At 39.7% G+C, this 141645-nt stretch overlaps 7 protein-coding genes across 7 annotated transcripts; 3 read left to right on the top strand and 4 right to left on the bottom strand.

The window, feature by feature from the left end:
* Positions 1 to 2093: 2093 nt before the first annotated feature.
* prom1a (prominin 1a) lies at positions 2094 to 67703 on the top strand. Its single transcript, XM_070913151.1, has 28 exons — positions 2094 to 2322; positions 26503 to 26561; positions 27167 to 27193; positions 32112 to 32317; positions 46819 to 46939; positions 47637 to 47700; positions 48055 to 48144; positions 48579 to 48602; positions 50810 to 51039; positions 51736 to 51810; positions 52025 to 52088; positions 52368 to 52527; positions 52969 to 53121; positions 53728 to 53851; positions 54840 to 54943; positions 55705 to 55789; positions 58569 to 58715; positions 59979 to 60050; positions 60733 to 60825; positions 62051 to 62068; positions 62816 to 62869; positions 62954 to 63034; positions 63117 to 63185; positions 63703 to 63792; positions 64241 to 64356; positions 65018 to 65041; positions 65454 to 65522; positions 67634 to 67703. The coding sequence occupies exons 1-28, from the start codon at positions 2094 to 2096 to the stop codon at positions 67701 to 67703; spliced, it is 2718 nt and encodes a 905-aa protein (XP_070769252.1).
* Positions 67704 to 74480: 6777 nt separating this feature from the next.
* Positions 74481 to 75816, top strand: fgfbp2a (fibroblast growth factor binding protein 2a). The gene is made up of 2 exons (XM_070913729.1): positions 74481 to 75157; positions 75359 to 75816. The coding sequence occupies exon 1, from the start codon at positions 74481 to 74483 to the stop codon at positions 75147 to 75149; it is 669 nt and encodes a 222-aa protein (XP_070769830.1). The 3' UTR covers positions 75150 to 75157; positions 75359 to 75816.
* Positions 75817 to 77682: 1866 nt separating this feature from the next.
* On the top strand, positions 77683 to 78315 carry LOC139291860 (fibroblast growth factor-binding protein 1-like). Its single transcript, XM_070913979.1, has one exon. The coding sequence runs from the start codon at positions 77683 to 77685 to the stop codon at positions 78313 to 78315; it is 633 nt and encodes a 210-aa protein (XP_070770080.1).
* Positions 78316 to 84750: 6435 nt separating this feature from the next.
* anxa5a (annexin A5a) lies at positions 84751 to 102694 on the bottom strand. Its single transcript, XM_070913340.1, is given in 14 exon segments — positions 84751 to 84810; positions 86070 to 86192; positions 86836 to 86894; positions 87105 to 87200; positions 88776 to 88869; positions 90135 to 90185; positions 90554 to 90633; positions 92190 to 92280; positions 94545 to 94658; positions 97178 to 97272; positions 100021 to 100105; positions 102398 to 102459; positions 102545 to 102616; positions 102619 to 102694. Coding segments are annotated over 14 exon segments (1158 nt in total).
* A 7177-nt stretch (positions 102695 to 109871) lies between these two features.
* On the bottom strand, positions 109872 to 113257 carry ccna2 (cyclin A2). The gene is made up of 8 exons (XM_070913273.1): positions 113042 to 113257; positions 112181 to 112442; positions 111884 to 111990; positions 111492 to 111715; positions 111169 to 111373; positions 110883 to 110996; positions 110568 to 110701; positions 109872 to 110436 (listed from the first exon to the last, which is right to left on the bottom strand). Exons 1-8 carry the CDS (start codon positions 113255 to 113257, stop codon positions 110385 to 110387), a joined length of 1314 nt encoding a protein of 437 aa, XP_070769374.1. The 3' UTR covers positions 109872 to 110384.
* A 1156-nt stretch (positions 113258 to 114413) lies between these two features.
* Positions 114414 to 119929, bottom strand: bbs7 (Bardet-Biedl syndrome 7). Its single transcript, XM_070913442.1, has 19 exons — positions 119894 to 119929; positions 119681 to 119746; positions 119490 to 119552; positions 119219 to 119394; positions 118943 to 119129; positions 118765 to 118841; positions 118571 to 118701; positions 118268 to 118398; positions 118065 to 118149; positions 117714 to 117816; positions 117387 to 117579; positions 117179 to 117253; positions 117009 to 117074; positions 116591 to 116730; positions 116053 to 116217; positions 115747 to 115856; positions 115531 to 115634; positions 115258 to 115381; positions 114414 to 115147 (listed from the first exon to the last, which is right to left on the bottom strand). Exons 1-19 carry the CDS (start codon positions 119927 to 119929, stop codon positions 115014 to 115016), a joined length of 2166 nt encoding a protein of 721 aa, XP_070769543.1. The 3' UTR covers positions 114414 to 115013.
* An 852-nt stretch (positions 119930 to 120781) lies between these two features.
* Positions 120782 to 126952, bottom strand: tmem33 (transmembrane protein 33). The gene is made up of 8 exons (XM_070913469.1): positions 126897 to 126952; positions 125681 to 125748; positions 124505 to 124599; positions 124191 to 124378; positions 123633 to 123700; positions 123187 to 123320; positions 122601 to 122684; positions 120782 to 121853 (listed from the first exon to the last, which is right to left on the bottom strand). The coding sequence occupies exons 2-8, from the start codon at positions 125726 to 125728 to the stop codon at positions 121724 to 121726; spliced, it is 747 nt and encodes a 248-aa protein (XP_070769570.1). The 5' UTR covers positions 125729 to 125748; positions 126897 to 126952; the 3' UTR covers positions 120782 to 121723.
* Between the last annotated feature and the right edge of the window lie 14693 nt (positions 126953 to 141645).

The following is a 141645-nucleotide window of genomic DNA, read 5'->3' on the forward strand; positions in this document are numbered from 1 at the left end:
CCACCGATGACCTCACCTGTCCTGAGGCCGAGCCACATCGTATCTGTTGAGGAGGCGAGGTCAGGTGGAGTAAATCTGCAGCAGACATTCTTAGAGGGCTAATCTCCTTAAACTGCTGAAGAGACGAGGGTCAGCTCCGTCACAGCTACCAGGGAGTACAGGACGACAGAAGTAGTAGTAGTAGTAGTAGTAGGCGTAGTAGTACCTGGAGAGAGTCCAGTGCGTCAGACAGGATGATATGATGGTAATTCTGACACAGGGCTTAGACTTAACAAAGAAAACAAACAAACAGCAAAGAAGGTATATATAAAAATAAACAACAAGGAGGACGACAGTGCAATATCAGCAGCATACTGAATGAATCCCAGTAGCCCTGATGCAGAAGTTATTAAAGCAGGTGACTTTTTAAAGCAATAAGAGGAGGGACTACCGGCATTCTTTTGATTTTACATTTGCATTTTTCTTCTCCTCAGCCGCTCACATCACTTCCTCTTTCAGTGTATGAAAAGTTTCTGTACAAGTAAAAGTCCCATCCGAAGGTCTAATGAGTGTGTGATCAGTGAAGAAAGGTGCTCAGAATCAGTGATCAAAGGTCTCCAAACAGGAGTCCCCCTTGTCTCCACGAGCCCGGGGGGAGCCCAGGGGGGCCCCCATGTGCTGCGGACAGAAGACAAGGAGGTTATTGTGCAAAGAGACAGAAGCAGAGCCCACCTGATCGCTGCTGCACCAATCACATCACCCCCCTGGGCCGCAGCTCAGGTATCCTCTGCCTGCCCTCTGGGTGGAAAAGAGGTCAAAGGTCGGAGAGACAGCGAGCACCTGTTGGCAGGACAGATGGAGGGTGAGATACAGTAGAGCATGTGAAGACCTGCACACAATAAACAAAGAATCAGCCCCACAGTGTCTTAACGTTTAAGTTATATCTTTATGTAAGATAGTTGACAATAATGCCTGCAACTAATGATTAATCTCCTGAATCCGTTAATTGTTTGGTCTGTAAAATGCCTGTCCCACTTTCTCAGAGCCCGAGGTGACATCTTCAAACGGCTTGTTTGGTCCAACCAGAACTCTAAAACGAAGATATTCAGTTTGTAATAATAAAACTGAGAGAAAAGCAGAAACTGGAAGCAGTGAACTTTAATTCATTAATCTTTTCAAACTTGTTGCAGATGAAGTTTCTGTTTTCTTACACATTATTTGATTATATATTACAGAGGTGATATCAGACTGATGAACTGATGTGTAAGCACCTGTTATGTAATTTGAACTATTGAATCTACTGTTGGGCAGTTAAATCTACAACACTGTCTTATCATTTTATTAGCTGATCGTGTTTTGTATTAAATATGATTCTGTAAGGTAACTGTTGGCCACAGCTGTCAGATAAATGTAGCTAACAACGTTATTTCCCTCTGAAATGTAGTGAAGTAGAAGTATTATAGCATTCAATGAAAGCTGAGGTGGAAAGTATCAAAGGCAGTAGTTTGTAGTTACTTTGCAGATTTACTGAAGTGCAGAAGTTAAGTAACTGTACTTCCCCTCCAGATATCTGTCAGCTGACTACACAGGTGTTTAGACTGTGTAGACCCAGAAAGATGCTGAAATACAAGATGTCCCTGGTCTCTGAGCTCCATCCTCCTCCTCCTCTCCCCGATAGGAGGAGCGCTTCCCTCCGGACCGCTCCTCCCTGTGTAGATGTGACGGAGGCGCGCACCACCGCCCGCTCCCGTGACGCGGCGCATCCCCGTGCGCACAGATGCTGGAGTAGAAGCGACAGGCGCGCTCATCTCGGTGGGACTGAACGCATCGAAGACCGGAGACGGGGGGAGAACATCACCCGGTTTGCGTCCGCCAGGAGCCTCCGCGCGCCGGGAACCATGCTCATAACGAGTCTCTCCGCCGGCAGCAGGACTTAAAAAGCTGCGGTCCGTCCATCTGGACACTTTTTACGTCTACTCTCGCCCCCTCCCCTCATATCTCCCCTCCCTGGTGATAAGGAAGATAAGACTCCAGGCAGTCCTCTTCAAGCCCGCATCCCTCTTTGGACTATCTAACCCCACTTTGACGGCCAGTCGGGGTTTCATATGAGCACGATGTGGAAGACCGGGATCCTCCTGCTGCTGTGGGTGCTTTTGGCGTCCGGTGAACTCCAGCAAGAGACGGAGCCGCGGAGACTCCCACCCCCGGGAAAGTTGGATTTCGGTTATGTGCCTGCGGGAGTTTATGAGACTCTGGCCCATTACGAACCGGGACCGATAGGGATCCTGTTCCACATGGTGCACGCTTTTCTGTATGTCGTGCAACCCAACGCTTTTCCACAAGGTAAGCACCCTCATCCAGTCTCACAGTCTCACAGTACAACAGATCCATGAAACCCCTGGGGGGGGGGGGGGTCTGACTGAGACTGACAGCAAACACAGAGAGACATTGAAGGGAAGGGCTGTCCGTATTAACTTGAGATTAACTGTCATAACTGGCCACTATAGTCTATTACCCATCTCTGCATGGGGGGGTCCTGTCCGGGTCCTAAGAGACCGGTTAGATTCGGGAATATCACGAAACCAAGACCAACTGTATCCCGGTCAGATCTACGTGTTCAGGGCGCCGACACTCTGCGTGCAGGTGTTTAGATGAGTTCTCGTGAATCAACAGCGCCCGTTTTATCTGCTGACATCCGGCTCGTCTTCTGTGTCCGCTCAGTAGCCCGTCCGTGCGTCACGTCCCTCCGTGCCGCGCCGTGTTTTGATTTGCGCGCAGAGCTGACGGCGCACTTGAAGGTGGTGTTAGTGCCTGCGGCGCACTTTGTGTCGGAATAAAGACAATTAATGAACCCCCTGCTGACAACATCACGTGCTCAGCGGCCGGTTTACGCACAGTTTTTGCCTGAGTGAGCCTCAGCGCGCGTGGCTCTACATGTAATACAATTAGAGTGTTTAACCATACACACATGAGGGGTGTGTGTGTGTGTGTGTGTGTGTGTGTGGGGGGTGTATGTGTTTAATTGGGTCGTGGATGCTCAAAAGATGCGGCTCCCCTCCATGCGTCACAGTCTGCGTTCATACTCCATCGGAACATTTTGCAGATTAGCAGCCCTGAGTCACCTTGTTAATTGGGTAATCCCATAAGCCCCTGCGCCATATGTTGTTGGCCTTTTAGTTTCCAGTTTGTCACCAGCACTCGGGGGCTCGTGGCCTAATCCTATGGAGCAGACCACTGCTCAGAGAAGTTGTAAGTTCATTCATGGGTGCACCCTCCAAATGATGCAAAAATGGAAATCATGTGGAAACTGTTGGTTCGTTCAGCAGAGGAACGCGTGTGCATGCGTTTGCACGGCTGTAGTTCTGTCAGTCATTTGATTAGAGAGCCCTGGGGAATTAATCATTATTTTTGGGTTCCTCAGAATGTAGATGGCGTAAGCAAAGGCCATCTGCTTATTAACAGCAGCAGTGCATGCGGGGATATTTCGCACGAGAAACGCAGCGATCTGTCAGGTCTGTTTGGATGAATACAGGCTGGTTCGCAGCAAACCTTTGGGACTCGCAGAGCTTGTCATTTCTATAACAACATGTTACAGGAAGTCCCTCTGCACTGTGCCGTTAGTCGGAAAACAACTTGGAGTTACATTAAAATCTATAAGACAAGTGAAGAGTCTGCGAGTGATTTCCACTCCAGTGGTTTGTGACTGGAGGTGGTGCAGATGTCAGAGTGGAGCTCTGTTGGGGCTGGGTGGATGTGGGGGTCTCTTCACTTCTGCCTGTGGTAAGCCACAGCGTTAGCCTTCTTCCAGCAGACATTTAAAGGATGAATCACTGAGTCCTCGAGGAAAAAAAACAGCAAAAATTGTCCTTCTTAACGAGTGCTGTTCACCTTAGTTTTTAAATCACATGTTCACAGAGCTTTCTTTCTGATTCATACTGAAGCACATTCGCATGCTTTTGTGTTGTTTTTTTAAAGAAAAACTATTTCAACTCCAGGTCCACTTACTTGAAAAAAGCTTAAAAAAGTGCTGCTAAATGGACCTTGAGTTGGGATTATTTTGTCAAACTACATTTTTCATGCTCAAGAACGAATTTTAATTGGGCGTCCTGTGGTTTAGGAGTTAGGAGGCCGAACATGGACCACAACGTCCCCGGTTCAAGTCCGGCCAGAGACCTTTGTTGCATCGCTCTGTCCTTTGTTTCCTGTCATCTCTCTACTGTTTATAATAAAGACTTTAAATGCCAAAAATACTTTAAAAAAAGAACAAACTTTGATATGAAACTTTAAGATAACAGAGACAAGAAGTCATGAATGTTACAGAACTTTAATGTCAACAGATCCATGACAAAAACATAACAACAACAACAACAACAACTAGTAAGTGGACCTGGAGTTGGGATTGTTTTGTCAAAAACATATTTAGATTGTTGCTGTTGAGTTTATCACACCAAAACTACTGGGAGAGAAAGTTCTCACTGCGGGTAAAAGGAAAATATCGTTATATAGTCAGTATTCAGTGAACTGTCAATATGGGCTTGATGATATATGGGTCTAACGCTGCTAGATGAACATTATGTTGCTGTGTAATTAGCGATGTCCCGTCATCATGTCTTCCACAGTCACTGCGTGACATTCGTCATTTCGTCTTTATAATCTCATGAATGTTTGACACGCCCGACTGACACGTTCATTCTCGGTATCAAACTGCGCGCTGGCTCTGAGCTCGTAGGAGGTGTTATTAGCGAATAAGCAACAAATGTCTGTCACTTACGCCCACACAAGGCAAATGAACAGTGACATATTCTCTGACATTTTTAACAGCTTTTTGCTGCAGTGTGGGAGCCTCACCTCCCTCCCTCGACTCCCTCCCTCACACCTACCCACACTCTCACCAACACACAACTGCTGCATGCCAACACAGGCTGATGTACAGGATCACGAGCCCTTTTCAGACATGAAATACGTAACTTTGCTGTTAACGTGGCGGCTTTTAGTCATCCGGACGCAGGTGGCTTTCATGTAAATCTTCATTATGGCAGAAGTCGCCACAATGCTCAAGCGATATTTGGCACCTTTTGTAGACAGGAAGCAGCATCACAGGTGGGAAACCTTTTGAAGGAACTGAGTGTTTTCTGTTCTCTCTCAGGCTGCATCACTGATGGATTTCAAAACTTATTTTGCTGTTGAAGCCTTAATTAATAACCATCGTGAGCGCTCGCCCCCTCTTCTCTTCAAGTAAATCTCTTTGGCGGAGACTTCTGCTGCCTGAATTTAAAAAGAAAGTCAGACTGAGCTCAAGTGTAGAACAACAAGATGTTAAGTTTGGACCCTTTTTTCCTTTTTTTTTCATGCAGTTGGTATGGATAAAAGTTGAAAATGTAAGGAGGGAGACAGCTGGTCTGATTATACTCTGGTTGTGTGAGTTTTTACCATGCAGGGGAAAGTATTTTTATAGACTGATCAAAGACAAAAATCTGTGTAAATTGGGGGAAACAATCTTAACGGTTTGTCCAGTCTTTTCAGGCTTCAACTAGTCTTCAGGTTTGTCCCAAGACTAACACACAGGAAACAGACTGTAGGAGGAAACACTTCACAAGTCACCTTTAGCTACAAGGAATTTATTTTTATCCACAACTGTCCCCAAACTAATTAATAGAAACAGTACATTTTACATTTTTTCTTTTAATTAATCTTGGTGTAAATCAGCCATCGCTTAAGAACAGAGGTGCATTAAGCTCCTTCTGCAGTTTTAACGGTATCATTTCACGCCTGTGGGTGAGCGCAGCTGGGGAGATGATGCCAGCCACCGTCACGCAGCAGATCCCGGTTGGAAAGTGTTTTCTCATTAGCGCCTGTATTCCCTCTCCTCAAGAAACCACGCCTAGGCGGAATTCAGATAACAGCAGACTGGTTAAAAAATCTGGCATTTATTCAAGACAAGTATCAGTTGCCAGGGAAACCCATCGGCAGATATCATGGCCGGTGTGGTTTTGGTTCACCTCGCTGGTTTACATGTCTCGCTGCACCAGTGATGTAAGACTAAATTTTGTGGTACAATTTGCAAGGTAGATGCATGCAGCTCATCTTATGTCTCTGTATAACTCGGGCCATGTTTATTTAACACTCATCAAAAGGGAGTCCAGAGTATTTTCTCTACAGCACCGAGGCGTAAAGGGACTTTGTGTGAAGGACGCACAGACATGAAAGAAACTGGGGAGGAACACTTCAAAAGATTTTTAACCAAGGACAAAGCAGAGATCGAAGCACTTCGTGATACACATCAGAGATTCACTGGAATTATAAAGAAGCAGACATCTTGATTTAATGTCTTTCATGTTGTAGGGAAGAAATATCAGCAAAGCAAGAGCCTATTTGAGGTTAAATGCTGATAAATCTCAACTGTAATGGTGAACAAGGGTCAAACCTTTGTATATTTTGCTGAACAGACTCTTTAGTTTTCTCTCTTCCTACATGGTGATATACCAGCATAATGTTTGCTGAGATTTAACGTGCAGCAACCTGAAAAGTTTAAATATAAATATGTACTGTATTAACTATTAAAGAGGTATTCCAGGGAGTTAGTGACTGCGTCTTTGTTTACAAGACGTTCAGCTAAATTGTCTTGTTTCTGATGCAGGAAATGAATAAATACACAGTAGATCAGACCAATCACAAAGCGTAAACAGTGTGTGAGAGCAACACTGCAGTTTGTAATTTACTAAATATGGTGACAAAATAATAATAAGCTAAAATAATAACATCTCCACTTCCAAACACAGCTCCATCAGCAGGAAACACATGCTATAATTTATCCAAAATATTTGTAGGACTGATGTGAAATGTGACCCTGAGTTCATAACGCAGGCTTTCTATTACTCTCAGTGTGGGTAGTACCCTGCTCTCCATGTTAAGTAAAGTGAGCTTAATGTGGCCCCCAATTAAACTCCAGAATTGCTAATTTGACCTTAAACTCGGGTGTATTAAAGAATCCAAAACAATCACACTAATTATTGTTTACACACACATACTGCAGTTCTCCAAATTAGGACATGATATCATAATTTTGCTCATAATCTATTCCAAAAGCCTCTTAACATCATTATAGCCTATTAAACTAAACAACAACCAAATTACAAGCATGGCAAATCACTGTTAGTGGATTAGACTGCACACAGTGCCTTTTCGCATTTTACAGCTGAAGTGGAAACGTCAAGACCTGAATAGAAGTCTTCAGCTATTACTATATTGCTGTATTTCTGTAAAGAAAAACTGCACCAAAAGGAATATGTTTGTAGAATCAGGTGGAGCAGGTGGTTCCCTTTAATTTATCAAACAAAAACTTGTTTTTACATGTTGACTTCGGAGGTTGCTTGGTAGCCAAATAAGAGCACTTTCATGCCGGTGAGGGAAAAGCTGTCACCTTAGTTTGGTTGTGGTGTTTTAACCTTGAACACAGCTAAGGCCATCAACTATCCGGGGTTCAATCTGACTGCACCACAAAAGCCCAAATAAAAAATCCAGTGATAGATAATGAATTTCGAGTGTGCCCACAGGTCCTTCATAGCACGTTTGGATGACTGGTTGATGCTGCAGGCGCTGTTTCCCTGCAGTATAGCTGCACAGTGATTAAAGAGAGTGTGCTTCAACTGGAGGGTTGGGACTCGAGCCCACTGACAGCAGATATCTGCTCTGCTGAAGTGTGAGTCAAATCAAGTCAATCTTATTTATATAGCCCAATATCACAAATCACAACTGGCCTCAAGTGGCTTTACAATCAGTAAAACATACAATATCCTCTGTCCTGAGACCCTGAGGAGGGGGGCTGCACCGATAACTCTTTTAGTCGCGTGTGTTTATAAAGAAAAGAGGGACACTAAGTCATGAGTCATTATTTTTCTTGCCAGTTGCAAACATTTTCCTAATTAGAGATTTCCTCAGCAGCGGGCACATCTGTGGAGATTATCATTAGATGCTGTGATGATCCCCCAAAAGGGTTTAAATTTGCAATCGTAATGTTTGGAAGATCCGAATCATTTCTCCATTCATGATATCAAAAACAAGACTTACAGAACCACGTGTGCTGAAATGAAGAGCTGGTGTCTGGTTTTGCTATTTGTGTCTTCATCAAGGGCCTAATTCTGCAGTATAGCAATAAAATGATAGAATATATTTGGTATGTGTGTACATCCTGCAGCGTAGGATATTCCTGTAGGTACAGTGGGAGCTCAGACGCTTCAGGTGTGCGAGGGTTAAGAGGTCACGCAGACTGAACTGTGCATACCTACTTGCATTTTGTTGGGCAGGCAGCAATTTGTGGACGGCTTGTTGCAGATGGCACTGACAGTTCCAACAGCCCTCTGAGAGAGAGAAAAAACACTGCATTAACTGTTTGTACATCTTTGAGGTCGTATTTTACAACTCTGACAAGTTATCATGGTGGTAAAGAGAGCCGAGATGCTGAACTAACCCCTGTGTTAGCCTCTATTCCACTCGCTTCTGTAACTCATGATGAGTTCCAAGGCTGGACTTTTGCAAATAGGATTTTAAATGAGGTTTTCTTACTTTTGAAACAAAACCCAGTAGTTCCATTTTCACTTTGGCTCTCTGTCCAGTAAAATTAGCTGCTATAAAGCTACAAGCTATAGTGTTACAAGGTGTTCTATGGAGGCAGGTGCGCATTTGAGTGGCTGGCGCAGTGTGTTTCAGAGCCCTGTGCAGCTGTAACCGCCCGTGGCAACACAGCGGTCTCATCACAATCTGAATGTAGCTGCATGCTACAACGTCTACAGTTTGGCACTAAGTTCAAACTAAAGAAAAGTAGTCCTACGTATCGTCATCTCCAGTTTGGGTGCCAGCTGTTATACTTCATGAAAAAGGGCCAGTTGTACTTGTCATATTAAAACATTGCTAACGCATATTCCATATTGGTGTTTTCTTCAACATTAGCTTGCCCGTTGCCTGCTGATGGATTTTGTCCGGTTTCTTCTGTATCATCAAAAACAGTTTGGTGGGAACATAACTCGATGTCTATGTGAAACAGAGAAAATGGGATCATGTTGTTGTTTTAACATTCTTCTGTAGGATTGGATAGCTGCCCTGAGGCCAAGAGCACAAACATGTCCTCAATATTTTATACTTTTCTTAGCTTCCATCTGTTACTAAAGAAGATCCAACGGGATTGTGAGAGGATTCATGAAAGCAGGACAGCAGGACAGTTGATATCACTAATTAACCATCTAACCTAACAATTATTATAATGATATATAATGACATTCATCGGGAAATATTGCGTCTTTGCAGGATGCTGTGCCTGAGCGAGTAGCACTGTAGCATCTGCATGACTGAAAGTGATGTATATGGTTCCTCTGCAGTGTTTTTGTACTGTCACATGCAGTCATGTCACTGCACTGACAGTGATGGCCCTTGGCACCAGGACGCTTCAGGACACACACAGGCACAGTCTTACTCGCCTACAACATAATGCCAGCTGATTGCCAGAGGCAATGTGTCACTGCGGCACAGAGTGAAGGAGGCCATTGCAGGTGAATAAATACAGAGCTGATATACTAATCACAAGTTTCCATCTTTCTGCCCATATTTACAGATCATTTGTTATCAGGTACATGTCTGTGTGGTGGCGTACTTGCGCGTATATGACATGTATTCATCACAATGAATGAGTTTCTTCAGAAAAAAGAAAAGGCAAAATATATACAGCATCTTTAGCCAAGAAAAGCTGACTGAACTCCACTTATCATTCAAACAGTTACACACATTCCCAATACTATAAATCGTATGCTGCTGGTCTCTGACAAGATTCAACAGTAATGTCTTTGCGTTTGGCGTCAAGATAATCTCATGAAATCTCATGAAACTCGACTCGACTGTGCTGTGCACTAAAAGTTAAAAGGATTTGAGCACCTCAGTAGGATTACAGGGTGAAGGCAATTCTGATATTGAAAAGGCAAAAAGAGTGTTCAGACTGAATACAAAGCAGATTTTCTTCTTTATTCGCCCCAAACATCCTGTTGTACCAACTGTACATAGTTTGCCTGTGTGTTTGTGTGACAGCTCAACCTCATGGGACATGAGCTTCCATAAAACCTGGAACTCCAGTTATTTTAGTAGATTCATAAAGCTTTTCAAAACTTTTAAAAGCTTTAAATTTTTGATCAACTGATCAAAAGAAAAGGCAGATTAATAGATAGGGAAATAATCATTATTTGCAGACCAATTCTTTACTGTTCACCTGCCTTTTCATGTGTCAACACTGGCATGTTAAACCTTTTGTGTATAATCTTCCAATTATCTGTATTATTTGTGTTTTATAATCAAGGTTCTTCTCATGAAAGCCTGTTACACTGTGTTGCATTTGGTTGGGAGTTGTTAAAGTAGAGAAACATGCTTTTCACTCCCACCGCGGACGTGTCTAGCAGGTCAAAGATGCAAACTGGTAACGCTCTCGTCACACCGACTTCTTTTACATTAAAGCTGCCGCTGCATGGCTTTGTGAGAGAAGATCACGCTGCATAATCAAAACACAAAACGAAACATTGTACAGCACTTTAATGCCTTGCCTGCAGCTCCAGCCCTGTGAAAAGATATCAAAATAGCCTTTAGCTACATGTTGTTACTCTTGAAATGGATCCACAAATCTGGGATTAGTCTTTCTGAAGGCTCAGCCAGGCGAGGTGGCCAGTTGGAAATGAGCTGCTTCATTTCAAAATGATTATTCAGTCATTTAAATATCTAACAGATCCACAAACTGAAATTTTAAATAGCACAATAACAAGTCCAAGACCACCTGAAGGACAGATAACAAACTGTTATCCCCTATAATGGGCATAATGTTACCAAATTGAAATGACACATGCATGTGCTTAAAGTAATTGATATAATGGAGGAAACACAGCGAGAGACGGGCAGTTTAACCAAAGACGCTCTATAACAGAAGATGGCGCATTACAAGCTGCGTCAGTGGTATGAAATGGTATACACTTCCTGTCTCCTCAGTGGGCGTGGTCTATTAATATTCCTATTATATTATTATATTAGCCTAATAATATTCTCTTTTTCCCCCTCCAAAAATAATAATAACAAGAAACGCAAGTTTTATTTAAGTTTATTTCGGTTCAGCACCAACAGAGAAAATATCTGTAATATCGTCGCCAGATCTTGCGAGAGTGTGTGTTGCTGAGACAGAGACGGGTCTCGAACAAAGTTAATTGTCTCCTGATTTGTCTGCAAAATGCCATTGTATTGTCAGAATGAAGATATGTGGCCTGTGAAAAATGGGTCCAATATTTACTTTGGTGACTACAGGACGAAAGAATCGTCCATCTGTGTTCACGTTCACTTCTCCTGTTGGAGTGAATAGACTCGGGACCTGCTGCTGGTCTCCTAAAGGGGGCAGTGGTGAAACCCACGTGACACAGATACAGGAAACTACTCTAACTTGCGGCCGTCTCCTCTCTAAACCGTCTCTGGTTTAAGATTCTCCAACAACAAGCAGCTCAACCCCACTTCAGCTCCAAACTTTAACTAACAAAAGTTGATTTAATTATTTGAATTTAATTTAATATCTTATTTCCGTGGACGTACGAAAGTTCAAGGAGAAGGCGACAACAGTTTATGTGACATTTAAATCAGCAGCAAACTGAGGACTCGCCCTAAATTATGGCCCTGTTAAAGTGATAGCAGTTTTATTGAGCTATTACAGTCCATTAAGCTATTATGTCTCTGTGTACATGTATTACCACTTATGAGACTTTCATTGTTTATGGGATCATCAAACGCTCATTTATGAGTGGCATGGCGCTCGAGGCATGCTTAGTAATGAGACAATCAAAGAGTCAGAGGTCACGTCTCTGTCACAGCAGTGTGTGTGCCAAGAGTCCTTCAGCAAGAGTATCCTCAACCTCACTACCTTTCTCAGGCTGCGTTCACAGACACAAACAATACTATGTGCAAAAACACAGCCCCTTCATTCATTTGAATTGGACCACAGTGTCGGCATAGTGGGGGTGCCAACACGAAGGACTTGTGACGCTGTATTTCTACTGTGTTTATTGTCTAAAATAAACTTGACCTTCCAGCGTAATAATACTATAAGCAGCTGTGCAGTCTTCTGGCATCTGCCAAGCTGATAGATAATGGATCTACTGTTACAACGGGACATCCTGGATTGTATTTCGTTGTCTCACCTGTACCTGAAACAATGCGCTCACTCCACTGCAGCCTTTTGCGTATTTTTAATGCAGGGTCTTGTATTCGATCTGAATGCCCTGTTAGTAATCCTCTTACAGTTTAATTTGATGAATCTACAAATATTTTAAAGCTAAGTTCCACTCAAAGTTTTAGGGCTACTTAATTATACGGCTTAGGAAATTATACCAACAACTTTGCCAGCACAACTTTCCTTTTTAGTACCTGCAATTTTTACTGTAAATGCATATTTTTCCTTCAAAAGAGAACCTAAGATGAGCTTCGTTACAGACTCAAAGACACCTGTTCTGACAGCTTAATGTGCTTTCAAGTAACCCACAAAACTTTTTATGTATTAATCTTTTCAGTGCAGCACTTATGAAGTGTTTGGTTTCTCTCAAATGTGTTCTTCAAAGAAAGGCTTTTATAGTTAGAGGTGCTTCTTTCAGTGATTCAGCTTTGGTTAAGTTTAACTAAGACAATACAAACTGTTGAATTCAAGCGGCACTGCATGACTCCAATCACAATGAGTTGCCTGACATATTCTCCACATTTCACAGTGAAAGGCCATTCATGGCGCCATTGAGTCTCAGAGCTGAAGTGTGTTCTTACAGTATAAAGAGGAAGAAGTAGATCAATAGAGTGAACAAGTAGCTCCTGGATTCTGAGAGCAAAGTGAGGCATCTCATTTAGAAAGATTGCTTCACTAGGGTCTGGCATATTAGCAGACTAAGTAAGGGGAGATAAGAGCTATGGCATTAAGATAAGTTGAACGTTTGAGACATTTCAAGGTAATATTATAATGCCACCATCAGCTTAAGCTCCCAGCTATCTGACAGAACAGGTGAGAAATGTGGCAAAGCCAGACAGAGTGAAAGCACAGAGACAAAAATCAAAAGATCACTGGAGCAAGAGATCAGCTTATTAAAAGAAGCAAGAAAGAAAAAAGAAAAGAGAAATAAATAGAGGGAGTGTGTCGGAGTAAGAGCTGCCACATCCCCGGGTGCTGCTAAAGCCGTGTCTCATTCTGGGACGTCATATTTGGGTCAGGCCGGGGAAGCCAAGCAGGAGAGGCGATGGCGAGGCGATGGCGAGGCGAAGCGAGCGGCTCAGTCCTGCTGAATGGATAGCAAGTCATGCATCCTCTTTCCCCTTGTTGCGCTTCATTGGTGGGAGCAGTGGTGCCAGCTACGAGCCGACTCTGGGGACATGGTGAGTTGTAATTTCAGATGTGTGGCGGGAAGGGGTCAACCTGCCAACGCTGAAGATGACTTCTCTAAACGGCCTTCCTCTGCAACGTGCCGTTTAGCCTCGTTGCCGCTCGTCACACCCCTTCACAAGATGCTAGTAGCCGCCACTCAGCGGGGCTGAGACAGTTCCCCTGAGTGGGATGTGTCACAGGAACATGGCTGTCACAACACGGAGGGGCTTGTTTTGGCCCGTAACGCAGCTCTCAATGACAAGCTGAGTCAAGTATGCTCGATCTGGAAAAGCAGCATTCATCCTAATTGGTTCAGGATCAATCCCAAGCAGCCATGGTTAACTTGAATTGGGATGAGTATTTGTAAGAGTTTACCAATACCGGTACTGCCTTTCAGTATTGATACTTTTCAGTACTCATACTGATACTCTCCCTTAATTTTAATGGGATTAACATTTAAAACTAGGTGCTCAATTTCCCCTTACAACTCTTTTTTTAAGCAAAGTGATCATGACCGACTGTTGACTGATGAAAGAGAATTAGACCTACTTTATGAACAATGTAAGTATGTCTGGATAATAACATCAGCTAAATGGCTAAAATGAGCATGAATGGGGGTTTTTTGTGCAGTCCTCCTGAGGAAGTACAACTTATAAGCATGTCTCCTTTTCTCATGTTAACTGTCAGCAGGTAGATATACGATTGTCTCCTCTGATTGGTCTGCAGGTCACTGTTCCTGTCTGTCATTGTCACCTTTGCAGCATGGCTTCAGCCTTGATTAGCTGACGGTAATCTCGTTGTTTACCTGGGCCAGACAACAGAGCCAATCCTCTTGTCGGTCTGTCCAGCGGTCAACATGCTGACCAGACTCCACTGCAGACTGCTTATCCATTCGTCCCTGGACTCTCAAATATCTACTCAGCCTAAAGGTTATACAGCAGGTTTGTAGCCAGAAGATCACGATTCAACACGAATCACGAATGAGAGAAGATGGCTTCAAAACATCTTGATTTTCTCGATATACAGCAGTTCACATTAAAATAAATAAATACATATAATTACTATTTGGACTGAAGTTGTGGATTTGAAGACGTTTTCTTCACTTGTCACTGCCTTCACAAGGGTTAGTCGTACTACATCAAAAACACAATGAATCGGGTTGCTATAGTTGTTGACTTTGAAATGTAATCAAAAAATCCAATTCAACTGTCCAGTCCAGTGAAAGTAAAGGGTTTAGTATGCTTGAAACGAACTACTTCCTATCATCCACATCTAAAGGAAGAAAATCCTGCTGTCAAAGCTTCTTCCTGGGTGCATCACATTGGCTCCCTGATCTCTGGCAGTTCTGTGTCTTGTTATTTGTTGCTTGTTGCTCGTCGTCGTTTTGACGCTATGAATCATATAAATGGGGATAAGGGCACACACTTTTGAACATTCCCTCCTCGAAGGCATTCGTGGTGTTTCACTTGGTTTTTACACATGAAAAGAGACGAAGTGAAGAATGAAAACGGAGAGCTTGAGAGAGAAGCTCAAATCCTTTTAACTTTCTCACCTGCACAAAGCTGGCAAAGTGTGCAAATTATATTCTGCAAAACTGAAGCAGAATATAAAGAACGTCGATGTGGATCAATATGTAACCAGATCAGAGCACTTTTAAATTGTACTTTTTAAATTGACCAGATTAAGTTATTTACAGTGCCATCTGCAGAATACTAATATACAAATATATCTTAATATATAATACATCTTATTTACCATTATTCAAGTATAATAAATGCAGTACAACAGCAGTACAACAACAACCTACAATAAATACAGAGAAATGCATAGTATGACACACAGTAGACTACATTGAATGCATCTCTACAGGCTTATCAGTCTACTTTATGGTTATCATTCAGAGCCGCAGTACACAGGATTCATATTGCCATTTCTCAAAGTCAGTGGACAAGATTGCAGCAAGTCCCTGTGCAATATAACCTCCTTTATTGGTGTCTGTTGCCATGTCGCCCAGATTTATTTTCATCTGTGTGTTTGTGTGTATGTGCATCTCCCCTGTCATGCATTTCTACCCATCAATGTGATTTCCACTTGACGGGAGGCTGTCAAGTTTATTAGCATACTAAATGTGCAGACTGGATTGTATTTACAGTACAAGGGTATCACAAAAACAACATTTCAACATGCATGTATTAGTGAGCAGATGGGAGATGTTCGTTTCTTTTGCGCGTGCATGTCTTATTAATACGCTCATCTGGCTCCTGAAAACAGGGTTAAGTGGAGTGTAGGACTCCAGCTGTATATGTAGACTCAGCTGTTTACATGAAAAGGCACAGTAAAGTGCTCTACATACACCCATACATATATATTTACTGTATGTAAACAGATGGAAAACCTCCTCCTGTCTTGGCATTAACATCAATATCTACCAAAAGGCAGAGAATAAAACCACAGGAATGTTCTTTTTTAATTGAAATGTGACTTTCTCATGGCAGGTCATCTAGACCGTTCTACTAATACCTTTTTTATGACTTACACCATCGTGGATACCAAAGAAAGAGGCACACTCAACCTCTCAATCCTCTTAAATTCTGCAAATGTCATTGGTGGGAACATTGTTACCAGGTCATCAAGGTAAAAGATTAACAGTTTTCAATTAAATGCCTTTCCACCCCGTAGTTTTGTAAGTGTGTGTGTGTGTGTGTGTGTGTGTGTGTGTGTGTGTGTCCTCTCCTCCTTTTGGTTGTGTAAAGTTAAGCCTGATTCTCTCTCCATAGTTACAGATTCTATGGTAACAGAGTGTTTACCTTGTATGGAGGTGTTTTCACACCAAGCTCATGGGAAGTGAGCTCTGATTCGAACAGTCAGCTCCCGAGATGCACACACACACACACACGCTTGTTCTCTTATCGGAAACATTTCAGTTAAATGTCAAGTCACTGGCGTGCTAACATTCACTGGAAGACATTTGCCAAAACAGGATGTGACGTAACCATCGAGTTAGTGGAGAAAAACCCACTAAATCATAGTTTAAACCAACTTTTTTATAGGCATATGTCAATGTTTGTGACACATTCTTAGTAAACACGACCATGAGTACTCTCAAGTTGATGTCATTTGAATGTCTAGGGTACTACAACAACATTTGTTAGTTGTTATTAAGTAGTAGTAGTTATAACAGCAATTGATTTGAATATTTTAGGTTTGTGTCATGTGGATCACCAGCTGTAAGCCACAGATTTCCTACATTTTTCCTTTTTACTTCTTAAACTGTTTAGTTTTTGATCCCTTGTCATATGTTTCATATGTCTATGAGTTGTGAGGAGATTAACCAAAGAGTGATTTTCCTTCTTGTGCTGTTTAATTTTATTTCTTTTTAGAGGCCTAAAGAAGTAAAACAATTCAGTATTTTAGGGTTCCCTATCCTGCTAATCACGTCACTGCGTCTCAGATATATCTTGTAACCCGGTGGAGGGGTTCCCAGACCTGGGCGTGTGAAAACAGGAAAAAAAGGAAATGAAAGGCAAGGATGTCAGTGTGCATGTAGGATGTGGTGGTTTGATTTAGTTTACAATCACAAAGGTCGCTCTTTAGAGGGTAGCTGCTCTCATCATTTTCGTCATTTTCCAAGTACACATCTCAGCCAGACTGTGTACCTTTTGTTTTGGATGGAATATATTTTGGGTAAAGTAAAACAGATCCAGCTTTAATATGTGCCACACATGAAACATACAAAACAAAAACAAAAAAGACCCCATTTACACTTAATCCCCTCTGGCGTCTGGGGCGGACCGGATATCTACGGGATATCAAAAAAGTGTAAATGCACCCAAGACGGATCGAAGTCCGATTACTCAAATCACCTTCGGAGGAGATTTTGAGTCCCTCATATGCATTCAGGAGAATCATCCATGCGTTTGTGTCAGTTTATGGATAGTTGTTAGCTAGCTAAACTGTTATTGTTGTTACTAAACTGCTAAATTGCACAAGTAATGAGTTTTCTGGCGTTTTTAGTAATGAAACTAAAAGCATACATACAACTGGCGCGATGAGTGTGGCCTTCCTGGATAAAATCCTTTAGTGCGCCTCCAAGTTGAGAGCTGCCTTGTATTGTTGGTATACTATGTAGGTGTAACATAGTGGATATGAATCAGACTTCTGAGGCATAATTCTCTTCTCTCTCTCAATCTTTCTGGTCTGCCTTCACTTTGAACTGTCTAATAAAGACGTTTCTAGTAGTAAACACGAAAATGCCAAAGCCATTATCTAAAAATACTGAAAACTTTCTTGTTGCATAGCAACAAGGATGAAGAAATGCTCCTCGCGTACTTTCAGCTCCGTCTGTTGCTAGACATTCACAGAGGCACCTTGAGAAAAGCCTTGTGTCTGATCACAGCCTGAGGCCCGATGACACCTCCTGAAGGTGTCAAAAGGTGTCCTGGGCACCAAAATGACTCAACAGCAAAACATATTGGCGTTGACTTATGCTGTTATCAAAGTGGAAGTCTTCTTTTGTTTAATTTCACCTAATGTAGTGATTCTGTGCTGCACTTTGTTTCACCTGCCAAACAGCGTAGGTGGTACTTTGCTTGATTTTTCTATTTATGAAGTGTGAGTTTCCTTCACTGGTGCACTTTCACTCTCATTCTGCTTGGTTACTATTCTGTTTATTCAAACAAACCAGTGTTGCTACTTTTCTGTTTCTTGTGTTGCATTTATTGATTTTCCTGGTGACTTGGGAGCAGCAGGAACAAACTGTAAACACGACATTTGAGTTGATATGGCAAACTCGTTGTCCAATAGTTGCCTATATATATATATATATATATATACACATCCAGCAGGTATGGAGCAACATTAGCATAATTTAGGGTTGTTTTTTCTGTCCACCTGATGAATGTTTATATTTTATATAAACATATATAGCAGAGTGAATATAAAATAAGTTTATATTCGCTCTATTTTGCTCTCCATCAACTCCTGAGGGAAATATTCGGCTCCTTAGCTGCTAAATGTTCACCAGCTAGTCGCTAACTTTGTCATCTGCTGCTTGGTGCTGAGCAGGTAGTGCGCAGTGTTTTTTTTTTCAAATCTATTTCACTGAAACAGTTGTTTTTTCCCTGCTGCATCTTCCAATGGTCAGCTTCCAATAAAATGTGTTTATATGAAAATCTAATGAGTTATTACAAAGGAGTGTAAAAAAACAAAATGAGCGCACCAGCAGAAAACCTGGTTTGTGTCACTTCAGCGATGGAAAGGCCAAGCAGAGTTCCCTGTCTGCGTTAGTGTTACAACTCTTCCTGAATTTAATTCTTAACATAAAGCGCTGTGCCGTTTGTGTGTGTGTCCTCAGATAACTTTGTGAGGGAGAATCCACGTAGTTGGCGACAGCGTCCCTCTGTTCAGGAAAAATCCCCAACCGGCTGTCTGCTTTGTTGGGCCGCACGCCTTACAAGCAGCAGAGCAGGGCTGAATGAAGTTTTGTGGAGTGGAAGTGTATCTCATGGCCAGGCTTACTTACTTATTTATTTTTTTATTTTTTAATAAGCCTGTTAGCAACGGGTGTTGTCACAGGCGACTGCTGGGGCTTAGTCGAGGGAATATTAGAGTTTTGTTGATTCGGGGCTGGTGGCTTTTGGAGCAAGTTGATTGGAATTTTTCCCCCTTTTTTTCTGAGCAGTTCATGTATTTGCCATCAGTAAATACTACATAGCCACTCACCAAAGCATGAAATCCATAGTTTCCAGGACTAACTGTCTTTCATTCTTTCCACCTATCATGTATCGATTCATCTCTCACCCATCTATCCTTCCACTCCTCAGTAGTATTCACTCTCCCTCCTTTAATACTTCCCCCTCTCTGCTCTTTTTCTGTGTCCACCTGTCTCAGCCTGTCCCAGATCTCTTTTTTTTTTCCTTCGGCAGTCTTTCCTTCTGTCTCTTTCTCTTTTACACTTTCTGCTTTTCCATTTTAGCTTATGTTCTTATGCAGAGCAACTTAAAATAAAGTGAGGACGTAAAGTAAGCTTCAGTTCTGACACCAGCAGAATTAACAGTGTCTCGTAGCAAGCAGTGCACATCTGCAAGTCACAGCAGCATGTCTGTGAATTGCTTTCTGTCTCCTCTGTCAAGATTTGCCCCACTCCAATTCCAGTTTCTGCAGTACACTACGGGCCAATATATCGACTTCTAATAAGTAAAAAGAAATGACAGAAAAGCGTGTCACGCCAATCACTCATGATGATAACAGCTCAACAAATGGAAAGACTTTTCTTCAAGAAATCATATTGTTGTCTGGATGGTGCAACACATAACACATCAAATCTGCAGCCAGAGGCAGATGGTGTGGTTTCTTAACAGTTAATTATTACATCGACGATAGAAATTAATAATAAAAAAATAGTTTGGTGAAGCAGTTTATCTGATACCATCAATCTGATGCTATTTCAGTATTTCAATTGTTTCTGCTGTATTTCATGTTGCAAACGGTTACATCATATCTTAAAATGTGACACAGCAGTGTTTGCTTTTTAATGCATTTGAACAATTTTGTGCTAGTTTGTTTCTGAGCTTGAAAAGAGGCTGTGATGCACATGATTTATGAGCTCCTGTGATCCCGCGTCTCCTACATAAACAGGCCGCGTTATAACGGACCCATCTCATGTGTTCAGAGGTGCGAGTGGTTATTTTATAGCAGCCTGGTGTCACATGGCACTGCACTCTGGCAAACAACATCTCCAGTCAGAGGCTAAAGAATGATCAACATGTGTCCTGCTGCCTTCAGAAGGCTGCAGGGACTTAATGAACTGAAGGAGAGTCTTTTCATACAGTAGAAATCAGCTGTGGACCACAGATACTCTAATTGCGTCTGTATTAATTTATAGATTATAGACGTTCCAGCTTTCACCTCACTAAACTTTATTTTCTGATAACTATTTTAATTAAAATAATTTAGGTTTTAAACATATTGTGTTGTTGCTGTAAATTGAGCACAAGGTTTTGACAAGGAAGAAGTAAATAAAAAAGATGATATCTCTGGTTCTGCTGCATTGATTTTGACTTTGAGCTGTCAATCTTGAGTCTGACAGTTTTGTAGAAATGCAACGCTAAATTGGTGGACACTCTTCAATCTTTGTTGATTTTATGTGTTAAAAAAATATTGTTACAGCTGGAAACGGTTAGGCTATACCCAACACGGCTTGCAAAGTGCATTTAATTTGTTTAATCACCAAATTAAATGTCCAGACTTCTACCAAAACATAACAGTGCTATATATTCACACTGCTGGTATAATGTTGTGCTGTCTTTTAATAATTCATCAGGATGAAGATACTATCTGAATGAGCGTCACGCACAGCCTCACACAAAGATACATATTTGCATTTACATTTGCATTTTTGTAGGCGGATAAGTGAAAGATAAAAATCTAGCTTCAGTACAAATGTGTTTTGTTTTCAGTGCTTTGTACGCCCTTTAACACTCTCACCCCCACCAGGCAGCTTCATTGTCAATCGGACCTGTTTTTTGTGACATTTATTTGAAAAAGGCTTTAACCCCCCACAGGGACAAGGTTATTGGCTTTTCATAGACTGTGTGTTACATGATATTCCTGAATGGTTTACGCTGTTTGAGCCTCAGTGCAGCCTTTACAAAGGTCAGTCATCTCAACAGCTTTGCTTCAATAACAACCACAGGATGTCCCATTTGTTACACAGACCGTCTCATAACAGAAAGATCCCTGTTCCCATCCCACTAAAACTACTGTCAAAGGAAAAAAAAACAAAAAACTCATTTAATAAGCTATACATTTAATGTTTGGGAACTTTGGCTTCAGTTGTTGAATGAAAAGGCGGGTTTGTAGAAAAACGTGTATATATCCTAAAGTATCACAATTTGTGTTAATCTGGTATTCGTACCAAAGCTCAGGTATCTTTTTGTTTTATCATTATTGGCACTAGCATCGACACATTTCCAAAACCCAGTCCTATACATACTATACAAAAGTTGATATCAATATACTGACATAGGCTAGCACATGGAAGCTAAAGCTAGATATGAGCTGCACACAGCTGTGGCTAATGATTTAGAAATCAGGGAGACAGAAGTTTGACTCCGGTTCTCAGTTGCTCTCAATATACAGTACGTGTGAGCGCTGTAGAGAGCAAACTGACAGGAGGATACAAATATAAACAAGGTGGACAGAGACAAGCAAACATAAACATGGAGGCGTTATGTACAGACACGTTGCTTCGGACGACGGTGTCAGATAAACAAAGCAATATTATTAAGTGTGTCTCCATGAGTTAGTTTACCTGATCAAGCTTCATGCACTCTAAAAGGTTTTACGTGTTGAGAAGTGATTTGATCTCAGTGCTATGGTCTCAGCTGTAACTGTAACCAAAGTCATGCACACTGCCTCTTAAGAAACACTATGTGCAGATGGTTGTGTAGCTAAAATCCATTGTGTATGTTTCATCAACACAGGAGCCTCTCTGCTGCAAATACTTACAATCAATGCATAGATGGACTTGTGTTCATTGTATTCAGTCACTAAAGGCGAAGGCTTGAACACTTCTGTCAAATCATTTAATCCATCGTACTAATCGCCTTTCTTACCATGGACACCCAGAGGGGCTGCTGGGAGGATTACCAGTCTCACATGGCAGTTGGTTGCTGTGATGGTTTTGCTCTTGTATTTCTTTAATTAACAAATAAAATACTCTTATGGTACCAAGTATAGTAACTACGGATGTATGCAAATACAAAACATGGCCTCAATTTCTTTTTCCAAGTCTGAACTTTAGCCTTAAATGTTAGTAACCTGTCTTTACAGCCAGTCTATTTGATATTTACTGCTATTTCTAGAAGGTACATGTTTCTCATATTTAGCTCTGCCGAACAGAAAGCTCACACATTTAGACAGTCAAAACCGGGACTAGCAGTATAAACTATTATTTGTTTAATTGAAAAGACACGCCTTTGCTTTGAGTCGATTTTAACTGGCCAACTCAAATTGATGTTGTCGGCTTAATGCAGATATAAGCCCTCTTCTTTGTGAGCTGTGTGTTAACATATTTTGAACCAACTATAGGGGGAAGAAAAAAAACCCAGCAGGAAATCCAAGCATAAAAAATCAATTAGGGCCAAAGTGGAGCCTGGGCTGATAATTTTAAGCAATTTTGTTATGTGTTCTTAGCCAGATATCAACACCACAGAAGGGAAATTGGGGAAAGAGTGCAGACAAATCTATGCAAATGCTAAGCTAAGGTTACATGGACTGAAATCTGATTCATTTTGACTCCCTGCTGCTCCCTGTTCAATAAACATGCTAGCTGAGTTCATGTTATATTTACAAGCCCTGGTTCACAACTAGGCAGCAGAAACAACAAAACCAACTTTATATCGATGCTATAAAGCCAAATATTCTACTGCAGTTTCAACCAAAAAATGAAATTATGTGTAGGCTAATTGCACAGTAAATTAAGAGCCACCAATAAAAGTTGTGGTCCAGGAAAGCGTTCAGTAACCTTGAAAACCCCACTGCTCAGGGCCATCAAAATAGCTTCTTCCTCAGCCAAACTAAGGCAGAGAACTGCTGGATTCCTCTGGGCGGGAGACTCCCTTCTAGTGAAAGTGATGAAAAATTCATCTTGCCAGGTTCTGCTTTATCTTGGGCTCTCTGCAAAGCTTCATTAAATCTGCTGTAAAACCTCTACCTCCATTTTGGTTCAGAGCTGAGAAGCGACTGAGGCCAGCCTCCGCTATGCATTTACATTTACATTAATTCTCTCATACATTAACATTTTCAACACTGTGTATGCATTTTGCTGAGAGAGCAGTTTGCAGTCCATGGAGGATCAGTGGAGACCTCTGAAACTAAGATATTGTCAATATGACAAACAGCAGGTTAGCTTAGAGGGGTTAGAGGCCGCCGCATCCTGACAAATACATTTATGTGCTGGTGTGAGATGACGAGTGGCAGCAGAGAGGGTGGGGAGGAGAGAGTTAACGTGGTTGGAAACTAGCATCGAGTGTGCTTTCCGTTCATGGAGAGGGATTAGACGCCTCTCACTAGAAACAGAGGTTGGATTCAATCCAGCCCTCTCTCCTCACTGCATTTCTCTCTTTCACCACTCTTATTTTTCTCATCCCCTGTCTTTGATCTTTCTGTCCGTCCTTTCTCCTTCTTCTCTCTTGTTTTCCTCCTTCCTCCACTGCTTCTGTTATTCCCTTTGTTTCCTCCTGGCTGAGTATCCCCAGCAGCGACAAGTCAACTTCCAGAGATTGGAGTTTTGGTTTTATATATATATATATATATATATATATATATATATATATATATATGTAATGTCAGTGCATAATCTGCTATTCATTCATTTATTAATTCTCGATTATCTTCAGTATTGTGTTCAGTATCTTCAGATTGGCTTCAGTAGCAGCCTGCTCTTTCCTCTCTCACTCTAAGTTGGTCAACTCCAGTCATTCTGGTCGGGCAGGAGTGTATCCTATCAATTTGGTTTATGTAATTTGCATTGACCAACATGTTTCAGAGAAAATATACGCTGACGTGAAGCATGAGAACACATGAAAATCCCAGAGTCCGAAAGTCCAAAATGCGCTTTGTACGCCCACCTATCCACTCCAACCTGCTCCCCATGACTTGTGGTTAATGAACTCCACACCAGCTCCAGCATTAGAGCAAAACTTTGCCAGTGACAATATAATCAATTAATAGAATCCAGGTGGCGATTACTTTTCATCCAAAGATTAGTCTAATTTATGTAGATATAAATGAGAGCTGAAACGATAAGTACATTTATCGATCGTCAGAAAATAGACAGGCAACTATTTTATTTAAGTTATTTTTCAAGCAAAAAAAGCTTCTCCAATGTGAGGAGTTGCTGCTTTTCTTTGTCATCTATGACAGAAAACTGAATATTTGTCGTGTCAAAACATCTCAAAATGGGCTCTGGAAAATTTTTCTGATGATTAATCAATTAATCGGGGAACAAATGTATTTCATTTTAGAGGAGACAGGGTTCAGGATGAGAGGGTCTTTTTGAAATGGCACCAGAATGCCTGTTCACTGTTTATAAAGACTGGGATATATTTGTGTGTTGACCAGTAATTTGCTATTGATATGTTTCTCTGTGCTTTACCTCTTCTTTTGGTGGAAGATATCAGCTTATATTTTGACATATTACTGCAAAGTTTAGGCCTGAAGGCTTATTGTGCAGCTTATTGTTTACCATCGTTACGGTTTGTATCTTGTGGGTACAAAAGGAATTTAACACACCTTCACCAAAAGGTCAGGGGCTTCTTTGAAACGCACACAAAAGGCCACTAAAAGAAGAAACGATGATAGCTGGGCTCGGCTCGCCGTACTTTACATTTCTCTAGAAGCCTGGATCATTTTACACCTCACCCCGAAATCTACAATAGCGACTGACGACAGCATCCTGGGGTGGAGGAACTAGCCTAGAAGCGGTTGGTATAGGTTGACCTATAAAGTAGACTTGTGGTTCCCGAACTTGGTGGGAAAATTCTGGCAGGAAAAGTGTATCACAAACTTCAGCTGTTCGCTTACTGTAACAACCATCAAACTGCCCTTAAGCAAGGCACTTAAGCTGCACCTCCTCTAGCTCTGTAACAACCAGCACAAACCTGAGGTCGTACCAGGCAGGTCAAGTGTGGAACTATACAAGTGAGAGGAGGACTGACTGAGAATTAAAAAACGCTTTCAGTCAAATAATCCTGCATTAATAAATGTTTAAATAAAGGCAATTAGACACGACTGCTTTAAAAGATAAGCTCCTCTCTTCCTAAACAGCCGTAATAACTAGGTGAAGCATAAGTATAAGCCTGGAGCACCCTCCTGTTTATACAAATCTCATGCTTTGAGTTACAGGCAGGGATCACAAGCCTGTTTTGTGATGAATTAAAACAATTCTTGTCAACAATTCATCTGCGGGATGTATTCCTCCTTCAGAAAAAAAAGAAACGCTGCATTGCAGAAGGAGGAAAAGCCCCCGTGTCATTTGCATCTTATTTTTGGAAACCAATTGCCTCTGAGAAGACTTGCTGTCTCTGTCATCATTATATGATGAGTCAGAGCCAGCGCTGCTCCAGGTGTAGATATGAAAGAGAACAGAGACATAGAGTATTTGATAGGAGTGTTTTTCCCACCTAAAAATGAGTTTGCAGTATTCATATTTGTGTCATGTTATTTTGATGATATGTTAAATGGCACTAAGTTACAGTACCCATCGGCTGTTGATTCAGAGAGAATGTCATTCAGATCCACAAAGTTTTAGGATATGTGCAACCTTTTATCAATATAATCAGGAGTAAAATATTGTATTGTATCGTTGAGCTGATCCAAAATTGACCCAAAATCAAAAAAATACTATTTAAACTGGTACATTTATTCAGCAAAGTCTACACATCTAAAGTAAACTTATAATGTAACAGCTGTTCTTAGTGCCAACAAGATTTTAACCCAACAGGCAAAATTACTTTTGCATCCAGAATCCCAGCTTCCCGAGCTTTAGTGTGAGTTCTTCTGAGATCCAGAAATAACCAGAATATCAACAACAACAACGCCAACAGGATCCAAACATGATGTCAGTCCATAAATGAATAAAATAAGAGTTCCTCATCTTGTCAGACTTGCCCCGGTCTAAGCCCAGAGGGAAGAGATGGGGATGAAGGGACACTGCAGTGTCAGAGTTTGGCTCTGGATTTTCTGACACCATCTTGTCAAAGATGTCAACATGCTGCTTCGGCTTGACAGCAATAATTTCTCACATTAAATATACATACTGCAGTTTCCTGCTGCTGGCTGAGGAAAGGTTCCATACCAAGCCCATAATATAAAAGCTGAAAGTCATGAGCTTTGTGTACACCATAAAGGAGTTTAACCTCATCAGAAAAATGAGAACTTACTGAGGTCATTTACCAGATCAAAGTGTTTCTTGTCCATTTTCAATCTAATAATTGGTGATTCCTTACTGCTTAGATTTGGTGTGCACTGTGTGAGGAGTGCATGGCAAAATAAAATATATACAATACAACAACAGACTTCTTCATGTTGTGTTTGTTTTCTCTGTGTCGTTGCAGATCTTATTGTCAAACTGGCAAAGGACAAGTTTGGAGCCATTCAAACTGAATACCAAAAGGTAACTTTGTGTGTATGTGTGTGTTACATTTTGCTGTGCCTATTTCTTTAACTTATTACATTATGTTTTTCTGATTGGATGCAGCAATTTATGATAAATTAGAGAACACTTGTACCTCTGAGGTGCTCCATAGTCCCTGACTTCTCTGAAGCAAGGCGTTAATAGTTAACGTTAAACGTTAAACGTTAAAAAGCCGAGGCAAGGCCATCTTTTTACTGGCACCCCAGAAACAAATGGTAATTGCTTTTGGCACAACCTGTGAATTTAGAAAGAAATATATAATTTCAGCTCTTATGAGGAACAACTTTGATAACCAAAGATGTTTTCGAGCTTTTTGACAGTCCCTGAGATCTAAGAAAGAATACAGTGAGAGTTCACTCTGTATCTTCCTCTCAATTATAAAAGAATTTGCTGTCTTTGTGTGTGCAGTGTTACGATATGCAACTATGTGGATATGCACATCAGCTTTTGAATTCTTTGATTTCTCTTTTTGTTCTCTTTCATCCACATGTTTTTTTGTTTTGTGGCTTTGCTCTTTCTTTGACGCTGCGTTGCCTTTGTCGTCTGCATGCCTTCTTCATCTGATCTGCTCTGGCCTCCCTCAGCCAGAGAACATAGTGCTGACCCTTCAGGTAAAGTCTGCACACTGGACTTACAGTGCAACCCATCCCCTGTCTCATCATGCTCCACTGTCCCGAGTCACCAGGGTTGCACAATTCTGGCTAAAACGCTTTCACTTTATAGCAATATGTCACTTTAGTTGACACATTACTACAATTGTTTGTTTATTCCAACATCTTTATCATTGGAATATCCGTGATTAGTTGTGCAGCCCTACGACTCTCACCCAGCCATCCTATCCACCTTGTAACCACCAAGTTAGTTCTGCTAAAACTGTAGTTCCTGTCCCGATTGAGACACATCCTGTCCATTTAGATCTTTTCAGCTTCATGGAGGAGCAACAATGCTGACTGCATCACCAAGGAAGGCTTTTAGTGCCCTGGAATGAAATCCATATGTTCTACAGACCATCTGGAATATTACATTATACCAGTGTCACGGCCGTGACTGTCCTATGTTACGCTTATAGTGAAATAATATCCTTTGTTTTCCTACTTGGCTGCCGAGGACTTGTGGCCCCGTTAGGAGACGAGCATGTAACATAAACCAGCACATTCCCATCTAAGCCGTATCAAACGGAGGAAAAAAATACCAATATGGGTTTGGCAAGTTACCTCCTTATTACACACTTGAAACCTTTGCTACTCAATTTGGGTTAATATTAATCTGTTTTAATGCAGCAGCTAAACTCCTGACGCAGAGATGGAAGAGCCATGATGTTGAATAAATATATATCAGGGAATAAACATAAATATTCAGACAGAATAGCTTTGAAAGTGCTGGTCAGCCATCTAATATGCTTCTGAGCAGTATTTGCTCTGATAGCCACACAAACTACAGCAAGGATGAGCCACACATGAACACAAACACACACTTGATCTTTTGAGTGCTGATGTTGGCAGAACTCTTTTTACTACTATAAATCTCCACACACTGACCTGGACCACTGACACACAGTATGCAGCGCTGCCACAGCTTCATAAAAACATGTGTCCTCCAAAGACCTTCAAACACATCAGTCAAGAAGTGACAAAACTAAAACTCTCCATTTATATCTCAAGGAGATAATCAGTTTTCCGGTCCCTCCTGAAATATGCGATCTACAATTACAATACCTAAAAACACACTCAACCAGCCAATGTTTACAAACTGCATACTTTTCTTTGCTTCGATGAAGACAAATCAATTTCTCGTTTGCATAAAATGGTCTGATACTCTAATAGGTCAACAGCAGTACTTTGATTCTGTAGTGGAGCTTTTTAAATAAATTAGATGTATGAGTGTGGCTGGTTTATCAAAGTAAGTCAAAACTGACTACAACCAAAAAACGGATGGATTTCTTAATATGATGTTAACCAATGTCAGTATAGCCCAAAAGTAAAATGTTATCCCATGTCATTCATATTGGAGCTGCTACCTTGTAAAATAAACCACCACATTTTTTTCTGTTATCAGTTCAAATACCTAGCCACCATATCAAATATATATCTTGCCTATCTTGTGTATGTCACTGCCCAATAAATGCAAAGCAGACCAATCAACCAAAAAGTACAGCAGATAATTTCCCTGATTGTAGACTTTCTCATATTGAAGGTTAACTAATCAGTGAAAGGCCCCGGTGTAATCTTGGTTTGGATGAAAGCTTCCATACAGTGGATTTAAATAGTCCAGCTGTGATCAAAGGCTTTGTGGGGTTGCAGTATCGCAGTCTTCACTTTTGCTACTTGGATAATCATAAAGATATCATTGAGAATGTCATGTTTCTCTTGTGGTTCCAGAGTGGTATCCATCCACTGCCTATCCAATTTACTATAAAGATCTGAGCCACAATAACGAATCAAAGTAGGAAGCACAAAAAGACAAACAAAGAACCTTGACGTTCACAGTGGCCTCTATAACTCATTTAGCTTGCAGTCAATGAGCAGCTTAGGGTAACATAATCTTGCTCGAGGACACTTCAGCAAGCCTTGTGGCTGCTGCTTTGATTAAATCTGATTAAAGTTACAGAATTGCTTGTCTTCACCACTCAGACATGCGGCCACCTCATCACCCAGTTTGTTCTTATTGGAAGGTCACCTTCTTCTTTTGGGCACTTGCCAAGACAAAGCTATAGTCCAAAAATAGTTGGGAGCTGCAGGCCCTTGAAGAGTGGTGGTGGAAAAAAATAAAACATTTTTGACCGCTTTTTGTGAAGATTCACCCAATAACAAGCAGAGCCCAGAAGCAGAATGACAATGCAAGCGTTCAGATTTGCACAATGTCCTCAACAACTGGGTTGACATTGGTGCTTTTAGATGACATGGGACACACATACACTCACACATGCCCAGCCTCTCTTCTTTTTTTCTTTCTTTGCCTACATCTTCAAAACTCTCCGGTTCCCCCTTTTCTCCCTGTTTCCACTGACCCTGAAATCCTCCATGTTTTATTCCTTAAGGTCAGAAAGGGTGTGACTGACAGTCTTCTTCTTCCTACATCTTGTAAAGTATCTTTTTGACACAGCCAGGAACCTCACTCATCCGAACACAAGCTTTTGGAGGTTGGATTATGCTCACTGCCCGAGACTTCCAAGTCTGCACAGAGATTTCTGAGTGAACCAGAGAAGAATACTCCTCTCTGACAAGTTCAGAAGCCATTTCTTTTCACCCTGCATGTTAAAAAGCAAAAGCTGCAGGCCCCTGGAGAAGGCAGGGTCAATGACTTATGAGGGCGATTAAGATTAGTGCGAATCAGCTGGGAGAGCAGTTCGCCCATTCAGGAGCAGTGATAGCAGCCCTGCTTTGATCCTTTCATAACGAGAAGCTATTGAACATCATTGTGACAAGTTACATACGGTGTGGGAATTACCAATCCCCTATTCAATTTTGCAAATATCCAAAGCCTGTGCTGAGTGTGGTTTAGATAGGGGCAGATTAAGTGGGAGCACTGTGATACATGACAAGAGGTGGGGGAAGCTCTACTGAGAACCTGCCAACTGCAGCAATTTTAACTCTCTCAATATATCAGGGAGGATTTGTAAGAAATCGAGTTGAGTCACCTTCAATATTTCTAATATTCAATCAAAGTCAAGAATTATTGAGGCTTTGTAATGAGCGACATGCAGATTTCACAGTTGACTGTTCAGAGACAAATCACAACCCTCACTCACACCTACAATCAAACTGCCTAAATACAGAGTTTTCATATAAGTATACGACAGTCAGCATTCCTCCGCTCACTCCTGCGTTAGTTGTCCAGGAATTTTAATCTTTACTAGCTCTCTGACCTCACTACACTCCTATTAACAGTTTAACAACTGTCCTCTAATGTTAACAACCTAACTATTCACTGCAGATACTGTATATATGTATTTTACTAGTGCATGTGAACTTGTTGTATATTGTTTTACAGGCGAAAACAGCATTCTTCAAAATATCAAATAATTGAGCAACTATCCAACTATTTTCTAGTTTATCCAGTCAGATCCAAAGGTAATATACACTCAGCTAAGACTAATACAGTCTAATACAACAGTTGTATGATAAATTATCCCTTCATGAAGATTATAATGTTCAGTTTTTGGGTACTTTATTGTAATTTTGGAGGCTGTGGTTTATGATGAATTGTATTGTGTTATACTCAGAAGTGTCTCTAATAATTGGTGTACTACTATTGGACAAATTGTTGTAACCTTCATAAATGTTAGGATCTAGGGCTGTTATATTAAGACTGCATTACTTTTATCTGTGTGTACCTGATGAACTGGCTGTAAATTTCTCACTTTATAAAAAGGACCATGTAATTCTTTCAGCCGTAAAGCTGAAGTTGCAACGTTTTCACCCAACAATATATCACAAAATCCTATTTTGAACCAAGTGACAGAAATCTGCGACTGCCAAGTGATAATTTGACCTGCGTTTCGTGGTTTCTCAAGTTCCTTAACTGATAATAAAATGGAACTGGTTGAGTGATGCCCCTTATTTTTGCAAACCTGACACTTTCTGCAATGGAATTATTAAAAAGGATGAACTGCACTGAAACAGGTGTAATTATCTCACCCCAGGGGCTGATTTGTTACCCTGTTTCAAGAAAAATCTGGACTTTATGACTCTAAAGTACTTGTTAAGATGGAGGTTTTCTGCAGTGCACTAACTGCCTTGTAGTCCATTCCTATTGAAGCAGGTTTTTCATCAGAAATGCTGTCTTTCCCCTTCGTCAGTGGGGAAAAACTGCACCACAGGGCTACATGGATGCCTCTGAGTTTGAGTATTTTCCCCATCATCCTTCATGTGTTGCTATCCTCTCAGTGCATATTGCAGTTTGTTGGTATGAAAAAAAGCAACCTTTAGGAATTGCTTACTGTAAGTCTCAACCAGCTTGCGGTGTAGTAGGTGAGAACAGTATTGTCGTCCCACCGATATTAAGAAATACAGCCTTGGCATTTATGCTGCGTAATAATGTAGTTAAAGAGTCGATCATTGAATTGGCTTGTGGTATTTAAGAATTAGAAAGAAAGGACTATCCAGCAGTGAGTAGTGTTACGCAATGTGTTTATTGTTTATCCACAAATCCCTTTTGGACAAAGAGTAGAGAGAGAATTTCAAGCGGTGGGATCCTAACAGATATTTTTAGATTTGTTGCTCATTTTATCCTCTGCTTCCTTGTGTGTGTGCCCTCCCTTTTTCTCCTGTACGCCGCTATTAATCTATCCTTTCTTGTCTCCCTCACTCCCCAACTCATCCAATCCAATCCTATTTTCTCTCAACAACCCTCCATCCCATTTTCCCCTCTTGTTGTTTCATCTCCCTCTCTCTCTTTTCACCTCTGATCCCCCTTTTCTCTCTTCATCTCATTTCCATGTTCACCTCCTTTCTCCATTGTGCTTCCTAAATAATTTGTCCCTCATTCTTCATCTCATTTTCCCTCTCATTCCTCCCCCACTGACCCCAGGCCATCTACTACGAGATAGGCTTCCTGGTATGTGCGGCAGTGGGCCTGCTGTTCGCCGTTCTGATGCCGATAGTCGGCCTCTTCTTCTGCATGTGCCGCTGCTGTGACAACTGTGGCGGAGAGATGCACCAACGTCAGAGGAAGAACGCAGACTGCCGGCGTGGCCTGCTGGGAACGCTGCTCTTCTCCACCTCATTGGTCATCACGTGAGTATGACACATGCATACACACACACACACACACACAGGGAGGAATATGAGGATATCAGCTTGCAAGCAGACGTGTATTTTCTGGTGTAAACTTGCATACAGTGTGTGCACACTTATATATGCATGCACACATACACTGGAAATAAACGCAAGCTGCACCTCTGTCTTTTACAGTGTTGTACTCGTGCACATGTGTACACACATTGAGGCAAAAACACACTGTACACACATACACATCTGGTTATCTAGTGAGTCTGTTTCACACATAAACACACACACACACGGTCATCAGCCTTCCCCATCCCCCATGCTGTTTGCTATATATAGTAAAGTCCTACTGTAGATACTATGTGGCAGCACCCTTCATCTTTGTCAGTTTAAGCACTGGTCATTATAATCTGCTGGCTTACTGTGGTGGGAATTCCTCTTTACGTCAACGTACAACTAAAATATTAAAAATAAAATATGAAGAAATCAAAGAGAAACAAATGACTCAAATCCAAAATATACCGTAGAATTTGATCACAATTATTCTATATGACTATATCATGTTTCAAATGGTTGGCTTCTTCATTTGAGAATACACTCTTAAGTGCCCCAATTTCATCTACACCTTACTATTCTCCTAGGCTTTTTTGTATAATAACTATAATACCTACTGCATCTGCCTTCAGGCTTTATTATATTACTGCTCCAGCTGTCATTTCCCCATTAAACATGCACATTTTAAGCATTTGGCTGATGATTATATGCAGTGGTAAATGCAGTGAATTAATTCCTAGACTGCCAATGTTTCAAACTGTAGTAATTGCAATTAATTGTTGTAATCTAGGGATTTAATAAATAGTTCCTCCAGCTATTTTCAGCCTGGACCCTGTCAAACCAAGCTGCCATCAGTTGCATCAAGCTATTTCAGACTAGCTTTACAGTGTGTGGTTCTCCTGTACAGTGGATACTCAGATAGCCAGAGGCCAACAGGAATGTCATGACCTCAGATACGTTTCCTTTTTTTACTGACATTTATCCCACAGTTGTTTAGGATAAATGTTCTTAACATTGCAGAGCCACAATCCTGACAAATAGGAAATAGCAGCAAAGAGTAAGAATTTGAGAATTTGCAGATGATGGAAAATGACTGTGTGCCTATTACATCATCTGGCTGTCCCGCATCTCGCTGAAACTCATCACTCTGATGATGGACCGCGGGAAACTCAATCCACTCTCCACGCCGTTTTATAGTCTCAGCGGTAGAAGAAGCAGTAGCCGCTGGGGACGTAGTCACAGTACAAAAGGCTTGGGAAGCTGCATTTGCCTCTTGTGCTAGAGAAGGGATCCAGGAGTGTACTTAGTTTGATGTTCTTTGGCTTTCTGTCTTCGTTGGAACGAAGCCCGGTTATTAGAAATTCCACAGCAATATCCAAGGAGCCCAGACACAGGAGTCTGAGAGCATCCTCAGAGTTCTTATTAAATCTCCGCAGCTACCAGGCAGAGATGCTGTAGAGGCTCTAATGAAGCAATTACAGGCAAGAGAGGGATGAGTACCGAGCCCAGGCCAAGACTACTTTTTACCGCCACTAGAAAGCTGACAGCGAGGCACAGAGGAGTGGCAGGGGTGATATTTATTCTCCAAGAAGTGTTAAAATCAGATTAAGAGGGGTACAAGACACCCAGGTAAGGGTGAGGACAATGAAACTGAGGCTGAGGATGAGGTAGGAGAGTGAAAAACAAAATGCTCTTTACTGAGCCTGGACATTCTGTGTTACGAGACATACAGTCCACCTGGCAATCCACAACATGGTAATCCACGAGTCACTTCTTTCACGACAGATCTTTGATGTTTCTGTACTGAACTTCCTAGACATGACTAAGTTCTAGTTTCTGAGTGTGGCACACTTTTGGTTTTCTGTTCAGCCACGGTGGCTGTTGCTGCTTATGCTAACTCAACAGTTCACTGAAATGTGAAACTTTTTTAATGGACCTTCTGAACAAAGACACTTTTTCTGACTCTAAATGACAAGACGTACTCTGTCTTACTGACATGATGGCAGCTAATACATTAACATATCCCAGTGACAGAGTCATAGTTGCCTCTAAATAACATTAATCTCACATAATAATATGACACTAAAAATACAAATGAAATGTAAAAAGTCGAAAGAGAAGGTAGAGAAATGTGAATGAACAGGATTAATGCAAGTAATAATCCCTCCCTGCTGATAATATAATGCTTTCTCATGTGCTTCAACTTGTTTCTCACCCTGAGGCCCTTGAGACCCCATAAAGCCCTCTTATCTAATTTTCCAAATACATGACCACCAGACAACAGCTGCCTCGTTTATCCCCGACAGCAGTAATTAAAACAGAGATAAATCCCCAATTTACAGTGATTACAGTGTTCACAACTAGCAAGTAATAATATAAAGGTTAGAAAAGTGAGTTTGTGGTCTAGCATTGAGGCTGATTTCTACTTCTACTGGGAATCCTGTACTGTACTGGAGAACAATTACACTGTGTCACTGGGTTCAGGATGGAACAAAAAATACAAGCATCAGGAGTGGACAAGAGTTGGGAGAATTCATATTGGTCATAGCTGATCGGCACCGTGTCATGAGGTGCATGAATTTAATAAACAGAAACATAAGGCTACTTTCACATATTGGGGTCAGTACACCACACAGCTGAGAGAGGTCCATAGCAGAGGCGTTAAAGGATTTCCTATGGTACTTAGACCTATCATGGTGTCTGTGCATAATCAGTGCAATAGTTTATATATTATGATATTTTACGTGGGATTTATGTGAAAGAATCAGAGTGGGACAGGGCTGATTGCAACAAAACAAAAGAGAGAAAAAAAATCAGTGGAGTACGTGAAAATGGGAAGAAAGAAACTGTACTGACTAAGATGAGAAGACAGTTTCCCTCTTGCACTTTGTACTCTGATGGTCGCAGGGTCAAATCCCAGAGGAGTCGGCAAAAAAGCTGCGGTTGTAAACGTGAATGAGTAATGTTCGCTGGGTTAGAGTAGTGCTGTAGGGATTTGGGATTTGATTCACGCGGATGCCAGTCATGCTGAAAATGCACACACAAATGTGCTGTCTGCGTAACACAGGTGGGCTTGTTGTCACTGTGAGATCAAATGTACCAAGTTCATTACAGAGCTCATTCTGTATCACTGTTTGTCTTTGAATGTTGTGTATTAGAGGCAGAAAATTAGGATCAGCTTTGTTGGGATAAATCTGATGTGTAGATTCAATCATGACATTTACATAAACACTAATAATTTCAGAATCAGATTAAGGCAATACTCTGATTAGTGCAGCGGTCTTATTAATAATTTCACCAGGTTAAATTAGGTGAATGAATCTTGAAAGAAGTACAAACTGATTAACAGGCCTGAATTCATTATCAATCCTCAAACTATTGTGCCATGTAATTACATTAGATTGATTTCGTTCAGAGCTATGAATCTTCTTTACATGCCAGAAAGGGTGAGTGAGAGACACAAGTGTTTCTATACACAGTCAGAAACATGTTAGCAGTAGTGGAAAACCAAAGTGAAGCGTGTTGGCATCACAGAGTAGCTCCCACTCCGTTTAGACACAAGTTCTCAGTGAGACGAATTGGACTTGTTGTAATGGTATTAGTAATAATGCAGTAATGATGAATGAACATCAGCAGCCTCGTTAGGGTCACGTTTTGTCTGATGAAGCCAGCTTTACTGAACCGTAGATTCCCTGAACCTAAGTAACCCAATTTACCCAAAATGTTGTACGTGTTTATTCTTGTTTTTTATTTGGTGCACGTTAACGAACATTTCATCAGCATCCAAACGAATACATTTGGATTCATGCTTGGTCATAAGCTACAGTTCTCCCCTTTTGTTTCTCCTCAAGTAGCCTGAAGGTTGACATGATCCTCTTATTCCACACTGTCCGACTGTATAACTTCGGTATTGGCTTGTTTTAGTTTTTCCATTAAAAAATAAAGAAAGAAAAGAAAAATCGTTACATTATTGATGCACCAGAAAACCTTCATGAAAGGTTAGTGAGAGAAACAGTAAAATAGTCTGTCTGTCGAAGAACTGTGCACAGCCTTGGCAGATCATCCATTTAATGTATGATCTGCATGAACAAAAAGATCAAATCTCAGTATTTGTTCTCTGTTAATCCTCATATTAATGTGATCACAAGTACTGTGGTAGTTTTGATGCACAACATCTTCTCAGCAGTTCTCAGAGGTTGTCTGAACACCAGCCCATGTGTGTTTGTTTGTTGTTAACGTATCATGTCTTAGCTCATGCATAAATGCATGCACCGTGTAGTAAAACGGCACGTTGCATTATGCCTGCCAGCAATCGAAAGGCCACACCGCACATTATTAAAAGAACAGCGGGAGCTATTTCAGTCTCTACTAATCAGCTCTGATTCCACATAACCTCTGCCTGGGTTTATAATGATAAAATGATGGATAGAAGATCTTTCCCTCTGTTCCGGCCAAGTGGAAGACCCCTGCCTCATGCTGTTAGCCAGCAAGCATTTCAGCAGTCTATTTCAGTCGCTGGGTGTCCAGTACTATTAACACAAAAGGTCCCAACATTATGGGCTTAGTAATTCATGCTGATCTTATGGTGTCTAAGTAATGATAATGTAGGCGACAGTGAACTGAGCATTCAGCACCCTGCACTTTAAATCGTCCCTGACTCGACTCTGGCTGGTGTGTCTCTCACTCCCAAAGTCTCCTGTCGTTCTTCACTGCTTCCCTCACCATCAAATAGAGGCAAAAGTGCCAAAAAATAATCTTAAAAAATATGATTAAAAAAATATATATTCCAAAAATATGTCATGGCATCTCCAAATTCCTAAATATTCTCCTAACTCATAGAGTATGGGGATGCTAGTTTACATAAAGTAAAAGGGAAGAGAAGCAACATGATGCAATACTTTCAAAGAGTCTGTGTAGCACATTCTGAATTAAACATGTAATAAAATCAAAACATTTTTATACACCTGTCCACAGACAACCAGACTATCCTTGGAAGACCGAGTGATTCTGATCAGACTAACAAATTCTGCCTTGAAATAGGACCAGGTGTCTCTATGCCCTCAGGCTGTGCTCGGTGCAAAGCTATTTCCCCCTTTAACTACATATGAATAAATATACTCAAATTTCTGATCACGTTTCAGTGTCCACAGACCACTGACTGACTGCGTCATCTGATAATACTTGATCCAGATGGCCCTTACTATATCCAAGATATTTTATTTATTGCATCTATCATATTGTATGATCACTCATGGTTTAGTTCACTTCTGCCTTGGGACAATTCTCGTGACTTTACATATTAGCACTGAATTCTGCTGAATTATTAATAAAGTGACCCAATTAATGAGCAGAAACAAATTTTCATCACTGGTCCACTTTTTTTTTTGGAGCACAGAGCACTGAAGGGACAGCACCGGGAGCTCAGCAGCGCCTGCCAACAGACAATCACTTAGCACGACACGACAAATAAATCTGGACATGTCATCTCTCTGTGCACACACTCCTTCACATAAATGTACTTGTTATGAGACACTGTATACTTCTCGGGATGTATATTATGTCTGGCAATACTTTTTAAACTCGAAAGACCAGGTGGAATCATTGCCACCATTGTACAGAAGTAAAGTTTTCAGAACTTCCTATCTGTAATAGTTCAAATAGCCCTTAACAATGTCAAATAATCCCTAACTGACTGTTTTTGTTTCAGCTAACTAGTAATTGTAGTGAAACGCCTCACAGTCACCTACTTACTGCTGATGCAAATATATGAACACAATCTCTCTCTCTCTCAGACATGCACACAAAAACAAGGCCACAATTAGTCACTTAGAGACACAACCAAACACACTCTAACACATCTCTCAGATAACAGCCTCCCTGGGGTGTCATCACATGTAGGGATATTTTTAGGGGATTCATTAATAGTGTGATGAGCATCAACTTCACTCTGTCATAAAAGAAGCCACAATGACAATGAAGATGTCACTTGCTGACTAAATGTCAAGCCACTGGGAGTTCCTCACGGGGAATTAATTTCCAGTGCCAGGTTTTAGAGCAGTTACAGCCAGCAAAATGTATAATGAAACTTTACTCTAGTGCCTGCGGGGAAGAGTGGGCAGCAGCAGCAGCCAAAGTAACAAGATTCAGCAGGAAAAAGGGAATCGTGTACAAAAACACAACTTGTGCGCAAAAACATGAAAAAACAACTATATTAACATATGTTGAAGACAATTTCATTAACTTTAGTAGTCTATAACACCTGACAGTACCGATTTATATGGCTCAATCATTTTCCAACCAGGATAACTTCATTCAATAAGATATGTGCAGCTATTCAGAAGTCTGGAACTAGACTAGGGTTTTCAACTGATACTGACAAGATGTACCAACCTCATATTCAGTTTTCCGTCATCAGTTTTTGGTGACATTGTTGCAGAGACTAATACACAACTGATGAACAGCGATCAATGAAAGCAAAACTGACACAGCAAGCACAGGCAGAGCAAGACCTCAGACAGTACACGAGATACAGTAGATGTTAAACAAATGAAGCATCTTGTTCCAAAACACTACACTGTGTTGTCATTGTGGAAAATACGTTACTGCCTTAAATTCTTACGACTCTCTCCTCCAAAAAGTTTGTTTTTATATTAGAGTATCTTAAGATGGCTTTGTTGGTTTTAAGTTTCCTTGAACCCAATTTAAAAAAAATGTCTTAATGTTAATGAGACCAGTTGTTTTTGGCTTTACTGCCCATTTCCATTCTATATTCCAATCAATCTGATCTCTCAGGCTCCAACAGAGAGCGTGTGGACAAGAGTGCACTTTTACATTTTCACAATTTGGATGAATATCCCTTTTCTCCCTTCTTTTATACCCATTGCGTTTGAAGCCTTAGTGTTTTCTATCGGGACCAATTTCTTTATATTATATTTGTTTTGTCATTGTGTTCGTTGTCCCTTGTTATAAATTGAATTTCATCTCCAGTCCCTTGTCCCTGTCCACAAATCATAACGTCCAAGTACACGCATGATCGCTGCCCTGCACATAAGACGCCACACAATGGCAGCTTTACACAAATCACTGCCAAGCTAATTAACTGGAGAGGTTGTTGTCAGAATGTGCCGTGCATCCCACAATTTCTCTTGGAGAGTGGAGACACTCTTACTAATCATTCCAATTCCCCTTTATTTCTGGTTTATAGCTGAAATCCATTTTATTTTTTACTAATTACATTTTTTCCTCATCCTGGGGTCTTTTATGGTCTGTGGGTTCTTGTACTGTAGTGTGCACACTACAAATCAACAAATGAAATAGTCTAACAGGAATTCTACATAGTGAAACTAATTGATGTTCACAGCTTGGTCAGGCTTTCTTTCCAATTTATTGGAGACGGTTGTGTTACAATAGTGATGATATGGCACATTGTTGCACAGGAGAGAGAAAAGATATGAGAGGGCATAGCTGCAGAGCTCGGCGATGTCGTTTTCAGCTAAGAGTTGCTCTCTATCTCAGGGACGATTGGCTAGGGGGATTTATTATCCAGAAATAGCAGCATTTCTAATGCAGATAGAGCTGTCTTTCATTTCTTTGTGTCATTGTGTTTTAACTTTGTGGTCAGCAGGGTAAGGAACAAATAACAAGCCACCAGCCAAATGCTCTGAAAGGTTTTCTACTCTACCGGCCACTTTGACCAATTATATAACAGCCTTGTGACTTTGAAATAAAAAAAACTTTACTTAACTTACCTATTGACTGCTACAATACAAAGTAAACTAGGTGAAGGCAAAGCCGTAGGTAACTTGCGCCAATGATCTTTTTAATCCGATATCTGCAGTGGATGTGTTGGCGTCAGGCCAGATGGCCTCCTCATAAATGTGGGTGTGTTTTTAATACATTTGAAGTAGGCTACACTATGTGAATCGATCAGAACAGGCTTTAAACTTCTGTTAACTATGTGCTTACTATAGCCGGTGATAGCTCCCAGAAGTTAAAAGACAAAAGCAGAAATGGAACGAAGGGAAACAGGCAGGCTCCATAAGGTCAAATTATTCTGTATAATTAATTGATTCCAGTCATAATATAGATGCCGTAGACCCAGTGAGAAATAAAACCCAGACATCAGGCCAGATGTATAAACATGCATAAACTGGTATTTATAAAAGAAGTATGTGCGGTGAGAATGTGAGCACCTCACGCAGACTTCAGACCGGGCATATACACTGTTTTAGCAGAGATAGTGCATAATGACCATTTGTAAAGACAGCTGCTCTGGTGCTGTTGGAGAACCTCTGCGATGTAACATCATCGGTGAAAATGCACTTCCTCTTTGCCGTTCTTCTCAATCTAATGAGTGGTGGAGCAGGCACAAGTATCGGTATGCAAAGGAAATGTTTAAGAGCTTTTCTAAATCCATTTATGGTGAACTGTGGGCTTGTGCACAGTTTCACTCCACTATTAAACCCAATTACTGTGATTCAGCAAGTCTCTAACTTTACAGAACTTCAGGTTCCCTGGAAAACAGACTTTGTGTACTGACACCGATGGAGGTTTTCAAGTCCTACTCCTGAGCCCTTGTCGTTGTGTAAATCATAGCTGAATCAGTTCAAAGCATCAGTCTGATTTGTCAAGGCTTAATAGAGTGAAAGAACTTGTTATGAACTCACTGTTTACAGAATAAATTACCTGCTCTTTCTCTGTCATTGCTTGACACAAGTTATTTTCTTTTGGACAGCTGACATTTATTCTTAAATCACACCATTAATATTGGCTAGAAAGGTTAATTATTTTTATAACCTTAATCTATCCAGGGATAATTTACTGAGCAGAACAAATGTGTTACACCTTGTTTTTGATATCCTCATGGAAAAAGTTGTGTCTGCCTCTCTCTCTCACAAATTACAGAGGGGCTGGTACTGTAGAATTCAGTGGTTTGATTATAAACACATCGGCGGGGCAGATGTTTACTGTCATATTTGTTTGAGACGGCAGATTTTAGTTGAATGATGGTCTCCAAATTCCTAAACCTGTCCTCTGCTCTAATTTATACTTTTCTTTGCACAGCTCATTTATACAGTAGTATAAGTGTAGTGCCTTGCTCAGGTGCCCAGACTGTTTCTTTAAATCAACACCATTTTGTCACCAATTTGGCCCTTCTTATCTTTTTAAAATACTACTGTATTTCAGTGACCTTCTGTGGTTGTTTGCACAACTGGGAGCCCTACAGGCTGTTTGGCTCAGAGTTTAATATTCATATCATTCCTGGACTGTTTACTGTGGAATTAATGGTCTGTTGTCTCCCATCAAACTACCGCAGCCAGTCCTTAGATGGAACAGACAGCAACTTACACAGCGTCCTTATGAGGGGAAAAATAGCACTACTTTACTGGGTTGTTATGCCTAGAGCAAAGGCCCTGGAGTCAGAAAGCTTAAGTATTCAATGTCTGGTTAGATTCTTTATGGGACACAATGATGCACCGGGAAGCCAGGTTCAGACTGTGACCTGGCAAGCTCTGGGAAGATGAATAAAACAGTGGATAAAAGGGTCTAAGACTGGCTAGTTGAGGGGGAAAAAGCAGTTAAATGGAATAAAAACAAGCTAACCAGAGGCTTAACTGAATAAAATGGTGGCTAAATTAAATAAAACATGGGCAAAATTGAATATAGCCATTGATGGGACTATATACTAGTGAATAAAAAGGCAAATATAGAATAAAAAGTGGTTGAATGGAAATTAAACACAGGTTAAAATGGTGGCTACCAGCTGCCGCTGTGATTGCCACTGGTAATGTTACTGATTGCTGAGAAACACAATTATTTCAAAATAGGAGTTTTGATGTCCGGAGGAAGTACAGCACAGTATATGTCAGGATACATTGGTTTGGCCCTACACTCTTCGTGCATGTACAGTTGGTCCTGTAGTCGGCTAATTGTGTAATACATACAAAACAAGCTGCTATGTTGTTATCTATCTGTTCTCATGAGCTCCCTGAGGTCAGGCTGGCACAAAAATGACTAAAAATACCACACAATTTCCATGTTCAAAGATGTGAATCTGATGTTTTGAATAAGGCGTCGGTCAATAGTTTGTTGTTTAATATTGCATACTGTACTGTACATGCCGATTCCACCGTTTACACTGTAGGTCTACAAAAGCACTTCATGCACAGCTTTTACATTGTTAGAAATATTATTTGTTTTAGAATGATTACAATGATTACAGTATCCATCTTCTTATTGAGAGATCAGATAATAGAGGTCCAGTTCCAGCAGCGTGAAAGCAGGGAGGGACTGAAAGGCGACTGTCCCAGCCTCGCAACTACAATCACACTGAATGCAGGCCATTGTTGGGAGTTTGTAAAAGCTATGGAGCCACCAGACCATGTAACACTCACTACCCAGCCCCCAGTAGTGGCCTAGATACTGGGGCACTGCACTAGTTTGATGCTCTTCTTCATCTGCTGTTGTGGGGTTTCCATCCTGAGGGAGAGTTTCATGTGTCATTTGGCTTTTGCTCAAACAGGAATTACAGCCCTTTTTTTATAAAGTTGCTGGAGGTAAATCTTCCTCCCGCTGTGTTTGAATTGTCCCCTGTGGTCAATAAGAGACACACTATCAACAAGCAGCCATACGGCCATGCAGTCATTGGCCACAGTTCCAACTAGCAAAGAAATGTGATGATGCAGCACAACAGTACAACGGCTGAATGATGAATGTCATTTTGAAAAGGCCAATGGCCATTTTAAAGAGCAACTGCTACCTTAAAATTACTATCATCGACATTTTGGAAACAAGAATGGTAAATCGAATGTATTTGTATACAAACGTTTAATAAGAGTTTCAGTATTTTTCTGTAGTCATAGCTCTACTTAAGTAATCAGTTTACACAAATGTAACATTTTGGAAGGAAATTCCTCAATCTGTCAGTATGTATAAGTTGGTGCAAAGTGAAATTTTATGCATTTTGAGCCTGAACTTTACATCCTCTTTACTTAAATCTTCTCTTTGCTGCTGTTATGCAAAATTCATGTCTTTTTACAGTTTTGTGGCATTGCTTATGAAAAGCTATGCAGCAGAATGGACTGAAATATTTCTCTATCATATGTGATATAAAAGACATCATTAAATTTAAGGTGAAACGAAGGTGATGCCACAGGGGGAGGCTGACGTGCTTCCTGTTGCCTTGATTCAGACATTTTAAGCATCAGTGAGAAAATGGGTTTTTGCACATAAATTCGCTCAGCAGCAGTTCTCCTCTATTTTCTGTTTTTCAGCTCAAGCATGCTTTGCTTGTCATCACAAGTTTGTTGTTTGCTTGATCATTTTGTATTCATACACTAATACTTTCTGTTTTATCTCCTGATTTAATTTCAACCCTTCTCAAACGAGAAATCTAAAAAAATACAACTAAAGTAAACCAAACTTGATTCTGCTGAAGTAAGGTGGACAGTCATGTACTACACAGCTCGTTGGAAAGCGCTTGGCATTTTTCTCAAAGAGTCTTTGTTTGGCTGCAGATTCCAGTGACCTTGGTGGACACCGGCTGGGAGAGGGAGTGAGCGAGAGACAAAGAAAAAGAGAGGGAGGTGAATAGAGAGAGAGAGAGAGAGAGAGAGAGAGAGAGAGAGAGAGAGGGAACTGAGGGCAAAAGAGGAGACAGAGGAAGAGAAAAAATAAGATAGTGGGTGTTCTAGGAAAATGAGAATAAAGCGTGAGCCTGAGCGATAGAGTAGTGAGAGAGGGAAACAATAAAAAGTCTGAGAAATAGAGGTGTAGTGAAAGAGACACAGATGAAAACAGAAGAGCCAGAGCAGAAAGACAAATGAGAGAGGGCTAGAGAAACAGAAGAGAGGAAAGTATGGGCTTTGGTGATAAAGACACAACCAAAGACAGAGAGAGGGAAGGGGTGTGTGATTGTGAATTTGTGTATGTAAGAGAGAAAGGAACAGCATATGTATGTAATTGTGTACATGTGTGTGAGAGAGTGAGACGGAGAGAGGGCAGAGAAGTGTTTGACAAAAGGCTTTTGTTGTGGAAGTGGCCATTTTGAATCTTCTCCTGGTTCCGGATGGCTCCACTTCACTGTGTCCCAGCCTAGTTGTTTGGCCTAGTTTCTCATTAAGTCTCCCCTTATACAATGACAGGGTTTACTCTGTCGGCCTACTCACTATTTATGGAAAATATCATCACAAGATGCCACACAGATGAAAAATGAAGAAAGTTTCTCTCCCAAGGGCAGAACATGATCCTATAACACATTTGTTTCTTTGAGGGTTATACCAGTCTTTATGCATGTTTACACTTTTACACTTTTGATTTGTGCCAACAAGAACCGTTGGGAAGGTTCTTCTTCTTTGTCCGTTCAAAGATGCTCTGATGAAAAGAAAGAACTTAAGTCACTCTGTCTCTCTTGTAAGTTTGACAGTTTGACAAAGTAATGTACTAATGCAATGCTCATCTCTTAAATCTCAGTCTTTAAACAAAAGAATAATAATAAGATATACAAATGGTCAAAATGGCAAATGCTTTATCAAGCGAGGATAAACAACAATGACAAAAACCAGTGTGGCTAATTGCTCACTGAGATTGATTCGCTATCTCAAGCTAATTTTAAGCCGCTACACAGAGATTTTTATGCTGTAGTGACATTAACTGAAACGTGTTGGGAGACATACCAGTTTAGTACGGAATACAATCGTTTCAGTTTTTTTCAAGCACATATACAAAACATTTAATGGTTCTGGTGTCATAAATGTGAGGAATAGTGGATTTTCGCTGTTTTGTGTAATTGTAAATTAAATATCTTGGACTGCTGGACAACACTGCTCGGATAAATTACACAATTCAAAAATGGCATTTTTCACTATTTTATCAATAAAATAATTTATCGAAGCAATCGACAGAACAATTAGGGGCCCTACTCTACTCAAATCTACTCTGTATTTACACTGACACATTTAATAAGGTGAATTTATAAGGAATGCTGACTTTATCAGCGTACTTCGTGAAAAGAGAAAGTGTCTAATACTTTGCACATTCAGCGTATAAAAACACTGTACAATCCCTAATGTGACAAAATGTCTGCAGCATAATGCAGGTTAGATTAGATTGGATTAACAGGATTATATCCACAAAGAGATACTTCTACAGAGGCGACTGCTGATCACAGGACTGTAAAGATGAACTACTCACACAGACACACACGCCGTAACACAAGCTGTTGTGCGTACCTACACAGAAACACGGATACACAGGCCCACATGCAGAGACCTCTGCCTCGTTATACAGTGAGTCACAACACCCTGATTCATCTCCATTGATCTAAACCTTCCCAGTGGCCTCTGAGTCAATCCTTTTGTTATTCCTTTCAGCGAGTCATCTTACATCATTCATAAAGCTGCTTATTCCACTGAAGCATTTCTACAAACGAGATTCACTGTTGAACTGCGCTGTCAAAGTTTTGATACTTCACAATCCATCGTACGAAAGTTTACAATCTGTTCTGAAGTTAATCACCCCATGAACCCAAACCACGCTCACTTGCACACATCCATGCAGCAATGAAAACACACATGCACACACACACATGGATGCATAGTGCTAGCTGTTGGGTGCTGAGCTGAAAATTCAGCTGGGATGAGAGTGAGTCATGGAAACAGCTTAATATTATGGGCTGTCTCTCCCTTGATGTTCCTCTAGCTAATTAAGCCTTGTACCGAGCTACTCAGGTCTGTTTGAAGTATGCAAGAGACTCACTTTAATGGTCTGCTTTATGCAAGTCTGTGTTTTCGCATTTAATTTGAATATGTTTACAACCCAGGGACCTCTGATTATACAGATAGGGCCTCAGAGCTTAATACAGATACACCTGCATTTCCTGCTATAAGTTTATTTCCAAAAATCTGCTCCTGAAATGCATCTTTTAGTATCTTAAAAATGCAGAAAATACAGTCTGCAACCAGCTGCTTGCTGAATTTTTTTTTTTTACCATAATCATCATAATTTTGTGCTTCCAGTCATTTTGTTTGATCGCTGAGTGCATAGGACTATTTTCAGTTGATGAATGACTTTGTAAAGACACAGTACCCATTTATTGTGCTGTGTTCTACTCTATTAGAAATATGCGCGACTCACAGTAAATTTAAATCAGATTCATTTTAAAGACAAGATAACTATTTATATTATAATCACACAAAACTGTGATTACAAGAATTGTTTAGTGTAATGCTGGCTGTCAAGGAAATTAAACTCATTCTACAGGTGCACTCAAAGGAAGTCAATGGAAAAGTAAATGTGGTGGTGCACACTGACCCCTACTGTTAATGACATGTTATTATCACTCTATTCTGTAAAACACACCCCTGGGCTACTGTGTTGACTGATGTGGGAGCAGCAGGATCACTCGATGACACGAGGAGACGGAAAGGTCACAGTGTTTGTGTTTGTCATTTGTTTAGGATCGGAGTCCTGTGTGCATATGCGGCCAACCAGAACCTGAGCTCTCAGGTGAAGAACATCCGGAGACTGGTCAACAGCAACATGAGGGACCTGCACACCTTCGCTAATGACACGCCAATGGTGAGACAGAGAGTTATTCTAAAGAACGAGCAGATGGAGCATTAACCCCCTGCTTTGTGTACTAAAGCTCCAACACGATATTATACCATGTCATGAAAGCAGAAATGGAGAAATGTTCTATATAATTCTATAACAAAACCACCAATTGGACAGCAACCGTCTTTCTGATTATGTGAGAGGATAGCTAGTGAAATAATTTGGGTAAAGCATGAAAAAGGGTTCAGTCATGGTTGAATGAGAAACCACCAACCAAAACCTTCAAATTCTTAATATCTCAGGGTGTTGGAGTAAAAGGGAAATGTATAAACCAGTGTGTGTGCTTCTTCTGTGTCCGACCGCTGCTGTTTCTAGTCATGCCTCATTCATGTAATCCTTTCAAGGTGGGAAAAGAGAACCATTTTCTCACTTTTTGTGCATGTTACAAATGTGCTTTTTAAACCATGAAATTCTCATGGAAATTATTTAAACTGGCGAAAATGAGGAAATGAAATGCTCAGTTTGTTAAACACTATACGTTTATGAAGACCTGTTTTATATTTTGTCATTTTCTCCATTTCATTTTGACAAATAACATGAAACTGAAACCGTGCTATACTTCAGAGTGATTGTTGGTGTCTATGACGAGACTAATAAACACAATTTTATCTGCTTCCATTTGTAAGACTCTGCTCTGCTCTGTTGTCTTTCCTGTTTGCAGCAAATTGATTACCTAATATCCCAATACGCCACAGCCAAGAACAAAGTCATCTATGACCTAGATAGTAAGTAGACCTCCTCTGTGCCTCTGATAGTGAGTTAAGTAGACAGAAAAGATTCACTGAGTTCTTGCTCTCGGTCGTGTATCATGCTCATTTTATGAATTTACTGTGTCTACTTTCTTTGACTTGTTTTCACAACAGATTTGTGACATAACTAGGTCTAGATAGCTACAGCGGTGACTGTTAGAGGATCCCTTGAGTATTCATCCTACTTTTCTCCTGCAATAGTTATGAAGGCAGTTCTTTCCTGAAAGTTAAGACCTGTAAAGGCAGTTTTAAGCAGCCAACGTAATAAGGAAAAGGATTTGGACTACTTTACTGTTTTCTTCTGTTCATCTAATGCTGCGTTCTCCACAGATATAGGTCCATTATTGGGTGGAAGGATACATGATCAGCTGGATAAGGAGGTCCATCCTGCCTTGGACAGAGTGCTCAATATGGCTGGAGGTACAGCCACATATTTTTCATTTCCTCTTTCATTATGATATGATCATGTTATTGTAGGCTGCAAGCTACTGAATGCAGGCAACAGCTGCACTACAAAATATTATGCAAGTCATAAAGTGACATATAATATCCTGCCTTATTTGAAAATATTATTTAATGACCAAGATAATCACACTTAAAAACACATGGGATTATAACCCCATTACCAGATTTTTCCCACTAAATGTATGCTGTAATATGATTTTAAAACTCTATTGAAGATTAAATAACTTGTTAAGACATATTCTACTGTGAATATAATATACTCTATAATATAAACAGTTTTTGGAATCTAATTTCAATATTTTTTCTTGAAGTTCAATGAGTTAATAAAAGCTGTAACTTGTAATAATCGTTCCGAATTTAATCTTTATATTTTATGCTTTTTTATAAAGTGAAAATCGAGAGAGCCATCAAAGGTAACAATAACTCAGTAACTGGACAATGACCCACAATCCTTTGACCCCTGACCTTGTGAGCTTTGGCACCAGTGTTGTTCCCCTGTGATCTTCCTTGAGCCCCTGGACCTACCTGAGCCCTGAGTTACATCTTAACGAACAACCAATCAATATATTAAAACTGCACTACGCAATGTCTGACTCTGGTGACCACAAATGGCTGATCATATTGTGTGATGAACTTCACAATCCAGAAATTATGTTTAGTGATATCAGTCAAGTGCCACTTCTTGAATTTAAAGATCTTCCACATAGAGACTTGTGGGGAAGGAGGTGGTGAACAAAATATTTTCATGATATTTTCTGCTGTCTGGCTTGGTTTAGATCCAGTGTTTACTTGCTGTCCTTAAGGAGAAATGTTTGTATTTTTTCTTAAGGTCAATTTAACCACCTCCAGCATGCCCAGCTGATTCTCTGCTTGTGCTTTCACCAGATAGATAGTTTTTATGGGCAAACAGAATTAATCTGAGAGATATGATTCCCTTTCCATAAAAATTCTTGCCTAGTGCAGTTTTACATTAATGGCATCACCAGCTTTTGCCAAAAAACCCAACATCAACCTGCACCTGGACACCTCCCTTTTTACTCCAATTGTCTTCCCCCAGTGTGAAGTGAGCATAAATAGTTGTGTTTGTGTGACCAGTCCTGTTACTTTATTTATAACTCTATTACCAGAAATTACAGTACACTCCCATGCAAATTAACTATGAAAGTATTATTTTATTTAGTGACTTTATGTATTAAAACAAGCAGCTGTATATGGATGTTCGACTACATGGAATAAACAGGCTTGTAGCACAACTGACCAAAGATGAAATAGTCAGTCAGCAAGCATGCTGATAGTTCAGGTGGTAAAATGCCTGACCACAGATGACTGAATACAGTTTATGTACTATTGTGTTCCTACTGGGGCTGAGCCGAGCAGTCAGAGGATCTTAGTATCTGGTATAAATATTGTGCTGTATTAGATGTAAAAATTGTCTGAATGCTCTGCTTTTTTTGCATTTTTTAGTAAGACATAAGTAGAAGTGAATATTGTTATTATGCATTTAGCACATAGCATCCATCTGTGCTTCCACTCCCTCCAGTGCTGCTAGGCATTTAGCTATGTGATAGTAAATTCACAGTTTCCTCTCCTACACTCTTGCATCTTTTATACCAATGTTCAAGGATGCCAGAGTTTTCTGCATTCTTTATCCTGTTTAATTTTAAAAGCCTCCTGCAGGCTACTCTGTGATTGTTAACCAACACTGGCTGTTGTCTTGTGATGCATTCACTTGCTGGGGAAAGAGTTAGTTACTAACAGCATCAATTTTTAACATGGGCAAACAAATTCACATTATTCATAGCATTCCAGTCTGGTTATTGTTTGCCAAAAGCAATGCTGTCTGGCAGTCAAAAGTCCAAATTTAGATGCTGGAGATTCACACAAGCATACGAACACACCACAGACACACTCCAAATGCCAAACTCGATAACAAGCACCAAGGCCTGGATCCGAAACTCAGTATGATATTCTCGGCTCAGGCCTAGTCCTTACAATGAGTACATACTTTGTGTCCTGTGTGAATCTGTGCTTTTGTGTAACACGAGCCAATATTACACAGACTGTCCTTTTGCTGTGTATGTTGATATTAAAGACCACTGGGCCACTTTCATAGGTCACTGATACATGATGGGACTACTATACTAGCTACTAAATCTGTTTGACTGGTAAAACATAAAGTTATTTGAATTTTTTATATGCCCCAGAAACGTTGGCTTCATAGCTGACAAAAATTTATTATTATTATTTCACTGCTCTGAAGTGTGCATTTATATACTTCTTGTACAATTCCCCCAAATTTCCCAGGACAGAACAAAAAGATTTAAATAAAATATTCATAATTCTTTATGAGTCATTTTGCAGCCGAGCTACGCAGTCTGAGCCTCGTGGAAAAAAGCCTTTCCTGAAAACTCATTCAATTTTAAATTTGACCTCAAAATATAAGTTATCTAATGAGAAAAGTGTATTAGTTTTCAATGTAGTTGACAAGGTAAGACACTTTAAATTTAGGAAGAAAAAGATCTAAGTTTGCAATGGAAACAATGAGAATTGTCTCACTTCATTGTTCTACTTTTCACTTTTTTTGGAGAGAGAGTCTCATCTGTGGTCTCTTTCAATTCAGCCATGCGGGAAACCAAGGAGGCCCTGGAGAACGTCAGTGTGGGTCTGGAGGTCCTCCAGGAAGGAACAGGGAAACTCAACTTCAACCTGAGCCTAGTCCGGAGCAGTATCAACCGCACCCTCAACAACCCGGGCTGTCATGACGAGGAGTCAGACGCCACCTCTGCCCAGCTGTGCCGCAACATCCGCCAGTCACTGTCTCAGCTGCAGATCAGCGCCAACTTCACACGGGTACAAAACTGAATGCAACGCATTCTGATATGCAGATTATACACCATGGACACATGTTTAAATATTCTTCCTTCACAAGTGCACATTGAAAATGATAGTTAAGTGTTTTCGGTGTGTGTTTGGAATGTGGTCGATAAGTTTTAGAAAGTAAAAGAAAGAAAGAAGGTTAGTGTCAGGATTAAGATTTGGTAACTCATTCATTTTTGGTCACGGTTAGGTAAAGCTGTGGTTAAGGTTAGGCAGCCACAACCGTTTGTGTTAATGACAATAACATGGTATGGTTATGTTTATGATTAAGAAAATGAGTAGATGCTCTTGACATGTTGTGTAATTGTTAATCAAACAAGTCTCTAACAGTGTGCTGCAAATAGATGTTTCCACACCATAAACTGCGACGGCTGAAAGATGAAACTGCAACTTTTTTCTTACTTCTCTTAAACATGTCCCACTTTTTTACTACATGCTTGATGAACTATTGCAATTTAGCTCCTTTCCGAAGAGGATCTTTTCAGCCATTTATCTGACAACTTAGTAATAAGTATTGAATCTTACGCACTGATGTGGTTTTTGACTGACTGCATGATGCTCAAGCATTACTGCACATTAGGAAGGGCAGGACAGGGATCACTGAAGATTGATCAAGGATTGTTGAATTTTGATTATTCATCACGGTGTGTTTCTATGTTTATAATTTAGCTATCCAACGTGAACGATCAGCTGCAGAAGGTGAACGATGTATTGAAAACGGACCTCAGCACTATTGTCCAGAGGGTGAGCCTGGACCATAAATTTATGGATATTCTCACATTGTTGCCAATGTCGGTTTAGGTGCCTTGTCGACTTGTGCTTCAGTTAGTGATTTCCAGCATTTTACAGAATGTCTTTGATTTGCCATTTTAATAAAATTACATTAAAAAAAATCACCCTCAAACAACAAAATGGACCAAGAAACTAACTCCCAAACTTTGTCCTTTTCCTCTCACAGGGCTACTCCTCTTTGAACAACACGCCACATATGGTGATTGAACAGACCAGAAGTGTTGTGGACAGTAAGTGACCTGCTTTGTATGTTACTACACTAATGGATTAATTAAAAATCTTGTTGCCCTCTCCATGTGTCTCTTTTCTTCTTCTGCCTTGTGAGTTTGAGAAAGATTAGGTGGATTTTAAGTTTGAATCTGCACTTATATTTCAGTTTAAAAATATATCCAACTTAAAATTTACAAAGTTTGCCATCTTTCACCCATGTAGTGTAACCAGACAAAGCTGGTGGCTTTATTTAATTTCCCGTGGAAACTGATGGATTAATGGATTGATCTGTCTCTCAGGTGTACAGAGTTTGGTGGACAGCATTGGCAATAACATCAGCAGCTTTTCCAAGGTGTTCCCTGTGCAGAGTTGCCTGTCCAACTTCACCATCTTCATAAGCCATGCCCATGCCAAGATTGAGGACTACTACCCTGAAATTGATCAAATGGACTTCTACAGGTACACTGACATATTGTGGACTCTGTCTTGATGCTTGACAGTTAGCTTCATTCCGTCTGGCTCCACCAGACTCTTTTCACAAACTACTGTAAAATTAATGTGTGCTGTATGAGTTTGCACTAATATTTAGCATTTATGAAATATTCATATCACTTCTACAATAATTCAGTTTAGTGCAGCGGAGGAAAAAACCCAAGATGATATATCAGTTGTTTTAAAAGCTTTGTATCACATTTTTCATTTACCCCTTTTAGCTTATGTGCTATTCTACAATGAGTACAGAGATAGGGCATCACTGTCTTGTTCAGGTCACTTTAGCAGGACACACGGATGCTGATATACACTTTAGCTGTGTTGGAGGATGATGTTGTCCTATTTGTGTTATTCTAAGGCCACCTTCAGTGAAAGCCCTAACTGTTAAGCTTTGCCTGCTGCTTACAGGTGGATTGGCTGTATTGCTCTTTGCTGCATGGTGGTCCTGGTCCTGGCCTTCAACTACCTGGGCCTGCTGTGTGGCACCCTGGGATACGACAAGCACGCCTCACCTACAACACGAGGCTGCATCTCCAATACAGGAGGAACGATGCTCATGGCGTGAGTCAACTGTCGGTTTTCAAGTCAATTTTATGATGGCACAGTACACCTAACTACTAGTATTTTAGTACTACTTGTTGTTATGATAGGAGGACTACTAGCTAAAGATAGCTTGCGACAAGCAAACAAAGCATATGTAATATAATATGTGAAATTTGATACACTGGACCTGGTCCCATAAGAAGAATAACTTTTTCTTTATGCAAAACATTGTGTTTGCACAACAAAGTCATTTATTCACACAGTACATCTGTTTCCCACAAAATAAAAACATACCATGTTTGGGATTTTAGGGGCCTTTAAGGCAACAACTTTCACTGAGTTAAAATCATTTTAAAAAGCCTTAATTTTCGGGACTTTCCCCCAATGTATTTTAAATTTCCTTAGTTCCTCTTGTGTTTTGTCTAATTTGAGACACTGATACAGATCCAAGGTTAACTGATATTATAAATACTTCTGCTCCTTCTAATTCCCATCTGCCTCCTCTGCAATGTCTACATTGCGTAACAGAAACTCCAATCCACCCATTACACTACTGCTACACCTCCATTTCTCATTGTTCTGTACTTCGGCTGTACCTGAGGGCCTGTCTGTCCTTCTCCACAGCGGCGTTGGATTTAGCTTCATCTTCTCCTGGGTGTTAATGGGAGTGGTGACCATCATCTTCCTGGCTGGAGGAAACATGGAGAGACTTGTTTGTGAACCCTTCCACAGCAAAGAAATCTTCAAGGCAAGTCCTGAGTCCACCCAGAAATGAGTCCCCCTTAAAATAAAAGTACAAACAGACACCAGGAAGAAAATACACGGTACATCTCAAGAATTTTGAACTTAATTTTCATACAGAACATATTATTTTATGTCTGATACTGAGTGCCTTAGGCTCAACGGACTTCAGTCCATAATGTTCATATATCTAAACCCCTAAATGAGCATCTCAGTCAGACAGTTAAAGTTAAGGCAACGTTCTTCCTCTGTACTGTTTACTGTATCCAAGTCAGTGTCCCTTGGGTGGGCTCGTGAGAAGAGCAGTTGCTCCCAGTTGTGGGAGGAATGCTGTTGTTTGTATTAAGTCTGAATCCTAATGCAGTTGAGCCATCCGTAATGTAGACCAATCTAATTTTAGACAATTAGATACAATTTGTCTTTTTAAATGGGTGAAATATTCTGCCATGTCTCTTAAATTATGGGATATCAGTACTCTGAAAAATAGAGAATGAAACTTGGCAGACTTTATTAATGAAGAATAAATTACACAACTTGTTGAAATTTATATTCTTGCAGCATTTTCTCCTGTGCCTCCATCTCAGATCATTTGTTGTCTTAGTTCAGGAAAACTGATAACTGGAGCGGCATGGTCTCTCCTCCACAAACAGTGCAACAGGGTATTAAGTGGAATATATACAATATTATTTAGGGTTAGTTCAACCATTATTACAGTACTATGTGGAATAATTCACTGAGCATGCATACTTCCATAAACGATATGAACTGCGAGTTTTTTTCCCCATTTAATTAAAAAGCAGGAAAACATGAAGCAGAAATGCTGCTTTGTTCAGGTCTGTGGGTTGGTCTTGAATTACAGGTTAATTACAGGGTCTTGAATTGAATTCTGCTCTGCAGAATTAGAGCCAAGTGTATCTAATTTACTGATTGATCCTGTTTGCTTCCCATGAGAATGATTGATCACACGTCATCTTTCTGGCTCTCTGATTCGCCAGGTTGTGGACGCCCCATATCTGGTCAACCCAGAGTGGAAGAACTTCATCCCTGGCTACATGTACAACGACTCTGAACTGGAGCTGACGGCAGAGAGCTTATACAGGCAAGGCAAACTCATTTTTATGTATTTAGGTGACAGTGTTATATCTGCCACCTTTCAGAAGCAACGCTTTGGTGATGATTTCATGTGTACATTTGGTTACAAAACTGAATGGATTTATTCAATTACAGGCTGTAGAATTACTGGATGATGCCATTTTTCACATTTTGCTCACATTTTTTGACGCAGGCGTTGGGTCAGGCATCAAGCATGCAACTGAATATTTTATTTCCATTGATGGGGATGCAAATGAGAGAGAGTTGCTATTAACCTTGAGTAGCTAATTAGCATCATTTTTCTACACTATCTGTGCTGCTCTTCTTCAGCGTCTTTCTCTGTGATTACATCAGCTTTCATCATCTCCCTCCAGTGAGAAGCTGCATATCCTCAGTAACTAGGATGGCAGACCCGCAGTCATTATATTTCCAAATAGAGCAGTGTTGCTTCAACAAGTCTTTGCCCATTAAAAAGCAAGCAGTGCTAATACTGTGTACATTATGCGAGTCCATGTGGTATGTGGCTGCCTAAATGTTATCATGGAATATTTATCTTTGACATATTAGCAAATATTCCAGGCTTTTGAGGAACATTACACTGTTTTCTATTAGAGATGTGTCAGTGTGTCATGTACTTCCAGTCAGTTTCACTTGGTGGCAGCAAATATTTTCACTCTGAAACTTCACTCTGAAGTTGACATTTCCTCTCTCTCTTCTTTTCTCTCTGTTATACGTATGTGTATGTTTGTATGTGTGTGTCTTTCTTAGTACTTGCAAAGAGAACAAAGGCATCTACTCAGCCATGCGTCTGGACAAAGTCTTCAACATCTCCTCCTTCCTGAACACCACAGTGGTCAGTAAACTCAAGACACACCATTAGTAGCATTCTGTCATATGTTGTTGAGACTGTCTGAGAGGCATTGTGTTTAATTTATTAATTTTAATAGTGGAACCTAACTGATTGAACACCAAACCTGAAGTTGGAGTTCCTAGTAAACACTCTGAATCCATTGTGAAAAAGCCAAATCACAAAGTTAATCATCCATATGCCTAGAGAATATATGGGTTCATTGATTTTAGGCTAGGATGTGTTGCTATCATTTAACTGATCAAAGATATAAGTTACTTAGTAAGTTCTGATGTCAAATGTACAGACAAAATACTGCTGAGATCTCAATACAATCATGTGATTAAAATAAGCCCTCTGTATGGGAGCTCTGTGTGGTACTTTAGCTCTGTTTTCCCGGGATTATATGTATAATTTCGCACTGTAAACTATACTCTGTAGTAATCTTCATAAAATACCATTATGGCCAGTTAAAAAACGCTATATCAATGCACTGTACTACATGCTCAAACCAGGGCTAGAATTAATATAATGTGCAATGCAGACATGGAGCTCTAATAGCAGTAATGGAGTGTCCAGAAATCTCCATCCTTGGCTGCAGCGGTTCATTAGCACTACCTAATGATTTCTTTGCTGCCAAACCAAAGTGTGTGCTGACAGCCAATAGCTTTAACATGCCGCAGCCCTTACCTCAGTGTATGCCTGAGACATTACAGTTTCTATTTCTTTTTGACCCTGAGCCAGCCACTTCTGCCTGCCCGAGACATTCAATGCATTCCTGCCAGTTGGCAAGATTGTCTTGGCTCGTTTTAGCTGGTAACAGCTGATATGTCCCATGCTGCGTCTGTTTGTGCACATTGCTCATTTGTCTTCATTTAATGCCTGTAAATGTTTTAAGTTTCCAAAAGTGTGACCCCTTACCTGACAGAACTACGGTAAAACAGACTATGGGTCAGTTATTTTATGACCTGCATAGGCTATAGTGACAAATTTTAACAAATAAAGTAAAATGGACTGTTTGTACGATCTTTGCAGCCAGAATCTTTTCAAATTGTGAAAACTTGTCTAATCCACATCTAAATGTCCCCTCTCAGATTGCAATTGAACTGTGATTTCATACATTACTCTTCTTCAAGTTGGTCATTTGCTTGATGGTACTGTAGTGTCACTTTTGCCAACATTACCATCAAATTTTAATGAGACCAATTTAGCATGATATTATCTTGGTCTTTCAAGGGAACTACTACTGTCCACTGGGAAGACGCTGAGCTGCTATATGCATCATGTTATGGTACTTACCAGAAACTCAGACACGTCTTCTTCTTAGAATCTTAGTAGGGTGATGTTGATTAATGTTGTAGTCATTAGACAGTATCCATTAATTCATACCAATCCATGAGCTGGGACAGGGTAGTCTTTGTAGAAGTCAAACAGGACACATCACCTACATAGAATAAAGTTTGTAAACATTTTCGGGATTAGCTTTATGCATTGTTCACTTACTACAACCGTTGAGCGCTTCGAGTTGATTGGTTGATCAGGAGAGCAGAGAGGCCATTGGTTAGGGTTTGTCCAATCGCACAAGTATAAACAATCGTATTGTAGAATAGAAGGGGGCAGTATATCAGTATACTTGACCGAAAGTCTTGTGGTATAATCCAGTAATTTGTGTATATGTACTGCAGTACACTATAATCATTAAAATCTTATTACAGTAATACGCTGTCTTGTTGCCAAGTGTAGTTCTGTCATATTCACTGTTGAGTAAATTAGTTTCACTATTAGAGTTTTACTTACAAAAAATCAGCTTCTATCTCTGGATTTAAAAATAAAATCATCATTTCAGACATAAATTATGGGCATTGTGTTGCCAGTAAAGCATGAAAAACAATCATAAGATATGTATACTCAGTATAATAACTTAATATGTTGGACATTTTTTAGACTCCACAGTGTCAGTACCATGTCATCTTAGGAACAAACGACTTTATTGCCAACATTTTTGTCTTTATATTGCCACAAAATAACATTTGTTTTAGTTTTTAGTGGTGAAATTGCACATTACTGTTCAAGACCTCCCTTTTGAAAATAATATTTACCAACTTTCTATGGTTACAGCTTTCAGAATAGACGGAAAAATAAAACCTAATAAACAATATTACAAAGAAGATTTGTAGTTATCGACACACAAACTTGTAGTCATAGAAATGTTGTTTCTACTCAAAGGAATGGTTTTGCTCTCTCTTGTTTTAATAGTTGGTTAGAGAAATGTGAGTTTTGCATGCAAACTTGTGCTTTAAGTAACACATTAAGACAAGATATAAAAGAAACACGAAATGCCAAAGGAAAGGACTGTGTGCTGAAATGCTTTAATAGGGACTGTGATTTACGGTAGAAACAAGGAGAAACTTTCCAAACAAACAACATCAAGGAATACCATTCTAGTGGGATGTGTGGACTTCCATCCAAACCACATCTTTAAGATCTTTGGTCGCCTGCTGACATTTGTTTCTTTCTCTGTTTCTACTGCACACAGGCTTGAACTGTGATTAATAGCCAAACTTTTCTAACAGGCATAAATAGAGGTAGACAACTGTCAACCTCCAAGATAACCATAGTACCAAATGTATTGTTGTTTAAAGAATCAACACACACTGTAAAAATGTAACATTTACCTTTAAGGCATTTAGCAACAATAGAATAAGCTTTAATATTTAGATTAACAATCAAGTCTTTTACCTCCAGGCCATATCAAACCTTTTGCTGTACCTGTTTTTGTTTACAGTTTACTAAGGACGTGGTGAGTCAGCTGGACAGTGTTAGGATCGACCTGAGGGGAATAATCCTGTTAGAGGCAGAGGGGAAGCAGAACCTCCTGGATTTCTCTGAAGTGGGCCTGTCAGAAATCAACTACGCTGACTACCTGGAAGAGGTGACACATATATACATACAGAAACAGATGCACACTGACATTTCATCTGAATGAGCACACCCATAAGTATGAAGGGACAAACGCACACGCACAAACAGGACACACTAAAAATGAATGAGGGGAAACTTAAAGGGACACACACAAATTCAGAAACAGAACGAATGAGCTGTAAACACACATGAAACACAAGGACAGACAAGCACATACACACAGTAACTAAATATGTTCTGACTGAAAATTACAGAATAAAGGTCAAATTAATCTTTGTGTTATTTTACAGTGATTTGAACCAGTTAGATAGCAAAACTGATATGACATCAGTTTATTAGTATTAGCTCTCTATGAGTACCAGTTTATTTGTGAAAGATCAGTGTAAATATTGATAATAGATTGTTCTATACATATACTAATATTATTATATTATAGTTGTACTTTAATGGTATGTTACCAGAAATAGATTGTTTCCTAAGGCTCAGTTAAACAGCCTCCTCCCTGGCTGTCAGTTAACATACAGCAGGCAGTCGTGCTTTACCTAATATGAGCTGCGACATGATCTGGTACACCGGGTTCTGTAGAGGACCACTGAAGCTCGATTATCCAAAAGGATTCCTGCCAAGGCAAAGAGTGTGTAGGAACAAGCCGGGACTTGGCGTTCACTGTCTTCTCCAACACTACCTGTCAGGTTCACTTAGATTTATGTCCTGAGAGAGCAAAAAAAAGTTCAAGTGTAGCACCTGTCCTGATACCCAGCTCACACACTCTCCAAAAGTCAGGATGAGAGATTTTATTTCCAACATGTCCATCACAGAAAGCACTCTAACTGCAACCACTATAAATATGCAGGTTTTCAACCACTTAATTTACTTGAATCAATTAAGATCTGCAGCGAAAAAGACTGATTTGATCTTGGCCATTAAGTGAATTGAGTGTGTTCTATCTACCTGGCAGCTTTACAGACAATTATATTTCATCGTTATTTGGATAATAAATATTTACCCTTCATTAAAATTAAGTAGTTGAAGTACTTGAGTATTTCCTCCTCAAGAAAATACTGGAGGAACATGCATTGATGTGTAGATCTGTTTTTAATACAGCAGCTCAGTCTTCTTCATGTCAAGCTTATTCATTATTCTTTAACTTAATAGCTGTGTAGTAATTATGTAGCTAATAATGTATGACAGACACTTGTACTTTGCGTACTTTGCCTCCAACATTACTGCAGAGAGAGGAATGTTTACATTATTTTTTTTCTCTTATCTTTAGGTCAACAAAGGAGTCACTGTGGTGGACCTGCCCTCATTTGCCAGAGAGCTGGAGGCCCAGACAGACCTCATGGTAAGAACGCCTCGGTGCCGTTCTGGCTGCTATACAAACATCCACTCCTCGCAGTTTCACAGTGTTTCCTTAGTTCACAGTCACATAATTAGATTTACATATTTATTTACAATGCCATGGGAGCACTTTGGTGGATTTGGGCGTCCTCCGGTTCTCCAAGCTCGGTGTGTCTTCGTCCAAAACATAACAGCTCTGCCTAAATAGATACAGTCTGGCGGAGCAGTCTGACTGCTGCTGCTGTGCCTTCAGGGGGTTTCAGGAAGGTAACACAACGCATTTATTCACCTCTAAATGGCAAGTCCTGTAGGAGCCTCCAGAGCGATGGAGCTTACAGTTAGTTTAATTCTAAGAATCTATTAAAGATCTAGTGAACTTATTTTAAAGTTTGATTCTGTTATTGCATCAAGTGAAGGTGCTACACGCAGCCTTTTGTGTTATTCATAAGTAAAAGTGTGAGGTTCCTGCACCTGCTGCCTCTCCATGACAGGGACAAACTGTATCAGTCTTAGATGATAGAAGAGAAAATAATTTGACTGTTGGTCACAGGAGAAATACATACATTTACTATTATTGGCCAGCAAGGGAACAATAAATAACTTTAAACATTTGTCATGACTTTTATTGTAGTTAATGGGCTAAAACACTTTGATGAATGTTTTCTCTGCCTGTGTGTGTGTTTCAGCCCAGAGGCGCTCTGCAGACCGCTCTGAAAGGCCATGTTGGCACTCTGCGGCAGATCCACAGTCAACAGATCATCCCCATGGAGCAGGCCATGGTAATGCCCCACTGTCTGTCTCTGTTTTCAGTCCAGATATTCATGCTTGGCTGCACTCTTGTTTTTTAGTTAGATTTTCTGTCTAGTCATCCCCTTAAAGGAAACAACTACCTTAAACCACTTTTTATGGCACTTTTGCTGCAAGTGCAACTACATGCAGTACATCCTCATCTCATTCTTGACGGGGGGGTTTCTTAAAGGCACTCTGGGAAATGTAGGAAATTGACTGACTTCAGAAGACGAAGCTGGTTTAGGGAAACGACCAGAACAAAAGTGTGCAAAAGTGGATTTTCCCTTTAAGAGAATATTGTCACTGGTGCTTACTATATGAGATGTGTTTTTTAAAGTAGTGCAATGGATTCAGTTTTTATTTGTGTGTAAAAAAGATTTAAACTTTAAATAGACTTTAAAAAGCTGCTCTAAACAATATTTTTATATAGACAATGGATCAAAAGAGGTTTCGCTTGTAGGGACATCCTCTCAGAGAATTATCACCTGACTCACCTGAGATCCCCCCTCAGCTCTTTTAGCATCTTCCAGCTCATTGTTTTGGTTTTATGGCTCGCAACTTTATTGATTTGGTTCAGCTGGTGAACATTGTGGAGCATTTAGCAGCTAAAGAGCCAGATGTTTCCCTCTGGAGTTGATGGAGACCACAAACGGAGCTAAAAGAGAGAGAATATTGGACTTACATCAGTCAGGTGAACAGAAACACGACTCTAAATGAATGATAATGTTCTTCTTTGTGTGCTTGATGTATAAATAAGAAACTGTTTACTTACAACTTTTGAAGTTCTTGTCAGGTGTTGTGTTCACTGCTGCGCTTCAAGTTAATCTATGCTCAGAGGAAAGGCTCATCAGGTTAATGGTTGTGCTAAAGTGCAAGTATGTATGCCAAAGCTACTGAGTAGGAGTAATTGGTGTGTTATCCCTGTGCTAATGTCTATTTAAGTGAATGGTATCATCCTTGACAGAGATTTCATTTAATATCATCAAAAGCAGAATGTTTCTGACCCTCAGGCGTGTGTCATCAAACATGTCATGTCTGTGAAAAACAGATTAATTATTCAGTTTTATTTCCTCTGTCAAAGGCAATGCCATTCTTTTGAATAGCACCAAGGATTTACAGCTACTAGCAATTCAGATTCAGTTCATTCAAGTCAGTGATGCACTTCAACACATCTTTTTATGTATTTTTTTTTCTTTTTCCACTTTCAACTTCAAGAAATATGTTAGAGCGAGGGTAAGCAGAAATGTGTCCATCTTGTGTATCTAGTGTCTCCATCCGTTACCTTGAACGTTTAAAGAGATATTTTATCTCACAGATGACATATAGTAATCTAAGGAAATATGTCTCATTTTGGATGGTATTGTAGGATATTGTATGTATGTTCTTGTATTTACATGTATATAAAGATCATATACTCTATGGTGTTGAACATGAAGTGTTTTGTACCAAAATATCACAAAATATCCACTTTAAGAAAAGATATGTTACTTTAATTCAGTCAGTTGGTAACAGCTCTGTCCTTTCTGTCAATGGTGAGTAAACCAAATAAAAATTGTGTTCATTTGTTCAGAAATCAGAAATACTTTATTGATCCCTTGGGGGAAATTGTACAGAACTGGTGCCCCCATTCAAGAGTAGAAAGTAGCAAAAATATAGAACTAAAAGTATGTATAAAATTAAAAAATAAGAAATAGAAAATAAAAAATAGAAAATATATATATGTTACATACAGTGAATGTAATCAGTTGTATCAAGAACGTAAGTAAATGCATTGTGGATATTTAATTTTGGGACAAACTTCTTCAGCATGCCTGTACTGAAAGCAGAATATTGTTCATCAAGTGTCAGTTTTGTTCTTGCCTGGTCTCCCTTTGTGTTTCACTGGTGTATGTTTCCAGGTGTTGAAATGATCTCTGACTGTATCACCCTGACCTTTGACATCACTGGTGTTAATTTGTGCTCTGAATTTCCCTTTTAAAGAGTGCACTGAACCAGAGTATGAGGTTCCTGGAGAGAACAGCATCAGACCTGCCAGTAAGTAAACCAGCCCTTCAGTCTGAAATCTAGTCTCAGATTTAGGCTTACACTGATCAAAATCTCCCACTTTCTTCTCTGCAGAACAAAGTTTTAGCCGTTATTGATGCCATTGAAGCTGCCCAGTACCTCATCTCCCAGAATGCTACACATTTAATCAACCGGGTAACTGAAGGATCACTTGCTTTGTTTATATTCTCAATTTGTAAATGGCCTGTAACTGAAATTATGTCTTAATCTTCCTCAGGAAACAGGAAGATTCACAGCGACCATTGTTGGCTACTTCCATCAATACATAGAATGGGTCAAAACATCTGTAAGTGTGTGTTTACCTTGTTGAAGCTTATCTCACTTCAGCTGCAGTCCCCTAGTGTTGACTTATATGTTCAATCTAATATTCATTTTAGTGAAAAACCGGACACTGTTAGTACACAGAGAGTTGTGTACTGGCAAAAAGACCTTCGCATGTTACATAAGAGTTTTTGGAGTAAATATAGAGAAGACGAATATAACAATTACAACCTCTATAAATTTGAGGAATTTGCTTTGTGGCGCATTGGTTTCTGCTGTAGTTAACCTTAGGAATTCAAAACAAAGTAAAGACAACATGATGTGTGAAGCCTGAAGCTGTTTTGTCAATCTCAGAGATGTCAATAGAACATTTTTATTTCAATCAGAATGTTCTTGATGTTTCACAAGAACACTTAAAGTACAGGGATCTATTGTGCAACATGCGGTGACACTTTCAGCAAGTAGATACATACAGACTAAGGGGACGGTGTTACTGTTGAAATTCCTGAATCTGTTGTGTGTTTATATCTTGCTCTCTGTAGTTGGCCATGGAGGTTGCACCGTGCAAGCCCTTCAGCAACATGGTGGACACGACGGAAATCATTGCTTGCAGTTTCTTGGTCGACTCTATGGTAAATTATACCGGCGATACAGGGAAACAAACCACATTTAAACAGGGGAAGGAATGTGTATTAAAAGGCTAGCGTGGTTAGCTGTAGCTCATCTGCAACAACAGACATCATACAGTACACGTCACAGCCAGTATGATGACTTCAATTTACAACTGTTTTTAACAACAGTTTGTAGGGCTGCAGCTAAGGATTTCATTCATAATTGATGGTCTATAAAATGTCAGATAATAGTGACGAATGTCCGAAGAAGATGTCTTTCAAACTGTTTGTGTAAATATCTAATTTACTATTACAAAGGACAAAAAACCTGGACCTAGAGAATGTCTTGCATTTTCGCTGGGAAAATGACCTAAGTGATTAATACTTGTTTATTCATATTCTGTCGATCGGCCAATCGATTAATGGGCAGATCATTTCAGCTCTGATAGCTTGTTTTTTTTTCCGACAGAACACATTCTGGATGGGCCTGGGCTGCAGCACTCTCTTCCTGCTCCCGAGCATCATCCTAGCTGTGAAACTTGCCAAGCACTACCGCCGGATGGAAACAGAGGATGTTTATGATGAGTAAGTTGTTGTATTTTGCTACTTCTGCATATATACAGTCAGTTCATAGTTTTTACTTAACAGAATGAGATACGTTATCTTTACTGTATATTATGCTGCCAATGGTTGCAGGACCTCCTTCCTTCTCTTCAGCTTCTTATTCTCTTCCTGCTTTCAAGCTAAACTGCAAATTATAAGGCAGAATTTCACTTTTCATTTTGTAGTTTGCTAATTCACTTACTGAAGTGAAATTATTATTTTGAGTTTTATAAAATTTAGAGTATTAGATTCAATACGACCTTTTTTGGTCACGGTAGCTCTACTGGTTTATTATTGATTTACTTTCCTCCCTTGTCTCTTCCTTGTAGTTCCTCTGTTTCTGGGACTTGGCATTTTACTTTGTGATAACCATTTCTACTATTTCCATCTTCCATATCCTTTATTTTTTTGTGTCATTCCTCTCTGTCAAGCACTTGGCACTTTACAAAGAAACATTGGCGCATTTGTCAATTTCTATTTCTTCTTCATGGACCTTTTGTTCACCCTCACTGGACTTATTTAATCACAGCTTTACACAAATACGACACAGTGTCTTGATCACAGGCGATGATCTGATGCATTCCTATTGCTGAGCATTTCAATAACATTTTTATGTTGGTTTTTTTTTTGTGTATCTTTATAGCATTGAGACAATTCCCATGAAAACGTAAGACATTTTACCCACCTCCCTCTCCTTTTCAACCTCTATCACTCTGTGCTTTTCTCTGGATCTTGTACATAGAATTGTTTACTAAATTCTTGGTGCTGGTTTACGTTTTTAAGCTTGGAATTGCTCTTATGGGTGGATGGTGTGGCTTCTTGTCGTGTGCTATCTTTGAAAAGTGCCCCTTACCTTTCATGAAGGGCTCTTGCAATCATTACCTTACTAGTCCACCTGTTTTTGTAAGTTATAGTGTAAATAAAACACTATTGTTTATACTCAAAAAATATTTATCTCCTAACATTCTTGAAAAGTTTGACTACTCAAAAAGATTTTTACTCTAAAGGTTCAGCATGCCATGTCTCTCACATTACATTTTTCATCCCTTTTTTTTTTGTATATGATATTTTATTTTCAGTATGGAAATTGGTAATAATGGTTATCATAGTGAGCTCTCACAAGGTATCCCAAATCCTATGATGACAAGGTAAACATAATAATAACCCTGTTACTGCATGTTCTGGAAGGTGGAGGCATGCCTGGGGAAGTGGGTTTTTTCACGAGCGTGATGACGTGGCCGGACACAGTGCATGCCTTTGAGGGAGTTGATTCACTGCACACACACTCATGTCTGTGTGTTAAGTGTGAAGCTGGAGCCAAGAGGCGGTTAGCCGAGTTTAGCATAAAGACTGGAAGCAAAGGAGAACCTCATAGCCTGGCTCTGTTTAAAATAAAAAAAAACATCTACTTACCAACACCTCTAAAGCTCTCATATCAACACAATGTACTGTATCTTGTGAACAACAGCTAGACACAATCACTCTGTGATTTTCCCAAACGTGACCAAAATGTTTTGTCATGGTCTCCAGAGGATGAATCCTGTTGACTGTGGTGATCCTCTGACTTTTCCTCTCGCTCCACCGTGAGGTTCACATTTGTGGTTTTTAGTGAAATTTGCTTCACACATTCATTTGCCCCCAAGGATTAATTGTTAAATGATATTAGTGAACCGCTGCCTTTTCAATTTTATTTGTCCCATACTTTGGTTTACTTTCCAACCCAAATACCTGCAAAACTAATGTCATTCCCATCAACCTCAGCTGTACTTTGTGTTTATTGCTAATCAGCAAACGTTAGCATCATAACACGCTAAAATTAGACAGGGAACATGGTAACCATTACACCTGCTAAACATCAGCATGTTTGCATCGATCTTGTGAGCATGTTAGCACGCTGATGTTAACATTTAGCTCACTGCTGTGCTGAAGTACAGCATCACAGAGCTGCTAGCATGGCCCGTTATGTTTTACGTTTATGTTTGTCTGCAGATTAAACAAACATGTCAATTAGTGAACTTTAGAGGTGCTGGTAATCTCGTGTTTTATCCTTGGAGAGAGCCGGGCTAGCTGCTCCCTGCTACTTTGTACTAAGCTACGCTAACCATGTCCTGACTTTTAAGCTCTGTATTTAACACACAGAAAGGAGATTGGTGTGATTTGCTGTTGTAAATTATTTGCTCTGTCCATGTTAATATGTTTGCTACCGTTTGCTGTGTGGGTTTTGGGTAATATAACGTATCACTAACCTACTGCATGCTCTGTCGGTCATGTGGAATGAAAAATCTTCCTGTTTCCTCTCATTTAGAGTCAGCCAAAATCCGATGAATGTACACCTGATCATTTTGTTCAGAGAGAGGCAAGCATGTCAAGCTTTGGTGTGATGCTGGGAATGCTGCTCCTTTGATTTCCTTCTTCTAACAAAACGTCTAACTGCATGTTATATATATTTTTAAGTTGCATTTGGACGAGGACGTGCTTGGACATCCAACCTACTGTAACAGAAACTATAGGAAGAGAGCAAAACAGCTAAATTATAGAGAAGACCAGACACTAGCTGGTCTTTGCTTCCACAATTATCCTTCAATTCATCTTTTAAACTTATTGAACTTGTCTTTTACACGAGTTTCATTCCAAAAGGAGCTATCCACTTTTTGAGCTGCCTTGCTGGAAAGTAAAGAAAGAAAATAATTTATTTGCCATTTTGTTGGTCTTTACTAGAAAAACAGAACATGTTATTGTCATTTTTGTCTAAATATTGAGTGATTGACTTCGACATTTTTCCTAAAATGGATAAAATGATGGAATGAAACTTACAAATCACCAAAAATCAAGCCTGATTTTTAAAGGGGCACTGAGTAATGAACTTTATCAACCAACTGTAGCTATTGTAACACTGACACTTCGCCCTCCTGTTTCACTTTAAACCATGTTAACCTGTAAAGTGACACAAGAAAGAAAGCCACATTTACACAACAGGAGTGTGTTAATTAGGATTTTTCCTGAAATAATCCTTGTGTCACCGGTGTTGATCATCAGCCCCACTAATACAATCATTATCGTGTGCTTTCAGACAGGACGCACCTTACTTATTGCCCCTTTAACTGACCGACAGTTCAGTTCTGTCTTAATCCAGAGGATGTTGATGAAGCTGTTCTGCTCTCCGCCTGTTAAAAATGGTGATGAATTTTCTGTCAGTGCTGTTAATGTTGTGCCCTGTGTGTGTATGTGTGTCTCTGTGTGTATGTCCCCGCACTGGTAGCATCCCTACCTATGAAACTATGAACAGGTTCCCGCGGGCCTCGGCTCCTCCGAGGCACATCGACTGGTGACAGAGAGCCGGCTCTGGCTCCTGAAAGGTACTGGAAACCTACGCGCCAGACCTCTGTTTCTATAACACCGTTTTATTTAGTTCCTTCCTTACAATCTTAAATCTTCCTTTTGCACAGCTGTCATCTCGTGCTGCTGTTTGTCTGCCGTCACCATGCCGTCTATCGCTCTCCTTTTTATTTCTTATGTGCCCCTCTCACTGAACTCTTTAACACTTCTTTACAGCTTGTTTTAGTGCTTTTCTGCTCACAGTGACTTTGCAGGAAAACCATCATGGTGAGATTTGCTAAATTTGGAATCACTAACGAACCATAAATGTCCTCACGGTGTTTATGTCTGACTACTTGTGACTGCTTAGTCAGTGTGCTGTAGAGAGGCTGAATGTGCTTGTTCCCCTTATTCCCTGTTGTGCAGTGTTTTGGTGTCTGATAAGCCTTTAAACACATTAATCTGTTACTCCAACTGGACTTCCTGGATTGTATTTCATGTCTCACCTGTACACGCCGCCACCAATGCAGCCACTTGCGCTGTTTTGACGCAAGGCAGTTTTTGGTCTGAAGGCTGTAGCCACAAAATCTGTGTGTACTGAATTGAGTAACCAAGTGTTTTATTGCTTATGAATTCCAATATTTACTTGCAAGAGGAAAAATGTGTTATTTCTTCTTCCAAAAGTGACATAATGTTGCTTTCAGTAACAAGGTCTCATTAAACAATACATGATCATCATATAGATGTGACAGTGAAACAAAATATTTGTGGAATTATAGCAAAGTCATGAATTCAGATTATGATTTTAAAAATGCTTTTTCAGGTCACACTTTTTAAAAAAGTATAATTTTTGGTTTCATTCATTTGGGATCATTTGTAGTTGATATACTGAGTGTCACATAACATAGTCAATGTTTCTCCCAAATGATATACAGCATCTTGGAATAGAGCTTGTAATATCTGGAGGGAAATGCATTATTCCCGGAGGACAGGAGGTTGTATATGATTATAACAATAGTTAGATTTTTTTCCAGTTGCAAAAAAGTTCCATGCAGTCTCTGTGGAGCTTCATGAAAGCATCGCTGACTGACTGACTCTTATGTCTGTTACTTCACAACCCAGCCAGAGCTGCATTAATCTCCTGGGCCATTCAAAAGAAAAAAGCAACACAGTATGTTTTGAATTATTCACTTAATATTTAAAAAATCTAATTCATTTTTCTCAAATATTTGCCTTCATAGTGCCCTCGAAAACTGGAACTAAAATCCATCATAGTAAGTTTGCCTTCTTCTGTTTTTGTTTTTTTTATATTTTACATTGTTTTCATTTAGTTGAATCTGTGGCAATCGATCCAACAGCAGAATGGGTTCTGATTCCCAGATCAATAGCCAGAAATACAATAGTTCAGAACCATTGTTGTTCAGACGTCCATTGAAGAAGTAATTTAATCTCGTATTGAACCTGAAAATCCAATTTTCCTTAAAACAAATGGAAAAAGTCAACGAAGTGAGTTTCACATGAATGGATCATTTTCAGTCTCAAGGAAAAGGCTGATCACTATTGTCAAGATAATGAAAATTTCCTGGGCCGAGGTGATTTGTATTGGAAACAAGTGAGATCACACTAAAGCTTTTTATTTATTTAATTTCAAGACTCGATAAGGGGATTGATTAGTGCAGGCTTATGTGATTAGTCTGTTTCCTGACAGTGTTACAAACATCATTGTGAAACAGAGCATTGACAAGAAGAGAGTTAAGTTTAACTTTTCCTAAATTGTGGAAAGTGGAGCAATATATATGTGCTATAATGTGTGAAGCAACGTCCAGATACGGATTCGGTGTATATTTTGGGTTTACTAATCGAAACCTTTCTTTTGTTCCATTTGTTTTGAAGCTGTTTTTTTTCACGACCCCTCGGACCAGAAGACGCTCAGATGATTTCCTTACAACAGAAGAAGAACTCACAAAGCCCTTTGGGTGTTTTTTTATATTTACCGATCAACTCAACCTCTTCAACCAGGCAGATCACAGCCTACAGTACAGTTACCTGCTCCCCAAGGTACCCCCGACCCGACCCCCCCCCCCCCCACATGAAACTCTGCCTGCAGGACATCAAACTCTCCTCCCTCAGCATCAATCTGAGCCAGGCTTGTTCTGCATTTTTCTTCAAAGGACTGCTGTGTCTGCGTTTACATTTGTTCAGACACTAAACCAAGCTGAAAATACATTCAGCAAGAGGACATGACGATAACTGTGATGCCTGTTCATTTTAATGTAATGTTTTGTGCTTAAGAAGACAGTGGCTGAAAGGTCACCCGAAGGTCGTGGCAAGCTGCTAGAGGAACATTTTTCTCCTGCACCTCGATTGGATGTATCACATTCAACACAAGCTAATGTTAAAAAGTGGAACAGTCTGTCAATACACCTGTGAGGAAAGTGTTAAAAAACACTTTTTGTTGAAAATGGCACATCCTTTTTAACTGCGGCATGTGTGAGTTGGTGGGTGTGCGGTACTTTAATGACTGAATGAACTGGATGATTTGAAGAACGTGTTGAAAAAAAAAACGGAAACAGGTTGTTCCCAGGTGGATTTTTGTGATTAATACGAAGAAATTTAGCATGACTTTTTAAAATGTTTACAATATTACAAAATATCCAGAGTTTGACTGGTTTGGGGAAAATTGCAAATGACTGGTTGCCTTTCAGAAGTATGTGTCACCCTGGCATTTTGACAGATGTGCTCCTTCTCAAAGGGAAAATCCACCCACTGATGCTCTTACACTGTTAAAAATAATTACTTTGTTGTTTAGTGTTTAAAATGTACTCCTAACTTTTACTTTTTAGCAAACCTATTTAAACAACTTAACTTGCGTCATCTACTTTTGTGCCAGGTCTTCATTTTCCTGCTTTCTATTTCCCAGAATTCCTTTAAACAAAAATTATTATAAAAATTATTACAAAAAAGGTGAGACATTCTGGTCAACTAAGGCTGATGTCAGCATGTATGTTTATTATATCTTATGTAGTCCTGACTACATTTCAGATCAGTTGTTCCCAAATTTCTTCAGTCAATTTATGGTTGCAGCCCGTCCTTACAGGTTGTATATGTTAATGAGTAGTAAGAAGTTTAACCAAAGAATGATTTTCCCTGCACAGATTGATTCATTTTAATAGTTTTTGACACCCGAAAACTTAAACGGTATCCATCGATATCCTTATAAGAAAAACAACAATATTTTATTATGCACAACAGGAAATATGTATCTTTCCAGTCATATTAATCATCTTGGGACCCCTCAGATTTACCAACAATACCCCACCAAGCAACAAAATAAATCACCAAATACCATTTTACCAACAGTGTATGTATTTGGGGTGGATTTTCCCTTTAATTCACATGATAAAATCAGAGCATAACTTCTTAATATATCACACACTATGACAAAAGTGTCAGGCTTATAGATTGTTCCCTAGGTGATCAATAGATTAATAACACAAGTTATCATGTTGAGTTCACTAACATGACATTTTTACTGAGATCTTTCTTGCTTTCATAGTGAAGATACTTTTTAAAGTGGAGAAATACTTTCTCAAGCCAAATTGTTTTGTTTTGTTTTTTACTGTAGGTCTCAGGTCTTTAGTAGCCTATCAATGATGTGCTTATTTTGTTTCTGCTTTTTAAAACCCCACAGTAGCTATGGATACATTTAAAAACTACGGAACGAGTGAATGTATTCAAGAGCTATTTTTATTTTGTATTACTTGAAACATGCTGAACTCTATCACTAACGCATTGGGCAAGCCAATCCAGTTATCCCACCCACCTCACCGCCATGTTTACAGGTTAGATTTGCAGCTGCTGTCAGTGTAGTGATGATGGTGAAACAGTAGACAATCCATTCATTGGACAAGTGAGCGCTGTCAATCATATAGTAGAAAACCAGTAGGACGCTTTATGGTTTACACTGTTCATTGTGTTGATGCACACTGTGAAAAAATAATGTCCATCTTAACATTGAAAGTTTGAATTTTACACGTCTAGCTAATGGTGTCTGAACACCCTAACAGTGCAATAGCAGAATAAGCTAGCCTACGGTAACTACCATACTTTAAGGTATACCTTATAAGGATTTACAGTACTAAAAATATGATTTTTGAATGAAAATGAAGAGCTTACACAATGTTTAAATAACTTTGATGCTAGCTTTTTGATTCCCTACCATTAGCATCAAAGTTTTGTCATTTGATCCAACAAAACCAACTGATTATCATTGAAAACAACAGAAAATATTTGATGTCTTGTACTTAATGCCCTTTCTATGACCATTTTTAATTAAAAGGAATAGCCCGTAGTTGATTGATAAATGATTGCAGTTAGCATAAGATAAGCTGTTTTTCATACACCCAGTTTCTTGTTAAGATGGACATTTTTGAAGTATCTGTGAGCTCACTTTGACAGGACTATCATTGGAAAACTTAGCAAGAGTCTGGATTTGGCCCATCTTGGGAGAAAAAGGTTATGATTTTACTAAGTGCTTAAACTAGATATCTTGTATCCAAAACCTGGACAGACGTGTCAGGACCGATACAGTGGTAACTGGTTTGAACTGTGATGCTCCAAATTTGGGCACAGATGAAAGAGGAACATTTTATGTGGTGGTGAAAAGAGAGTGTATAAATTGTGAATAAACTTTGAAATTCACTTTATTGTTATTTCGTTGTCGTTCTTTTTTCAGTTTTGTTAGTTTGAATAAGAAATTATATAAACATTAAAATAGCGTACTACTGAAAGTGAATGTATGATACTTGCAATGACATGTAACATGAGACATCTTGCTCATAGTGTATCTTAAGACTTTAACACAAGACGGCACATTCTTATGTGGTGCTGCCACTGCTGGCCAGAACCCACTGGGTTGCGTTACTGGTCAGCTATTTTCAATAGGCGATGATTATCTTCTTCCATAAGCTTCGTTCTGAGGTTTTCTCAGGCACCAAAGAGTATGTGAATAATCACCACCAACAAAACCACATGCCAACTCATTCCTACCTCTAAATAGGCTTGAATAAGAGACAGATGAGAACCAAAACAAAAGAACAGAAGCAGCGGTTCAGAGAAAATGTCTTTTATTGTGTTTATTTACACATCAAACGCCGTGTTTGAATGGTTATTTCCGAGATTCTGCACAAGTTGGACATAACTTCATGTAAAATCCATCTTTAGCTTGATGGGTAGAGCCATACACTAACCAATGCCAGCTGAAGCTCCAATTCTGTGATCTTATGCACTTTAAGGCTCTCTGGAGAAAAATATTCACAAATTAAAATGCATTATACAGTTTACTGTCATGAGGAAAATTCACTTGTTGAGAGCCAGCTAAGAAAATGTTACGCTACATTACAGATGTGTTCATTTGAATGGCGTCACAGCTTTTCATTTGTGAAGCTATTTATTATTATTCTATTTTTATATTATTGTTATTTTCTAGTTTATCATGTGTGTTTTGCCTTGTATTAAGAGATGCCACATACAACTGCCCCTCATAGGGATAAATAAAGCTGTGTTGAACTGACGCACACCACTGGACAGCATACTGTGCATTTACACAGGCTGATAACTTACATCAGACAAAGTGTGTCGGTGAATATGCTGCAATCTCTGGGGAACACAAACACTCAGGGGGTAGAGGAGAAAAGAAACAGTGCTAATTTTGTGTGTAGCAAAAGATGGGAGTGCAGCATAAGAATTTCATGTCACCCTCTTCATCCTAAAATTGTGACAAAATTACTCATAGAATAAACAAAAAACTCACAATTGAAAAACTGTGAATTTACTGATTATCTTCAGAAAACTGAGACAAATTCATAATTTAAATGTAAAAACGTACTGTATATCCATGAAGTGTCTTTAGAAAATTACATTTCAAAGACCCTACAATTCTTTTCACTCCACTTCAGCAGCTAAATTTATTCCAGATGTGTTGACTACTTACTTTTACTTACTCATAATGGGACCTTTTACTCCAAATGGGCCAGAAAATAAAGACATATCCTACCCCACCCCACACTATCTGGCCCAACAACCATGCTAACCCCCCCCCCCCCCCCCCCCCCCCCCCCCCCGGTCTTATACAGACATTTCTTGTTCTTTCTTAACTGGCGTGGCAATTACTCACCATTCTCCACTCTCGGTCCGCCATGTGTGAGTGACTTCTACTCACGTTTCTTTGTGGTTGTGCAGTCTGATTGTGTTTATGTTTGGAAGGGAAATGATAGACTACGCTGCATGGTTATGAGTTCCAACTGCCTTTTAAAACAAGCGAGAACTTGAGGGCTTCAGAGGGCTCGTTTACATTTCTTTTTAATTGAGATGTACTCAGCAAACACAGGAGACTTATCAAAAACGATGATGTTTGCATGATTACATAAACCCTCTGGCAAGTAAAATGTGTCAGACTGTTTGTTAGAAATATTTCTGTAAGATGCCATTGACATAATTTAGTTCTTCAGGGATTGTTTTATGTGTGACAGTTTGTACTCTTATGACATAACACCTGGATAAACATGAGCATCGCTGTCAACATGTCATGTGGCCCTTACTTTCTCCAGACAGCAATAACTGTTGTTGTTGCAGCTCTCCTCCTCCTCTCGTACAAGTTTCGTTCAGTCTGACTGCTTTTTTTTTATAACCTGAATTCCTTCTTTGTCTGGTTAGCCAATAAATAGCAGTAGGGACCTTCAGCTCGAGCAGTCCCACTCTCCTCCTCTTACGCTCAGCATCCATCTGACACTATGTGGACCCAGGCCAGCGCTCTGCCGCTACTGCTCGCCTGCTGCCTTTGGTCAACCGAGGCTCAGAACGACGGCACCAGGAGACAAAGCATCTGGGATGATCCCATCAAATTCATCACCAAGGACAAGGACTTGTGCACCATGATCATCACTGGTCAAGGGGAATACACCAGACTGAGGCTGTCATGCCAGGGCAGCAAGCGCTCCTACTGGTGTGATTACGTGGGCAAGCCTTACACCTGCCGTTCCTACAACAAAAACCCTCGTCACTACTTCGTCCAGATGATGTGGGGCCTCAGAAAGCTCTACAATGCCTGCCAGGCGCCAAGGCAGATCAAACCTCACATGTGCAGGAAGGCAACTGATGAGTCTCAGATGGTCTTCTCATCTACTTCCTTCTCCAGGCCATCACCAGAGGCTCCTTTCGGGACAAGACCAACAAGACCTGCAAGACCTCAACCTCGTCCTGCACCTTCAAGGCCTGATTCGACAAGGCAAGCTTCCACAAAAAACATTCGAGTCACACCAAGAGTAAAGACCACACAGAGAACCAGTCCACAACCAACGACACCTCCTGTGGAGAGCCATGCTAAGAGGATGGCTCGGCAGTACTGCTGGAGATCACTTCAAGGCATCTGCTCCTACATCATTGGTTTGTTTCGGAATTAACGAGGAAGGTGAGCAGCATTACTCTTCATTAACACACAGCTTTTATTATGTTGTTTTATGACTAATCTAAGACTACTGTGGTATATTTAAATCAAGTCTGCCTCCAGCGTTCATTTGCAAAATCCAAAGGGTTTTCTTTTGCTCAAAATATTACTGATGCGCATAATTTACAACTGTATATGCATTCTCCCCCTCTGTTATATTCACAGATTTACAATTCTGATGTCTGATTAAAGTGGCCCTTGGAGGGAAATTCCAGACCAGAAGTTTGTACTGGTCTGTAGCTCTCTCTTCAGGGGAAGGGATGGTACTGCTGTGACGTCCAAAGCAGGATTTATTGCATGCGTCATCTTCAAAACGTCACAGCTGGGAAAACTCTACAACATGTCTTGATTGTGTAAGAACAAATGTTTTGCGTAAAGTACTACTTTGACTTGTGAGAAGGTTTCTGCAGCTGCACAAACCTTTATAACAATATATGAGCCCAAGACAGGAGAGACAGGCAACTCATTGGTGTCACATATTTGTATTTAAGTTTGTTTACTTGTATATAATCTACTTGCATCACTTAATATTACCTTGAATATTACATTGTTGGGTACGACCACGTTTTTTATTTTGGTCTGAAAAAGGCAGTGATTTCTGTACTGAAAGATATAAGGAATGTGAAAATGGTCTTATTAAATAAATAAACATTATTCTCAATTATTCTGTGTTGATCAGCTTGGTTTTATTGCTCCTTCGTGATGAAAAACAACAACAAAAGTCCTGCAAAAAAAGCTAAATGTATTGCATTTAGTGAGATTTGATGGCAAAAGAGCAGCAGTATTGAAAGTGACTGCTATGCAATATCATTAGGTCTTATCATCACAATGTTCAAGAAACAGTGGAATTACTTGCTATACCATATTTGGCCTTTGGGTGTCGCTGTTGCTTAAATTAAACAGACCGTCAAATTCAATCAGGCAGTGAATTTCTTCTACAGGGACATCTGGCATTTCAAGATATTTCAAGTCATTTTATCTTTGGCACACTGTACTAACAGATGGTCCAGTTAAGGTTTTTAAAAACTCAAAGTTATTTGCATTTGCTTAAAATAAATGCCTTAAAAGTGAAGTCATCGCAAAGCTGGTGGAACTTCTTGAAGCAGGCAGCATAATCTGTCAGACAGCAGATTACTTTTAGTTCTGATATCTCAACATAAATCTGGTAAGTGCTTACAAGTTTGTATGAAAATACAAGTTTTTATTTGAATCCTTTGCTAAATCAGTTTTGACTAAGAACTGAGAAGGAGAGAAATAAGATGTCAAAGTGCATGAAATGGTGAGGAAGAGTAGTTTTTTAATGATGCATTATCTCACTGTGCTGGCTGATTTTACCACATTAGTTTTGTATATAAATTTCTTTACAATTTAACATGTTAAAAAACTACATCACAAGCTTCTATAATGACAATAATGTGTTGTTTAGAGGTTCACCTGTCTTTCCAAGCTTTATTAGAATAACAACAATGGTTTCACAGGCAGTAATGTGACTCAAAATATCCCTAAAAGACTTCTCTTTCATTGGCTGACGAGTATGAACCCAACAAACTTTGTAAGCCCTCCAATCACGCAGTATATGTATGTGTATGTGTGTGTGTGTGTGAAGGGGAGGACTGATTCTGCAGCAGCATACTGTAGCTGCAGGTAAAGGAGACTCTCAGCTCTCAGGTGTCAGGACTGCAAACCGAAGTTTATACTCTAAAAACTGCTGGTAAGTTAAGTCATCACTGTCTCATCTGCACTGATACCTGATTATCACTATGGTATTATTATAGTATCAGGACTTGTGTGTGTGTGTATGGTGGCTGCTACTTACTTCAGTACCTTCTTCATGATATATTACTTTAATGTATAATATTCCTACAGTGAACTTAAAGGTCCCATATGGTCCTGTTATATCCCTGTTATGTCTGCACTTAGAGGAGTTGTAATGCAGCATTGTCTTTTCTTTTTACTTTCTATGCCATCACTATATTCATACTATGCTTTTCTCTGATTGTTTCATGTTTGGCACTGCCTTTTATTAAATAAAAGTTTGGAGATATTTAGACAGATCTCTAATTGCACTGTAACTTTTTATTCTTCTGTTTATTCTGATTTATTTCTTTATAGCTTATTTTTATCTGCTACTTTATTTCATTCTTGTAAAATTCAATTTGTATGTGACTTTTTATGTTACCTTGTGTTTCTCCTTGTGTTTTTTCTTGATGCATTTTTTATGTCTAATGTGAAGCACTTTAAATTGCCATAAAATATTCTATTCTAAAAGATTTAAACCCTAACACTATAGCCTTTTGTCTTTCCGAGTCGCTGTCTTAAGCTTTGAGTACAACATTAGTGTAACATTTCTGCAAGAAAAGTTGTAATTTCCTGCCAAAACATAAGTCTAATAGGGGATTATAATGATTATTTTTGCAATGGGAAATGAAGGGATTTGAAGTTATCTAAATCCGAATTCATTCTCTTATAGGGTGTTTTCTGCTAGTTTCATGGCTCTCCTCACCAATGTCACCATCTTGCTGGTCCTGGCTGTTATTTCCCATCAGCTGATGTTGAGCAGCTGTCAGAAGAGCCAGGGGAGGAGGGGACGGGGGGTGGACAGAGGACACGACAGGAACAAGCCGGGGCAAAAGGTGGGCCGTCAACCCAAATCTGTCTCTGCGCAGCCCATTAAGGGCAAAATGGTCTCCAAAGACAAGTCCGAGTGTACCTGGGCAGCAACAGGTGAGGACCTCTTCATCCTCGGTGTCAGCTGCAAGAAGGGGGGCAGGAGCTTTGGCTGTGAGTACGTCGCTACACCGTCTGTTTGTCCCCAGTACTCTTCCAACGTCAAACTTTACTGGAAGCAAATCGCGAGGGCGCTGAGGAAGCAGAAGAATTTGTGCCAGGACAGTAGTGCGTTGGTGAGGGCGGGTATGTGCAGAAGAGCTGCCAGAGAGGCACATTTCAGGCTCCGTAATACACAGAGGAAGACTGATCCACCTTCTACCAAACGACCCGCACACAGAGCTGTCAAATCCTGTCAACCTTACAACAGGAAGCTGGCAGAGGAGTACTGCAAAGACTCCTGGTCGAGTGTTTGCACGTTCTTTTTCACTATGGTGCAGGATTATGATTGCTGAGACAGAAAAAGGTGAAGAACTAAAATACCTTCAGCTCTCTGTGCAGTCACATCAATGCTACAAAATGTAATCTATTCTCACAAAAAAGCTTTAGTAGAATTTAAGTAGATTTGCACAGCTTTGTATGTATTTTTCCACATTGTTAACAATGGTTCTACTCTTCAATAAATATGTTTTCTATCTATTATTTAATGTTGCTCTATGATTTGTCAATTTGGGAGAACTTTACTGGGGTAAGCCTTTGCTTTTTGAGAAAATACGTGTAAACACACATACACAATGTTTGCCTCTAGACAGCACATCTTCATGTAATTTCATTTAAAGGTATTTGTTTTCCATCAAACTCAATACATCCTTGATTCAAAACACCTACTTAAACAAGAGCATCCTGTCTCATCCTACAATCTGATTTTTGTCAAAGCCCTTTTCTGTCTTTCCCAAATGTGTTTGCACGGTCCCGTTCCTGCTCAAGGTATTTGCTGGGAGATTAGGAGTTTGAGCATGTTGGGTATTGACACAGTTATTTAACCAGAGGGAGTGTGATTTTTAGAAGCCTTGGCCTGCATACTTTGGCACTGACAAGCCTCTGAATCCACATTCTCAGTGTGAAACCATTAAAACATCACATGCTCAACTTGCAAAATCAAAGTCAGAGGGAAGCTGGGGCTTGCATTAGATAATACTAACACCGGAAAATATTTGGCAGGTTAGACTGAAGATTTATACATTATGTTTGGCATTCGTAACAGGATCATTAGACTTTTCCACTCCATTGATTCTGACCTTAAAAGTTGTCTGAAACATTACAAAGTGGTTTGATCAGAGTTTCACTAAAGTTTAACTTAATTAATGTCTTACATGACATTCAATCAAGTATAGTTGCAAAATGTTCATGAGTTGCATTCATTAATGTTCAGTGGTGGACGAAGTGTTCATGTCATTTACTCAAGTAAAAGTAACAATACCACAGTATGAAAATACTCCATTACAAGTAAAAGTATCAAAAGTAAAAGTTCTCATAATGCAGAGTGGCTACTGTCAGTGTTATATTATATTATTGGATCATTGTTATTGATGTATTAATGTGTAAGTGGTATTTTAATGTAGTCACTGGTCAAGTTGGAGCTAATTTCAACTACTTCATACACTTTTGGTGGTTTAATCTGTTACAATGGATCATATGTTTTGTTTGTGAATTTGAAAAATAACTAGTAAATATGGCTCTTAAATAAATGTAGGGAAGTGAAAAGTACAATATTTCTCTCTGTAGTGAATGTAGTGAAGTAGAAGAAATACTCAAGTAAAGTAAAGTACCTCAAAATTGTTCAATCAAGTCAAGTCAATTTTAGTTACTTTCCACCACTGCTAAAGTTAAAGAAGGTACATTCCAGTGTTATTTATATTCTCTCACTCGTAAGGAGTCCAGTAAATCAGTTATTCATGTCTCACAAAATAATTTTACCATTAGAGGTGCTTATGACCTGAGGGTTCCCATTAGGGCAAGAAAAGTCATTCAGCAATACTCTCTTGTCCATTAACAGCCAACTTTAGGCGCCCTGCAGGAAAACTCTCTGTTAAAAACAATAGTTCGTCATGTGTTTTTTAACACACCAGTTCACAACACTTTTCAATAATTCAGTGTTCTGTTCTCTCACAAGTAAAAGGTTTCTGTTGTTCATGTGTCACATAAAATGCTTAACATTAAAAGTTTTGCTTATTCACATCCTTGGTTGGGAAAAATGGAGGCAAGCATGTAAAAGAAAAAAGTTCATCCTTCCTCTTTACTAAAAACAGCTGTTGGTAATGTCCCATTCTGTGTTTTGTATATTTGCCTTCATCCTTAGATTAACGGGACAAATAGCTGATAATGTGCTGTGATATCACGTCAGGATTTAGCTAAATCATCTGCAGCAAACATGAAGCAACATTCAACAGTCACACAGAGATTTTTACGTAAGAGGTAGACACAACTTTCTCCAACAGACCAGAACAGAGCAGCCTCAGGGCATGCTGTGATTTGAGGAAGAGGAATGACTCTCATTTTTCTTGATGATTTCAGCTTCATCTCCTGCTGTAGCATAATGCATTACTCACAGCTGAAATCCATCAAGTTCAGGCTCTCAGCATGTTGCATTCTGGGCCATGTAGGAAATGTTAATGGAAGACTGAAGCAATGTGTCTGCAACAAAAAGTAAATTAGAGTGCGGTCACAAAATAACTGTTTTCTTTCAAGCAACACCAGCTGTTGAAAACACAAGACTTTGACTCTGCAGGGCAGCTCGTGGAATGTGAAGCAAAGAGCTTTAAAAGTACGCTCAGTTAAAACAATTCCCCCAAAAACACTAAAATGCCAGAAAAACACCTGTTCATGCTTAATTTAACAACTCTGTATGTGGAATCATTCGATTAAATAACCTACAGACCAACTGCAGTGTTCAAAGCTGTTGAAATCGGTCTCACATTAGGCACTAACTCTCCTCAAATGCAAGAAAACCACGAGAAATAAAATAACCCGGTAATAAAAATAAAGAGTTCATTGTCAGTAATGCTTTAAAATTGCACTGAAGTAGTTTTTATATTCCAATTTACGAAACCATAATTGCTTCTGCTTTAACCCAGACTCATTTCAGCGCCTGAATGACCCCAAGCTGTTCTGTGCTGCCGCATTCTGCTGCAAACTATGTCCAATGAAAAGACACTAAATTAGTTGCTGTCCAACTGTATACTGTATGTCTCAGCAAGTGGACAATAGGGAACCCACATGCATTATGTTACTATAGCACACTTAAATAAATGAGTAAAAGCATCCAGCAAGTAATTAATGTGTTGTCTTGTTTTCAGCACTGTGACTTATGTAGCTAATGGTATCCTGGAAGACGGGAGGGTCTCAGTCCCTGTATGCAAAAAGACATTGACAATGCATGACCTCAGTTGTCACTGGCTTTCCATAAAACCTGGTTTCCAAACCCGTATTTTCCTCTTACTATATAAAGGACACATTACTACTTGCATTGGCACTGAGCGTTGGCATTAGACGCTAATCGTGATCTGTGGAGTCCAATTTGGACCCAAAGTATTGCTGTCATCCATCATATTGGGCAGTAGATATTTAGGACTGGATCAAAGCTGTCAGTGTGGTAAAAAGGAAGTCCTTCAGTTGACTGACAATCTCCCATTGGTGAAAAGTTCTTTGTTGTAAAATGTTTCCTGTAAACAGCTTTGCTCTGCATTATTGTTGTTGGCTATTCTTTCAGGTTTAGTACTTCATGCTGCTTTAAATCTCTTAATTTCCTATTTACGTCCCAAGCCAAAGCATCCTTCCTGAGCGGACTGTGGACTTACAGGTGGCCTGACTGCCTGTGGCTCCTGATTGGCTCAGAGATGTGGGCCTTGGTCAAACTGAAAGCAGGGAGAACACACCCCAGCACTACTGACTGTAAGGAGATTTGACACAGTGTGTGTGCGTTGGCTTACATGAATGCCTTTGTATGTGTGTGAATGGGCATTTGCTTTATAAAGAGCTTTAAGCTTGGTGGAGCCAAGATTACAAAGAACTGAAGGGAATTAATGAAACACCACAAATATTACATTGTTAGCGTGAAATGAGACTGATAAGTGTGTGGTGCAACCGAGAAATCAGCGTCCATCAGGACTTTTCACAACAGAGATGAGCGAACAACCGAATTACAGTAGAGATTTTCGTTAAGGAAGTGATATGACCATCCTGAACCGTGAAAAAATAATACTACTTCATTTTTTATTTGAGAATGAAATATGACACCTGCCACCTTCCTGCAGTGGAAATGAACGTCCAGCGCAGAGACACAGTGATTTATGACAGTCAGCTACTGGCCACATAAGAGCTGAGTCATTCTTACTGATTAACGACTGTATCAACCAGCCAAACTGCAGTCATAGTATAGGGGTGTTGTATTATAGCACAGCTGAGATCTTTGCTATTGCAAAAACAGATGAAAACAGGAGTAAAATGTGTTTGTTGTGTAAATGGGGGTGTGTTTACTGTAAACTAATGTACATCTTGCACTACATGGTGCCTTTGTACCACATATGTCAGCATATAAACACGTATCTGCTCAAATTGTAATAATATCTTAATATTTTGAGGTTGAATTTAAGGGTATTGCGATTTCAGTCGGTCTCAATAAACGCTGCATAAACTGGACTTGGTCCTGATTAACTTCCTCATTAAAGAATTACTGAAATGTGTGCAATCAGGCGTCAGCATTAAAACTGGAATGCCTCGACTCAGCAGGTTTACCTCATTTAAATTAGAGGACTGCCATCAACAGCCAACAGCAGTCAATACTACACTTGATTATATAATTGGATTGCCATATACAAAAAAATCTAAACTTTCTTCCCAAATATTCATGAGGTAGTTTCTTTTTTGTAGGAATGTAATATATATTTTATAGGATTTTTCAGTAAAAAAAAATGTCGTACTAAACATATGTTAATGTTAAAGACATTATAGTATAATACTTGTTTTGTCTACTTTGTGGTTTTATACTGATATTTCAATTCTGCTTCTGTTTAAGCTGCAAAATCTTATTGTCATAAGATTTGTTAACAAAGCTGCTAAAAAATATCAGTCAGTACTGATCTGCCTGTGCAAACGTAGCCTTCAAATTCATCATCATTCGTATCTTGAGCCACATCATATCGGAAACAAAATCATAAGTGAGAGCTTAACTGCAATAAAAAGCTCAGACAGCAACAGAAATGCAATAGTGTGGCTCCTTACCTGAATGACTATAACTACAGAGTAAAGGTTACATCAATTTGCGAGTCATTTTGTAGTGAATTGGAGTGAATACTTGTCTACAAAGAGAGCTGGAGCCTCGCAGGAAAAGCATGCCAATACATGAAAACGTTTTCCAACTTGAACCTTCGGGTGTTTTTTGAATACATAACACGACGTCTGGCAGACAGAGATTTTATGAACATAAGGAGAGGGTTCTGGAGCACAGAGACGTCTATAAATACTCGCTCTGTTTGTTCTCTGACATTTACGCCTGTGTCTAAGCGTTAGGATACATTTATGAAACCAAACTCATTTTACATTTACATTTACAACTGTGAGAGAGTAGCAGGTAAATAAGCTTTCTGTTCTAACTGGTGTGCTCACTCAAAGATCATCCTGTCCTGAATTTAGAGATAAAAATCATGAGAAACTGATCCAGTGTATGTACCCCGCTGGAATCACAGAGATAAAATAGATCAAATATTATCTTAATATCTGAATGTCTTCAGCGACACCGGGTAATATGGGTTCATATTACTGCAAACTCCTGCAGTGAGGACAAGAACGTCTCAAACCCAGGACTTTATTTTAAATTCTAGCTCAGATCGAAAGGTTCCCAAGATGTAAAATATATATGAATGGGCTGAACCTTTACTTTGAAGGTTCAAGGGCTCAAGTGGCTGAAAAACAAATAGTTAATCTAAAATCTTAGGTGGTAAGTAAATCATACCTAATAAAGTTCAACATTTTGAACTTTGAACCAATCAGAACATAGTTTGAATTCTGAGTGCTTGAATTTTCTAAGTTAAAGAAGTTTTTGAAAATACAAAAACATACATTCAGATAAATGATTTTCAAAGCAAAATGTTTCAGTGCTATAAAAGTGGCATATATTTCAGTGGTATTTAAATGCATTAAGTAGAAAGAGTGTGCTGATCTCAGACTTTGCTGCCACCCTGTGGTACAACTCCAGCTAAGTGAGGTAACTTCCCATCTATTGATTTAAGGACCCGATTTGTTTGACATCAGGCTCCTTCATGCAGAAAGACATGGAGCCAGTAGATGTTTTCATATGAGTCAACAAATGTCTAATAGTGTCCCATTACTTATTGATCACTGAGCGCCGCATTGCAATTCAAGTCCGGATCAGCAGTTCATGTGTAATTAATGAGAGCGGGAGCGCTGTCGACATGTTGGGTTTAATAATTCAGCAGCAGAATTGTATTTTCTACGTTGCATTTAACACATGCTGTGAGCGCTGTGCACAAATAAGGTAACTGCTAACATTGTATGTAAATAGGGCACAAATAGGGCAACAGTGTAAAAAATAACCACATATTTAATGATTCAAACTTTATTCTCTACTTTAAAATCCAAACTGCACCTGTACTCATTAATGTGGTGGAGCTGTTTGCTGTTTAAATTGTGTGTAATATTAAACTAAAACTAAATAACTCTTAAGTGAATGCACTCTAACTGCTGTTCATACAGAGGATATTGTCATGAGTCAAAATGACAAGTGGGTAATTCACACTAATTCAATCAATAGCAAGCCAAAGTCAGAAAGAATCAACAACTCCGGATCAATAAGCTCATCTCACATGTAGCTCTGTCTCGCAGCAACACGACGGCTCATCATTCAGTGCTGCGAAACACATCATAAAACAGCATTAATCATTCCCACCACAGAGGTAGAGCAAAGCCTTCTGGTAGTCTCCACCTGTGTCCTCCTGCAAAAACAACAGGCACGTAATTATTTTATCAGTCTTGAGAAATTCAGAAGGTTCCTTTTTATTTGCTTAATCAATTCTGTATCACTACATGATAAGTTCATTCCACTTTATTTGAGCTTTAAGTGGAAGACACTCAGTTTCCTCTTATTTCTTTTCCATTGTTTGATATTTTTAATTTGTTATTGGTGTTTTTCCCAATGACACTTGTATGTCACATTGTCACTTTTCTTGCATGTGGGCTGTTGTAGCTCCGGTTGGTTGGATCCGTCTGCTCCTCCTCTCCACATGTTCAAGTGTCCTTGAACAAGGCACTGAACCCCACATTGTGTCTGCCGAATATAATGTAATACGTGCTGTCACGAAACTATCACATGTCCCCCACCTCTATTAGCAGGCTCAGTGAATGCTACTAAAATGTAGCCAACTAGCTTGTGTTAGCTATATCCATACAACTGTATATAATAGCTAGAGCAACAACAAACCAAAGTAAACTTATTCTGAATTTGTCAACTACCTGCTGCAGTAAATAAATACAGTGCACAGGCAAAGGTCAACAAAGCTAGAGATGCTATGTAGCTAGCCAGCTAACTTGTGGCTAGCTACAGCACACACCTGTGATTGACAAGTCAAACATATCAGCAGTGAGAGAGTCTGTTAAAAGTTAAAAGATCATAAAAAGGAATATGAAATAATGTCACTGGGAAAAAAAACATGAAATTTAAATACAGTTGAAAAAATGATCCATTTGTAATAATTGCCATAATCAAATATAAATGAACTCTACTAAAACTTTAAAAGCAATTTATTGGTTCATTTTTATATTTTAGTGCAATTATTCGAAGGTTACTCCATAATGTCTTATCTATCTATTCACTATTGGCCATTTGGGAGTTGTACAGGAGGATGGCAATAACTCCTCGCTGTATGAACATCTGGCTCCAGGAGAATAGATTAATTCACTTCGGCTGGTGTGAAAGGCAGGGAGGCAGTCTCATCACACTGAACAAGGCATTTAAAGTAAATCACTAATCTCCACTCCATCATGGCACTGACATGAATGGTGAATAAGCAGCGTAACCATAATACACCCAGCTGGTGCTTTAAAGCATTTACAGGGATAGATGAGTATGTTTAGAATATCAGGGGTATAACTGCAGAGAATAACATCTTTTCTTGTATTTAGTACGTGGCATGAAGAAACACACAGAAAAACACTGAGAGGGTTGATAACAGCTCTGTGTTTGAGTGAGCGGTACCTGGATAGTGGTGTAAAGAGACCCTCCATACATCTTTTTGTAGCTGGCTCTGATGTCCAACATGTCCACCTCACTCCTCGACACCATTATCCTCATCAGGGTGTCATCATCAGTTCCAACGCGCTAAACACAGAAACAAATTCATCATTAATGAGCTATAAAATTACATCTTCAACCAGCTTTATCTTTTTATTTCTTTCAGGTGCTGCGGTTTTATTTTTTCCACAATATTTCATATGCAGTATGCAGTACGGCTTGCAATATGTTTAGCAGTAATATATGAGGTGTATCTGATTTCTAAAACATGTAAAACTAAAACAGAACATGTAGTTCTGAAACATGGGGGAAAACAGCTGGCCCTGTCAAAATGAAGAAACCACTTAGCAGCACCTCTAAAGCTCACTAATTAACATGTTATATCTCATTTTTTCAATTCATACAAGTTGTGGTTTTATGGGGGTTACTATTTCTTGAGTGGACGAAGTCACCCTGAGGTTGCCAGGCAACCAGTGGAGAATAAGTGTATTTCCTGAATTATTCCTTTAAGGACCCAAAGGTACTGCAGGGCATCAGTTAAATTAAACATGTTCCATAATATCGTTTATATTTCTGTTAAAAATAGTATTTTCTTTATGTTTCGTATTGTTTCTCGTTTTGAAATAAACCCCTACAAAAACGTCCTTACCATTAGAGAAAAATCAGAGAAAAACACACATGTTGAGATATGATGAACTCCAGTGTGATACTGTGGGACACTGACACCTACCCACATACAGTTATACAGGCATTCAGCAAAGAAATCTGGGACACTTCTGGCACATTTCACTGTGGAGAAAACAATATGAGGCATTGACAAGTTTCTGTGTAAAAATAAATGTTTGTCATGTTAATGTGACATTTTATTGGCATTGATTTCTACTGTCAAGTGTTATCTCCTGCTGTATTTCACTCTATCATGCATCCCAGAGAGAGCGCCATCTGTTGTCCCCTTTTTATGATCACTAAAGCATCATCCTGCTAAATCACAGGTCTTACCAACAGCCAGCAGTAAGTTCTCCAAATTCCCAGAGGTCTCTCCTTTAATGCTGTCCTCGATCTCAGAGCCAGAGAGCTTCTTGTAGGCATCAAACACTACAGAGAACAAAACAACCACAGTGACACTTTAATGTTCTCCTAGGAGTGGGATAAACCGCATTCAGCATTAAAAAGGAAAACTTTTTCAGTGCTTAGTTTTTCCTTTGTGTTCTACATGAGTGTGTGATTTTGACTGTCTTTTATTGCGTTGTATTTTGTATTTATTGAGCCATAGTGGTGTTCCCAATCAACTTAATTAGGTACACCATTATCACCCAAAAGCATCACTTATCACTTGATGATCAGACGCATATTAAATAGCTTAAAAGCCAAGCGCAAATGCAAGCTATGAATGAATGAATCTGTAATCGTTTGGATATTGCTGCCACAACTTGGTCAAGAGTATATGAATGGATGAATAAAACAAATGTGTAAATGGGGCTTATTTCAGTGGCTCTAGGACATCAGTGTAAACAGGTCATTGCCATGTTCCTGAACTACCTTGAGATGGTAAGTAGTTCATGGCCAAGTGGCTGAATTGTTGGAGCAAATGCAAAAGAGGTCCTCACTAGAAAAATGCTTTAAACAACCTGCGTTTTGTTTTTTCCTGATATGCAACACAATATATATCATTATATTGTATTAAATATATTATATATTGTTATATCATGGTAAATAATTTTAGGGAAGAGGTCATTTTGTTTATATTGCTGTTATTATTTTATTGTTTGGTATTTTATTCTACTTATTCTATTTTGTTTAACTGTAATTTATTTTATTTTATCTTTCCCATGTAAAGCATTTTATAACTTTGTTTTGAACTATATAAAATAAAGTCAATCGTTATGGTTCCAGTTGCATAAACGTGACCACAGAAGTGCTGGATCAGAAAACACGTCTATGTGTCATTTTTGGGATAGTGTTATAGGCAATTTTGGAAGACACTACCAAGCAACCTATTTTGTGTTTTAGGACTGATGACTTGTTGTTTCTAAAGTACCTTAAAATGAAGTTCCTCTAATGGCCACTCATTGCTGACTCTTGTTCGTGATCACGTTCACTTTAGCTTCGTCTAACTGACTGACCTGTTTTTTTCGAGTCCATCCACTTAAATTTTTCAGTGAGTTGTGCATTCAGTCGGGCATCTGACTGGCTGACTAAGAACAAGTCTTGCCATTTTCCTCTCTGACCTCTCTTTGCAGCGAGCCCTCAGGACTGCCGCGGAGCTTGTGGTTGTTGTTTATCAAACCTTAATAAACTCCACAAACTCTGGTGCTCTCTACTTTTTCGTCATGCTCTCACCTTGTGTGTCTCGTGTTGCTTCTGCCTCTGATGCACATTTCAGCCTCACTTCTTAAACATTGGGGGATTTGAAAAAATTAAGTGAAATTTCAGGTTGTACCATTCTTCCTGAGATGTTTTCACTGGTGTTGTTTAAGTTACTCAAATTGATTTGAACAGTAACTGACTTTTGAAATGCTGCCTGAATTATCTAGGTGAAATAATAAAGTAAAACATGAATGGATAGTGATGGTATGTTGTTGGCAACTTTTATTGTTGCTCGATTCAGCAGGTGACACACACATCACAACATTCAAATTTACTGGCACAAACAAACTCTCACAAACGCACCTTTTCTCAGATGCTCTGCACTCCTGTTGCCAAGAATTGTGATGAATTTTTCCTCATCTGTGCCAAACTTGCCCTCACCAGCAGCGAACAAGTCCTGTAGCGGCAGTTACACACTTATACTTTCACACTCACACACACAGCGACCTTGTGTAGACAGGATTTATTGGAACACACATGCAGAAATGACAGCGCTGACGTACGACCTTGTACTGTGCCAAAACAGCACGGAAATGTTTTCTTTTTCTCAATTTGTTTTTGCTATTAGGGAGAAATGTGTCTCATCTCATGGTCAGATAAATAACAATTAATTAGATACAGAAAGAACATCAATAATTAGGAGTGGTTTCTAGGAAGCAAGATGTTCCATTCCCAGAAGTTTGCATCTTTATTAATCTTTCCTATTGACTGTTCTTCAGCCTTGGCCTTTAGCTTTACTGCACTTTTGAGAGCAGCCACGCAAATATGATCATTTCTTTAACATGTTGACATTTGAAAGAAGATAGTCAAATTAAGTTAAATATGATCTGTTGCACAGTGGTCATCTTCCTGTTGCATGGGATTGACTTTTTTTTAAGTTTGCTGTATGTTGTATTTTAACTAACTCATTTCAAGACATTAATGTAGTTATTGTAAAACAATGAAACAGCAATCCACAGCTGTTTTCAAAGCATCTCTCTTGCATTTCTATTAACCGTAATCACAATCGTTCAAGTAAGAAAATACATGTATTTGTTTAGAGTTAGATGAGAGGATCGACACCACTCTCATGTCTGTCCATTGAATACAAGGCTACAGCCAGCAGCCGGTTAGTTTAGCTTAGCGTGAAGACTGGAAACAGAGGGAAACATGCTAGCCCGGCTCCGTCCAAAGGTAACAAAATCTGCCTTCCAGCATTGCTGAAGCTCACAAATTAACACGCTATATCTTGTTTATTTAAACCTGTACAAAAATCAAAACTACAATTCAGTTTTTTACGAGGGATTATGTGCAGGACTATTTCTTGGCCGGGAGCAGTTGCCAGGCAACCACTGGAGACTACAGGAAGTTACTGCTCCAAGCCAAGAAATAGTCCGTGTTTTACTTATCATAACCACAATACTAAAGCTGCCATGAGCACACATTGCAGAAAGCGAGTCACTCTTGTCTGACAAAAGGATCGCAGTGACACCAGGAAGGGATAAGTAGACAAAGAGCAGCATCTTACGTGTGACATGGGGATTATTGTGTAACAGGGCTGATGAAAAACAGATCCCTTGTGAATTAAAGTGACCTTTAATAATTTCATTGCTAGAAATTATCTGACATCCACAAAAGATGTTTCAAGCAACGCCATGTTTTTCTCACGTTCTTGCTTCTTACCTTAGCATCTTTCTCGATCATTCCCTCGTCTACTCCCTCCTCCCTGTTCCCCTTCACAGCCGGACAAATGATCCACCAGACAGAGAGACGGACAGGTAGAAAGACAGAGAGACAGGTTGACAAACAGAAAGCAAAAGTAGGTCAGTGTGGACAGAAACACAGTGAGCTCAGAGCCACTCTAAACCCAGGTAACCCTTTAAGATTACATTATCCGCTGAGTGTCACAGAACCATGAAGATTACCTTTCTGTCCGTAAACCAAAACACATTGGAGAAACCAGCCGTAGTGTATTGTGCTGTCACCCCCCTCCCCTTCCCCCAACCCACACCAAAACCTCTCATGACTTTGTAATGGCATCACCAGAGGCTCTCATTATCATGAAAGGAAACATGAGTCTTTGCGGCAGCCCCCATCTCTACCTGCAGGAGGATCACCAGAAGTCTCTGATAGTGCCCTGAAGTGTCACTGCAGATATCTTTCTCCAGCTTGCCGCTGAACTCTGGAAGAAAAAGGAGAAGAGGTTCAGAAGATTGCTTACACTTTCCGTCACTAATGGTTGCAATCGACCCTCGTGGGCCATCGTCCGTTTTGCAGGAGGAGCGCCGGCAGCAGAGATTTGATTAGTCGGCTAACAGACAGTGTGGCCTTCTCCTCTGTCCTGATCAAATAAACTGTCCCTCGGTGCCTTTGTTGTTGCATACTATTCCCCATTGTGGTTTGATAACAATGTAGAGACGGTATGTTAGAGATATTCTTGCAGCAACACATTTGATTGAGAGAGGTGTTAAGAGACACAGCACTCCTCCATGTTACAGTGGGAAACCAAACGGTGCTGCACCACATACTGTAATAAGGCATTGTGCACCAGGGAGAGAAGTCCTTTACATCTTCTGCTCACTGGAGAAAATACCATATATAAATCTATATGAAATAAGAAAGAAACATCTTATTGTATGTCAAGCTTTTATACAAGCGTGTAATCATTTGTTAATTCTATAAAACAATACGAATATTTTTTTTTGCCAGGAATGAAAGCGCTATCACAACATGTGGGTCTAAAATGTGCCCAAAATAATAACTAATAAGTCAAAAGTCGTCTCTTTTATACTTTTTGCTTGTGTCCAGACATCATGGTTCTGCCACTATTTGGAGTTTGTACTATTGTTTGCTTGTAGTGTTGCCGATGTTGAAATTTACATTTTTTGTATAAAAGGACTCTAAATAACAATCCTGTAAGCAAAATGCCAGAAAAGACAATTTTCAATAAAATTAATCAAAGAACAAATAAATTCATCCCTCTATTATTTATTTATTGATGACAGGAAACATTGTACAGAAATGCACTGGCAGCTTGGTTTTGCATTACTGTTTGTTCCCTGATGTTCATTTGGCAACAGATTACTTTTCATATGGTAGATGTTGGAGTTAAAGAGTAACTTGAAACTTGGTTGAAAAGCAGTGCTTCTTTCTCTGGAGTGCACTTCTACACCACTGCAGCAAAGTGAGAAGTTAAACCACTGGAGGCCAGTAAAAATAAAACATTTCAGCTGGTGATAAGTTGCTCTTCTACGGAGCTCCAGAGTGGCCACGTTCTGATTAATTAATCAGTTAAGTCATATTCCTTTAGTATTAACGTTTCCCATTATGGCTCAGAAGGAGGAGTGACCCCGAGAGCAGCAGCAGCAGCAGGTCGGGTAGACATCCAAAGAGGACACGCAGACACAACCAGAGCTGCACGTAATACAGCCTCTATGCTTGACTCAAACTATTAACTCACAATACTGGTCTGTGAGCTGGCTCTCTGCAGACCCTATACACACTTATCTAGTGCGCACGAATTAATCAAAACGTGGGAACTAATTATTTTCCTCTCTATGGCAACTCCGGGGCTCCGTACTCTCCACATCCTTCACAATATTGAAATATTTATCCAACATGGTCGTTTGTCTAATTTCCCTCTCTCACCTTATACCGTTTTCTCTCAAAGAAGCATCAGCCTAACTGACCAGTAACAGTAAACATGTTTATCTGCTTGTGTCTCTCTCTTTCAGTCACCTTTCTTGTACACTTTGATGATATCTTTAATGTGCTCGCCGGTCCTGGAGGCCAGGATCTCAATCAGCACATCGTCATCAGTCCCGGCGCCCTGGGAGCAAAACACAATAAGTGGATGAACTCAATATGAGACAACAAGGATTTGTGTGGTAGCGTGTTCTCATAGCAATCTTTCGTTATTGTATACACTCTTATAGGTGGCAATATGTAAGAAAAATGGCTGAAGGAAATAAGAAGTATAATTTATCAGCACAGCACACTGAAGAGGTGTGCAATTAGAGAATGGAGAATTAGCTCTGAGGTTCAGTCGTACTTTGAAGCTAATTCTCTTCTCTTTGCTGTAATTAACCTTCCAGCTAAAAGTAATGTCTGACATATCAAACGAATTGAGCAGTCGGTGTGATGAGAATGTCGAGGCCAAGTCCTAAATGCTTTGTCGTCACTTTGATTGAACATTTCCTTGGCGCTGGTAATGCAAATGTAAATGTTATTAAAGAATAATGAGGGGAAAAAAAGGTTAATTTGTAGCTTATAAGAGGATCAAGTAGTTTGCAAAATGTATTTTCCATGAGCCTTCAGTGTGACATAAAGCACCAATAAATGATATGCTCAGGTGTTACACCACTACTTTGGTGTGACATCTTATTCATTTGAGCCACACGAGAGGTGCAATAGATAGATATGAAGAGAAATTCAATTAACAACATTGTTCTGTTACTTTACCTTCCAGATGTTACAAACTGCACTGAGAACTGATATCTTTAATGGAAAGGTTCCCAACAGAGATAGACCTTTATGTTAAAGAGTAAGAAGAACTCTGAGAGACTTCTGTTTCTGGTTAAACAAAAAGGGTCTTACTCTTCAACAAAAGGGTCTATCTGTGTAGGGATCCTTTCCATAATGTTGTCAGAATATCAATCTGAGTACTGAGTCACTGGAGAAAACAAGCACCTTTAGGGGACCTACTGTTCACGGGCGCTGTTGCTCGCAAGGATTACATCGCAGCCAGTTCGCTACTTTAAAATACCGGAATTACCCTTTAAATAGATTTGAAGCAGATACATAGAGAAAGGCAAGCTAAACCAATTCATGAGATTGTCAAAATAATAATCTTTTGTGCATCAAATGAATTGCTTTGTGTGCTTACCTTTGGTCTCAATTTCCAACAATGAGAGTTGTTTTTTCATGCTGTGAAAACCTAATAAGAAGCTGTTGAATGCTAGCAAAATAAATGTTTTTTCTTTTCCAAAATGATGAACAACTTACACCTCCAGCTGCTTTAGCATGAGGAATGAAAGTCCAATATTCACTCTCAATTTAACTCTAATTTGGTCTTCTGACAAACTTCTGAGTAATTGTCCATTTGTCTGTCTGCCATTTGGACGGGTTTATCAGAGTTTGTTAGCTAAAAACAGCTGCCACCTGCTGCTAGAATCTGGTTTGACGAGAGCTGTGAGAATCAAGTATTCAGTAAAAAGTCATAAAGCCAAAAGAAAACAAGGAAAAACTCCCTTTTTAACAGGCAGAAACCTCGAGCAGGACCAGGCTCTGGGTGGGCGGTCGACTGGTTGGGTTGACAGAGAAAGGGAGCGAGGGGAGATAATAATAATAAGACTAATAATACTAATTGTAACAGCGGGTGTCGAGGAAGCACGCAACTACGGGATTGAGATGTGGAGGTAGAATGCATAAAGAGGGAGAGGGAGAGGAGGAGAGAGAGCTCAGTGCATCATGGGAAGTCTCCTGGCAGTCTGTGGCCTCTGGCAGCATAACAACAGGCCAAAAAACATCTTTCAGCCTTTCAGAAAAACTGACGACAGAGTCACGGAGTCACGGAGTGGTTATGAAAGGTGTATTAAACAATGCAGAGGCAATTCTAAATATCACTTAATTTGCCAACATACATCTCTGACGTTTTCACTCGCAGTTTACTCCTACGTGAACCATTCAGACATCTTTTAAATGGCACATCAACATGAAACAGGCCTTTTTCTCATGGCAGACATTTCAACTTGTCGATCACTGGTGAAACTGATTATATCAATAATGGCTGAGATACATTTATGTGGGCCAATGCTGGGGTTTTGTAACTGTGCATGCTGGCTTATTGGCATGTTTTGAATATAAGGGAGCCTTCATCACTGTTATTAGTTCACACAGGTGTTTTTCCTGCTATGACACATTGAAATGCCATGAAAAAGGTAAATTGCTCAGTTTCAGCTTCACATGTTGGAACATCTGCCCACAAATACCTCAATAAAGTGATTATGCTCGTCAGAGGGTTTCGACTCATTTGCATATAAAAACCTGTTATCTGGATCAAGTGGAGCATCGGAGGAAACTTTCATTAGTTACCTTGAGAGCCTTGTGCAGTTGGGAAGCATCGTATGAGACAGGTGGAGACATCAAGGCCACAATGAGGCTCTCAAGCAACCCACCGAGCTCCGATTTCAAAGTGCTGACCAAGTCCTGTGGAGAAGAGACGATTAACGACGAGAAGAACAACAAACAATATTAACTGTGTTTGTATTGAACTTAACTTTGCATCATTTACATGCTGTAACATCAAAGAAACAGAGCAATGGACGTTTTAAGGTTCTCAGGGGTGTAAATGTAGAAAATGTAGATTATCAACAGACAATATTAAGAGAGCACTCAGGTTCCTCGTGTCAAAGAGACGAGGACATAAGTAACATTTTACTGCACTGCTGACATTTTCAATGGAACGAAGATAATCATAAGAAGAAAAGATATTTACTTTGCAATACTTCTTCGAACTACCAACTAATTAAACTTCACATTTTACTCACAGAAACTGATTTGTCATATAATGAATCACATATCTGGGCATTGCTGGGAGCACGACCTGTATTAAAGTGAGTAATAGCTTATATCTTTGTTATTTGAGTGTGTGTGTGTGTGTGTGTGTGTGTGTGTGTGTGTGTGTGTGTGTGTGTGTGTGTGTGTGTGTATACAAAACATGCAAGGGATCCTATAATCTGCAGTTCTAGTCCAGAGCTCCTCAATATACAGACAAGTCAGGCACTCATCTCTTTAATAGCTCAACATATGAGACTTTTAAGAGAAAATTACATAATCCGTCGCTCAGTTTCCATTTTCCTATTTAATTTTTCAGATCTTTTAAAGGCCAGTCACATCTAATTTCCATAAAAGGTTTGTCAAAAGTAAAGTTACGGAGCAGAAATGTCACCCTGCAAGTTACAGAAGAATGAAAAGAAAGTGGTAGCAGAGAAATAATAGTGTGCACTCTAAAGACACTGTGAAGATATCAGTTTTTGTCTTGCGTCTGTCTCTTGCAGTCATTACATGTAATAGAAGTGCACTGAACTGGTGATAGAAGCAAATAGCCTCGTCTTGATAGAACAGTATTATTCAAAGCTACAGTTTTCTCTCAAGCTGCCTCATGTATTTATAATTCAGGTAGCAATTATATGTTTTTCAAAAACCTGCACAGAAAGCAAATTAACTTGCTGCTTTCAGTCCACAGGTGGTCTTAAAATATCTCGACAGTGTGAAAGAACAGTAAGAGCAGGAGGGCGTAAAATGCCCAGGTCTTGTTTAACTAACTGAACTGCATTCTGGTCCCTGGAGACTGCAGGAAATTGGTCTGTCTGCCTCTTCTACGATTCATTTTTTCCCTGTATGATTGTTGAAAGTTGGTACAAAATGTCAACTCCCGCTCTTTGATTCTTAATGACAGAAAAACTTGAAGTTTTAGGAGGCTGACCCACTTTGTGCAATTAAACTTTAGGGTATCTGAAAAGTCAGATCCTTTACTTAAGTAGTAATTCAACAATGTAGGAAATACTGTATTACAAGTCCTGCTTAAGCAGATGCACAGAAGTAATATCAGCAAAATGCATCTGCTATCTTCAAGTATAGAAAGTAAAAGAACTAATATATTATTATATATGACATTATTAGACTTTTAATACTTAGGCAGCAATGTATTAGTAGCATTTTATTGTTGTAGCTGCTCTAGTTGGAGCAGTTTTAACTACTTTACATACAGTTAGGTACCTAGTGGTACCCAACATGGGGGATGGCTACGAGATAAATCTGAGGGATCCTGAGATGTTTAATGAGGTAGAAAAAAGAAAGTTCTGCCTCACAAATATTCATCTTGGGACTTTCTCTAATCTTTGCTTTTATTGTGAAATATTGGATAATTTTACCGTTATAGGCCTCAAACAGTTGAAATAAAATGAAGCCATCTAAGAAAAGGTGTCTGTGGTGGAACTGCAAGGGGCCCCAATTAAACACTACTTTGTAGAAGGTTGAGGTCCACCAGTGTAATCTCTGCACAATGCATTTTATTTCATAAACTGGTGTTTTGTGAAAAGTAATTACAAAACTGTAGCTCTAAATGTAGTGAAGTAAAACATTTTCCTTGGAAATGTAGTGGAGTAGCAGTTTAAAGTAGTATAAAGTAACTGTAACTGTATTCTCCAGTTTCTTACATATTCACTGTGTTTTAGAGTGAAATTGTCTTTTAATGATGTATAAGTTATGATGATTCCTGGCTTTGCATTTAAGTGATAATTTATATCTTTCTTAACAATACAACAATCATGCTTACAAGTACTGTCTCTGTATCGAAAGCCTGATATATCTAATTCCCCCCCCCCCCCCATGACTATATATATGTGACCTGTTTTTAAAGATGTGTGTCTTCAGCAGGAATGAAGGGAGTTGAGGCTGAATGAGACAGACTGAGGAAATTGGAAAGTATTGAGAGACGGACAAACACTTTTTTGTTGACAACAACAAAAGAAAGTAATGAAAGGATGATAAAAAACTGATACACTTGAGTAAGTACACGTCAGCAGATATTGAGTGTTGCTGGATCATCCAGGTAATGTTGGTGCGTGAGGAGGACACAGTGGCTGACATGACCTGTAACCATCCATCAGTGAGACTGCCAGCTGTCGTAAGCTCTCGGTTTCGTTCCCAGCGGCTCGTCTTACCTTTCCGTAGGCCTTTTTGTACGCTGCCTTAATTTGCTGGCGTTGATCGTTTGTGCGTGCCGTCAGAAGCATGAGGACCACATCCTCATCCGTACCTGGACCAGAAGTCAAATCAGCATTAAACAACATGCAGAGTGAGCGCCACGTCTTATTCTTTTTTAATAAACAAAGGGAATGAATCATTATTCTGTTTGCACCTATCATCCAGCAGGCGCTCTTTAGCAAAACCTTATTGAGAATTATTGACAGCTTGCAATATGCTGCTATATGAAGAGTCGACCAGCATTTAAAAGTGTGATCTAACGATCAATAGCTCCTGGAAGTCACCAGCACCTCAGAGAGCACGGCTCAGATACACAAACAGGCTGAAGGGCAGCATGTGGTCTTTCCTCTGAGGGATCAAAATGTTGAATTAGTCCGAGGTAATTATGGCACAAAGCCCTGCTGATCTGTAATGGCAGCTCTCACTATAGATAAATATCATCATTGTTCTCGTCCCTTATATTATTCTTGTTTTTATAAATCTATAAATGGATATTTCCTCATTACTCTTATTGTGAGAAAACAAAACTGACAGGAAGCTGGAGAAGGAGATAAAAGGGTAAAAAAAAATGTGCAGGTTGTCAGTAAGGTTATATTTAGTAGGAGAATCGCTGGGGTTAATCGTTACACCATGTTCGCCTGCAGGACAGCTTCAATTTGATGCTTGTCATCGGGGCCCATTGATTTACACTAATGACTGCAGAGGGATGTTTTGATTGCAGTTTCCCATTTTGTATCTCTGCAATTAAAATAAGATCACATGAGAGTGTAAAATGAGGTCACTCTATCAAAAGGTAATCCACATTAAACTGAACAATATAACTATTCATCTCCAGCAAATGCCCACTAGGGTGTTTGTTGTGCACTCAGTATGCTGTAAATGTACCGTAGGATGTTGATTTTAAGGCCACATTATTGCCTTAATACAGAATCAGAATCAGAAATACTTTATTGATCCCCGGGGGCAAATTTTACAGTACTGGTGCTCCCATTCAACATTAGAAAGCAGCATAAATTTAGAAATAAAAGTATGTACAAAATATAAAAATAAGAAATAGAAAATAAAAATATACACATTTACAATATTTAAGTGAAAAATAAAAGTTAAAAATATATACAGCAGCAATGTATATGTATGTCTATATATATATGTATTGCACTGTCATTTAAGAATAAGTGATAGTGAGGTAGTATATGTAGAAGATTTCTGACACTCAGAGGGAGGAGTTGAATAGTTTGATGACCACAGGCAGGAATGATTTCCTGTGGCGCTCCGTTGTACATTTGGGACACTGAAGGTGCTCTTGTGTCTGACCAGTACGTCATGGAGAGGATGTGAGACATTGTCCAAGATGCCCCGCAGCTTGACACCACTGTCAGAGACAGATACGATACTGACATGCACATTTGTATTTTGTTTTTGGTCACTGTAATTGTTCCTCCGGTCCACATTGACCACTAAGAGATCAGTTCTTAATGTGGTTCTAATGTGACGGGGGAGAATGATTACCAAAAACTGTTCCTATGTGAGTAAAATGTGAACACTTGGATCTTTTGAGCTGGGTTCAGGCGGAAAATAGTAAAACACACACACAAGAAGCTGCGTTGCTACAAGTACCGGTGAGAAAAGTTTGAAGGCTTTATAGTCTCAAGTAGTCTCATTGAAATGAATGAGGAGGCTGTGTGTTTTTGACACAGTGCTGGCAGCGGTGTAAACATCGCCTTAGATAAATAGGTTTAAAAGCTGTTTGGTATCTTTAAATGAAATCACTGTATATTGACTGTATTCTGTATGTAACATGAAAAGTTTGTTTATTAGGCCCATGATGGAAATGGAGCTATGAACCTGCTGTTGTGGCTCTAACACATAACTTTCTTACAGGTATTATTGAACTGAAATCAGTAAAAACACTACTGTGGTAACCAAAATACTATGTTTGGCCTGGGATATTAAAGTCACCTTTCACCTTGCTGGCTTGTTCTCAGTGTCACACTATACTGTAACGGCCAATGTTCAATAACGTTTGGCAAAAATATGTATTAAATAAAATATTGTAAATAAAATAAATATATGTATTGAAAAACATCTTTTCACTTCGAACATGTGGTTTTCCTTTGCTTAGTATCACCTGTATATGTTTCCTGTATCACTTCATCACTAATCCTATACAAAACTTTAAAACTATTAAACCCATTCCAGATTGTTTACCCGCTCACCCTCTGCTCCTGCCGTCATATTAAAGAACCTGCTGTCTCTGTGTTTGGTGGTGCAGTAAGTGTTCATTACTGTGCAGAACACTTTGTAGAAATTACTTTGTACTGTGACGCGTCTTTGGAATTATAAAGTTTAACTTGGTGACAGTTTCTTTTTCTAATTAGACCAAAAACAATGTGAAAGTAAAATTACTTCCTATGCACAAACGGAAAACCTTCCCTGACAGCTGTGTCATTACTGTGTTTTGTTGTTATATTTGTTTTAGAGAGTAGCGATTAAACATTAAATTGCATAGTAACACATTACTTTTTTAAACAAACTCTACTATATATATAAATAAACCCACTGTAGCTTTAATGTGCAATAAAGTGACTCTATTACAACTTTGACGATGTATTGAAATGATCCAGAAGGTTCAGTAACCTCTAACATCTCACAGCCGTCTGCCCTCCAAACAAAGTAATAAACACCTGAAACGTTTTCCACAGACTTAAGCTTGATCTTTCCTATATGAATTGTTACACAGCACTGTAGATCACAGTGGTGTAACATGCCGAGTGGGAAAAGTAAACTTAAGAGAACTGACCGATTCCTTTCATGGCTTTATGGAGGATTTCAGCATCGTGTTTGGCGTCGAAGTTGACGTAAGGTCTGACGCTGCCTCTGTACGCCTGAGGGAAAGAGAGCAACACAAATAAGTGTTTAACACATTTAAAAGACATTGAATGTAATTGATGTATTATATTGTGTGCAAATTAGTTGTCAACCTAAAAACAGTGAATGAGTCAAGATGTTAGACTTAAATTAAAATTGGTTTTAGTGCTCCTTTCTTGTCCAGATAGTGTTTCAAGTTTTTCCCCAACCTAACAAGAAGAAAACCTCAGCAGAAACACTAAGAATGTTTCATTTATTAGACACAAAACATTTTAAAAATACTGAATATTGCTGCAAATGACTGTCGCAGCTGCACTATAAAACACATTGCCACTAGCCATCAAAACCCACCTGGGTTTAAATGTTGTCTATCAAAACTCTGGGGCAAGTACTGCAAGTACAACCTAAATCAAGTCTGGCTGCTGCTTTGTGTCATGCAGGTAATTTAAAAAATGTGCCGTGTCCCACTTGTAGGTGATTGTTCTCCAGAGAAAATGTCATTTGAAGAAAAAAGCAATAAAACACCTGCCTCAGCTGCAGCCTTGTTACAAACTCTGCGCAGGTGGGAGACGTGAAAGAATATTGTCTCCCCCCTCTTTCTGTTAATTATCTCTTTTGTTGGTCATCTGTTTTCACACACACAGACGCTATTCTGTGTTTGATGTTGACAACAGAACAACCTCCTCTTCCAACATGAGGATGTTTACCTTGAAGTGCCACTCGCATCGCCCACATCACTGTCACAGCCTTGATCCTGCCTACATGCATCATCAAACTGAATTTAAATTTGACGCCATCTCTCTGGAGACCTTTTTTTCTACAGAGCTATTTTTGAACTCACATGTATTACTAGGATGTGAATCAGCATTTTTTGTGCTGTTATGTGTGGTAAAGACAAATCAAAATGACTTTGTTTATCCTCTGATTTGTCATCTAGCGCCACCAGCAGGTCAAAGGTTTCGCTTAGCCAGTGAAATATTTCCACATCAGCGAGACGGATTCGCTTTTCATCTGCCGCCAACATAAAGTTAACATTTTTGTTAACTATTAGACAGATTGCCATGCAATTTGGTGAAAGATACTCAAGGTTCGCAAAATATGGATCATATTAACTGTTGATCCTCTGACTTTTCATCTAGCGCCACCATCAGGAGAAAATGTCACTCTGTCCAAACTTTGGTTTATGATCAGTTACGTGTAAAACTACCATACAACAGCTGTACTGTGTTTAGTGCTAATTAGCAAATGTTAGCTGCAAAACAGCATGTTAACCTGGTCATTGTGAACATGTTGGCATGCTGATATTAGCATTTAGCTCAAAGCTACACTGTGCCTGAGTACAGCCTCACAGAGCTGCTAGCATGTCTGTAAACTCACTAATATTTACTAAACAATCCTTTTTCTCCCCTAAAAACTAGACATTTCGGAGATATAAGCTTTTAAACAACATCAAGATAGTCAAGGCTCTTTATGTAGCTGAACTCTTTTTTTTTCTTTCTTTTTTTTTTTTACATTGTGCATAAATAAGTCCTGTTTTCTTGACTCTCATAGTTACACCAGTAACAACTGTGAAGTGGACCTATTGAACAGGATGGATACAATGAAGGTGCCATCAGGGAGCATTGTCTCCCATCTGTCCTTTGATGAAATAGTAACCTGATGGTGATACAATATGCACGCGTACCTGAGGTTTCCATGCACATGGTAACACAATATGGTACAAATTAGACCACCGTTATCAACTGAAGCTGAGTTCTTTGTGTCTTAAATCAACTTGTCTTCATCAGTCTGAGGTCTCTCGACAAGCTGGAGAGGATACAATCAAATCAAGGATATCAAATGAAGCTGCTCCTTCTCTTTGCGTGCCAATGGGAGGATACTGCATGAGCCGTACTAATGTTTTACTAATGAGTGCATCTTCACAGAAAGTCCTGTCAGTGAATTAGGGATCATTTAGAAGTCCGGGCATCTGTACACATCAATGTCTTCACAGTGTAGAAGAAATGGAAATAATGAGGATTCAAATTGAATTTGCTGACAGTTATTTGTGATGTGTATTGTTTAAGACTGATCATGCAGTAAAAGTCTCCGTGTGGCTTGAGAAGGCACTGACCTTTCAAGAGTCAAGACCCACTTCATTACACAAACATGTAGGTTCGCTCTGGTGCTGTGGCTGAACCACATGAGGCTTAATTCACACTGTTTTGTGCAAAACGAAGTTGTTTCTTGGCAATTTTCATAACCTTTACTTTTACACTTTGAGGATGTTTCATTTGACAGAAAATAAAACAAAGAAAGGAAACACTTACCATATTTTTTTGCTGATGGGAGACAAATGTAAACTGAAAGAAAGTGGAACAGATGACAAAATCTTGATTAGAACAGGCAGGGTTAGTGTGTAATTGTCTTAAAACTAAAATCTAGGGGAATATGTAACTGTAAGTCTGTGTTCTTACCAACAGGTGTGTTTTCTTCTTCCCCCTCACAGGTGATCTGTGGCTCAGGTAGGAGCTCTTTATTTTCTGCCCCCTAAAACTCCTCCTAGCTCCCATTGAGGCTGCAGCGTCACAGGGGAAAGCTGACAAGACGCACTTCCTCATCCACATGCGGTGTTGTCTTACACTCACTGTCAGTCAAACAGGAGATCGTGACCTCATGCACTCAAAAAAATGACGAGGGGTTAAATGTTTCTCCAAAAGTAAAGTGACTCCAGGATCCAGAGGGCAATTTTTCCTTTCCTGCAGTGTTTCTCATTTATTAAATTACATTTAATGAGAAAAATGTTTCCTCAAAGGTTAATGACCATCCCCTTAAGTTTCAGTTTAGGTTTAGTTTCTTTGCAAAATCATTATTCTAGATAAAGGTACAGGAAGAATCAACTGTACAGAAGTTAAAGAGCCAACACAGTCTTAGATTACATTTTGTTATTTCTATTGGCATTCAACAGGCTGCATACTTCCTGAAATTATTTGATTAATATATGAAAAGAAAACATAGATGATATGTATTTGAGCCTCATATCAGTGGTGGAAGACTTATTCAGATCTTTAATTTAAGTAAAATTAGCAATACCACAATATAAAATACTCCATTTCAAGTAAAAGTATGCAGAAAAATGACCTCTGTGAGTGTTAGAGCAGTTGGTTGAGGACGGTTTAATCGATAAGAATGTGTCATACATTATAAACATCATCATGTATTTCATGTGTAAAATTCTAATTTGTAAAGTAACTATAAATGTTAAATAAATTTAGAGCAGTAAAAGTACAACATTCCCCCCTGAATTGAGTAAGAGTATAAAGTGGGATGACATACTTGAGTACCTTAAATTTGTATGTAAATGTACTCAATTACTTTCGACTGCTGAGCCTCAATCACACGTCTTGAGGTGCTCGAGAACATTAGCCCATAATTACTTCAATGTCATGAATCAATCTGTGAGAGAGGTTGTCTTTCTTTTAAAATAATGAATCATGTTCATGAATCATGAAACTTCTTGATTAGGTCCCTTTTGCCCTCTGCATCATTCACGTTACGCTTCATGCTCTACGTTTCTGAGGACAACATGTTTTCAAGCGTGGTTAATCTGAAGCAAACGTGTGTTGTGGCGAACAGGAGACAAACAGGAGATGCCGGACGCCTGATAGGAGCGAAGGGATCAGCAGAGCGAAGCGTCGAGGTGCAGCTCACATATCGTCGTGGATCGTCCTCGTCCCTGCAAACCTTAATTAAAGTGAGCACTTGTGAGGAGATGAGAGTGTGAACACCATCTCTCAGGTTATCCAGTTACGGATGCTCGCCGTTTCATCTCACAGCCTCCCAGACTGACGTGGAGACAATTTCCTTTCATCGCAAATAAACAAGCGCACTAAAGCAGCTAATAACGAACTTATCAGATTAAGTGTTTTAGTCCACAAAGCGCCTGATCATGCTGAACGGGTCAGGTTCTGTTCTGGATATCAAATGTCAGCATCATTTGATTATTCAACATCACAAATATCATAAAAAGGCTACAAAATGAAGAAGTATTCCTTCAACCTAATGCATTACAGGTAGCATCAAGTCTTTCATACTCCATATTGTCCACACTGCTGACAGTTGACTGTTGTATTTATATGTCAGGGGGTGGGGGTCAACGTGATATCACCTCATAGTTTTTGGGATGGACTGTCCAGGTTACGTCATTCATTTTTCACAGTTTTTCACAGTTTTTTGACAGAATTACTGGATTTTTCTTTTGTTCCTATAAACACAATAAAATTGGACCAGGATCAATAGGAAGTGACTGTAATAGTGAATGAAATTTACCCACTCATTTAGTGTTAAGTTACTAGAGGTGTACAGAGAAGTCATTATCTGTATCTGCTCAACCAATGAAATGATCTGTTTCTGTATTCGTATAGAAGACCAGAAGTGGGCGTGGTTTATACAGGAAGTCACGTTAAATCTGGCAAATGTTGTATTTTCTAATCTAATATTCATTGGCAATACAATTGTTGTGCCTTCAAAGCACCACATTGATTTAATATTGGCATATAATTAATTATTTCCACATATTCATATTGTACTTTTCATCTCTCTCTCTCTCTCTCTCTCTCTCTTTTTCGAATAATAACTAGCAACTTTGCATAGAAGAATCTGTTTCCATCGCATTATTTGTGCTTTACCGAATAATGTATTCAGATTCGGGTACATCCCTGTAAGTTTTTAGGGGCTTTGAAATTAAGCCTAATATTTCAGAAACCACTTTCATAATTCGGACAGAACTTGGACGTATGCTTTGGCCCCCTCTTGATTGGAGGTACCATGATTAACGCAGACACATAAAAGACATACATCACATGTTGCTTGTCCTGCAAAGTGTTGAAATTCTGCCTTGACAAAATATCTCATTCAAGTGTCAAAATTAAATACACGTTTAATGAATTTTAATTAGATTAATCAGGTAAAACAGCACTGTGCAGTTTGTGTTGAGTTCATGTTGAGACTGACACCTAGAGATGGATTAACACACTGCATAAGGAGACTTGGTTATACTGTATCACTGAATACCATTGCAATAAATCCTTATATCTACAATATTAATGACAACTGGGCAAACTCAGTCTGCAGAGGAAGATCATGTCATATGATCCAAAGCTCCAGAACAGCTTCTGCATGGACCTTGAGGTGAGGTTGTTTTTTCAAAATAAAATTTCTTTCGATATGAAAAAAGCATAAACAGCTATCGAGTGCTATGAGCCAAATCAGTGAGGCTGCAAACTGCTGACTGTTGCTTTCACTTCATACTCTCATCCCTGAGTTGTTTCCAAACTGAATCACTGAGACTTTCATTCATGAGCGGAGCGCCATGGGACAGCCTGGTATACTGAGCTGTGGACAGCACAATTTGTCAGGCGCTGACTGACAGACAATAAGCTCTATCATCGATCACTGGGTCTCCCCAGCCACCGCTGATCGCCTCTGTTTGCTATCTTCCCCTGTGCTGAAGGCAGGTGTTATCAAAGGCAAACGGCTCCATTTCAACAAATATTACCTGGCCTCGAGGACCTTTTGAGGCAGTTTTGCGAGACCCTGACTGAGAATAACATCTTCCTTTTCTTGTCCATGTCCTCTGATTTAAAGAACCATGTAGCTTCAGACTGTTGTTTATTGTCAGGTAGAATACCTGAGTGACATTGAAACTAGCTAACAGTGACCACTTGGAGTTGGTAGGGAAGTTAGCTAGACTTATTGCCCGTTAGCTACTTTAGACTACTACTAAATATACAACCTTGGTGTTTGAAGCTACAGTCAAAGCTGGATTAACCTCTGTCCATGTCTGATATCAGACAGAGTTGTCAACTGCTTTCACTCCATTTCCATCTTCAGTCTGACATCACCTCCACTAACCCTTTACGTGGGGGAGGGGGGTTCAATTTTCCCTAACCAATCACTAGAGACCAACATATGCGCCTGAATGTTGACAACAGCGTTATCCCGCCCCTGACGATGCCAGACCAGAATCTGTCAATCCGGTGGAGTGGTTGGATTCAAAGGTCTGGACCCAGGCAAGGATTAACCCACTAACCCATTTGTAAATATTTGTTTTCTTGCTGAGAGTCGATATCACTCTCATACTTGTTGCGTTAGGCGGTTAGCTTAGCTTAGCATAAAGACTGGAAATGGGGGATACAGGCTCTGTGGGTAAAATAGGTAAAATATTTGCCGAACTAAGCTAATCTTCTCCTGACAAATATGAGATCGGTATCATTGTATTGTCTACAGTACATATCTTTATCTAGTGTTTCATTAAAATTGATTTTTAATTTGAAGTAACAAACCGTTGCAAATACTGCCACAAAACCGTACATCAAGGGCTTGAAAGATTCCTTCTTACTCTGAGTGGATGCATTAATAATGTAAGATTATTATTCTTAGCTGTGGTATGCATGGCAAGATATTGATTATGTTTGTTTATTGTACAGAAAAATCATCCATTCATCTACCCACTCACAATGGTGAAATGGCTCTTGGATCCTTGTGTTTTAATGTGCAAACCAGTTAGAGGATTTATGGTCCGGTCACCTTCCCACTACCTAATCAGGCAATCATGATCTAATTTACATCACATGTCAAGTATGGAGTATACAGTCTCTTTACAACGTTGCCAAAAAAACTGCACCAACAACAAGGAACAGGGGACATAAATTTGGGACTTATTTTCGTCATAAAATGCGAACAGTTAATCCTTTGATATAAAGTGATATTATTCTTTTGAAAACAGCCAAAACAAGATTTTCTTCTCTGGCTCAGGGGCATACTTTAGTTTTTATTTAGTCTCACTATCAAAAAATGCAAACAGAGGTCCAGGAAATGGACACAAAATAAAAGAAATTTCTCACCAGATCTCGTCAGGTGTTTTGATCTTTTCTTTCTACTGTCTGCAGGATAAACCCAGCAGGGATTTACAACGCTGCTGTGACACTTTTCATGTTTGAGTTCATTGTGCTGTATTCAGAGACTTAATGGCACCGTCTTTATTAAGAGGAGGATTGAGAGGCCACAGATGGTCCCAGCAGTGCCAGAGGACATATATTTCAGCTCAACAACAGAGGTGAAAACATGCAGTCACAGGATCTGTCCATGATGTCAGACCTCATTAATCTTCAGGTGTCTTGCTGAAGGGAGCAGACAAGCGAACTGTTAAAGAGAAATTTACAAACTATCATTTTTACACTTTGGTTTTTGTGCGGATTAAACAAAGGAGATATAACTTGTTAATTAGTGAGCTTTAGAGGTGCTGATAGTTAGATTTTGTTACCTTTGGACAGAGCCAGGCTAGCTATTTCCCCCTGTTTCCAGTCTTAGCTTAGCTTAGCTTAGCTAACCGGCTGCTGGCTCCAACTTCATCTTTATTGTACAGACATGAGAGTGGTATCAATCTTCTTATCTAGCTCTCGACAAGAAAATGAATAAGCGGATTTCCCCAAAATGTACAACTATTCATTTAAGAGAAACCACAAAAACACCAAAAAATAGCTGCCTCCAAATATAGAGGGGAAAGTATCTTGTGTAACTAATTTTAATTGTCTCGGTTGAAGCTAATGATTCTTCTCCTGTACATTCAAACATGCCGGTGTTTATGCAGCTGGAGAAATGCTAATTATGCTGAGGCACTCTGTTTGAACCATGGGTGTTTGTGTTATTGTGCCGCTGTATACGAAAATCAACTGTCGATGTTTAATTAACATGCTCTCCTCAGGGCTAATGGCTATTGATTCCTCTCAGACTATTCAACAAAAGACAGCCTGGCCACCTCTGACTAATGACCGAAGAAAAGTATAAATAAAACACACAAAGATTTACCAAGTCATACTGAGTGCCAAGTGTCAAATCCCCCTGCCTTTGTATGGTACCTGAGAAATATCAAACAGTATTAAGCCTGTGGGCTCTTGTAGTTGATATTAGCGTTTAGCCTCAAGGGTTTACTTTGTCCCCTGACGCGGACACAGGAGTTGAGAAACCATGTGGCACACAGCTCCTTTCATATTTTTCATCTGCGGCATATTCTCAATACCCCTCCTGCCAAGTCACCAATGAGATGAGAGGAGTGCAAATTGCCCTCCTGAATGCATTGCTTTAATCATCATGAATCAAGATGCAGATTTACTCCTGGCTTGTGCTTTTTCTCTGCAAGTTAGATGCTCGGCTGTGTAAATGAGAAGAAATAGCTGATTCATAAGAATAACATTGTTTTTAATTAAAGGCTCCCTGTTTCGTGCACGCCTGAGAGAGATAAAGTAGAAACATTAAGCTGTTAAAACAATAGATAAATAAGAACAAACAGGTTTTATTATTTTGAGAGGGAATATGAGCACTTGAGTCCATAACAAATAATTTTTAAGTCATTTTCTTACATGAACCTGCAAAGGCACATTCAAGCACTCCAACAAAGCTCAGTCCTGGCAGTGTTTGGGCAGGATTGTCCCAATTTTCACAATATGTACTGAAGCCTCTGTTCAAAGCGAGGCTCTCTGAAAGAGCGGGCAGGCTGCAGCGAGGATTTCCCCACCGAGTTCCTCAACTGCCTGATGAGCATCCAGAGAAGAAGCATCATGAGCGCCAGGAGTCCGAGGAGCATCCCCACGTACAAGCTCACGTTCCAGCCCCATCCCAGAGGCAGGGGCAGCGAGGTGGACGCCACCAGAAATTTTCTGGGGGCAGGCATGGGATTAGGCAGCAACCTGCACTCCCCAGCTCTTCCAAAATGCTCTTTTCCCACACTTGGATGTTCTCAAGGGTTAGACAGATGCTGTGGTGTAGGAGCCATTGTTTCAGGTATCCGGTGGTCTGGCCATGTTATAGAATTCCCATCTGTTCCCATGGTGTAATACTCCAGTTAGTCACAAATGTGTGCTGTCAGTGACAAAGCAAACCTGTTGAGAGTGTGTGAGGTGCCATGCTCCTGAGATGAAATGGTGGAAATCTTCCTGCAGCTGGTCTGAGCTGTGAGTCCCCTCTCCTGTCAGACTCCTCACAAAGCCAGCCTCCCAATTTATGAGGGGGGGGGGGGGGGGGGCAATGGCTTCAACACCACTGGCTGCCTTTACTTCATTTCCAGAGAAAACCAAACCACTGATGAAGCAGAAATTGTCAATCCTATTTGGTCATTTACCAATTTATAATTATGCAGACAAAAAGGCAACCATTGTTTTCTCTGCATGTCTATATTTGCATCTTCCTATAAATTATTTGATTCAGTATGCAAGTTTTGGGCATGTGGATGTCAGACTAATTTTTAAAATGTACCTTCTCTTTATTTGGTGTATTACAAAATATTGATCATGTAAAATCCAAAAATGTCATGAAGCCATTGTAGAGCTTCAGTGTGTAGTCCAAAGCCTATACTTGAAACCAAACTACCATCCATGAATACAAGTGAAAACACTTTCAATACTGCGTTCAGCCATCAACAGCTTGTATTTAGAGCCTCATGCCAAGTAATTACATGCACATAAAGCACCTGAGATCAATAAACTATTAAAGGCTTTAAATTAAAACACTGGGTGCCTGAAAACTCTTCAGACTAAGTCTGAGGGTTTGTACAAATTTAGTTCCCCCCCCCTCCATCAAAACACTCACCACTATTGTTTGATAACATTAAGTTTTAGTCTCCGTGTATCTGAGGAAACCTTAAAATGACCAAAACTGGTCCTCTGCTGCCCCCATGAGTCCAAAGTGACCATAAAGATGTAGACATGAAGTCTTACTTTAAATGAATTTTATTTACAAGAGCCATATTTTACAGTGCAGAAGATGCCTTGAAAAGCTGTTAACTTCAAAGACACCAATATAATGAGACAGCTGACTCCATGACAGACAAAAATACACTTTAATCTGCATCCCAAGGTCAAATAGTTAAGTTAAACCTCTGAAGGTGAACCAGCAACAATAACTGCCATCAACTCAACCCTTAAAGTGGAAAAAGCCAGGATTTAGGTTTTCTGGGTTCGAGTACATTCACAGGTCTGTTGGAGTTGACACTAGATCAAAGTAGAATGTTTACAGAGTGGTGATAAGACATCTACATTTTGTCTGCAATTAAAAGCCAAACCATTAAAACCACTTGATTAACCAACACAACTGTAGCATCTGGTATGAATGTCAGGATTGAGTATAAAAATATTAAAAAAACTCTAAACATCTAGCTCTACTCCAAGAAGAGCAGGCCATGTTATTTGAAACTCTGGCACACGTCATTAAAAAAAGAAAAAGACAGGGATACAACTCTACATGGATAAGGGGAGGAAGGAGTCACTTCAGCAGCAATTTAGTTGGAGCATTGATGAGGGAAACTTCAAAGTACCTGCAAAAGAAAGAAAGTGTTTAGAACAGTTATGCCAGACTGCATACAGTTTCCTACAAGTGAATCCAAACCCACTAATGAATATAAATTCTGAAACATTAAACAAACTGGTTTATTAGCAGCCGACTTACTTGGGTCCCTTGTACTTTTCCCGAACCGACTGCTGGGCATGCTGAGCAGCATTGAGGTGGATTCGGTGAAGATCCTCAATGCATGGCATCAGATCTTCCAGGGAGTAGCCAGTCATCTCTGTCAAGGACTTGGGCTGAGGATGACACAACTGGAGTCATTGCTTGTTTGCACATGGCACAGAAGCCCACCGTTTCCCCCACTCAGGGAAAACGGGACTGATAACAGTCTTTAATAGAGAGGCTTGCATAAACATCTTCAGGAAATACAAAGATATGTTTGGCTTGAGCACTGAAAGACCATTCTCTCAAACTTACCCATGAGCCACCAGTCACCACGTGGTTGGCCAGAGCATAGGCTGCAGCAGCTGTCTGTGATGGTAGGTACTTCAAGCAGGGATCTGAGTCAACCAGACTGAGCTCCCCAAGGTACTGAGAAAGAATAGAAGACTGAGCTACATGCAATTTGTGTAAATAAATTATGCTGACCAGAGATTGTTTGGGTTAAGATAAAGATTAGGGTTTAATCTTTGCCATGTGGGCTATAAAATTCTTTGATATATGTGACCAAAATGTGTAAAAATACTTTGTAATATTTGCTCACCAATGCCAGACTCTCCACCTGTTTGTTAACTGACTGATGGAGGAAGTAGTGGGTGAGAAACTGGTTGATGCTTGGTGCTGCCAGATCAAAGGAGAGCACTTTAAGCACCAGATGCTCCATTCTTAACACTTGCTTCTTGGTGTAGGTGTCATCTGTGATGTAAACAAACTCTGCCACCTCAGGGGGGTAGATCTCTTCAAATTTCCTGTATTTGGACATTTAAATAGTTACTTTACACAGGGGGAAAAGGCCAGTCTTCGACAATACTTGTACTTTAATTGCAATTTGAATAGACTGAACAAATATCAAATAATGATACGTACGAAGCCAACAGCATGGCAGCAGTCCCAACCAGCTGAAGCTTCCCCCTCAGGACAGACATGGATGAGAGGAAGCGATCGATGTAGTTTACAGCCAGATACAGAGTCTCATTCTGGAGCTTGTACTCTTCTCCGACCTCGACAAGCCAGTCCACCAGGATGGCTCTCATGCTGTTGGTGATATCAGGTTGCTTCTTCATGTAGCCTGCTTTAGGCCTGGTTTTTACCTGTGGAGCAACGCCAGTGTTTTACTCGTGAATCTACTTGCAGGCTAAGTAGATCTTAGAAAGTACATATTTAACTACATTTCTAAAAAGGCCTCATGACAAGCACATTATAACCCAACAAGACAGCTGAAAGAGGCAGGAGATGGCATTTGTAGTATAAAGTCTCACCTCCATCTCCCTCAGGTACGTGTGGATTTCAGCAGCATATTCTGGGACCTCATTTACATTGACTGGTTTCTCCTCCCCCTCAACCACAGACATTTCCATGGGAGAGTCTGAGAAAAGAAAAGTTTAACCTCATTTAGACAGGCAAAGCAAAAGTCTGGTCATGGAGTACAGTTACTATAAAAATGTGATGTAAATGTGCTAAATAAAAAAGACAATGTCATGCTGTGCATGCCGATAAGGTGCAATCAGACAGAATTTTTTTATAGTAAGTATTTTATATAAGTATTTACAACCCACCAAAGCTGACATCCATTGCTGACGGAATGTCAATGGTAGCCAGGGGCTGTCGGAGCCGTGCCACAGCATTGTCGATTGTGAGGAGAGACTCTTCAGTGATGGACTTTGCTTTGACAGCCTCGACCACCTGAGGTGGCTTCTTGGCGCAGGAGCCATCAGGCTCATCCACATGGATCTGGAAAGCGGGCTGCTTAGTGGAGGGCTTCTCATAGCAGCTTTTGCTAAAATCTTCATTTTTACAGGACAAGGGCAGTGATGACTCCTAGGGGATGAAAACAAGGTCAGTACAAACCTTCATTGTCCTATGAGAAGAAATGTTTTGCAGCAACACAGCATGAAAACACAAGACAACTGAATACAATAAGTGTTGGTACTACAGTCAAAAGCTTCATCTGATTAAAACAAAGAAATAGCTTGGGCATAGGCCAAATATATAACACCCAAAATTGTTACTAGGGAAGGCAGGAGGAGCCCTCATGCACAATAAAACAAAAAAAATCCAAACAGAATAGAGATCACAAGACACGTCTATGGTTGTATAATTAGAATTGTTGAATACAGCAGTAATGTTATAAAGTGAGGGACTAATTGTGATATTAAAATGGCGGACAACCTGTGCAACAGACGGAGCTATAGCTACATTTAGATCCATCTATATATCTATATATATATTTGTACAAATAAAACATTTTAAAAAAGCAGCCCAAAACTGACATCCAATCCTAACATGCGACTAATGTTAACTGGTAAGACACCTAAATAAGCTATTGTTGCCTCCAAAACATACAATGGCTGCCCACCTTAACTACAGTCATCATTAGCAAGCTAGGCGAGCCATTTAGCATCGTTGCCCAAACTGACCTGTTTCGTGCCGCGCTGGTTCTGGGCTTTGCTCCGCTGGTTGTTCTGCAGGGCTCCCAGCACGGTTCTGTTGGCAGCTTGTTTCGGTGGATGGTTCTCTTGGTTCTCGTTTGCAGCAGCTCGGGGTTTTAGCGAGCCTCTCAGTCTTGACAGCATATTTTCTTGGTTGTGAAACTCACTAGCCGCGCTTCCCTGTCCTCTGTTAGCGCCTGACATGTTTCCCTCAAACAAAAAAGGTCCAACCTGTCTCCGTTTGCTTACCGAGATACTACAGCTGTTGTGTGCTCTTGTATGTGAAAGATATATAAAAAATTAGTTTAGTTTCAAAAGATCACGTGTGGACAGTTATATAGAGGCTAGCATTAGCTGCTACCTTGCTGAGGTAGGTTAAAGAATCGTTCACAATCAAAACTAAGCTGTTGAGATGGCAACGACACTTGGAACTGCAGTGCTAAAAACAAAGCAGATCAAAATATAAAAATGTACAGTTGGCGGTACAACATCTACAATTTAAAGCGTGTTTTTAAGGCGCCATACTCGTGAGTTCCGAAGTTACTACCAACCTGCAAACAAGCCAGCTAGCCTCAGTCCATTTACCCAGAAACATGCAAGGGATGTTGCTTTCTCTCAGTTCAAGTAGCCCGCGAGGATTGAAACGGGCCAATCACAGGCCGCACACGTGGTGACGTAATAGATCTACGGGTGCCGAAAGAGTACAAGGTTCGCATAATTACAAATTCAAAACCGGTTTGACACATTTGAACGTAAAGTCGCATATGGACTATGTTATATAGGAGTAACAGCTGTGGGGTTATACTCACCAATGCAGACAATACAAAGCCATGTCTGTATTGTAATTTAATTTGCTCCAACCATAGATAATGTAATATGTAAACATTGTTGGTAACACAACATACTTGTAATTGTAATTCTACTTATTTGGTCATTATTTGACTCATGAATGATGATTTTTCATCTTTTGCCAGCAGTGGAAGATTTCAGATCCTTTAGTTTAATAAAGGAAGCAATACCACAACATACAAATACCCCATTATTAAAGCTCTGTATTCAAAAGGTACAGTAACACTATCTGCAAAATATATTTCACATGCTCATTATGCAGCATAATGGCCCGTCGGTGCTATATTAATGGAGTAAAAAGTACAATATTTTTGTATAAAGTAAGTATAAAGTTGCATAAAATGGAAATACTTAAGTGAATATAAGTACCTCAAACTTGTATTTATTGCTTGAGTAACTTTGCACCACTGTCTATTGCTATAATGCCGCTACAATGCTGTACCATCGTATTTTTGGTACTTGGAAATTTAGATAAGTGTCAAGAGGACATAAATATTAGAAACAAAACAAGTATGGTAATTGATTTATTGACATCAATTTACCAATCAAGTGATTACAGACATAATTTAATGAATGAGACTCGAGCGTGTTGTGTGGAAAAAATATTCAACATTTGTCACATATGGCTCATCGTATCGTACAAGCCTTTTTCTTCAGGTAGAATTTTATATTTTTAGTCGTATTTGTTCACTATACTTCCCATGAATCTTACAATAAAAATAAGCTCTAGTTTTTATTTCAAGAGGAACTCACAGTACTATGGTAATTATGATAGGAAAACATTCATTCTGTGTGCTTTTAAACTGGCTTATATTTGGCCACTGAAATTTCAAACCTCAACCAAAGCTTAGCCACTAATAAAAAGAGGAACCTGCACTATCCTGGCAACCTTGTAGTGGTTTATTAATCACCACCCTTGTTTTTAGATGCTATCAAAAGACATTATAAATATTTAAATATTGTACACCATAGTTAGGACGAACAGTATCTACATGACATCAACACTGCTAGTAACTATCATAAAACAAAACTTTTGTATTTACAATACGAAAATAACACAAACAAAGACCCTCAACGACAAGAAAATAAATACCCTCTAATCTACATGATATCATACCTCACTGAAAAAGTTTAACAGAGAATTTAAGTCATAATTATCAAGTATCTCCAGCAATGAAGACACCTTGGTTTTCACATTCTGGCCTTTGAACTTGAATTTGTCGATGAAGAGGTCTGTGATCATTCCTATAGGAAAGAAAAAGAAACAAAAAAATATTATTTACCACCGGCCAACAAGCCCTAATTCATAACCAGTATATGGATAAGAGAGTTAGAGAAATGCAATGATGCTGCACCATAAAGCCTCTCGAGGTGTGCTGGCTGCTTCTTGTACTCCTCGAGGAGATTAGCGGACTCATCCAAGATGTTGCGATACTCTGGGATGAGGAAGTCAGCGTTCCCCTCATGAACCTGAAGCTCCTACCAATCAGAGAGGAAGAGCGGTGAGAACGTTTAGCTATTAACCAAAGGTGGGCTTGTGGACAAACAAAGTGAATGTATTGAAACAGAGATGATTCAGCTTCAGAGTGGATTATTCCTGTAAAACGACACATTTAACCAATACTTACTTTGAGTGCATCAATAAGCTGAACTTTTCTAGCCAACAACAACTGGTACTCCAGTTTTGGATGTATCATCTTCAGGGTGTGACTCACAGAATTATCACTGATATCTGGAAGATTAACAAACAAAGACAGCTAGTTTAACAGGATTTCATTTAATAGAGATTATTCCCTGGAAAAAACTTGTAAGGAGACAGTGAAAATGGATAATAATACACCTACCATATGAAATGTTCAGATTGATTTTCTTCTTGGTAGCTTCCTTAGAGAGAACATCACTCAGTATGGAGATAGTAGAGATGTTGTCTGACCTGAAGTGACCCTCCCCTTTGCTGAAATTACAAAATCAAATTTTTTTTTTATTCCAAGTGGTTTATCACACAATCCCCCTGTGGAAATAACACAAATAAAACATTTCTAGAGACATCACAGGATATAAAATTCTATAACCCCTTGCCAGTTCTCACAATCTCTACAACTGTATATGCAACCCTAGAAGAGCCTTTCTGCTGTGTCGGTAGTATTTACCAGTAGGTGGCTTCAAGCTGTGTCCCAAGAAAAGTGTTGTGGAAATAGAAAGTGATGCTCTCTCCTGCTGGTGTTTTCTCGGGTACCTCTGGCAAACAGAAGACCACCCAGGAGTGGATCTCAGCAAAACTGAACTGTCCCACCAGACTGAGCCTGTTCATGGGCCTGTATGACAGACAGAGACACAAAGTAAGACAAAGACAAAGACAGTTTGTAAGGTCAAAATCATGAGTCAAAAACTGATGGATGATACCAATGTTACACGATTTTCAAGTTACTGCTATTAACTTACATTGCACTACTTGGGCTACTAAGTCTGAAACCAGGCTACCATTCCAGTAGGATTGACAATAACCTGATTTTTGGCATCAACACTAACCAAACCTTTGCCTTGCCACAGGAATAACACTTAAGAAACCTTCAAGATAGGATTTGGTTACTGAATTCAAATCCCAATCTAAATGATTAGAATCTTCTTAATCTGAAAAACTAAATTTCAAGTTGAAATTCCATTAGATTTTTTAGTAGAAGTCTTTACCTGTCTTGGTCAATGCTGTGTGTCCGCTGGTGGAGGGACAGCGGTTTGATCTGGTACTGGCGGACCTGGCATGTCTTGGGTTGCAGTCTGGGGGTAATGTAAGCCTGCAGGGTCCCATACTGTCCCTCGATGGACCTCACCTAGGAAAACAGTTATTATGGATGAAATTAGATTATTTTGCTGCAGCGCATCATCAGATAGTTTGAGCAGATGGAACAGTTATATAATCCAACAGGAATGTTTCTACTTTGGGTGGAAAGTGATTGATACAATGAGCACAAGACACAGCTGAGTACTGTCTGTGACAAAGCATCCACAATTACAAACAGGAAGGTCCACTGTGGTATTTGTAGCTTTTCATGAAAGAAGTAGGATTAACAAAATGCCACAATATGCAGAGATCTGATGCAAATGTTACCTTGAGCTCAAGTCTGGTAGTGTTAGCTTGACATCTGTACGTAGCCAGGAGGAAGTTCCCATTTGGCTGCTGGAAGCAGAACAGAGTCAGGCCTGTGAGAGCAGCAGCAGGTTCGTGACTTTATTTGTACAGTACGTTTGTCTTGTGTAGAAAGAGTTGACACAGCTCACCTCTGAATCACATTCACTGAAACTGACAACAGCCGAGTTCTTATCCACATCCAGCAGGTCTATGGGGACGTCACTCTGCATAGGAGATTAGTTTTAAAGTTTACATTTTTCATGTTTATGTCTGCAACATGTGATCAGGAGTATGATTTATTAATAAGTTTTACTGTCACCAGAGGTCGCAACCACAGGGGTTTATTAATGAGCAGACCTGGAGCAGCAGATTGTCGATGGCAGTCTGCACCTCAAGAGTGAGGCTGTAGCTGGCGTCGTCCTGGCAGAGGGTGAACTTGTCATTGATGCTGAAGACAGGCACAGCTGACACGGCTGTGCTCGACTGAGAGGTCTGCTGGTACTGCTCACGGCCCTGCAGGACTTTAACCTGCAGCTGCTCCAGCTCTGCCCTGCAAGGGAACAAAATCATTTGTTTTGAACTCGTAATTGAGCCATTAAATAGTATGTCAAACTCTTTAAAGGCACAAGAGACAACACAACAACAGACTGTATAATGAGAAATAAAGCAATATTTTGCTGATACCTGAGTGCTTCTACTTTGGACTGGGTCTCCTTACTCATTCTGACCTCGTCTCCAGGGCCAGCCTCAGCCTTCTGGGGCTCAGTGGTCAAACCAGTCACCCACCCTGAAAGAGGTTATGACAGGAAAGCAGAATATGCTATACATATCAGATCTCCTTCTACTACTTCACATTTTAACATTAACTGCTGGGTTTTAAGTAACCGATACATTTCAGACAGTGCAAAAAATTACTGTATCTCTAAAGAGTGAACAGACATACATACATACATACATACATACAACAGGCATACTTCTCTGTGAGAAAATTTGGGAACACATTTCACACTGTTTCAAATTTGTTTTTAACCTAACCTGTGTAAGTGGCAGTCAAGACCTCATCATAAGACTCCTTCCCCACGCAGCCACCCTGGATGGAAGTTACGCTCTCTGACAACACCTGAAGTAAAAGGAAAGACAGGAAACTTCAGCCATCAATGATCAGTTATCAATCGTGGAATACAAAAAAGGATTGAGTAAATTCTCCATATTTGACGTTGTGCTAGGCATAAACTCACGTGCTCAAAGCGTAATGTGGGCTCACTGGTGCTATCGAAACCATAGACCTCAACCGTCCCATCATCCCTGCCCACCAGGATGTCATTCACTCCGTCTCCAATAATGTCATAAGTGTCAATGCACAGAATTCCTAAAGGGAAACAGAAAAGATCCAAGACGTTGGAGCATCCGTAAAACTGTGACAGTTTAATTGTTTATTGTTGTGGTTTCCCCACCTCCTGCAATCTCACATATTAGTGATTTGTATTTAATTGGCTAAAACATGCAAAACCCTGGTAACCCTGGTCATGTAAACAACATACCTCCTTTCTTTTTGTCATTGTCTATCTCCCATTTGGTTGCAGCTGAGCACACCCCAATCTGGACCAGTCCTATTTTACCATCTGTGGTTCCATAGAGGATTTCCTCTCCTGTAGAGAAATCATTGTTTGACCTCTTTTGTATAACAAAGTCACGTGTTTTATTTCTCTAGTATACGGCACTCAGAGAGGTTAACTTGCCTCCATCTTTGTTGTACAGTTCCAAGACAGATGGCGGACCAGGAACTTCAATGTCATAGGCAAGCTCAGATCCCTACAGAATAAAAAAGACAGAATAATATATCTCATCTAATTGTTTGAGGTAGAACAACTTCCTGTATCAAAGTCAGAACAGTAAATGTAATCATGGTCTACCTGCAAGACTCTAAGAACCCGATCTTGACACGCCAGGACCGGGACGAGGCGAGTCAGGTTTTCTGAGGACAAACATGTGATATCATTGATTTTGTCTCCAGAGAGGTAGTAGTCTTGGTCCTTGCAGTCACAATAGTGGTTGTAGATGTAACTTGCACACACAAAAAGATCAGCGCCTGACACATGCCTGGAGAAGGGATAACAAACACAGATCAGCACAGTGACAATTACACAGTTCTGCATGAGTCAATCGAAAAGAGGAGAAGGGGTTCCTACATGGCGTTAATGCTCTCAGTGAGGTTGGCTTCAAAGGTGAGGAACTGTTTGCCTTTCTTGGTGAATCCTCGGACCTGAGAACCAGAACAAGCAAAGATCTTCTCCTGTGGAGTTCCCGCAGCTCCTCCAAGGTCTACTCTGGATATTTTCTGCCCTGGAAGTGTTTTAAAGACGGGCTGAAACAGAGAGTCACATTTCTCGGCATTAGAAACTGACATGCAACACATTAACATACAACTGGAAAGAAAAATCTTTACAAAAGGACACAAACCACTGCTTCTCCTTTCTTCATCCCAAAACATGTCAGTATACCATCGTGATCAGCGATAGCAACCTGAAACAAAGATACAAGAGCCATGATGTTGTAGCATGAAACAAATAACTTAAAAGGCACTGCTAGAAACTCCAATAACTCTAGGCTGGCAGTTAGGCACATGCATTGTTCTGACAGATTAACAGTACCTTTTGGGTTGCCTTTTTTCCCAATGCTGGAAGCAGCCTCATAGTTTTCTGGGATGTCACACCAACCTAAGAGGACAAAGCAGATGTAATTGTATTATAACAAAAATTGACAGGGGAAAATAAAGTTACACCCTGAATCAACAGTAAATGTGGAGCATCAAATGAAATACTACTAAAAGCAACATAAACCAAATAAACTGCACTTGGTGTTACCTGAATATAATCAACTCGATTTAAGTGGATCTCCATCTTCTTTCTCTTGTGTCTTAGGTCTTAGAGGGGGAAAAAGTAAGGTGCTAATCTTCCAGGTAACGTTATCCGGTCATAAAACTGCAGGGGTCGTTAGTTGCAGTCCACCTCAGCCATGTGCCAGTCACAACGTGTTGGTAAAATTTCCATCCGAATTACAAGACGATAATAATGGTGAAGAGACACTGGGATTAACTATCTAAGGCAAGGAGATTAGCTCGACGTGCTAACGTTGGCTAGCAGGCTAATTGGCTAACACGATTTATTCGCACGCCAACTGTCTACTTTGGTGAACAGATAGCATCTTTAACTGAACCTACTGAGCGACTTTAGGGCACCTGAAGCGAGTTACTGTCTGTATCTGTTGTAACACGGAACCAAACTCCCCCTTTAACGCGAGTATCAAGCATAAACCTTCGATGCAACGCTAAACGCAGTACACGTCGCCAATGGCAACGCTGCAGCAGTAACAAGCTGTGACACCATTGGAGAGAACATTGAAGCTGCGTCCTGATTGGTTGACTCGTACAAACTACCTGAAGATGTGTGGTGTTTGCTTTCCATATTAATAATTAATGTGTATGAATTCACACTAGATGGTGTTGAAAGCTCTTAATTATAGCTTTCATTATAGCAAATGGTTTAAGGTTGTTAGAAGTATTTTTTAAAGATAAACGTCCTCACTCAGTAGGTATTTTGTTCAAAACATGCGATTTGTCAGCATATAAATAATCATATTTCATGTCGGATGGCAGATACTGTGATTCGTTAGTTTAACATTTGTTGATTATGAGGCCAAGATCAACTATAGTAGTTCAAACAAATTATAAACACAAACGACATTACTGTTCTTTAATATTTTATTGGTTTAATTAAGAGATCATTTTAATCTTGTCATAAAAATGTGGTTTGTCTGTAGGCAAACATATTAAACATGGCAGAAAAAAAAAATCAAAGCATGCATTAAGCAAGAAAAGTACATAACAAAATGAATGACGCAAATTCAACTTTCAAACTGAGAAACAAGGTCAGAACGCATTGAAAAGCAGGACGTGCAACTAAGTTCAAATATGAATCCTACAGCAAAATGTCTGGTACCTTAAAATATTCTATAAAATACAGCAGATATCTTGTTTCTCAATTCAACACCCATTTTGACATCATACCTACATAGATTTTGCATGTTGTTAAAAGAGCTGATGGCATTGATAGAATACATTTAAAGTTAGGCATTTAGACAAATCAGAGCATCAGATGCTTTGAACATAAAAAAGAAACCAGAATGGGTAGAAACTGCAAACAAACCCCATCCTCCATCCATCCAAACACAACATGATTACTTAAAAAAAAAGAACATTTTTAATTATGTATAAGCACATTTCACTTAAGTTACTAATCTCAGAATGTTAATGTCTCATCATAGAATAAGTGATTTTCATGAATAAATAAGGACATAAAAGGAAAACATAATAACAGCCGATACATACAGAACACAGCTGATGTCTACTGTGCTCCATTCAGTGAACGTAACAAAGTGAGGGGTGTCCACTGCTTGAACGAGGTCACATTAAGAAGATGGGAAAAGAAATATCACCATGAGACTTCAGTGCATTACTGGCTGGTCTTCAACTGTCCTCAAATATACAGAGAAGTTGGAGCACAGACTGTAAAGTTGACATTCAAAAAACTGTTCCTTCTGTTGATGGCAATGTCTGTCCCCATCAAAGTTTAAGTCACATCCTAAATGGTAGAAAAACAAAACATAAAAGAAAACAAAACTTTCATGTAGTGTAATCAGACCCCTGTGGGGGCGAGACGGCTGACGAAGGCGATACTGCTGAGGCACATCCTCCTGAAGAAGGCGGGGCAGGCAGGCTTCATGATGAAGTGCTCCAGAAGAATTCGCAGCTCTGTGAACAAGGTGCTGGAGTGGAAACAGGTGTGTTTAATATTCAACTCTGACAGGCCACTGAAGTCATTCTCTTAAGTGTTATATCAGGTCATATTACTCTGCAATCAAAGTACATTTGTTACTTCGAAATCAAATTACTGTTCATAGGAACATCTCAAGCAAAAAAGTATTCTGGCTGCAATTTTTTTTCAATTAGTTTTATTTTGGAAAAAGATATAATATATAGAATAATCATATGAATTAAATTTTTCTCTCTTTGTCTTCTTGTACTGAAGAGTTCTCTGACTCTGACTGGCTACAGCAGCTTTTCTGCAACATAATGTTTAATTATTATTTATCATATTTTCTGCACTCATACACAACATATATGTAGTAAAGCCTGACTAATACTAGATTGGACAGACGCTAAATTACCTCAAACATATCTGTATTGTAACTTTTTGGCCAAACTGCATCTAAGACGAGCTAATGCTGGCCGATAATATCAGTCCGGCTGAATTTACTCCCATGGACACAAGGTACAGATATTTACACGGCTCCAAACATGACATACTTTGGTGTTTTCATTTTGTTTTGCAATAACATAAATTAACGTACATTTAAATTTTACTGTCAAATGATTAATGTCCAGCAGCAGCAGCAAACTTTGAGAATTACACAGAAAGTTTCAGGTTCTCTTCACCCCTGTGAAGCTGTTACATATAATTATTACATAAAATCCTGTGCTTTGTGACAATGTTGTATTATTGAACATCTTACCGGCAATATGGGTTTCTTCTGGATGTGTAGCGGAGAGTGAGGAATCGGTAGTAAATGAAAGGCAGCAGCAAGCTCCCCTGGCCACTGTCACAAAGACATGATATAAATAAGTGAAAACTGATTTTATACACTTGTTCAATGTTTAAGCACTTTTTAAACTGCAGTAACAAGAACTATCTGGCCTCTTTGTAGGTTGTTTGAAAATTTGCATATGAAAATAATGCGTCTCAGACCAGTAATGAAGCTGACTCGTAGTTGAGATACAATTCAATAAGACTGATTTATGTAGTTTATTTGGTAACTGGGATTTACAGGATTCTACTTCTTCTAGATAAAAATCTAGAGTGTAAATTTAGTGAGATGGAAAACTGTAATCTGTAATCTGTCACATTTATTTTTGGCAACGTAATACTGATTAACTGATGGTTGCATAAGCAGAAAACAATCAGTACTTCCACCACAGTGTCACATATCCACGCACATATAACGGTAGATCATGTCATGACATGACATTTCAATGCAATGCAATAAATAAAATATTACAGTAAAAATCTGCAAGGTGTCTTGATAATAGTCGTGCGTTTACCTGAAGAGCATGAAAACAGTCGCTGGCATCAAGAAGATCTCATTGCAGGCGATGAACTTCAGAATATTCTGCTGATTGGACGTAAGTTTGTCCAGGAGGTTTCTGATGAACATCAGGCTGCTGGGGCCCACCGACTGCCAATAAAGACAATGAAAATCAGAAGCTGACAACAAAGCTTCAGTTACCTTTTCAGTGAGGCAAAGAGTTTATACTGATAGAGAGAAGTGAATGTAAAAGTAATCATATTAACAATCATTGGTTTCATTGGATTTAAGGTTAAATTTGGGTCTCTGAACAATGGCTAATTTACTGAGGAGGTGCTTAAAACACCATTTGACTGGTGACAATTTTCCACCTGGGGGTTAAACAATGTTCTGCAAAAGGTTTTCTGTCATGCTGTCAACAGCATTACAAGTCACATCAGGTGACTGCTGCCTCATACTCACATCAAGGACTTTCTTTGTGTAGGTAGTTGCATGAAGCAAGGAGAAGAGAAAGACTGGGAATATACTCACTGAACACGAAGTGTCAAGAATCAACATAAAAAGACAGGGCATAAACCTCACACAATAATGTAGTGCAGTTATTAAGACGGTGTGCACTTTCATGTGATACTAATCAGAACCACTGAATGTGCAGAGTGCACCCATGCCGTCAAAGCAAGAAAAACAGAAATGTAAGTAAATATCATTACAGAGAAAAGTAGCTATAAGTTCATGAAAATGAAAGTAATAAATTTAAAGTAAAACAATACCACATCCCACTACTGATGAGCATTGTAGCTGCACCCAAAGTGATAAAGTAGTGCTTCATTATTATTTATACCTTTTAAATAAGGACAATAGTCATGCAGTCCTAGCAGGCACTCTTTAAGACAATGTTATCAATGAAAGCCTCCACATTAACCATCTCATAATCACTATCTCTGTATGATTTTACACTTTCAACCAGATACACAGCACTGTCCACTTGTCTTTTTCCCATATTTGAAGGTGAAAGGATACTTGTGATGGGGTAGGAGTTGACCAGGATGAGTGAGTAGAGCAGGTAATGGCAGCTATCCTCCTGAAGAGCCTGGGCCAGGAAAGCTCTGCTCAACTGAAAGCGTGGAAGCCTCTGATGCAAGCGAAGTGCACTAGTGAGGGCGTTCGCTAACAAGGCTCGCTGATAGAAGTTAGCTGCTGCATAGGGTCTGAAACACACAAGCAGTCACAAATATTCTGACATCTGTTCAGACTGGGAGAAAGGAGAACAGGGTGAAAACACAATCAAATTTTGTAAAATGATGTCTTTTAACACTGTCACTGAGTGAACTTACCCCAAAACTGGTAGAATAAACATTACGGAGCAGTAGACGGTGAAGAGTCGTGAAAGCCACATTGCCGTTTCCAGCTTGTTACTCATTAAAAATTGCTATGGAAGAAACAACAAATTACATTCAGGAGTTTTAGGCACATAAAAGTTGAAGGAAACGCGATGCTATGTGTTGAACTTGCTCCATCACTTATGACATAACATCATGGGGGAAGGATGTACAGTCTTAACGGTGCTAAGGTTTCAGGCAAAGTGCTGGTACACCTCTGTTAGCTGGTATGATTTGATATTTTAGCATTAGGGCATTTGAAATGACAGGATGGGTCTTCTGTTTTCTCATGTATACTGAAAACAAATTCACTGAAAGGCTCAGATCTTCACTCATGTTCTCTCACGGTCAGCATAAACCAGCCAAACTAAAAAACAACTTAATTCAATCTAAAGTTCTCAACCCTCTCATAAAAAGTCAGGAGACAAGTTGCAGCCTCCTTCAGCTGACTCCACCCGAGTTAGGCAAACTATTTATTTCAAAGGTTCAACATGAACTGACTAGTATGAATACAGAGTTTGAAAAAGGAAAACATTAACACAATCTAACAATCAAATAAATTAGGGGTGCAACTAAATTATTTTCATTTGTGATTATTATTTTCTTGATAAATCGTTTGGTTGTGAAAAATGCCCATCACAAGTTCCCAAAGTACAAGGTGATATCTTCAAATGTCTTGTTTTGTCAGACCAGCAGTGCAAAAACAAAAAGATATTCAGTTTACTATCAGAGGACAAGAAGATATTCACATTGGAGGAGGTGGAACCTTTTGATTTTTGCCATTCATGCTTGAAAAACACTCATTAATATTATCAAAATGGTTGCAGATTAATTTTCTGTCGATTGACTTATGGTCACAGCTGCATAAATACCTCAGGAACATATAACTGTGCTACACGATGAGCAGTGCTAAATAAAATAAAAAACATAAAATCCTGTGTATTTGTAAATGTGGACACAATCACAAGGATCAGCTTCAGAGCCACAGAAGACGTCCAACAAATGTTTTTGTGGGCTGAGTCGGACTCCTTGTGACGAGTATCTTTGTATGTAGAATCAGTAGAGCTCACCTTACCAGATGTGAAATAGTTGGAGGATGTAATTGTGTGGCCGGGTCAACAGCCAACTTACCACAGGCCCTAGCTGGGGAGGAGGACTTTGTTGGTTTGTGTCAGCCATCTTTGGGAGTGTGAGTTGCTCTGTTGATGAAAAAAAACTAAGTCACACCATAAAGCAATACTGACAAGCCGTACCAACAGGAGTCACAACTACACTATAAAGACTACGCTTGTTCGTTGTTGATACATAACAAACCTTTCCTTGGGCTGCAACTAACTATTGTTTTCTTTATCGATTAATAAGACGAATATCTTTTTGTCAGAAAACATTGTATAATGTCCAACCATCATGTACAAATTGTTTGTCTGAAAAACAGGCAAATCTCAAATATATTCAATTGACTATAGTATATGAAAAAGAGAAGCACCTACTCCTCACATTTAAGAGACTTCAATGCTGAAAATGAGTGAAACAATTAATCGATCATCAAAATTAGTTGTCAATTAAGTTTCATTCATTCATTCATTAATTCATTCAACAAGAGATTGATCTGGCTACTTATCATTTCCACTCTAACCTTCCGCTGGTCTCAAACTAGCAGGTCTGCTTTTTATGGTAATCTTACTTCGCAAACTTCACTTGTATCACTAGTGCTGCTTTCTAGTAGTAACGTGGTAACTGACGCTGGATATTTATGTTTAGCTGATTTTGCTCATTTAGCTGAGCGAACCAGGAGGCCACTGTGGCTTTTAAAAGTGAAATTTTTAATCTCAATGAGACTAACCTTCACAAGGAAAAGCAACACAGGAACTAAATAACTATTGTGTCTATAATTTGCTCTAGCCTTACGCTATGTTAGGTGTATAATGTTAGCTTCTCTGGCACACCTAGCCTTCGCTACTATTAGTAAGTAGTGGCTCCTTTATTGAATGGAGGACCGATGCAAATGGAAAAAACTAACGCGTTACTACAAATCAAAGTGGCCCAGTTCAGACCAACGCGTGAAAATACTCAGGAACGACTACTGTCGGTGGTTTATTAATGCTAACGCGACGACAGCTAACGTTAGTAGCAGGTGGATCTAGAATATTCTGTTACCATCGTTACTAGCATGCGAGCTAAAGCCTCCGCTAACGTTAGCTACCTTGCCTTTCGTTAGCTCGTGAATTTATGTTACCCTGGTTACGCTGCCTAACGTTAGCTGTCCCGTCTGTTTAAAGGAACTCGCACAGAATGAATGCTGCTGCTTGAAAATATATACATAGCAATAATAAAGCATGTAGCTCACCAGTGTTACAGCGTCGGTCTATAACGTTGCGTGCTAGGTGAACAGTGACAGGCTGCTGGTCACCACCACTGAAGTAAATGATCAGCTGACCTTCTGGGGCAAGAAGGAAAATACCTCTCGCGATATTTTAGAAGGATACTTCCTGGATCACAGGCGACACTTCCCTCTAGTGGTATAAACAATGAAATGCAACAAGGCCTGCTCGTTTTTATGTTCTTGTTTTAATTCTGACATAGCATGGAAAATTAATGTGTCATTAAAATGCACGATGCACTCAAAGTAAAAAAAAAAAAAAAAGATAACATAATGATGAGCATTAATAATGTTGTGTAATTTCCCCCCGGGGATCAATAAAGTATTGATTCTGATTCTGATTCATAATGATGCTGTACATTTGATGCCAGAAAATAATCAATGTGAAATAACTGTCATAACAAACTATCTGCTGCACTATATCTCAGTTTAATATACAAATAACATGTAAATATTATGCATTATTGTCAAATGTAAATCTAAGCAGGGTGTATATGGATACACACAATTTGTTCCAGCAATCTCACGCACCATTTCACTATTTCTTTTTCATCCTTCAGACCCCAAGTGTCCTTTAATGGAAACTATTGATGACACAAATTATAATAATGACAATACAAAACGCGACTCTCTTAATTCAATGGGAAATGTTAAGACTATTGGAATTTCAAAATGAAAGAATGGAATAAAATTCAACAAAATTAAACCGTGTTCTGTTATTCTACAGGTCTCGACGCTTGAAACCTGGAGAGAGAAAGTCGAGCCAGACGCTGTGGTAGGTCACAGTGTTTCCCCTTATTATTATTATTATTATTATTATGTTATATGAATGTTGGTTGTTAAAAATGGCACGTCTCCATTTACTTTGTCTAAGATGTGCTTAGGTATTGGTGAGGTCTACAGAGCTACACTTTAGTCAGTGTGATGAGCATCTCATGTGGATCAAAATCTAAAGACGCACAGCCCAAGGGGAAAAACCTCCGAATGCGCCTGCGCCATGGTCAACGCCCACATTTTTAGACTGACTGCTCTCTTATAGCACTGATCACTGAACACTACTGCTTGGATAAAGAATATTAGGCTTCCTGATATTCTAATTAAACATTAAGAACAACACATTTGTCGAATATTTGCGTCTTCGCTCCTGTTTTCATCTTTGTTGGTAAATCTAAATGTTATTTTGTAGGCTACCACAAGAGGGCGCACTCGACCAGACCATCGTGTTCCTGCAGGTTGGCCTATAGCGTGTGTTGGATAATTATTTTAGCTTTAAGTGCACCTTATTTGGTCCCAACATGTTTTAAAATCTTACATCTGACTGCTTCTGTAGCGCATATATCCGCAGATTATTGGCACGAGTGTCGCAGGATGATGTGTTTGCTGGAGATGCCATTTGAAAATATAGGCAGTGTAAGCACTGTAGAATCTAATTATTTCTTTGCAAAACCTAATTAGGCATTAAAAAAGGTTAACGCCAGCGCCTGAAACGTTTTTGTTTAATAATCCCATTACTGACGGCTCATCATGTATAAAATGGTGCAGGAGGACACTAAGTTTCCACTTGTTAAAGGGAATCTCTGAGAAATAGTCGCAGATTTTTTGACACTATCTGCGATTGGAAATTAGGGCTTGTAATTAAACTGCGGAGACTCAGCACAGCGCACAGAGTAAGTAAGGCTGCAGCGTCCTGCCTTGCATGCATTTTCTATGTTTAATTGATGATTCTGCCTGCCTGCTGCAAAAAACAATGTCTCTATTTGCTGTTTTTTTTCTTTCTTTACAATGTCGTCTTAATGCGTTGGACACGACAGAACTCAACAAACTGTAGCGCACAGTGAGAATAGACCTTGATGATTTTTTTTTAAGCGTCAGCTCCTCTCGGACCATTACAAGTCACCAGAGAGCTCAAGGTGAGAATTTAAATGAGACAACATTTTCTGCCCGAGTTTTAATATGAGCAGGCGACTGAGGAAGAACTATGAGATCCTTTGATACTTTTTCAGAAAGACATAGACACTGCACGACTAAATAATGCAGGATATAGGTTGTCTTACATGTATTATTATTATTATTATTATTATTAATATCATTATTATTATTATAGGAGTGTTAGCCTACGATGATGCCAAAAAAGTCCCCTCATGTTGCCGACGAGAATCAGAGTCACACAAAGTATTAATGACGGAATATTAAAGCAGCATTACGGACTTTTCTTTTAGTAAAATCTCGTTTTTAGTCTCTGAAAATGAACCGATTTCACGTAAATGCAAATTATTTTTACTGTAAATGTTTAGAATGAATATCAGCTCTAAAATGAGCTGCGAATGCTGATTATCTTATTGAAAGATTGGATCTCTTAAGAGGAAAAAAAAAACCTCACGGACACTGACAGTTTCGACATTTTCTTCTTCTGTGCATTAAAAACCTGCATCCGTCAAATTCTATAACAAACACTTACTGCAGCTTAAAGGATAACATACACACACATACACACACATAGATATATACTGTTAACTTTAATATTAAGGGTTATTATTTATGCAGTATCTGACTTTAATCATTTTATTTTCTCACAGTTTCTGATAATAATCATAAGCATAAATAATGTGGGCTACTATAGATTAAGTAGAAAAATCAGTTGAACTTGATAATAATGAGCTATGATTATTACTTTAATTGTAATATTGAGGACTGCTGCGACTGTCACTTGCAGCAAAAACACTACAATACTAATATCAATATTATTTTCTCTGCGTAAACAGAAGTGTTTCCAACCTGCGCTCTCTTCGCTTTATTTCATCCTTTAACAGTTTTCAAGGGAGAGAAACAAAGAGCGGAGAGTGAGTGACAGACCAAAGTGAGAGCTTTCTGAAAGAAATAAACAGTCTTGTGTACTCAAAGGAATGCGCTTGTAATCGCTCCATCTCAGTCTCGGGATCTATTCGGCCAAAACAAACAGGGTGTGGTAAGAGATGAAAATCGGGACAAGCGAGGAAGACGACGGGAAGAAAGAGTCGGTTTGATAGGAAGGAAAAGAAGGTCACGGTGGATTTCCCTCAAACTGGTTAAAGAAACAATAAAGCGAGTTATCAACAGACTTCTCCTCCTTTTATCTCTTTGTTGGCGGATCCGAGGAGGCGTTTCACGACGATTTCATGATGGGCTGAATTCCCTGTGATTTATAGAGAACAGAAAAGGTCTTTGCACACTTTCATAAGTTAGATTTTTATTGCTTTGCAGGGATTTGAATAGTAAAAATCAGTGCTGCTCTTCTCTGACAATATAAAACTACTTCAAACATTAAGCTCAGCAGAAAAAACGTTTGCTTTTTTTGTTTTTTAATGAAGGAAAAAAAACAGCAATTTACAAAACCTCTAAAATCAATGTTACATTCACTCTCCTCTAGAGGAAGACATGTTCGACAGGCTCCAGGCTCTGATCAGCATTCTGCATCTCACTTTACTGCAGCAACTCCTTGGTTAATTTGGTTGTTTACTTCAGTGCCATGTTGACAACAACTGTTTTTCTTTTTAGCAGATTGCAGCAAGTTTCTTTTTAATCAAAACACGTCGATATCTGCCATCATTTTTCTTTTTTGCAGGAAAGGGAAAAAATAGGATGTCTACTAAGAGGTTATTTGAGGTTCAAGCTCGGTTTCATCAGATCAGAGACTCACTTGGTCCTCCTGATGAAGTCCTGTGTGCTGCTGTCGTATTTGTGCAAATAACATTCAACATGTTGAATTAGAGTATTTGGCCTTAATTTGAGTAAAAACATCACGTCTGTTCGGTGCGATCTTCTGTTTTCTTGCAGAAGTGGCTTCAGTTTTGCCGCTCTGCTGTTATATACATGCAGTGGCAGTCTTTACTCTCTTGGCCTCTTTTATTTTCCTCAGTTTTATAGAAAAAACTCTGGTTTCTAAAGCTCTTCACTGTGTTCTACTGTATATATTCATAGAGTCAGAAACCCTTTTATATAAATCTTTCTGCATCCCCGCTCTTGTCTCAAGACAAATCCTTTGCTGAAATCTTAGGTCTGATTAATGCAATCATCCCAAGTGACCTCAGGAAAAAGGAAATTAGTTTTCTAAATGTTTTGGAAGGCAAAGAGTTAAATGTTCATACAATTAACGTCCCTTAACAGCAGAAGTGTGCACAAACATGGCATGTTATCATGTTATTTTAGATTAATTCTCAAGAAAAAGCAGCTTTTGTTTAATTTAAAATGAAAGCAGAGTTTTTAACTTAATATTTTCAAAATAAAATGGCTAAAATATCATGTAAAGAACAATGTAATCACTGCAATATTACTGGAGGGGGTAAGTCTGCATAAATTAGTTTTATTTAGTCTTTGGTGATAAAAACAGCATGTTGTTTTCTTCCATAAAGGCTGGAGGGAATCTGATGCCCACAGCGAGCCGTGAGCCAAACACTATTGACATAGAAAGCAAAGGGGATCCACCAGAAAGCTGACTTTTCCCTTTTTGGGAGTAAAGCTATGTTTGTTTCTGGGTTGAATGGGGGCCTATAATGGCTCTGATGGCATCAGGATTGTCACCACAAATGGTCTGGGCGTTTTGCAAGGCTGTTTGACAGAGCCTATTATGTCATTGGTCACGTCCCTCCACTCCTTGCTCGCTTGGGCTTGAATGGGAGTGAATTAATCAAATGGTTTGAGAGAGATCAGCCAACTTAATGCACTTTGTGTCGAGCTCTACAGTGATCCGAGACCCCCGGCCTCCCCTCTACCTGCACCGCTGAGCCGCAACTAGACCGAGAACACAAACATATTCCAACAGGGACATTTAATGTGGCCCTCAAAACTGAACTACTTTTTATTCAATTCATTTTTTTTAAAAATATCTCCTAAATTGTGGCATTCCTACAGGGTCTTGTAATGTTTTAATAGTGAGTTTACTGTGAAATTAATGTGTATTAAGTGGCAGTTTCCTTTTCTGGTATCACTAGAGACAAATCTTCTTCTTACTTATAGTATCCTTCCAAATACATTTAATTTCACATTACTGATGCACTCTTTCATAACCTTTATGATGAGTTGAAGGACACATTAGGGCCGGTTTTTATTGTCTGAAGAGCGGCTTCTAAATTGCAGCAGCTACCAGAGTACAATTAAAAAAGGTGCCAATTAACTAATTCATTCAAGGAATAGATGGATTTATATGACCACTAAGATCCAATTAGATTAAATTAATGTTTGTATACTATAGGGGATTTCTGTGTGTGAGGATTTAGTATTGAGTTTTTTAAGTGACTGCTGCCATGGGAAACAGTGTGACACCTATAATTGGATGTCATTCACATTCACAAGTTTGTGTGGAAATGCACCCTCATGGACTCCCCAGGACAACAAACAGAAAAGCCTCTAAAAAGAATCCATGTGCTAAATAAAATAAAGAGATTGACATTTATATATATATTTTTTTAAATCAAAGCACTGCCACCAAGATATTGAGGGAAAGTGGTCCAACTGGTCCGAAGTCGAGCTCTGTAGCGTTATTGCTTCATCAAACACAATCAAAGTGCGAATTAATCAAAGCACTCAGCGTTGGAGCACGTATGCATGAGCATTGTTTGGCTGTAATGGATGGCTTTAAAATCTGACGTTATTATTTCCCGTCATTTCTGGAAACAAATTGAACATTTATTGCATATATATTAAAAATTATACAGTCGTCGAGAGAGGCTGATGTCTCTTTTATTGAGGCGCACCGAGAGGTGAGGTCTCCCCGGATCAATTTCCCTGTCTTGTTACTCCCGCAAGAGGATGTTTGGAAAATGCCTGCACCGCTAAATTGATTCGGAAACGAATTCATAACTTGGGGGGGTTTAAGCAATTTTGTGGCGCCCGGTTTTTATCCCCTATTTTTTTCTTTTGTTTGGTGTTTTGATGCTTTAAGCAGCCAAACAAAGTTCTGTATCATTCTGCTTCTCAGTGAAACCGGTTTATTCTCAGTTCTGCGGCCGTTCGTCCACGTTGGCCTCTTTTTCATTCTTTGCAACAAAAAAATGCATTTAATACACTGGGTTTTGGGTGGCTTCACAAACATAGCCATTAAGCAGTCACAATGCTTTTATTGTGCACTTGATCTCAAAATAGAGGCTGGTCTGACTGCAGGACCCAGACGAACCTATGGAAAAGGCCTTGTCTTTGTCTGCATGTACGGAGATGAATGGCCCGTGTCAACCAGATGATTAGTTTGCACTATTAAATTGTCAAAAAGGAAGGATTTTTCCCTAATAGTGCCTTTTCGTGAAGAATTATGGAATTCAGAGTTGTTTGCGACTGCCGGGGAACTTGCAGGGCTTCGCAGGGGCGAGGGCGAAGGTCAGACAGAGTTCTCAGCGCTGCGTCCCGTGTGGCGCAGCAGTCAGAGGGGACGTGGAGACAAGTGTGGGCCTATTTCCTACAAGATGGGAGGATTAATCTCTACATTGTACCAGAGGAAGGATATTTATGCTGTGATTCTGTGATTCCACAGGCTGTGCATCAATCACAAAATGCGTAAAAATCGTGCGTAAATGCGCAACAACGCCAAGAGTCTTCATTTACATAATCTACAGGGAAGACTCAAAGGCAACCATATGTGCAGGGTATCAGATGATGAGCAAATGTTCAGAGACACAAATCAAACATAAATAGGGGTTAAGATCATGTTTATTTCAAAAGCTCTGAGTTAGCACAACTTCAAACTTACAAAATGTGTCCGGCAGCTCCAGATCTGTGCCTGCACATCATGACTGCCATACTCCATCCAGGAAACCCCCTTTTCTTTTCTGCTCAACCTCTATTCTAGTGCCAACGTTTTGTGTTAAATGTTAACAACTTGGCCCGATTCATTTAATCGCCAACAACAAATCTGTGTTGACTCTAACACTCGCCTCCTTTGTGCCCATTATGCGGCTGCCCTCACTTGAAGATTTATGTATTTTTGATATTAAATTCCTTCTGTCATCAAGACTGCTCTCTTGTTGACTTTTCTTGACCTGTCGACCTCGTTCCCCAAACTTTCCCATATTTAACGCGGGACCCGCAGCCCCCTCCCTCCAGCTTCTCCTGCTCCACCACAGCTGAATGCTGTGTGGCTCCTTTTGTTGGCATGTGCTGTTTGCACTGTTCTTGAACTTCAGTGCGCTGCCCTGTCCCCATCCTGTACTTTGAACCCTGCGAAACATTATTCCCTTGAAAATAACGCCTTATTGTTCCCAAACTCGGCGGCTTCAGGTCATTATATGGAAACAGCCTGATGTTGTATCACTCAGAACCACAGCGCAGTGTCTGTCAGGACATCACACTTTGGTCAGTGTGCTGAATCATCAGCTGGTCCTTCACGTCCTCTAAGCTGTGGCTTTCACATCCACACAAGCTTCACGTGATGTCTGCGCTTCAGTCTCAATCTGCAGACTGCATTCATGCAGGGGTGACGCACAGTGACGGGTGCTCATACCTTTGCCATATATGACGTCCATGTCGCCTATACAAGCCTCCCTCTGCTGCCCAGCTTGCTAATTAGTTAAACAAACGCTCATACTAATGATCCCACTGGCCTGGTGAGCTGCCGGGTTTTTGTTGCCCCTGCTTTTTCTGCTGGAAACTTGGCCCCGCTGACCCGAGCTATCACGGCGCTGTGGAGACGGCTGGACCGCCCTGTCCGGAGTCCAACCCCCCAGGGGCCAAAGGGCAGCGTCCAAGGCCCGGGAATGCCACCACCAGCTGCTAGCGGTGACACCATGTACAAAAGGGGCTCGGTGAGCAATCCTTCTCCGGGTTGTCAGAGCTGTGACAGTGTCGGCTTGACATTTATTTACTCTCTCATAGGACCAAAAACTGCCGGTTTGGTTTCAGTAAAAACAGTCTGCTTTGCTTCCTCTGAGCTGCTGTGAAACAAACCTCTTTCTAATAAGGCACCATTTGTGAGGTTTATTAACTGTAATACCTTTATTATTGATCAAGAAATCGTTTAATATTGCTTTGTAGATCAGTTATAATCCATTAACAAATTGTTGAGTTGGCAGGTTTGAAAACTCTCTTCACTCTCAAACTCAAACCAATCTCAATCCAATTATTAACTTCTTATTAACGCATACAACTGCAGGCTTGATGATTAAAACCATCTATGAATGACTTATTAACATTAATATCTACAGATAGGAAACCCACGAGCATTTATTGATTAATTATTAACATTTATAAATGCATTACTACCAAAGGAAGTATAAACACAACCTGGCAACCCCAGATTTATTAACCATTAATTAGCATAAATTGTAATAATGCTCAAGTCACCTTTTCCGTGTCTTGTGTATAAACGTTGAAGAACCATTAATAAATGTTCATGAATGAATGAATAATCCATCGATTTAGTAGTTTAAAATGTCAATAAGTGATTAATAAATGAATTGAATCATCAAGTCTGCAGCTATTAAGTGTCAAAAAATAATAATAAATGGATTTTGGTCCAGATCATACAGCTCTTTCTGTTCTTCTTCTTGGTTTTAAACTGATTTATAAAGCATTAGTAAATTATTTATTAATACACTTTATAAACCTTTTATACGGGCTGCTGTAATAATATTTGCGTGTTTATTCACAATAAGCTGATTAATAAAAGTAATTCCAGCCCAAAGGTGCCCGCAGAGTGCAGAGCAGCTGCAGATTATAGATATCAGATAAAGTGACGTTATAATATTTGACTTTAGGGAAACTGTAGTGACCTAAAGAGGAACATTTGTGCTAATTTCTTGTCGATAAGAGTCATTTTCGCGGTCACAGGTTTGCGGTTTGTGGATTTATTTTAGGAGCTCTGCTGTGTTTACGTCCCGTTCCTCCTAAATTCAAACGTTTTTCTTTGCCCACAGCGCGCCGCAGTTAACACTGGCCCATTACACGGTGTCATCTGTGGCTCTCGGTGTTATTCGGACAATGTTTGGCCAGTTACCCGGCCTGTGTCTGCGCGCTCCAAGGAGGTCTCGACAGAAATTGATACTAATTGCGGGGACTGTACACTGCTGGCTGGTGGAGCGCCTGCAGGCAGTTGGAGGACCTGCTTGTCACCGCCTAATTGACAAGGGCTTGTCTGTCCTGGGAGCAGCTGGTCCTAAGCACTGGCGCACAATCGCAATCTTGACACGGCCTCCACCCGCCTGAAGGAGTTTTGAGGGGAAACGCCGTTAAAGGGAGATTTATTGAATCTCCCTTTGGGTGACGCTGTATTAAGTACGCAATATAGGCTCATTTCCGCGGGTGCAAAAGGGAGCCACACTCCTGGTATTAATAACAGAAGGTGTCAATTAGGCCAGACAGGTGACATTTCTTGCGACATTATGAATCACTGCAAACAAGACAAGCGCGGGTAAATAAAAGCTACGAGCAGCACTGATCTGAAATCGGTTTGAGGGAATAGTTATTCTACTTTTCGCAGCTACATGACACACAATGAGGCTGTATGCGCGGAGCGGATGAATGCAGGGGGATGTGTTGCACCAGCCATTCAGCACAACACAAATAACATCAACCCTCACAGTAAAATAATCAATTCATTATTCCGGCCTGTTTCTATGAGCCCGTGTCTTTATAGCTGAATGCATCAAGAGGAAAAAGCCAAGCAAGTATTGTTTCCGTCTGCAAGTGGAAAAGGTTTCCCTGCACTTTCCCACTGCCTGTAAAGAAACGCTGCTTTTCTGGCCCTTTTGAACTGAAAATCGTGATTTTTTCCCCTGGTGTTCTCCGGACGCGCTCCTTTCTTTCTGGGGAACAATGACAACACTGGAGCACCCCGCCGGTGCGCCACAGTTGGGGATCCCCCGGATTGTTTTGGACATCTTTGGATTTCATCAATCAAAATGACTGCAGTTTTCCATAAAAATGCTGAATTTGGTGCTGGAACCGAGCGGGCAAGGTAGAAAAATACGAAGCTGTCCTTCTCGATGATAAATGGCCATCCTTTGATTGAGCAAATAGAGAAATAACGTGCCACAGTACTGAGAAACAGGCGAAGACTGTTCAGAGACTCATGACTCATGGTCCTGCGTCAGATCATGCCAGAAATTAATCCACCAGAAACATTAGGCTATAAAGGCAACTGCATTTTCCCAAACCTTGGAAATCTGTGAGACGTATAAGCAGGATAAAGCTAAGTGGGCTCTACAAGTCTATCATTATCATAACATGAGGAAATGTAATGATCTTGACCACTATTAGCAGAATAATTGGAAATAAGTATCTAAATGAACAGCAACAGGATGAAGGTTCCCTCTTCAAACCACTGACTGACTGACAGATATGAGGCTCAGCTACTGGTGCTAGTTATCATCCCAGTAATACTGGTCTTTCTTACTAAGTTACTGGATGTAATAAACCAGATAAGGACCCATAAAGACATAGGGGTCTTTGGCCCGGCCCTGCAGGAAGCTGATCCAGTATCCCTGCACTAATAAACCCCTGTTAACAAGGAAACACCACATCCCATCGACTAAAACCCAATTATCAGCCCTCGTTGGAGCAGAACTGAGAGGAAATCAGAAAATCTGCAATGTAAAACTTTTAATTTTCTGAAAAAGCAATCATGAATTAGCGACTGTGGAGACGCCTCTCGAGGTGTCCTCTCTAAATGGCCTTAATGCTGAATGCTAATTATCCAATATTGACATTTTGTCCCGCCTCAGGTCAGCGGGTCAACAGTTGGAGATTAATGGCACCGGAAGGAGGTTACAGGACAGGGAACAAAGGAAAAGCCACTGTAATATTACTACAGTTGTCTTTGTTAGTGTCCTTATTGCACTTTGTTAAGATATCATAGGTTTTAAAACCAGTCATGGGGCTTTTATTGTGACAATGCTGATGTTCACGACCTTATTGTACTTATATGTCAATATAACATTTATATACTATCAAAATAAGGTTGTTTCTTCTTTACGAGCATGTTTATTTTGAGCCATTCCATGTTGTTTACTTCTAATGATTTTATTACAGGTCTTGTAGGATAGTTTGCTCTGATAAGGACACCCTCCTCCTCCTCCTCCCTCCTCAAACATATAGCAGAGTTGACTGGCTTGTCGGGCTTGAAGAATTGTTTAATTTCAGGGCCCCGGCGTTTCCTGAGGTGAGGTCTGCATTGGCTGCTAATAGAGATCTAATTGATGGGCCGAGTCCCGTTTCCGTGCTCTCTCTCCCTTTATTGCGCCCCGGCGTCTGCTGTAAAATAGGTCTGTAATCAGATTCAGTCTATTCCTCCTGGAGCAGGATGAGAGCTCAGGGCTGCAGAGAGAGATGGGGCAACAACAAAAAAAAGAAAAGAAAAGAAAAGAAAAATCAAATTAAGACTTGAGTAGAAATTCAACGTACTGTTGAGGCTTGATGAAAAAGAGGAAAGTGAGCTTTAACATAGAGATTCTCCTCTTTCTAGTTTGACTTTTCTTTAAATAAACCTACATTAGTGAGTTTACAGTGATCATATCAGGTTTAATCTGGCAGAATATTCCTTTATTCCTTGGAGGATTTATAGTTTTGCTGCAATATTTCTATACTGAACCCCTCAACCTCCTAAAACTTACAGGATTAATATAGATCTCTCATAAAAGGCTTTGTTATTGCTGCCAAATGCCTCCTATAATTATGGTTTTAACGTGGTTATATGTGCTTTCATGACTCAGACTCTCACTTCATGATCTAATCACAGGCCGCTCTCGGTTAATATCGGTGTTGTCATGCACCCAGAAGGTACAGAAGATGTCAATCAAATCAGACTCGAGACTGGCAGCAACAGAAACAGAGTGATTCTCTACTTTTTCTCTCCTCTGCTTCTCTCTCCGTCTCCTATAGAGCTTCCTGGAAGGCCTGTGATTGGCCGCCTGTCTGGGCAGTGATAGCAGCCCTGGAGCCGAAGGATGATTGATGATGGCGAGGGCAAGGCCGAGCGCTGGCAGCATAAAGCCCCATAGACGCCTCAATAAAGAGCCTGGCTAGTGGAGAGCCTGGGCCCCGCTCAATAGGGCCCCTCCGCCTCCGAGGACCCACGGCTAGAGGAGTGCATGGAGAGAGAGAGAGAGAGGGAGAGGAAGAGAGGGAGAAGGAGAGGTGCTCTGTTGTTGGATAATCCATTTAGCTATCGAGCCAGCAGCCGTCTGAGGCTGGATAAGTGCAGCGACGGATGTGTGTGGGGTGAAAATAGCAGGGGTTGGCTGGTGGAGTGCTAGAGGAGGAGGAGGGGGGGGGGTTACAGGGACGAAGAATATGGAGAGAGAGGCAGAGATGTATCATCCAGTCTCAGGATGCATGATGGGAAAAAGGGAAGCAGCAGATGAACAGAAGTGGGGTGAGATCTGCAGGCTGCTTCTCACATCAAGAGCCAAAAAAGACGCTGATATGTGACTAAACTGAACAATATGGCCGAAGCCTCTCTGCTGCTGCTGCTGCTGCTACTCTGGTGGCCATCACTCAGCCTACAGATGCATAACTGTGGTGACCTTTGCTTCAGCAGATCAATGAGACCCTGCTAGGTTGGATTCCATCGGTGCCGCGTCCACTGCTGTGGCCCCAGACCGCATGCAGCCCTGTTGTAACCCCCAGCGCACAGCAGCTCTGAAAAGCACAATTAGGCGGCAATCTGCTCCCACCAAGCCAGCTTTCAGTGACTCCAGCATGGCTACACGGTGTCCTGCAGACCCTCCTGGCTGGAGTTGGCAGGATGAAGGTCTGAGAGAGCGGCGGGGCTGGAGACTGATGGCCTGATGATGGGTTTTTACTCTGCGGGGTTCAAAGAGATCAAGGATGAGAAACCATTATGCATCTGGAGACCCTGCAAATGTTGCACTTACATTTAATTTATTATAGTATTGAGCTGATTCATCCTTAAAGGTCTGAATTGTTGTCGTTTATTAGAACTAAAACGAGCTTTAAAACATTTTAAAAAGGTCGTAATCTGTGTTCTTTCTCAGCAATGCTTTGTCGTATTAATGTGCATTTTAATGTCCTTAAGGAAAATAAATCTACCAAACTTTCACAAAATAACTTCTCTTTGTTCTTTTCATTTCTGCTCCTCAGTGCGTTGATTAAGGGAATATATGGTTTTTAGTCTGTTTGAGGTCTCAAGTCATTCGAGCTAAATCCAAGTCAACTCTCAAGTCAGACAGAGCAAGCCTCAATTTATGTCCCAAGTCAAAGCCGTTATAACACAAATCATCCCGATCTGTATACAGATGTTTATGACATAGATTAAGTTTTAGTGGAAATGATCCATTTTTCAGTTTCTCCAATCCTGTCTGAGGTGGCCGATAGCAAAAGACAGGGCTGAGCACACAACCTCAATCATGAATTCAACCACAACCACAAATTCTTTACAGCAAACACGTATTTAAATGGCGAACGGCTGCATGACCAGTGAAGGACAATAAACCTGCAGGCTCAGCTGTTATCTTTACCAGGATTAGACCCGTTTTTGCTTTAAAGGCTCAAAGCAACTCATCAGTCAAGACCCACAGCAGTGAGCGAAAGTCACGATTTAGGAAACTGCAGAGGACTGTGGTGCATATTATAAAACACAATGTCTTTGCATTTAGAAAACATACCTTAAACATGTGACCCCCAAGGTGAAGAATGAATCTCCTCACTCAAAGTTTTCATTTAGTTTCTGCAGCTTGAGGTTCACAACAAGAAACTGATCTGACATCTAGCTTCAGAGACAAACACTGAACATCCAAAAATTACTTTCACAAGAGTTGAAAACTAGGAGGTCTCATCCGAGCCGATGAGCATCACGGTGTTTTGATGAAGAGTGAACTGCAGCTAAACAAAACCTCAGGAGGAGTCGGAAAAGATAAAAAAACAGTAAAGAAACATGGACGCAGGCTTCTGGTTTTAGGACATATTGGCCAGTAAATCATAATAAATAATAATAAATAAATAACAAACCTAAAAACGGACTTCACAGAATTTGAAATGATGCAGTAACGACTCCATCAACCTGTTCAGGGGCTTCCTGAAGCCTTCCCTCTCATCTCTGCTTATATTTGACTTGTTATTAAGTCTAACAATCTTTTCATGATTATAATCAATGACTTAAACTATTTACTAATGAACCTAAAACTGCCCAACTAACAACAAATTACACCATATTGCTTTAAATTATAGGTTAATGAAAGCGTAACAGTCAAACATGTCTTTATTGATTTGTGATTAGTGCGGGGGGCTTATTCATGGGGTATCCATAACTTGATTCTGCCTCTGATTTTAATTGACTAATTGGAGTCATTATTTAGCAATGGGAAACCATTCCACCTGTTCCTGCTCTGTACTTCAGGGTTTGATAGTCATGTTGACACGTAGTTATCGTCCCCAGTGGTGGAAGAAACAACCTGTAAGTTAAAGTACCAGCATAACAATGTAAAAATACTCCATCACTGCACTAAAGTACAGAAGTATTATCAGCAAAATGCCCCTCCAAAGATAAATCTGAAGGTTTGTGAGAACTGTATTCTATTCATCATCAAATACTCTGAGCATGTTTTATTTCTAATAACATAACGTATGTGTGAACATGTAAATAGACTAGTTGTCTGCTATATTTGTGTGTATAAAAAAACTAGATTTTTCACAGCCAACAGCTGTTCTATAATAATATTTTGAGCAATTATCATTAAAGATTTGTCGTCTTTTGGGTGCCTGTGTCATTTCGGGTTCCTGGCTCTATACTTTAGCTACG

This window comes from Enoplosus armatus, chromosome 10 (assembly GCF_043641665.1).
Source record: "Enoplosus armatus isolate fEnoArm2 chromosome 10, fEnoArm2.hap1, whole genome shotgun sequence".
Classification (NCBI taxonomy): domain Eukaryota; kingdom Metazoa; phylum Chordata; class Actinopteri; order Centrarchiformes; family Enoplosidae; genus Enoplosus; species Enoplosus armatus.

What these genes read in the sequence shown, in the direction of transcription:
- prom1a (XM_070913151.1), top strand. Translation starts at nt 2,094, where the DNA reads ATGTGGAAGACCGGGATCCTCCTGCTGCTGTGGGTGCTTTTGGCGTCC. An exon ending in AGTCATCTATGACCTAGATA is followed by an intron (nt 47,701 to 48,054) that starts GTAAGTAGACCT and finishes CGTTCTCCACAG; the next exon opens with ATATAGGTCCATTATTGGGT. An exon ending in GATCAAATGGACTTCTACAG is followed by an intron (nt 52,528 to 52,968) that starts GTACACTGACAT and finishes TGCTGCTTACAG; the next exon opens with GTGGATTGGCTGTATTGCTC.
- fgfbp2a (XM_070913729.1), top strand. Translation starts at nt 74,481, where the DNA reads ATGTGGACCCAGGCCAGCGCTCTGCCGCTACTGCTCGCCTGCTGCCTT.
- LOC139291860 (XM_070913979.1), top strand. Translation starts at nt 77,683, where the DNA reads ATGGCTCTCCTCACCAATGTCACCATCTTGCTGGTCCTGGCTGTTATT.
- ccna2 (XM_070913273.1), bottom strand. Translation starts at nt 113,257, where the DNA reads ATGTCAGGCGCTAACAGAGGACAGGGAAGCGCGGCTAGTGAGTTTCAC. An exon ending in ACCAGCGCGGCACGAAACAG is followed by an intron (nt 112,443 to 113,041) that starts GTCAGTTTGGGC and finishes TTCATCCCCTAG; the next exon opens with GAGTCATCACTGCCCTTGTC. An exon ending in GCTGCCATGCTGTTGGCTTC is followed by an intron (nt 111,374 to 111,491) that starts GTACGTATCATT and finishes GTCCAAATACAG; the next exon opens with GAAATTTGAAGAGATCTACC.
- bbs7 (XM_070913442.1), bottom strand. Translation starts at nt 119,929, where the DNA reads ATGGAGATCCACTTAAATCGAGTTGATTATATTCAG. An exon ending in CACAGCATTGACCAAGACAG is followed by an intron (nt 116,218 to 116,590) that starts GTAAAGACTTCT and finishes TCTGTCATACAG; the next exon opens with GCCCATGAACAGGCTCAGTC. An exon ending in CAATCTGAACATTTCATATG is followed by an intron (nt 115,635 to 115,746) that starts GTAGGTGTATTA and finishes TTAATCTTCCAG; the next exon opens with ATATCAGTGATAATTCTGTG.
- tmem33 (XM_070913469.1), bottom strand. Translation starts at nt 125,728, where the DNA reads ATGGCTGACACAAACCAACAAAGTCCTCCTCCCCAGCTAGGGCCTGTG. An exon ending in TTTATTCTACCAGTTTTGGG is followed by an intron (nt 124,379 to 124,504) that starts GTAAGTTCACTC and finishes TGTGTGTTTCAG; the next exon opens with ACCCTATGCAGCAGCTAACT. An exon ending in ACTGTTTTCATGCTCTTCAG is followed by an intron (nt 122,685 to 123,186) that starts GTAAACGCACGA and finishes TCTTTGTGACAG; the next exon opens with TGGCCAGGGGAGCTTGCTGC.